Source organism: Monodon monoceros, unplaced genomic scaffold (assembly GCF_005190385.1).
Source record: "Monodon monoceros isolate NGI ecotype Baffin Bay Population unplaced genomic scaffold, NGI_Narwhal_1 Super_Scaffold_12, whole genome shotgun sequence".
NCBI classification, from domain to species: Eukaryota; Metazoa; Chordata; class Mammalia; order Artiodactyla; family Monodontidae; genus Monodon; species Monodon monoceros.
In genome coordinates this window covers 16,892,861-17,037,039 of record NW_021703768.1, presented here as the reverse complement: position 1 = coordinate 17,037,039, position 144,179 = coordinate 16,892,861, and the positions used below count along the sequence as shown (strand labels likewise).

Sequence of the window (144,179 nt, the reverse complement as noted above, 5' to 3'; positions counted from 1 at the left end):
ATGCTGTGGTTAAGGCTGGTTTTGCTCAGGATATTTAACTTGGTGGCTGGAACTAGCATGGAGAGTGACATGGGTGCAGGAAAGAATCATCAGGATGGCTGAGGTGGACTCTTAAGCTCAGGTCCTTGCAGGTGGAGTAGGGCTAACAATGTCCAAAGACTTTAAATACAATGGGCTTGATTTTGATGTACTCCACAAGTGATTTAGTGACCTTCATGGTCTTGAATGCAGTCAAGTTTAAGGCTTTCAAGACCCTCCATAATCTACCCCAACTGACTTTCCTTTTCTCTTAGAAATAAAGCTCCTAGAAGGCAAGGTTGTTTTTTGCTTTTTTAAAATTTATTTATTGTTTATTTATTTATTTTGGCTGTGCTGGGTCTTAGTTACAACATGTGTGATCATTGTTGCGGCACTTGGGATGTTTAGTTGCAGCATGCATTCAGGATATAGTTCCCCGACCGAGGACTGAACCCAGACACCCTGCGCTGGGAGCATGGAGTTTTACCCACTGGGCCACCAAGGGAGTCCCGGCAGGGGCTTCATATCTTTTTATCATTGTATCCCAGTTGCTTACATAAGCACGTGGGATATTATAGGCAGGCAGTCAGTATTTTTAGAAATGAAAGAAAGCAGGAAGGAAATAAATAAAAAAAAAAAAAGCAGGAAGGAAACTAAAAAAGAAAACCAAATACATTATTGAATTCAACTGACCATTTTAAAGTTTATACAGAAAAAAATAAGTTAAAATATTTTAACAATTGAAAATATTATTTTAAAAAAGTAAACATAGATTGGATTTTTCATATATTAGAGAATATTACAAAATATAATTTAAATGATCGGGGATTAGCTAAAAAGCTGAACATGTTGAACAACCAGAGTCAAGAAATCCCAAAATAGCATTATATAATAGTACACAATAAAAGAAATTATATGTAAGTATATAACAGTCAAATAATTATTTTGTTAATACAGTCTATTAGAATATCTGTTTATATCACTAGCAAAATTTAAGAAATATATTTGTAATACTTTTAGCTATAAAAATTGACAGATTTCAGTAAGATTTAAAACTTACAAACCATAGCAATAAATATGGAGGGGGGTAACTCTCAAAACCATTCAGGACAGGAAATTTTTAAATGATGGAAGTAGTAGAATAACCTAAAAACTGTAAGAAATAATAAAGAAGAGACAGGTCAATGAAAACAAAATACTATGTTTATACTGATGAAACTAATGGAAGAATATGTCTGTATATCCTCATTTAAATGGGTTGTTGAAATCTGTCAAATTATGATTAGTTCTGCACAAGAGCAACATTTCTGTTCTGAGTGGACTAGAATATAAAGATGACTCAAAATAAAAATCGAAGGGACTGAAATTATATGCTGAAGTTCTTCTGCCAAACTTGTATCTTGGAGAAGATTGTTAGGGGTGGGAGCATAGAGAATCTGGAAAGTCTTCTGGAGTCTCAGTCCAGGAGAATGGAAAAATCACATGACTGTAGAAGCATGGGTGTGAAATATTTGTTTCTCTCTAACCAAAAAGTTGTAGTAGGAAGAAAAATATATAATGACCCAAAAGAGGGGGAAAAAAAAAACTTAGCAAATAAAGTTTAGAAATGTTATTTCTGAAACTATAAGTGGGTAAATCATTCTTTGTACTTTATCTAGTATGATAATTGCATCTAAAATAAATTACATGTGGTGTTGAAAGTTTTGAGTTTCTATCTATTGGAAAATCATAGTACAAATCCAACACATCCTAAAAAAGTACACTAACAGAGCTAAATATTATGTGGTTTTAGATGTCTAATATTTAAAATAAAATGTATTTGAAGAACATTATTTGAGTAAATTAAAAACAAATTAAAAAAAGAAGAAACTCTTAAATGGAGACCCTAATAGAGACCTTGTACATAAGACAATAAATTGACATTCCAGGGTTAATTTTGTTTTGATAGTTTTATCTTTACATTAAGTCGCTCTAATTTCCTTGATTGAGAAGACAATCAAAAGACAACTGAACCACAGACTTCCTAATTTGATTGTCTTAAACGTTGTTTTAACATAAATTAAACTGAATGGCTGGAATAGAGATTTGGAATAGAATTTGTCTGACCAAGTGCACCACTATTCTAATCCTATAAAGAGAAGGAATGGGACTTAATTTCTAATAACATAGCCACTAAATAAGGACTTATACTTCCTGTTAGCTGTATTCATGCACAGAAAGCATTCAAATTTTGACTTAAAACTTATCTATTGAATACTATTAATTAGGACTTATTGTACAGGTTCATTTAGGATATGCAACCACTAGACTTATTTTGGCTTTTATTTTACTTGCAGTAGCTACAATACAAAAATCTATTAATCTGCATGTTTTAATTACAATATATTCATGTTGTTTGAATTAAAAAATGATCAGGAATGCATGTAGTTTTCCTATTTGTCATGACTGGTTATGCAAATCCATTTTATCTCAAATATTCTTAAATGTAGGTTCATATTTTAGATCTCATTAAATGAAAAGTAGAAAGGCACAAAACTATCAACCAAGAATAATGATTTTTTTATTCTCTAGTTACATCTTAATCATAGACATTTATTGTTCATTTTCTGTTTTAAATTATAGTGTGCTGACTTGGTCCTGATAATACACTTCATTTAATTTGGTTATGCATTACCAGAGGTAACTATAGGCACATTCCTTAATATCAACTCAGATAGTTTCTCATATGGTGAAACTCTTATTCTTAGATCAGTATACTATGAGCCAGATGCTGATGCAAAGCTCTTAAAAATGGAAACTAAAAAAAAAAAAAAAAAAATCCTCATTGGAATTCAGGCAAAACCATCCCACACAATCCTAACAGTATATAAACAGGCAAGATATAAATGCAATATAATTACAGCAAAGTGGGATAACTGTATCAAGAAAGACTTCTATTGTATTGATTCCCATCAAATTTGTCACTAGATGTTAAACTTTAATTAAAAAGTAATCATTGTCAGTCACTTTATTTCCTCGTTTTAAGTAAGTGCATTATCATTTTCAATGAAGTTGACATTATACATTGTCAAGAACACCTTTGGAGGAAAATAAAACTGTGTTGCTAATATTCTCTCTCTGAGAGTCAGGTGGTAGAGTCAGGTCATGGGAGATTTTCTATCAATGTCACTATGAATAGAGCAGAAACCTGGGGAATATTGATTATTGGAAGAAATTTCAAGAACTTCTTTGGGTTGAAAACATTTGGTTCTTTTGTCATTTCATCAGCTGCATTAACTCAAAATCAGGGAAAAACAGCAAAGCAGTAATGAGAGACAATTAAAAGTAAACAGTGCTCTCAACTGCCAGGGTTAAATACAGGGAAAGTTTTGAAATATATTAACATAAAAAGTAAACTTAATATATGGTAGAAATATAATTATTTAAAATAAATTGTAGTTTTCAGAGTACAGGTATTTTGTCTCCTTAGGTAGGTTTATTCCTAGGTATTTTATTCTTTTTGATGTGGTGGTAAATGGGATTGTTTCCTTAATTTCTGTTTCTGCTCTTTCATTGTTCATGTATACGAATGCAAGAGACTTCTGTGTATTAATTTTGCATCTTGCAACTTTACCAAATTCATTGATGAGCTCTAGGAGTTTTCTGGTAGCAGCTTTAGGATTCTCTATGTATAGTATCCTGTCAGCTGCAAACAGTGACAGTTTTACTGCTTCTTTTCTGATTTGGATTCCTTTTATTTCTTTTTCTTCTCTGATTGCTGTGGCTGAAACTTCCAAAACTATGTTGAATAATAGTGGTGAGAGTGGTCAACCTTGTCTTGTTTCTGGTCTTAGAGGAAATGTTTTCAGTTTTTCACCTTTGAGAACGATGTTGGCTATAGGCTTGTCATATATTACCTTTATTATGTTGAGTTAGGTTCCCTCTCTGCCGACTTTCTGGAGAGTTTTTATCATAAATGGGTGTTGAATTTTTTCAAAAGCTTTTTCTGCATCTATTGTGATTATCATATGGTTCTTACCCTTCAATTTGTTAATATGGTATATCACATTGATTGATTTGCATATATTGAAGAATCCTTGCATTCCCGGAATAAAACCCACTTGATCATGGTGTATAATCCTTTTAATGTGCTCTTGGATTCTGTTTGCTAGTATTTTGTTGAGAAGTTTTGCATCTATGTTCATCAGTGATATTAGCCCATAGTTTTCTATTTTTGTGACATAGTAGTTTTTTAGTAGTTTTCTGGTAGCACCTTTAGGATTTTCTATGATGAAAGAAATCAAAGATGACACAAACAGATGGAAAGATATACCATGCTCTTGGATTGGAAGAATCAGTTATTGTCAAAATAACTATACTACCCAAGGCAATCTACAGACTCAATACAATCCCTATCAAATTACCAGTGGCATTTTTCACAGTACTAGAACGAAAAAATTTAAAAGTTATGTGGAAACACGCAAGACCCTGAAGAGCCAAAACAATTCTGAGAAACAAAAATGGAGTGGGAGGTATCAGACTCCCTAACTTCAGACTATACTACAAAGCTACAGTCATCAAAACAATATGGTACTAGCACAAAAATAGAATGAAGATCAGTGGAACAGGATAGAAAGCCCAGAATTCAACCCACACACCTATGAGCCAATTAATCTAAGACAAAGGAGGCAAGAATATACAATGGAGAAAAGATAGTCTCTTCAATAAACAGTGCTGGGAAAATTGGACAGCTATATATAAAAGAATGAAATTAGAACACCACTTAACACCGTACACAAAAATAAACTCCAAATGGATTAAAGACCTAAATGTAAGACCAGACACTATAAAACTCTTAGAGGAAAACATAGGCAGAACACTCTATGACATAAACCACAGCAAGATCTTTTTTGATCCCCTCCTAGAGTAATGGAAATAAAAACAAAAATAAATGGAACCTAATTAAACTTAAAAGCTTTTGCACAGCAAAGGAAACCATAAACAAGACAAAAAGACAACCTTAGAATGGGAGAAATTATTTGCAAATGAAACAACAAAGGATTAATCTCCAAACTACAAAAAAAATTTCATCCAGCTCTGTGTCAAAAACATCTCATTCAGCTCTGTGTCAAAAAACATTTCATCCAATCAAAAAAATGGCAGAAGATCTAAATAGACATTTCCTCAAAGAAGACATACAGATGGCCAAAAAGCACGTGAAAAAATGCTCAACATTATTATCAGAGAAATGAAAATCAAATCTACAATGAAGTATCACCTCACACCTCACACCAATCAGAATGGCTATCATCAAAAAGTCTACAAACAATGCTGGAGAGGGTGTGGAGAAAAGGGAACACTCCTACACTGTTGGTGGGAATGTAAATTGGTAAACCACTGTGGAAAACAACATGGAGTTTCCTTAAGAAACTAAAACTAGAACTACCATATATGATGCAGCAATTCCACTCGTGGGCATATGCCCTGAGAAAGCCATAATTCAAAAAGACACATGCACCCCAATATTAATTACAGCACTATTTACAATAGCCACAACATGGAAGCAACCTAAATGTCCATCAACAGAGGAATGGATAAAGAAGATGTGGTACATATATACAATGGAATATTACTCAGCCATAAAAAGAATGAAATAATGCCATTTGCAGCAACATGGATGGACCTAGAGATTGTCATACTGAGTGAAGTAAGTCAGACAGAGAAAGACAAATATCATATGATATCGCTTATATGTGGAATCTAAAAAATGGGTACAAATGAACTTATTTACAAAACAGAAACAGACTTAACAGATATTGAAAACAAACTTATGCTTATCAAAGCGGAAACTTGGGGAGGAGGGATAAATCAGGAGCTTGAGATGAACATACACACACGATTATTTATAAGATAGATAACCAACAAGGACCTACTGTATAGCACAGGGAACTCAATATTCTGTGATAACCTATATGAGGAAAGAATCTAAAAAAGCATGAATATATGTATATGTATAACTGAATCACTTTGCCGTACACCTGAAACCAATACAACATTGTAAATCAACTATACTCTAATAAAATATTTTCAAAAAACACTAGAAAATGAATTATAATGGAAACAAACTATATATCATTTAAAAAGTAAGTGTTTTTAAGGGACTTTCAAGATTACAAAGAAAGTCCAACTGTCCCATCTTCTAAATAAAATAGCTAAAGCTCAGAATTTAAGCTATGTACAACATTGTTCTTTCTATGACAACATATGAGAGAGATGCTAGTCTGCAGTATGTTAATGCTAAATTTCATCTTGGCCAAATATCATTTTGTTGATAAATGATATTTGCTTACAATGTTTTCTTTGAAAGTTTATTGAGTTTGTGTAAACAATTTTAGACCAATTAAGTAAGGCAAAATGGAGGTTTTATATATGTATATGGCACCATTATACATATATAATGATTTACAGTATTAAATTTGTTTACTATTTACAAAATCTCTCTGCTAGTCCCTGAGTCTGGTGGAATGGAAGCTACTTTTAACTGGATGTGGCATAGCATTTCTAGATAGATTGACATGGACAAAATTAGATCATCTTTATAGCTAAAATGTAAAAATAACCAAACAAATTTAGAGCCTATCCTAGATATATTCAAGGTTTGGGGAAAGAATAAAACACCTTACATATTGGAAAATAGTGTTTGACAGAAACTAAATCTGTTTTCCATACTGTACTGCATTTTGTTCATTCTCTACATTATTAATATTTCTAAAGACAATCTTAGATGACTGGAAGTAGGATTCTTTTAGGAGGACTTCTGTACTGTTATTCAGTGAGTGCATATTCCCAAAGAAGAAATACAGACATTGTTTTTCTGGTCTCATTTTACAGGGAAGCATTTTCACCTATAGCATTGCTAAGTTAGCAACTATTATAATTACCCATGTTCCTTGGATACTATAGGTTAATAAGTTGTCCTCTAAGAGAGAAAAAGGAAAAAATATTCAAGATGCCAAAAACTCAAATTTCCTTTTTAGTTGGTGTCTTGTGGGATGTTATTAAAGAAAAGAACAAAATGAATTTTCTTTTCTCTGATTCCTTCCGTTCTCGGCAAAATGTAGCTTCCCCAGGGGAAATAATTCTGGAGAATTATCCCAATGAGGAAGCCTCTGTTCTGATGGCACCAATCAAACATCCTTTATTTCGGCCACATTTAGGTCATCTAGATCAGGTGTCATTTTTCAGTATCAATCATTCTGTTTCCAATAAATGTCTTCATTTGCATACATCTTAAAAGTGTCAAACTTAAACTTTTATGATTATATATACATTCCATACAGATTTCTTCCCTAACATACAGCTAGATTGTGAGTTGAGTTTAGTCTATTTTAAATTAATACACTTCTTCACAGGTTTCAGATGATTATTTTTCAATTCATATGTGATACAATAAAAATTATTTCAGATAATCATACTAAAACTTGAAAATGTGTTCTGATGAATATAATATATTTATGGTTGACTACTTTATGTACTAAAATTGAAGTGTTTTTCCCAATCATCTATATTTGTTTATGCTTTGCTTGACTGTTCAAACTTTTATCTAAAAATATCTCTATAAACATAAATACTATGAGTTTCGCAGTTTATTATAATCCTGACTTATTAGTCTATTTGAAAAAATAAACCTGAACAAAAACTATTCTGTAAGCAAAATTGATCACCTACCATGCTGCCTCTTTTCTGTTTTAAATTTTTAATTTAAACTTATAGTTTATTTTATCTAAGTCTGTACAAATTTCCTTTATAATCAGTGTCCCCTGCTATAGGGAATTTGTTATCTGCTCTACATAGTTCCACTCTTTGCTAAACATGATTTAATCAGATGTCTTAAAACCCTGAATTAACATCTAATAAAGAATTCTTCCATCCTTGATAATGTATTGCTTCATTCCAATTAAAATAGGCAACCTATTACTTCAGGCGGTTTGGTGAACAAGGCATAAAATGGAACCTGACATAGTACACTGTTCCAGATTAAACCTCTCCACTCTGGGCTGAAAAGCTATTTTGCATACATAGTGATTTTACTTAAAAGCACAGTCCCATGTATTATGTAATCGTAACTCCACAAATTTTGGAATCTGACCAGTATGACCTGTCTCCTTACTGTTTGAACACCTTCTGCACTACAAAGATCCTACGCTGTACTTAACGCATATACTAAATTTAACAAAGTGCTACATTTACACTTAGAAATAAACATATATGTAGTGATTGCTCATAGCTCAAAATCTTAGCTATGTAACAAAACAAGGAATTTGAAGGAGGCAATTTGGACCAGAAATTATCATCAAATCTGAAAAATGTAAAGACATGAATTTTTAAGTATTAAATTAATGTAAGAATTTTCCTGAAGCCTTTTTATTTTTTGCAAACAATTAGTGTCTTTTAGACTATTTGGACATTCACAATTAACTTTGGAAGTCAAATTCACAGTTTACATTATTTAGAGCATCATTTCATTTTGTTTGTATAACATGTATTTAAATCAGTGTGTGTATCTGTGTGTGTTGTTTTGTCTATGTGAGTCTGTGTATTTGTTTGGGTGGGTGTATTTTGTGTGTCTATGTGTGTATTAGAATTATTTGAAATAGATTCCAGAAAAAAGATATGGATATTCTATTACTAAAAGAAAAAACCTAATTTTAAAGATCAAAAAATGCTCAACATTAATTTTAAAATGCTCAAAAAATCTTTGTATTCTCAGATTCCTTTTTATAAAAATATTCACATATTAACAATTTTTACCTCTTTTGTGGCTATAGTATATTTCTTGGCAGAATGGACAAAATAACACCAGTATTCTATGTTGAAATTTTCTTTAATTTCCATAGAATGACAAATGATAAAAATCTCTGCAAAATCATTTGGAATGTGATATCAAATATAGATACTTTATGAATACTGCCATCCCATCAATGTAGCCACACTTCTTTTTCCTTCAACTTGAACTTTGTGTGGCAAATAAAAGCCTGAAAACTAATGGGATTTGCACTATGGTTGATACTTCAGAGCACTGCTTTTAGAATTGACATTTGGTGGAAAATGTGCACAAACTCATTATGAAACAGATTACACAATTAAATAAAAAGGCAGCAGCTGGACATTGCAAGGATTTTATATGAAAATCACAGCAAACATTTGTATTTCTGCAAAAATTTTATCCTCAGCTCACCTCAATTATGATAAAGCAGTAGAACAAATTCATACATTTAGGAGAAAAAAATATTACAACCTGATAATGCACATTTAAAAACCTGCTGCTATTTGTTATCCATTGCAATTTAAGTAGTGTATTATATGAAAATTCAAAATTCAACACATTCAAACTGTTCATCATTAAAATGACATTGAAATGTGAACATTTACTTAAGATTAGTTGAATGTATGTAATATACACTTCATTTATTTGCATATGTATAAATGATTATAAAGATAGCATATCACTACCTTTGATATACTTCTGATTTGAAATATTTCATATCAGTGTTGCTATATGTACTTATACTTTCTAATAACATAACTGTTTTTCTTTTATTTGAAAGGGGAACATACAAAATTAGATTCTACATTTGTTGAATAAAGCTCACTCCTTTTCTTTTTTCTTTTTTTCCTTTTATGGAGGGGAGAGGGGCAATCCTCATGACAAAAATAACAATAGTTTGATTCTAAAACAACCAGTTTCTTCATGTTTTAACATTTCTGAAATCTGAATCTGTTTGCAGTCAATTGCTTATAACAATTATAATTGTTGGTGTTTCTTTTTTTCCTTTCATATTATAGAATGATGGCATAATACAATCAATACTGGATTTTTTAAATTCTAAAATGAGGGGAAAATAATAACACATTTGAAAACACTTTCATATACATTGTCTTTAATTATTTAATTCAGCAGCTATTTACTGAATATCTAGTGCATATGCTGCACTATAGTTAACAATAAATTTGGTACAAGCCCAGCCTATATGGAACTCTGAAATTAGTGGGAAAAACATTCAAGACAACTATTCAATATACACTAATGTTACAAGTTTACCTAACCACGGTTAGGTAACCAAGGTTATCTAAACCATGCATGGAAGGTCAGAAAATAATTTTGGAGAAAAATTGTGCAGTTCTCAGAATAACTATGCTTTAGCAGTTTAGGGATTGAAAGGTGATATTCCAAAGAGAAAGATTATGAGTACAAAGGCTCAAAGTGATAAATGACCACTTAAACCAGCTTGGAGGAACTGAAGATAAGGTAAAGGGAAAAAAATAATACCAGAAGGAAAGAAGGAAACATAACATGAAGAGTATTTAATGACAAAGCGATTGGACTTTACTCTTAGGACAACTGGGGGCTGCAAAGCTAAGTCACCTATTTCAATTGAGAAGTTTTACTGGATCTTTGTCCCAAAAATAATTTTTCAATTTTATCTCATGGTGTTTAATAGGTCAAGACAGGCAGTGATTCCAGTCTCCTAAGACCTTCCATCTCTGGAAACTATTTTCTTCAATTATTGTTCAAAAATTAGCCAACTCTTGTCTGTGCTCACCTCTATCTTGTAATAACCAATAGCAGTCATTGCACACTAGTATTTTCAGGTTTAAAATCTCTTGACCAGTATCTAGAAGTTTCAGAAGCTTCAGTTTACCATTTTTTCAACTTCCTAACTACATGAATATTTAACTTTTCACACTCCAATTTCTTATTTTTTTTTTGGTCTCACATTTCCCAAGTACCATGCCATATATGGTAGGTTTTTGGTGATGGATGAACCTAGCTGTATGTTGACAAGTATTTAACAACCCAATATAAAAAGTAAATAAATAAGTAAATAAAACATACAAAGCCTTGATTTGTAGCATTTGATTAAATACTTCCACCATAGATAATTTGAGGCTATCAACTTCCTGGCCATGAGCAGAGCTGAGCTTTCTTGAACTATCAATAGGAAGCCCAATACAAGACACCACTTTCTGTATAAGTAGATACAATTCCCAATCCAGGTTGTGTTAGTTGATTGAAAATCATCTTATTATTTCCACATTCTTTAAAATATAGCTTTGCAGTTTCTTTCATGAAGAGGGGTATCTAGTTAACAGAATTCACTTGCTTTGACCAAGAGTATGTGGCAGAAGTTACTATGACACTTCTGAGTCTAGGTCTCAAGAGTCTTCACACACTTTCCTTCTCTACTTTACCCCTCTGCCTTCACTATGAGAGCAAGCCCAGAGCAGCCAGCTGAGGAATATTAGGGACACAAGGAGGAGAGTTGAGTCATCAGCTAAGAAGAAGCACAAACAGCCAGCTCCCACCAAACCTGCCACCCAAAAACAATAACAAGACTAACTGGGACCAGACTCAGTCCAGATTAGCGAAACCATCTGCCAACTTATAGATCACTGAAAAATAGGGGTGATTATTTTTCAGCAATTGGCCCATTATGAATTGGCAGCAATTTCAAGGGTGATACATTCACCTCATACTACATTGATCCTGAACTGAAGCTTCTTCTCTCTTTCTCTCCACACACACACACACACACACACACACACACACACACACACACGCACACTTCAAAACTTTGTTGACAAGTTGAGGAAGATGATGGCTGTTAGAAGTTATTTGTCTGTCAACCAGTCCTATTATTTAAAGTGTTTGAACAATATCCTTGCCAGGCATTTGTATATATAACATATATTATACATATATATATTCTTTATATGTTAATATATAAGACATAAACATTATGTATAGTATAAAAATTTATATAATATATATAAAAATATATCATTTCTACTGACTGTAGACTGGAGTAGTGATCTAATTTCTCACCCTCTCCTTGGTTCCATTCATTTCCTTGCCATCTATTTTCTTCTCAGTACTTTGTCCTAAATTTATTCAAATGATTTTCCCAAATATGCAAAAAAGCAAAGTGTTAATGGAAGCCCCTCTTACCAATTACCCCTTCAGGTTCAGTTTGCAGGTGCACAGTGAAGAAGGTGGAAATTAGTCCCAGGTTACACTGAACAGAGGAGTTAATGGGAAGTGATAACATGGCTGCAAGAGGAAAGACAGTTTGAACAGTGTTGGTTTGAAAAGAGAGGAGGTAATTATGATAGCCAGGGATTAGTTGATCAGTGATTGTTTTTGTCCCCCTACCACCTTGTTTAAGATCTTTTTGATGTAGACTATTTTCAAAGTCTTTATTGAATTTGTTACAACACTGCTTTTTTTTATGTTTTGGTTTTTCGGCCCCGAGTCATCTGGGATCTTAGCCCCCCGACCAGGGATCGAACCCACACCTCCTGCTTTGGAAGGCAAAACCTTAACCACTGGACTGCCAGGGAAATCCCTGTTTTTTGCCCTTTTAATAAGACATATTTGAGGATAGTTAAAAGGCAAAAGGAAGGATCCAGTCTGGAGAAAAGGTCTGAATATTATAAAGTCAAAAATTCTTGAGAAGACTGAAGAAGATTAAGTCTAAAGCAAACTTTAAAAGTTCAGAATCCAATGAGAATCATTGGTTGCTTTAATGGATATTTGACAAAATTTTTCTGTGGAGTGTAAATATTTTAGACTTTGAGGAACAGATACTGCTAAAACTACTCAAATTTGCCATTTTAGGATGGCAACAATAGGTAAAAGAATGGACATTGCTGTGCTCCAATAAGATTATTTTTCAAAATAGGCAGCAGGCCATGGGCTCCAGTTTGCCAACCATTGTTTTAATGGAATAAAAACAAAGGAGCAGAGGATATTGAAGCTGAGGGACTACTCTTGTGTAAGTAGTTTTTGTGAATTGAAGATGGGAGGGTGTTGACCTGAAACAAAAAGACTACTAGATATTTCTCATCCAAAGATGGGTTTATTCAGGATCTGGAGAAAATTGCAATTCTGTGTCTCCAACTATGATGAGTTATGTGCAAGTCCCTGCACAGCAAGGGAAAGAGAACACTGTTATAGAGGGAAAGGATGATGGGAACTCTATAGTAAAAAAGGGTCCTTGGCTTTTCATTGGCTGAGTCCTTACCAGGAAAGAAGAGGAGTCTTTCTTCTTTCACAGGGCATGAGAGTTCCCCCTTCTCGTCTCCCAAGTCTATTTACTTGAGGGCTTTATTTATTTATTTTTACAAGGAGTTGGCTTTTTCTGATGTTGTTATAATATCTGTAATTTAGGTGACAAAATAATCTGTTGATCTTTTGTGTTTGGGAGGGGTGATTACAGGAGATTAGGACATTCTTAAAAAGTACTTTCAAAGCATGAGTTGATCTGAGAAAATGAATAGAATCCATTGGAGTGTTAGGAGCTATCTGAGATTTGTCATCAGAACCTTGCCTGCTCGGTTGAAACTTCCTCCAATAACTCTCACCTGGAGAAAATAGAAAGTTGAGTTCAGCCACAGTCAGGGCACTGACAGTCAAGTGAAAAACAAATGAAAAAACAACCAAACAAAAAATACTTTTACCTCCCCACCACCTTTAAGGTAAGAAAGGGTATGGGTGGGGGAGGTAAAATTATTTTCAATACTGTTAATGAGCTTGCAATTTGTGAATCTGAACTAGCTAGAAAGAGAAGAAAACACTGCCTGATTAGGAAGTGTGGAATGTCCATAGACTTAATGTACTCATAAAGTAGAAAAGCAGAACTAGTGGTGAAAACTGGTAGAAAGTAAGAAGTCTGTGGCTTACAGACAAATTCTTGGGGCCCCACAAGCTATCTACAAATGTTTTAATTCATTTTTATTTGAAGAATAATTTTAAAATTACCTTGAGTGTATTTTATATGATTTAAGTAAACATCTTTTGACCAAATAGTGTCAAGCTATCTTTGTATCCTTTGATACATGTTTAAAATTATGTTGGCACCTTCAAATAGCATTGCTATGGCAAAAAAAAAAAAAAAATCAGTCAGATTAATTCATGAATGAAGATTTTGTGATGAATGAAATACTAGTGGTAAAAGGTCAGGTTGCACTAATAAAAGTTTCACAAAAGATTTACTAGAGAAAAGAAGTGGAAATTGAGAACTCATACATTAAACAAGGCTTAATTAACTCAAAATAATCTGAAACTAAAGAATGATTTATTTTTAATTAACACAAGCTATTATATTAAATTTTAATTTAAAATTCATTATTTTTATAGTTTAGTTTATATTAATATGATTATGCATATTAGTATGACAATGTTGTGATATATGGGTAAAATTATATGGGTAAAATTGTTACTATCATTTTGCTTACCCTTATCTCAGTGATGTCATTAAAATAATTTAACAAAAAAAGGGTCAAGTTTGAACAATGATGTTATAAGTGATATAAACATTTTAGATAATTTAAATATATTAAATATTAGTTTAGAATGATAATTATGATGGGTCATATGGCAAAGATGCATATGTTTATGTGAATTGGAAAATAAACCCTAAAATAATTCAAGCCAGCTTTGGTGTGTTCCACCATTCTGGCTCTGTTCAAATCCCTTTGGAATGCAAAAAGCCCTCATGAAAGCTATGATTAACTAGTTACATTTTCATAACTGAGGTCTAATTATAAGTTTAGACATATCCTTGCCTAACAAAGAAAAAGCCATAGCTGCTGACAGCTGCACAAGCTATAAACACTGGGAACAAAGTAAGGGAATTTGAAACAGCTGTGACTTTGTCAGGGTAAACTCCTGCCGTTTCTCTTCTGTGAGGTGAGAGAAGATGTATCATTAAGCACACAATGAAACACATCTTTCTGGGAGAATCACTGATCCTCATAGGTTGTAAAATTATAACTGCCAATTTTTTAAACAAAGCTTACAACTATCAGAGTTTTAAATAGAAAGCAATGTATTGCAATCACAAAACATTCACAAACCTTTTCTCAGAAAAAAATGTCTTCATACTGTTTTTGATTTCCTTATGATAGGAAGAGATTTTTTCAGTTTGCAAAGACAGTATGGTGAGGAGCAGAATTTAGAGGTGTCCCTGGCAGTTTGAGAAGGTAAAAATATTTTATAACATTAAACATTAGCCATTAAATTTCTATTTTTTTATTGAAATATATGTGATGAAGTTTAATAGAATTATATATTTTTCTTTGTATATTTTAATCTACATATCTAAATATACATAGATAAAATCATATATTATAGTTAAATATAGTCAAATAGTCATATGTGTGTGGGGGGGCATGTGTGCATGTGTTTCTCATTTTATTATATACAGTACTTGACAATTTGGTAATATTTGATTATGAAATATAATTATATATATATATAGAGAGAGAGAGAGAGAAGAGAGAGAGAGAGAGAGAGAGAGAGGGAATTTTACTATTTGGTTTTCATATTAAACTTTTATCACTAAAAATTAACTTTTATATAAGAAGATCAGAAGTCCTAACATTGAAATAGTTTCACTTTAATAAGTGCTTTTTGCTAATCTCACAACATAAAATAAACCAGCAATTTGTAGAGGTTTTCCACTATGTGACCTCATTCAACAAATGTATGTGGACAGTTAAAATGCAGCAGGCACTACCTTAGGCCTGTGGTTCGAGGTGTTACCGACCAGGGTGCTTGTATTTTTAATCAATAGAAACTGCTAAGAGGTCAGAAGAGAAATTCAGGGAAGGCTTTTTGGCACTCATGATGCAGCATGAGGAAGCAAAAATAAGTAACAGGTGCCCTTGCTTGCTCTCCAAGTAGGGCAGGCTGGTTCCTTAAATGGGGTGAGGGTAGAGATGGGCTGGTGGGTTGGGCAGGCTTAGGTGGTCTGCCTGCCCCCTTGGTGGTGCTGTGTGCAGGGATCATGCACAGTACTCTGCTTTTGCTCCTGGTATCTCAGAAATGGCAGTGGGTTTGTGACCTTTCTGTATTTTATTTATTGTTGATAATTGCCTTCAACTGAGCATGCATGTGGTTATTTTTAGTCCCTTATAGTTTCTCTGTGTTCTGTTGCTGGAAGAAATATTTGTCAAGGTGAAAGTGCAAGCCCTCCGGTAAAAGGTCCTAAGTCCCAGCCTACCTTAAAGCTGGTGAATAAAATAGACACAGCCTCATGCAGCTTTCGGTCTAGAGTGGAAGTTGGCCAATGAAAAATGTCAACAATGTATCATCTATTTTACTAATCCAAAAATGCAGGGTTTTTTTGTTTATTGTGGGTTTTTTTTTTTTTTTTTTTGCATTTTAACATCCCTGAACTGATAATGTAAGAGAGAAGAGCAAAGCTGACTCTCTAATGGATCTATTCCTTTAGCTCAAAACTTAGTGCTCTGTTGCTTGTGCTTAGTCATGCTGGCTCTGCTCCTTTGTAAAAGAATGTTCCCTATAGCCTGAAATACACATAATAGATATTTTGCAATGCTCTGCTTCCCAGGCTTGACCTTTAAAGCTAGAAGAGTTTTTGATTCATATAGAGATAAAAAGCTGCAGAATAGAAAATAACATTTGTCTTGTTGGAGCTTTACAGGAACATCATGACCAGACCTACATGGACAGCTGTAAGAACAAAAGATTATCAAAACCCCTCCAGGGTCTGGCCAGCAGCAAGAAGTCTGCAACAATCAGCCACACCTCCTCCCTTTTTAGTATAAAAGAAGCCTGAATTCTAACTCAGTTAAGATGGTTCTTTGGGACGCTAGTCCGCCATCTTCTCAATCTGTTGGCTTTCCAATATTCTTTACCCTAACACCTCGCCTCTCAATTTATTGGCTTGTTCTGTAGCCAGCATTAGGAGCTTGGACTCAGTAACAATGACATTGTCTGATTAATTGTGTCTTTCTGTTGCTATGGTGCAGATAGTAGTCTTTGAGTAGTCTAAGTAGAATCAATTGTTATTGTCGGCCTGTGGGCACATTTAGTCCACTAAATGTTCACATGTCTTTGTATCAGTAGAGTCAGGTGTTTTGTTCAACAAAATGTCTCAACCCTTATGAGAAAGGAATTCATAGTCATAACAGTGCCTTGCTAATTAATAAATTAATTAATTAGTTAAAAAGTTAAAAGAAGGGGGATTTCCCTTCAACTTAAAAATGATGAGAAAAGATATCTGCAGGGCTCAGGGGAAGAGAGAAGGATTGGATCAGCCAATAGTTCATAGAAAGTGAAAGTAATGGGGCAGCTTGATTTGTTTTTGACCCAGGTATGTACAATTGCAGAATAAGTACATGTATAAGCCTGTCTAGTTGTCACTGCTAGTGGTGGATCTGGAAAGCTTCCCCCATTGACATTTCACTGAACAAGATATTTTAAGACTATTTGAAGAAGGAACAGGAGTCCTGGTTATTGATAACGTCTGCTGAAATTAAGAAAGTGCCAACACCGAAACTTGCAAAATGTGTGCCAGTGGTTTAGTTTACAACCTAGAAAACAATGGTAAAATAATCTTTGCTTACTTTAGAAGTGTTGTTTTCTTTCTCCACATTTGTCAATTTTCTTAATCGCATATAGTACAATACTGCCGGGAAAACATGAACAGCAGTAACTGTGAATCAAAATACAAATTAGAAAAGTTAAACTTTTTGAATTCCAGGAATTTAAGGAAGGTTTAAGGATACCTTCATTAATTTATTTTGATTATAATTACATTTTTAATATGTAAAAAGGTGATAAATGTTGAATAAGATTCAAAGTGTTATTTTAGGTAGCTTAAAATGAAAATTCTGACTGATAGAAAATCAATATATCATAGTTTAGCAAAGTTGCTGCTTTCCTAGCAGTATATGAAATGATTTTGTCTTCCATTCAGATACAAATTTAGTGAAATAAATGATAATTAAAACAACTGCTTAAAGGAAACAAGAGAAGGGCTAAGACTGTAAATTGGGAAATGCTTTTCAGTGGATCATCAGCAGGGACAAGCTTAATAATTATGTTGAGATTGTATCCAGAAAATCCCAACTATATTAGAATTGTATCCAGAAAACTTGGCATGTGCATGGTCATATTAGGCAGAGTAGGGGAAGACTGCACAAGGTGAAGGACAAAGTGAAATAGAGACAAAAGTTTGGCATGTGGGAGTAGTGTAAGGCTGTTTGCTTGGACTGTAATAGGCTTGAAGAGAGTGCTATTGAGATGAGGTGCAAATGGTAAATGGAACAAGGTAGAGTCCACATTTTATTCTAAATGCAATAGGAAAGCATTTGGGTTGAGAATAACATCTGATTTTTAATGTAGAAGTATTATTCCCATTACTTTATGGAGAATGGATCGAAAGCATGAAGACAGGCATCAGGGGATGAGTTAGGAGTGTACTGCAATAACCCTTCTGACAGAACAACCAGAGCAGTGACAAAGGAGAGCAGGAAAAGTGGACATATTATAGATTTTAAAAAATGTTTTTTAAATACATAGGAAGCATTAAGTTGCGGATATAATAAACGAGGGAGAGAAAAGAGTGCAAAATGGCTCCAACTTTTCTTGCCTGAATAGTTGTTTACATTCTGGCAAAAACACATGGTAATTCAAGGAGGAATGGATTTGGGGAAGAGAATTCAAGATTTCTGCCTGGTACATGTTTACAATACTTAAGAGACATCTACATGGAGATATCAAGTAGGGATTTAGATAAATGGGACTGAGGCTCAAAGGAGAAGCCTACATGGAAGAGATAAACTTAGAAAACATCAGCATAGCATGTTCACTGAAGCAATATGATGTTTATTTCACCTAAGGAGAAAGAATAAATATATAACAAAGATCTGAAGCATACCAATAAGATATGGAAATGAAGAAAAGGGTCTGGCAAAGAAACGAACCATACATGTAAGTGGAAAACTGAAGCCCATGGTGTCTGGGAATCCAAGAAAGAGTATGGCAAGAAGAAAGAGTGGTTGAATACATGACTTGTTGTGGTAACATTTCAAAAGGTGAGAGGAGAGGAATTGCCAAATGATTTGGCAATAAGACACTGAGAAAAATATATGGAAGCAGCTGAATCCAGCCTGTGGGGGACAGATAAGTAAAAGGCAGATTCAGAGGATGTGGGAGGAATACTCTCAAGAGGTAAGCCAATGAAGGGAACTAGATAAATGAGGTATAAGATGGAAATCAATTTATTGTCAAGAGGGAGAATCATATTTATTATTGTTTTTATTTTAATGATAATATCCTAGGAAGACTGTATATTCTTGGATAAGAGGTAAGCAAGATCATTAGGAAGGAAGAACTTGATTGAATATATGGTAGCAAGAAGCCAAGTCCTTGAGAAAGAAAGAACACTCAGTATAAAAGCAGGAATTGCTTTCAGATTGTGGAGACCGTTGTAGTGTGAGAGTGAGAACAACCCTCACAGGCCTTCAACTGCGGGGAACATAACCAAACAACTGGGTGATAGGGGCAAAATTAGATAAAAAGGGAAGATTAGTGAGAACATAAATGTAAAATTTCAAAGAAAATATTTACTGTCATTATAATGAATGAATTCCAGGAACCTGAGGTTGCTAACAGCTGAACATACAAATAGCTTTTTTTTTTTTTGAGAAATTAATCTCTGAGAGAAATTAATATTATCAATGAAAACTAAAAGATTTTGAGGACCCCCAAACATTGGAAGAATGGATAGTGAATGGTGGTGGTGGTGGTAGGAGGGTGGTATTGGTGAAAATTAGTCAATATAAGTAACAATATTATGACTTAAGCTAAATATGCCCATTTCCTGGCTATTCAGGGGCTCTGAAGAAGAAGGTGTTGCATCTATTACCAATCTACCTACCAGTGTGCCATCTCACCCCTCAGTGAGTTGGAAGCCAGAATTATCCATCGATCATGTCCTCACAAATTCAAGGAGATAATCTCTCCCATAAATTATCACAGTGATATTAGTAAAGAAAATGAATGTAGGGCATATAGAAGCCAATTAATGTCCCAAACAATTAACATCTAATGTCACAATAAACCTGGAAATGGAATATTACTCAGCCATAAAAAAGAATGAAATAATGTCATTTGCAGCAACATGGATGGATCTAAAGATTATCATACTGAGTGAAGTCAGACAGAGAAAGACAAATATCACATGATATCACTTATATGTGGAATCTAAAAAATTGGTACAAGTGAACCAACCTACTTACAAAACAGAAATAGAGTCACAGATGTAGAAAACAAACTTGTAGTTAGAAGCAGGTAAGGGGAGCTAGGGATAAATTGGGAGATTAGGATTGACATATACACACTACTATATATAAAATAGTTAACTAATAAGAACTTACTGTATAGCACAGGGAATTCTGCTCAATACACTGTAATGACCTATATGGGAATAAAAGCTAAAAAAGAGTGGATATATGAATTTGTATAACTGATTCACATTGCTGTACACCTGAAACTAACATAATATTGTAAACCAATCATAGTCCAATAAAATTTAACTTAAAAAACTAAACCTGGAAAAACCAATACTTGTTGGAAGGAGAGAGGTAGAAGAGTTGGTGAGTATTTTAGAATGCTTTCCAAGCAATTCTGTTACAGCCTCACCTCTCATCCTGGACAGCTTACCTCAATTTGTGTAGTTTAGCTCATGGAAGGCAACAACACTTTCCTACAAAGTGTCCCTGATTGTTACAGTCAAAATGAACAATATTCAAATGCTGCACTCCAATGCACCAATGGTGTATTTGACTCAGTTGTATCGTCTATCTTCATTAAGTCTTTAACTTTTATATTTCTTGTATAAGCAAGAATATACGCAAGAATGTATCCTTGTATAAGCAAGGATACTGATCTACTACTACAAAGCTAAAACATTTGTCAAATGATATAAGTAACACTTCCTTACAAGACACAGAACTGGGGTTTCCCTGGTGGCGCAGTGGTTGAGAGTCCGCCTGCCGATGCAGGGGACACGTGTTCATGCCCCGGTCCAGGAAGATCCCACATGCCGCGGAGCAGCTGGGCCTGTGAGCCATGGCTGCTGAGCTTGCGCGTCTGGAGCCTGTGCTCCGTAACGGGAGAGGCCACAACAGTGAGAGGTCCGCGTACCGCAAAAAAAAAAAAAAAAAAAAAAAGACACAGAACTGTTCCTTTAGCTATAGTAATAAGCCACTTGTCACAAATTGATTGCATCAGTACAGAATGGATCTAATTCAGTGGTTAAGACTAAAATAACCCAAAACTTTCAAAGTCAATTCAATTATTTTCTTAGCTATATTAATAAGCCACTTGTCACAAATTGATTGCATCAGTACAGAATGGATCTGATTCAGTGGTTAAGACTAAAATAACCCAAACATTTCAAAGTCAATTCAATTATTTTCACAATCTTAAATCCACTAAATTGGATTGCACTAACTTATTTAGGTTAGGAATGATCTATTTCAAAGCACTTACTATTATTTTTATTTGAGATGGAAATTAATCATTTGTGGGAGCTCATCCTGAAAACAGTCTTTTTGAAAGGAAGCTGATATTGTCCAAAATTACTTATTGACTTTTCTCTGATTTAGAAAGTTGAATAGTGATAGGTGAACACAATAGGTTTTTAGAAATGTTAATTATTTTATTGTGGTTAACAGGAAAACATTCAGATAATTTGGTTATACAGAAAGGGTCTCAAGGTGTCTATTGTCTGGAAATAAGACAGTAATGCAGAAATAAATCTGTCCTGCTGTTTTCAATCTGATGCTCTCAGTATTGTAATAAAATCAAGCAGTAATGATTGTTATGTATACAAATAAAACCCCTTAGATTGTAATCATGGAAATGAATATTGACTTGTCAAACTATCACCCATGTTACCATATGTGACAGTGGGAGATTGCAGAGTTTACAATGTACCATGACTAAGTGAAACTCAACTTAATTGGAAATATATAAATTATATATATATTATATAAATAAAATAAATTATATAAAATATAATTTATTATATTTTATGAATATTTTGAACTGATAATGATGAAGCTTTTTGACCTAACCAGAATTAAATTACAACAGCTGTGATATCTCCATCCCAACCCATGTCAAATGAACACAGCACTTCGAACATCTGTTCTGCAATAAAAGAGGGCTAACTGCTGCAATCTCAATGACATTCCAGTAGAATTGCCAGATTCCAACAGAGAGCAAAGAAAGAAGAAGCAAGTCGGAAGAATTTAGTATTCACCAAAGTAAAATACAATTTTTTTTCAGAAAGAAAAATATTGAAGAATTTTTCAGTGAACTAGTTTATAAGTTTAAGATGTTTAAACATAGATGGAGTATTTATTCCTTAAATACATAAGTATATAAATGTATATAAGTATATAAATATAATGTATATAAGTATACATTATATTGCATATAAGTATATGTATATAAGTATACATATATAATATATATAATATAATATATATAATATAATTATATATTAAATAATTATTAAATTATTATATATTATATAATATATAATTATATATTATATAGAATTATATAATTATATATAATATTATATATATAATATGTATATATATATGTATAAGTATACATAATGTATATAAGTATACAAATGTATAAGTATACAAATATAATGTATATAAGTACTTATAATGTATATAAGTATATAAATATAAATTTATAAGTATATAAATGAATGAATAAATAAATAAACAAGCACCATTTCTAGAATTCCTCAAAGTAGAATTAGAGGGCCTGGGTACAAACCCCTTTGGAAATCTTATGAAAGCTATAAACCTTTTCCAAAGGGAATATAATACATATTCAGAAAATGATTTCAAGGCATCCGTTTATTCTCACATTCCCTCCTCAAGTATCTAAGGTTAGAACATCTGTTCGATAGTTTGGGTTTTATTTGTTTTTTTGTGTGTTCATGTTAAGAAACAAGACAAAGAAAAAAAAATGATAATTGAAAAATAGCCATATTAATATCTGTAATTATCATTAATACATTGCACATTAAAAACCTCTAATTGAAATTGCAAGTCAAAAGTAGAGAAAACTGATTAACCAAAAACCTTGAGACAAGTGGAAATTATTCATGTGCAACATAAAAGCCATATGTTCATTAAAGCCATTATGAACCATATATATGGCATAAGTTACATAATGTATAGTTTCATGATATTAAAACTATCTCTTTAAAAATTTCTATTTAAAGTTATTGAGAGCTTCCCTGGTGGTTCAGTGGTCAAGGATCTGCCTGTCAATGCAGGGGAACATGAGTTCAAGTGCTGGTCCGGGAAGATCCCACATGCCGTGGAGCAGCAAAGCCCGTGCGCCAAAATTACTGAGCCTGCGTGCCTAGAGCCCATGCTCCGCAACAAGAGAAGCCACCACAGTGAGAAACCTATGCACGGCAATGAAGAGTAACCCCCCACTTGCTGCAACTAGAGAAAGCCCACACACAGCAATAAAGACCCAATGCAGCCAAAAATAAATAAATTAAATAAATTTAAAAATTATAAAGTCTTGAAATTTTGGTGCTTTAAATTCAAGGATAAATCAAAATGTTGTCAGACATGCTAGAACATAACACTGGATGTTGAAAAAAAGAAGTCTGAAGTAAATATCAAAAAGAGAGAGCATAAGATGTCCATATAAATCATGAGTGAAAGGAAGAAAGTAAGAAGCATTTAAGAAAGTTTTTAGTAATCAGTAGGGACTGCCTTTTTTTAAGGAAATAATCAACAATAACATAAAGAATTAATATCAGAAAAAATGGGATTTTGTTTTAAAAATATTAAATCAATTTATTGAGATATAATTGATACACAAAAGCTGTAGATAGTTAATGCATTGGGTTGGCCAAAAAGTTCATTCGGGTTTTTCTGTAACATTTTATGAAAAACCCATATGAAATTTTTGGCCAACCCAACATATGACTCAATGAGTTTGAAGATAAATAGGCATTGTTTTTATGATAAAGCTATTTTGAAGATTTAATGAGGAAGAAGATTCAATTTTCCCCCTTGGCATCTGTAGGGTGCCTCCATGATACTGGCCTAATTCTGCTTTGCATTCAGGGTGTTCATGACCAATAATACCCTGGTCAACAACATCACCACTTTGAGATGTCTCTCCCTGGCTGCCTCCTCAGTGCCTTCTCAGCCACTTGTTCCTTAATTTGAAAAGATATTGAGTCTTCTCCTCAATCTTGTTAATTTCCCTCTTCCATTTGAAAAACATAATTCTCGGACCTATTTTCATCACTTTTGAAATTCAAACAAAATTATACATCTCACCTAAATACAAACATATAAACATTAGGACAAATTCTGCTTTATTTTCAAACTCTTACAACAAATTCCATCTTTGATACACAGCCTTTCATAAAATTACTTTTTCCCATCACTACTAGGGACTCACTTGCCTTGAGGAAATATGAAAAGTCTTCTGCCCAGCATAAAAGAAACTCTGTGATCAAGCTTAGGCTAGCCATTCAGGATTAATTGTTTGCATGGCATCACATTACAATGCATGACTCCTTGATTCTGACTTCCTATAATTACTCTGTATATAGCATACCATTTATCTGTCCCATGCTTTCTTCTAAAGTTCCTTTGTTTATCTTCCACCCACAATTGTCATATCATGAATCACATTCTGCTAAAATAATTCTCCTCAACCTTCTTTCCCCAGAGCCTAAGTAAGGTCATTCACATCTTTTATCCCATGTATACATGCCTAAATTTTATCACTTACCACTTTCTTTTGTAATTACATTCAACAATTACTTCCATCTCTGCCAGTTGACTATAGTCTACTCTTGAGCAGAAACTGTGGTATTCCATTTTGTGACCTTAGCACACAGCATAAAACCATGCACACCATGGACAAAACATTTGCTTATTACATGAAAGAATTCAATTGAGAAGACTCTTGGTGTGGTGGTAAAAGCATACATGCTTTGGTATTAGGCCGTTCTGGATTAAAGTTTTAACTCTATCAGTTATCAGTTCTGTGACATTAGGTAAGAAAAATTATCTTCTGATTCACAAATATTACTCATCTGGAAAACTAGATTAACAGTGAATGGAACTTTGTAGTTTATTGAAAATCAGGATAATGTATTTTAATGTAACAAATAAGGATTAAAGCATAGAGAAAATAAGAAAACATTATTTTCCCTCTATTCCCATTGTTAGTGTTAAATCTGTTTACCGATTTTTTTTTTTTTAAAAAGGACTTTAAAGGAAGATCTGACTTCTCAAAAATGAATGGACAGAAATAGGTAACCAGAATCTCTCTCCAGTGACCTCAATTTATGGTTATTCAATCCCTGCTTTGGAATCTCTTAAGAGGACAGTTATAATTCTTCATTTAATAAAACTGCATATACTTATAAAATTAAAAGATTTTTAAGTTTCCAACCTTAAGAGATTTACTTTAAAATGCATTTAAATGTATAGCTATTGAAAAAAAAAAAAGTCTTTGAGCCCTTTTTTTTTATATACCATTTCAAGAGACTCTAAGAATTCAGTAATAATGTACAAAAATAATAGTACACAACATAAAAAGCATTAATTTTATTTTAATAAGTTAACATTTAAATTGAGTTTGGTAAACATTGATCAACAATGTAAAATCTTTGTCACACTAACACTTTTGCAACATCTTTAATATTTGAGGCAATACAGAACTTTGGCCTCGCATATGATGTGGCTGTTTATAAATAATTTTCCTCACTGTTGGATGCCAATAGACTCAGGGCCACTCAGCCAAAAAATTACAAAATTACTACCTTTTGTGATCATTTTTGTCATTTAGGTTCTCAGAGAACCGCAGCAAGTACAAATGCTATTTTGACAAAAATGTATGTTTGGCAGAAGCCACCATCTTAGATTTGAAACTTAAAGTTTCTTCATTGATTCTTTAATTTTCTTTCCTTTTTAAAAAAATTTCACAAGTAGATGGTAATTGCTATGGATGATTGAAAATGTTCTATAAATCTTCCTGGAAAAAATATTCTGGAGATTTTTTGGGAGAGTGGTTTCATTTTTCTGTAATTTTTACAGAAAGAAATTTGGTCATAAAAACCTACCTCTATGTTAAATAGTTACCATACGAGTCAGTAATTCCATTCCTAGATATCTACTCAAGAGGAATAAAAACACATGTCAACACAAAACCTGTACATGAATGTTCTCAGCAACACTATTCATAATTGTCAAGAAATAACCCAAATATCCATCAACTGATGAATGTATAAATAAAATGTGATTATATATATGCAATAGAATATTATCTGCAAATAAAAGGCGTGGAATACTGCTACATGCTACAAAGTTATGCCATGTGAAATGGGCCAGTCACAGGATACTACATACTGTATGATTCTATTTATTTAACATTTCCAGATGTTATTCATATAAAATAAATAAATCTATAGAGACAGGATGTAAAGCCATGGTTGACAGGGATTGAGGATTAGTGAGGGGAGAGGGAGTGACTGATAACAGATGTGAGATTGCTTTTTGGGGTGATGTAAATGTCCTAAATGAGCTTGTGTTAATGGTTACCCAACTCTATAAATATAATAAAAAACACTGAAGTGTATACTCAAAACAAGTAAATTTTGTGTTATGTAAATTACTTCAATAAAACAGCTTAAATACATATTTTCTCAAAGATTAAAGTGGTTTAATCTATTAAATAGTAAAATTGTTTTATATTTTAACAAAAAATACCATGAAAAAGTAATATTAGCTTCAAAAGATAACAGTAAGTCACCTGCTTAGATATATTTATTCTAAAATATTCAAGGTTTAATATTTTTCATGGGCCTATCTTTATGAATATTAAAACATAACCACTACAAATGAACACTAATGACTAGTTTGCAAGATATAGAAATGTAAAAACTTCAAATTTTACTTAAATCTTCCTCTTAACATACTTAAATTTGCTTTTGTATTTTAATATATAACAAAGTAGTTTCTAAGTAGGCTTTTGCTTCATTGGAGTAGCTGTTAAAATAAACTAACAAAATTCAAGGAAAGATAATTTTCTATTAAAGAAATTTTTGTGTCTATATCCAACCACATCTCTTTGAAGATTTTTATATACTGTCATTCTTTTACTCTTTTCTTCTATGGCAAGCTGGCTTTGTTCCTATCACATCACTGAAGTTTATGTCTACATAATCACATACAGCTTACTAGGTCCATCAAAGACTAAAACTTTTCAGTTTTAGCTGTAGACATCTTAGCCTCATCTCTGGCAGAGACTGTAAGATCCTTTTATTTCCTATGAGGTCATCGTTTGTGGCTACAGATAGTTCTAACTGTCAGTTACCTAAAATTTCAAGGACATCAGTTCCGCTTGTCAGCTGCATTCAGTTTGGATGCTGCGTGCACAGCATCCTTCTGGTCTTGTAGTTTTCTAACCCCAGGTAAGAGTTTTCCCTCCAACATGATGATACCAACACAGTGAAGCAATGTCTCTCTTTTCCGCATTTACCCATTTACCCGCATTAACCCATCAACCTGAGTTTTCCTTACTATTCTTTCCATACAGCCAAATTATTTGTCTCCATAGAAATTCCTTCCACTGCTGATTTCCTACCCAACCACTTTACTGTTCATAACTTCTTACCTACTGTTCACCTTTTTTGATTTAAAATGTATTTTATAGGTAATTGTTTTTACACCAGGATCACACATGGTATGGAGGCCTCCCAGGTTACCGTAACCAAAGAACTTCATAAGAAATTGTACTTCCAACAGAAGCTATGTGTAAAGCTTGATCCAATAAAATTTCCTTGAGCTTTCAAGAGAAGGAACTCTGTAGTGAAAGTTGGCTCTTGTTAAGATTACTTTTTGGCTCAGCTGTCTACAGGTTTTCACATAAAATTAATTATCAAATAAAAATTTTAAAAATGTTTAAACTACTTTTTCAACAAGTTATGTGAAACTGGAAGCACGATGCTTTGAAAATAGTGAAACACCAAAGCTGGAGAGTGCTTTCCTCTCTTTCTTTTCGGACTGAGCATATTATTTTACTTTAATGATGCTAATACATCACCAGGGAAAAAAGTACTGGTCACTTAGAGTTTATGTTATAGAGCAGTGAAAAGTTGGTGCATAGATACAATGTTTTAAGAGGACCCAGATTAGGAATAGTCGTAAGTAATAGAAGATCATGCAGTTAAGCAAAAATGACACTTTTAGAATTCATAAAATTGTTGAACAGTGAAATTTTAAGACCTCTAGACACTGAGTCAGAAACCTGCTCTTTGAAGTGTAATTGCTGCTCTGTTTTTAAGCCTAAAGGCTGGTATAAATAAGGATTCATAAATAACCCACAGAAACTCTGCCGTCACCCAAGAACCCTGCATTATATATAAAAATACTGTAATCCAGAACTGGAAGGCAATCAACTCTCCCACACCCAACACAAGTCACAGTGAGTTTGAATAGCATTCTTTTAGCTTCTTTCAAAACACAAAGCTCTCTTTGCTTTTTTTCCTTTTGTTTATGGCATCTCGGTGTAAAACAAAAGTCAAGTACTCTTATTTGACAAGATTTTATGATCTCTTGGTCACTGCTACTCACTTTCTTAGGTTTTGAAATAATACATACAATGTTGTATTTGTGTTTGAATGGTCATTTGGATGATACATCTGCTTTAATCACTTTTTATTGAAGAAACAACTTCAAAAATCACAGTTAAACAGCACAGCTGTTTTTGAGGTTGCAGATGAATTATAGCTTTTCTGGACCCTGCTGTTTAATCTCAGTTCTTATTCCTGAACCCAGGCCGAAAGAGCTGCCCACATATGGGATGTGCTGTTCTCATGGGTGAGTGAGGAACAAAATGAAACAGAGGCCAATCATACAAGTACATTGCATGCTTCTGCACAGTTGTGGGGAAAATTTTGTCTGCTTACACATCCCTGGGCAAAACAATATATGTTGAAGGCCCAGTCAGCAACACATTGTCAACCTCTAGGGAAGCATGGCAAGGGTGGGGAGAGAACAAAAACTGTGAACAATGAATACATTCTACCACAGTTGACCCCCTTGGTGAAAAACATTTGCTTTCCCTTAATGCAATTAAATCCATCACCTACAAGAGATTCCAAATGCCTCATCCAATTATTCCTTCAGACTTAAAATTTGGGGCCTTATGGTCTGCATCAGGTCAGAATGCAGTTTTGCTTGATCCGGATCTGTGAACTGAAATAAGATATCTCTTCTTCCCATCACACACACACACACACAGAGTATAGAATGGCGAAACAGTAATAAGACAAATATAGTAAATTATCACATCTGGAAAGGAGGAAAGAGTAAACACCTACAAGACATTGATCAATAACATTTCTGAAGATAAGACAAAATGTGTGAAGTCCCCCAAGTCTTGACATATGAAATATTCCTTGATTAGGTTCTTGTTCACCCAAGGAGGAGCTCTCTGAAACATTGTTCTCCATGGCTCTTGGTTCTATCTTTGGAAAGTTATTCTATCAGTTTCCTTGGATGCTTTTGAAGAGAAATGAAGACTATTCACTTTGGGGTGATTAAACAGTTTTCTAAGTATGTTTTCCTGTACTTAGTAGTTTGGAATCCCAAGAGTAATCTTGAATAGTCACAATATTTGTTACTCTAGACTGGTAGGATGTTAGGCAACACAACACACTCAATTTTTAAAAACATTTTACTAATTAATTCCATTCAACTCCAAATGCCCATCAATAGAAGCATGCCTCTCTCTATCCGATTAGAACCACCTTGATTTCTCAGGCTTCCATAAAATAATATCCTTGCTCTCTTTCCTAGAGCCATTCACATTAATTGAATGAATTTCTAAATGCACTATTAGTCTAATCATATATTTTGACAAAGGATACGATGACTACATCCTTGATTTTTTTTTTCTTTTTCTGAGATTCCTTTCCTAGAATTGAGGAGTTGTTTCTTCAAATCCTTGTAGTCCTGATATTCTGGATTATTTCATTTTCTGTTTTTTAATGCTGACTGTAAACAAGCCTTTTTCTTTTTCTGAGCCAACCTAAGTTTTGCATTATTTATCCAATGCAGCTATTAATAAACAATTTATGCTACCAATATTCTCTCTTGGGTAAAACCTCATTTCCCAAAGCTACAGATTTATTTGACAAATTTCGTGCCTTCCAAGTTACTACAGGTGGTAGTCATAAGCAATATTTTTCTGAGACATAATATGGTTGCAAACTTCAATAGCATTTTCCTCACTAGTTGGTATCCAGAAGCAAAGCTTATGTACATATTTTAAAGGTTTGCTGTGGCAGTTTGCAACTTTTGTAGATATTTCTTCTTCAGTCAGTGCTTGCTGTGGAAGCAAACAACACTAATCTAGAACTTATACAAACCAACATGTTTTTATTGTTCATATTAAATGATGGCTGCAGATACGATGTTGCTCGGTTAGCCTGGCGACACTTGGCTTCACCTGCATTCTCATTCCAGAATGCAGGCTGAGGGAGAAATCCATATTTAGGACATGCTGTGGGTGCGGCAGAGGGCAGAATTTCAAGAGGCAAAGGCAGAAGGCACATGAGTGCATTGAGACGTTCTGCTTTGGCGTCCATGTAATATATTTCCTCGGCCTGCCTTCCATCGGCCAGGGAAGTCTCATTGTTAAAGTCAGTTGGCAACACACTCTTACAGGGAAGTGTGGCAGGATGTAAGGGAAAATACTTGAGAATCATAATACAACATTCCTCAACGTCCCATACGGGCTGAATTGTGTCCCCCACTCCAAAAATTTTATATGTTGAAATCTGAAACCCCGGTACCTCAGAATGTAATATTTACAGACAGGTTTTTTAAAAAGGTAATTAAAACGAGGTCATTAGCGTGGGCTCTCATCCAATATAACGAGTCTCCTAAGAAGAGGAAATCCAGACACAGACATGCATACAGGGAGAATGCCATGTTTTAGTTTGCTTAGGTTGCCATGACAAAATACCACAGACTAGATAGCTTAAACAACAGAAATTTATTTCTTCACAGTTCTGGAGGCTTGAATTCCCAGATCAAGGCACCAGTCTCTTTCAGTTTTGCAGCCTCTTTCTGATGGACAGTCAGTTGCCTTCTTGCAGTTCTCATAGGGCCTTTCCTCTGAGAGAGCTCCTGTGTCCTGTCCTCTTCCCACCAGTGCTATTGGATAAGAGCCCCAATTTATGACATCATTTTACCTTAAAATTATATCCTTAAAGGCCCTATCTCCAAATATAGTTACATTGGAGCTTAGGGCCTCTACTATGAATGTGGCAGAGGGCGCGGAGTTTGGGTCATAACATGCCAGATTAAGACCCAAAGAGAAGAGCCAAAGACAGAGGCCTGGAATGCATCCTTGCTGGCACCTTGATCTTGGACTTCTGGCTTTCAGAACTGAGAGAAAGTAAGTTTCTGTTGTTTAAGCCACCCATTCTGTGGTGCTTTGTTATGGCAGCTCTAGCAAACGGATACATCATCCAAAGCCTCCCACCCTCCACTGACTCTCCGTCACAGTTCTTCAGTTATTACTCCTTTGCCCACAGCCAGGATACTGTCAAAGCAGGACCCAGCTCAAAGTTGAAACAGTACATTTTAATATAGAGCCTCTAACAATAGGTTCATGTGCCTCCAGCCCTGTTTTTCCATTACTTTCACCACGTTGTACCTGCTTTATAATCTTGTAAGACTTCCAGACTCTTGATTATTTCCTAATGCATATAAAACATTGCTCATGTATTAACTTTCTTGCCTAATTAAGCAAATCACTTTAGGGCAACATCAACCTCGGTGAGAGGAAACATCCATTGCTTTCTCTCTCCCTTTCTCTTCTGTTGCATTTGTTCTAAATAGGACCAATGTGGTTTAATTCTTAGTTAGGTAACAATATTTGTAAGGCTAGAATTCTACTTAAAATGATTTAAATGAAAGTGGCTGATTAAAAGAAACCTCATGGAATGTAAGAAGTGGAGTACTAACTTCTTCAGACGGAGTGTTAGATCTAGCCACCTAGAATTGTTAAATGGTCCCCATTAACCCATATTTCCCTCCTATTATTATTATTTCTCTAAGCCCTCTTAAAACAATAAAGCAAAGAGACCATTATACTGAGGTGGCTCTAATGCTGTGGTGGCTTACATAAGCAAGCCAAAATCAGTCTGTAAATGCCTCAAGGTTACCAAATTGAACCCTATGGACAACCAATCAAAAACAGGCAACCAACTAGGTTTTAAGCTACAGCCAATCAGTAACTTTCCTGCTTTGCCTCTGGCTTTTCTCTATAAGAGTGTTTTCCCAGCTCCTGTTGGTGGAGCATGTCTAACCACTTCTGGTTTGATGGTGCCTGTTTCCAATTGATTTTTGCTCAAATAAACTCTTAAAATTTTAGTATGCTTCTGCTTATCTTTTAAAAGCCCATATCAGCATATACACTTAGAATTTTAGGTTCATCAAGGCAGGGTTTTATCTGTTTCATTCACTGTTTTATCCCTTGTGCCTAGAACTCCATGAGGAGCAGGGTAAGTGCTAAATATAAATGAAAACAAGGACTGAAGAATACAGGGCTACCCAGAGACACAGCCCATGACAATGGCTAATATAACTAGAAATTTCCAGTTGAGAGAAAAAGTCAGCACTGATCATAGGCTGAGACTAGAGAGCCTAGAGTCTGTCATCCTTGCTGACAGACCCACTAGGTAATAGCTTTTTATTCAGTGTATAATTCCTTTTGCTGTTGCCTTGCAGGTAACAGCTGAATGAGGAGGAGAAACACTGGGTTACAGAGAAAAGGACATTTACTCACCTCCTCCCGACCCCTGTGGTGCAAGGGACCAGCGTACATTGTTGGGAAAACGTAGTTTGAAACAAAATCTCCTCTCACCTCAGAGAACTTCCCTGCAAAAGTAGAGGAGAAAAAGAATAGTTTTATTAATCAATAAGGCTTAAACCAGAATATGATACATATCACGCGTGATCTTCTAACAGATTGCAAAGATCAAATAAAATCATACCCATTTATATAGGCAAGCAGATACAACACTTTAAATACATGTTATAGGGACTTGATCGTGACATTTGTTACACACAAATTATCTTAAATTCACATGGTGATTGGAGTGATCACCTGTTAGCTAATTGGCTTTATTCAAAGAAATAATAAACTTCTCATACTGTTATGATAGGAAATATGTTTGCAGCATGAAACGAGGCTCCTGCAGAAGTTAGTTTCTTCTCATCCCACAGGAACTGGGGCTCCATCTTCCTTGATGATGACATTTCAGAGATGGTTGCCAAGTCATTGAGAAAGACATTCTTGGGTCATAAAGCTGATGAGAGCTTATTTAGTTTTTAAAAGATTTACATACATTTAGATGAGACAGAGAAAAATCTTACAATTATGTTTCCTAAAGTAAATGCCCTAAGAAAAATGGGGGAGTAGGGGGTGGAATCTCTCCTTATTTTCAACAGGGTGAAATGAAACTCTTATTTTTCACTTGTACTTACTGTTAAGGATAAAGGAAAAATGGTTGAGTGGTTATGTGGGGGCAAGTGCCAAAGGTCATAATTTTGAACTGATGACTTGGGGCTGGTCACTTTAGGTTACTGTGTCTGTGACCTAAAGTTACTGTTTAACATTTTATTTTCTAAGAATAATTCAAGAAATTATGGAGCTTGTTGGTTTTTCATGTGGAAAAGGGAGAAGGAGTATTGCCACTGAAGAGAGTTGAAGGGGCAGTGCATGAAAAAAAAAATTAGATGTTTTAAAAACTATACATCTTTATCAAATTCAATCCACCTACACATGTGCACATGTGTGAAGACACACACACACACTATTTTAGAACATATTCTCAAGACCTGATGAAGATAACTTGTCAGCCATGGGAAAGTAATTTCTATATTTTTAACTGCTTAATGTTTCACCAGATGCAGCTGTCACTTTTCATGTTTTACATTATTGAAAGCAGGTTGACTGTGTAAAAGCATGAAGGCAAAAAATAATGTGCATCATTAGTAAACCACATGTTGGCTATTTCTCTCCAAAGTTGGGGAGAATGAATCTTCTCCCAGAAGCATAAGCTATCTTTGCTCTTGTCCACTCCCCTTGAAGATGCCACCCACAAAACAAGACTTACCTTCCTACTTAAAGAGAAAAGGCAGAGATCATAAATATGACAATACTCTTCAGATCTTTGTATTGTGGACTTCCAATATACATATATTAATCCCTCATCCTATATTTATGTGTAATCTCAATAAGGTGAATAAACACACACACACAGACACACACACACACACACACACTGAGTTGTACTATGCAGATGTTCACTGCTAAGGTAGGTAACTACCCAGTCATGTTGTCTCTATGACACAAAACCACAGTTAATTGTTAAATACTTGGGAGGAACTTTTGAGCTGACAATTCATGGACATAGACAAGAAGAAACTGTCCTTTGGGATCCCAGTAATACTTTCCAAACCCAGATAAAAACTGGTGGCTGTGATTGGAAATCCGAGGATTTTATATTTCATTACAGTAGAAGAACTTGGTGACAAAAAACTAAGCAATGCTTAAGGAAAATGAGGAAAAGGACCTCTGGCTTGGATTTATTATAAAATGCTCATTTATTAGAGGGCTTTGGGCTGAGAGAGGAGATATACACTCACTTGGCTGGAACATGGGTCGTGGTTGCCATTTTTATCACAACTCAGGTCCCACATTAATTCTCTAAAATTATATTTTATTCCTACTTACAGTTTCCTGATTGTTAGTTCTCAAACTCTTAGTTGTTTTACATTCCAACTGCATCTGTAACAATGAGAGCTCTACACTAAAACAGATGCCTCAAAAGAGAACAGCACTTTTGAACACAATCTACTTAAATTACTAGGGTATTAGTTCTTCTACCAAGGATGGTTTTATGTGCATGAGACAGTCCTGGAAATTGTAAGGTATGATAGCAATCACCTAACTCCATCTCCTCTACAATGCAATTCCTCTCTAACTTCTGGCTGTTCCCAATACAGGAATAATCTCCAAGCCTCCCAGGCTCCTTTACATAGAGACTGCATTAGGTTACAGCATGGAGGTGATTTACTTTGGGAAGTTTCCCTGACTCCTTAAGGCTAATCTATAAGCCCTTCCTAAGTGCTATCTGCTATATTTCTTCAGTAAGACTGTTTTACAGTTGACTCTTTTATTTCAGCATTGCCTGCTAGACTAATTTCAGGTTCTATAAATAACCTTTATTGATCATGTTCTTTACGGTAATGAGCTCCCAGCACAGTGTATCTCATATAGTAAATATGCAATAATTTTTTTGACTTGGTGATTGAATAGTCATATAATATTACCTGTGTCAACTCTAAAGATATTTTTGAAGATAACATGAAGATCCTAGGATAAAATTTCTGAAGTTTGAACTAAGAATAATATCTTTACCCAATTGGCATGATTCATTATGGAATTAATGAAGTTTTCTAATTTAGCTTAGATTCTTAGAAGATTAGAGTTGAACATTTGATTCACGCATAAAATATGATTGCATCCACTTTACAAATGGGCTCTCTTATTTATTTTTCTTTTTAAAAATTTTCACAGAAATTCTCCTGTGACTCTACGTTATCTTGACATTAATAACTATCATACATCATCACAAAGCACCTGAAATTCATTCTGAAATAAACACAGAATGTCATTTAAAAATTTTTAGAAAAACTATAATGCCAGAAAAAATTCATTTTTTACAATAAACCCAAATCTCTTTCCTCTTAAAAATCAGAATCATTTATGAGGGATTTTACATTATTCTAAGGCACTCTATCTTAGAAATTAAAATATATTACAATTTCTAGATTTCATTCTCCTGTATATATGCAGGATTACCTGATATTAAGTTATATGATTCTTTGATTGTGTGGAAGAAAATATTAAAATTAATACAGATTAAAGTTAAAACTGACCTTTATGGAAGAAATAAGCTAATTAAAGACTACTTTTGCTATTGAGAGGGAAAAAAAAAATCCTCTTTCTTAGCTCAAAGAAATTCTTTAGATATAAACCAGAACTCTAAAACCTTAGCTGGCTACAAAAATATATTAATCCATTCATGCTCATGTTTATATGAATATCCCTAACTTAACTTGCGAAACATGTTATTTGGAAAAAATTCAAAAAACAAAACACCTGTGCACAGAAATAAAAACGACACCAAAGTTCAGCTAATGTACTAGACAGCCAAATTCCCATTTATTTAACTAAATAAACAGTTTGTATTGCAAAGTAATTTTAATATTCTATTAATTTGTATAATCTATGATGTTAGGAAAACAGGTGGTTGAAATGATTGTATGACTTGAAATGTCTATCAACAGAGGAATGGATAAAGAAGATGTGATATATATATATATATATATATACACAATGGAATATTACTCAGCCATAAGAAAGAACGAAATAATGCCATTTGCAGCAGCATGGGTGGACCTAGAGACCGTCATACTGAGTGAAATAAGTCAGACAGAAAAAGACAAATATTCAATGATATCACTTATATGTGGAATCTAAAAAAAAAAAAAGGTACAAACGAACCTATTTACAAAACAGAAATAGGCTCACAGATATAGAAAAAAAAAACTTATGGTTATCAAGAGGAAAGTGTAGTGGATAAATTGGGAGATTGGGATTGACAGATACACACTACTATACATAAAATAGATAACTAATAAGAATCTACTGTATAGCACAGGGAACTCTACTCAGTACTCTGTAATGACCTACATGGGAATAGAATCTAAAAAAGAGTGGATGTATATATATGTATAACTGATTCACTTTGCTGTACACCTGAAACTAGCACACATTGTAAATCAACTCTACTCCAATAAAAATTACTTTAAAAAAACTTTTCAAAAAATAATAAAGGTCAATCTAATTTCGGAATTAGCCATTTATTATAGGCTAATCTGTAATCCCCCAAATTTATGTGTTGAAGTCCTGACCCCCAGAACCTCAGAATGTGACCTTATTTGGCAGTAGCATCATTGAAGGTGTAATTAGCTAAAATGATGTTATACTGGAGTAGGATGGGTCCCTAATCCAATATAACTAGTGTCCTTATAAAAAGGAGAAATTTGGAAACAAATACACATGCAGAATCTCAGACAGGGGGAAAGTCATGTGAACATGAAGGCAGAGATGGGGGTAATGCATCTACAGGTCAAGGAGTGCAGAGATTGACAGCAACTCACCAGAAGCTAAGGGAGAGACATCCAATTCTCAGATGGAACTAACTCTGCTGACACCTTGATATTGGATTTGCAGCCTCCAAAGCTATGAGTCAGTTAACTGTTTTTGCTAAAGCTACCCAGTTTTCTTTTGACAGTGTCTTAGAAAATGAGTATAACATGCGATTCATTTTTCCCCACTCTTCTGCAGTAATCAACTCACTGCTTACAGACAAAACACCAGCTACACACTGATCATGTCCTTTCCATGACATGTCTATTGTGATGGATTGATAATCACATATACTATATTTGCATACTTATTACCCTATTTTCTTTAACTTTCATATACAGTGCATGGCTTTCTAAGCATCCTAAGTCATGACTGATGTATCTGAGCTGATCCAAAGATATTTGAAGTGGATATACGTTCTCAATTTTGCTATTACTGAAGGAAACATTCTAAATTGCATGCACATTATTTTTAACTTGCAATGTTTCATGTTTTAGTGACATTTACTGATTAGTCACCTCTGATACAGCTTTGCCCCCTTTTTACTATAAATACTACATTTGATCCAGTACAGAATAATTCTTGGAAGATGTTAAGACGAACTTTCTGTCATAGAATGTCCCACATTATTAGCTAAAAACAACCAACGAAATATCAATAACAAGAAAAGAGTGTTTTTCTACGGTTTATAGGTTAACAAGGGATAGATTAGTCTATAGTAGTCTTTTGGGAAATTTAAAATTTAAAGTGATAAGTGATTGATAGCACTCATGAAAAAAATACATATATATTTTTATTCAATAATCTCACAAGTTTCTTAAGTATTTTGGTCTTACTAATTACAATGAACAAAAGGACTCCAGTTTGTGTATCTCCATTTTGTTTTTCTTGCTTCTACATTATGTCTTCTTAGCCAATGGATTTCAGAAGATAAGCCATCTCCTACCAAAGTATTTACTGTAACACCCAGGGACCTTGAAAATCCTTTAAATAGCCCAAATTTTAATATGAAAAACATATTCCTTCATTGCTTTTATTATTTTGTGGGAATTTTCAATAGTTGTTTTATATATTTTTTAATGTAATTCTGTGTTGGACTATGCAATATACTTTGGGGCATGATAAGGAAAAACACTTATGGTCTTTCAGGCTGGAATTGTCTCGTTCTATAAAACAACAAACAGAATGTCGAGGAATGACCTCTCTTTGCCTACTTAAAATGGAAAGCAAGCTATTAAAAATTAGTTACATTACACAGTATCACCTAGCATGTATTCATAACATCTATTTCCTTCGTATAATATTATCTATCTGACTAACTTAGACTAAAACTATCACATGATTAATTCTATTGTTTTTAGTAACATAATGAGAGCTTTTAAAAAAACTAAATGATCCCCCAGTGGCAACAAACACATCTCATGCCTAATCTTTGTTTGTAATACCATTTTCCAATAATAGGAACTAGTGCTTCTTGAGAAAGTGCTGATTCCAGGACTGGGGCAGGACATTTACAACATGAACCTAATAAGTAAGGAATTGCTTAAACACACACACACACACACACACACACACACACACACACAGACACTAATGTGGTTATGTCAGAGAGACACAGATATCAACTTAAAGAGCTCCCAATGGCTAAAGATGGAATAACTTGAGCATCAAAGTTGATACAATTTTATTGGACTAACCCAAATAATAAAATAAATATCCGTAAGTCCTTATTTTTATAAATGGTCAAATAAGTAAACAAATGAGCAGATGAGAATAGATTAATCTTCCTCTATGCAGAATACCCCAATCAATTTATATGGACACGTCGTCCTCATGGAGGTGAAGCAGAACCCACACTCTCGAAGTGTGGGCTGTGTGTAGTGGTTTCCTTACAAAAAGTACAGTCTGGAAAGGGAGAAAAAAGGTAGAAGTCTACAGTGGAGAAACCTGACAAACATGCCCTCAGCAAAATGATAATGGTTAACATCAGCAGTGATCACGCCTGTTGATTGTGTGCACCATTGACATGACGTGATGAGAATATTTTCAGTTGTGATCTTTTACCCCAAACCTCCACAACCACAGCTGAATAATGAAAAAAAAATATTAGACAAATCCCAGTTGAGGAATATTCTACAAAATATCTGACTAGTTTTCTTCAAAACTTTCAAAGCCATCAAAAATAAGAAAAGTCACAGTCAAAATGACCCTAAGGAGTCAGGAGGACTCCATGTGTTATGGGATGCTGAAAGAGAAAAAGGACATTAGCTTAAAATTATGGAAACATGAATAAAACATGGACTTCACTTAAAACAAAAGTATTCATATTGGATCACTTATTGAGACACATGTACCATACTAACGTTAGATGTTAATAATAAAGCAAACTGAGTATGTGGTATCTGGGAACTTTCTGTACTATCTTTGCAATTTTTCTGTAATTCTAAAACTACTCAAAAATAAACAGTTTATAAAAATATAAATAATGAGATTGCATTTAGAATTAAACACTGCAAGTAGAGGTCATAAGATTGCTTGCTTTGGGCTAAGAAAAAACTGACGTGTTTTCAATATGACATGATATTTTGGTTTTATTTAGAGTTAAAATTAGTATTAGAACAAGATAAAATGCTCAAAATTATTTATTATCCACACTAGGGATAAAACTTTTAATAATAAAATTCATCAAATTTTAAGATAAAAGAAATAATTTTTGACAATTATTTTAACAAATAAGATTATAGAGAAATAAACATAATATAACAGGGCAAAGAAATATAGAACATAGATTAAATGACCATCCCCAAACTGGATTTGATATTATTGGTTCATGAAAAATAGCAATATTTTATCCACCCTGGAATGTAGAAAAGACAAAGTCCATATAAACCCAGTACATTTTTGGCATTATAAATAAAAGTTGTATAGATTTGGAAAAGAGAAGACGAGCCACCTTTCAGCATGCAAACTATGAAAAAATCAGTTTACTTGTTCTATTGTCAAAAATTTAAATTACTAATTTACATCACCCTGACACAACAAATTCACTTGAAATAAAGTTGGGTTCTTTCTGACAGTCAACTCTACTCTCAAAATCAAAGGTTTTTCTCAGAATGAGGATATGAAAAATAATGTTTCATAGGATTTGAATTTCATTCCAAAGCAGAATACCACAATCCTTCTGAACATGGCACAATTGTTGTTTACATATCCTCTTTTATGGAGATTTTTATGAGGAAATCTATGTATTTGGAAGGGAATATTATATCATGATTTTAAAAATAAGAACTTACCCATATTCATACTTTGTGCTTCTGTTGTGAAAATAAATAGCACATATTAAAAATTTAAATTCAGGTCGTGTCCCTTTCCTGCATAAAGTGAAAAGAAAATACACACTCCAGTAATTCAGCTGGTCGTAATGTCTTGCTATTACAAATATACTTTTATCTACTTTATTCAGAAAGTGTGGGCAACTAGCTTACACAGACTGAGAAAAATCTCAGGACTATTTTCTGAGAATTATTTTTCTCTTATATTGGGATTCTTTTATGGGACAAAGAAGTGTGGGCTTGGTTATTTTCTGACACAGTGGTGACTAGCATAGTGACTTGAGCAAGATATCAAAGGCTCTTTCTATGGACTGTTTTTAATTTTTGCTATTTTTGCTAGACTATTCTGTATTACGGTAGCTACACTTAAATGTATGGGCACTAAAAAAAAATGGGTGCTTATAAAGGAGTAGGAGTAATTTGGTCTTTATCATTCCCCACCTTGTGACTCTTTTTGAGTCTTGTAATTTATGGAACAATTTGTAACATTTGGTATGGCTCCTTGTAGAAATTAGCAGTGGGTTTAAAGAAAATATAATTGATTTCTGTACATGCTAGCAATCAGAGAATAGCAGCTATCCACCACCATACAGAAAAAGGAGACAGTTGGGGTGGTGGTGTTTGTGTGAGGAATGGGGAAGAATGGTCTTCCTACAAAGCAATATTAAACCGGGACAATTACAAAATAAAAGCTGCTAAACATCCTATAGTAAGTTCCCACCTGTCCCTCTGAAAGTATCGTGTTCCTATGAAAACTTTTGGAAGCCAAAATGACATAAAACAAAGAAGCACAGAGATAAACCCACGCACATATGGTCACCTTATTTTTGATACAGGAGGCAAGAATGTATAATGGAGAAAAGACAGCCTCTTCAATAAGTGGTGCTGGGAAAACTGGAGAGCTACACGTAAAAGAACGAAATTAGAACACTCCTTAACACCATACACAAAAATAAACTCAAAATGGATTAAAGACCTAAATGTAAGGCCAGAAACTATAAAACTCTTAGAGGAAAACATAGGCAGAACACTCTATAACATAAATCACAGCAAGATCCTTTTTGACCCACCTCCTAGAGAAATGGAGATAAAAACAAAAGTAAACAAATGGGACCTAATGAAACTTAAAAGCTTTTACATAGCAAAGGAAAACATAAACAGGATGAAAAGACAACCCTCAGAATGGGAGAAAATATTTTCAAATGAAGCAACTGACAAAGGATTAATCTCCAAAATATACAGGCAGCTCATGCAGCTCAATATCAGAAAAACAAACAACCCAATCCAAAAATGGGCAGAAGACCTAAATAGACATTTCTCCAAAGAAGATATACAGATGGCCAACAAACACATGAAAGGATGCTCAACATCACTAATCATTGGAGAAATGCAAATCAAAACTACAATGAGGTATCACCTCACACCGGTCAGAATGGCCATCATCAAAAATATCTGCAAATAATAAATGCTGGAGAGGGTGTGGAGAAAAGGGAATCCTCTTGCACTGTTGGTGGGAATGTAAATTGATACAGCCATTATGGAGAACAGTATGGAGGTTCCTTAAAAAACTAAAAATAGGACTACCATACAACCCAGCAATCCCACTACTGGGCATATACCCTGAGAAAACCATAATTCAAAAAGAGACATGTACCACAATGTTCACTGAAGCACTATTTACAATAGCCAGGACATGAAATCAACCTAAGTGTCAATCAACAGATGAATGGATAAAGAAGATGTGGCACATATATACATTGGAATATTACTCAGCCATAAAAAGAAATGAAATTGAGTTATTTATAGTGAGGTGGATGTACCTAGAGTCTGTCATACAGAGTGAAGTAAGTCAGAAAGAGAAAAACAAATACTGTATGCTAACACATGTATATGGAATCTAAAAAAAAAAACAAAAGGTTCTGAAGAACCTAGGGGCAGATCAGGAATAAAGACGCAGACATAGAGAATGGACTTGAGGACACAGGAGGGGGAAGGGTAAGCTGGGACGAAGTGAGAGAGTGGCATGGACATATATACACTACCAAATGTAAAATAGATAGCTAGTGGGAAGCAGCCACATAACACAGGGAGATCAGCTCGGTGCTTTGTGACCACTTAGAGGGGTGAGATAGGGAGTGTGGGAGGGAGGGAGATGCAAGAAGGAAGAGATATGGGGATATATGTATATGTATAGCTGATTCACTTCGTTATAAAACAGAAACAAACATACTATTGTAAAGCAATTATATGCCAATAAAGATGTTAAAAAAAAAAAGAAGCAGCGATTACCTTAGACACACCTTGCTAATGGTTGCAAAAAATAAAAGAAATCGAGATGAAACAGTTGCTCACACAGCACAAAGCTGTGGCAGCTTGATGCTGAGATGTTGAGTGTGAGTCCAGGGAAGGAGCTTGGTTGGGCCCCTTTGGGGGTGCACTGTTGCCTTTATAACCAGTCTCTGCAAAACAAATGCTGAATGCTATTTTTGCTTTTTGCCTTTTTTCATAAGAGCGAAAAACCTCCTGGGGTTTCTTTCAATTCGTGAAAACAGGGTACTAATGTAGGTCTTTCATAAAAGCAAAGCAGTTTTAAAGTGAACTTTTAAGAAGCTGGACATACCTCTATGCCTTAGTGGATTCACAGCCTCTGTCATAAGCCCTGATGTTATGCTTGTGTGTCTGTCCTCCAGCAGGTCTTAGAAAAGAGACGCCCCTGTAGTTTACACTTAGTCTGATTTGGATTCATAGAATAATTCTTTCCTCCTCTAGACTAAAACTGTTACAGGGAAGTATAAAATAAGTTTTCCCTTCTAGGCTTTTGAACCAAGCTTGAAAATCTTTTTTTTTTTCTCCTACTTTAGAATCCTAAAATTTTAAATATAACTTTTAAGTGACATTTAAATAATGTTTGATTTTATGATCTAATACATTTCTTGCAAGATTAGGATTCTAAATACAAACAATTCCTCAATTTTCAAGTTTTTGCCATCTGGATGTACCCCAAAAAATGATTTCATTTTTGGTCTATTAATTTAAATTGTAAGAAATTGTTATTCTTTGGCCAATACGACCTATAAATCAGCTATTTCATATGGTCAAGCTAATATTTCCACTTACTCAAGTGTCCCATATCTAATAGACAATTAAATACTACCCTCTGCATTCTGAGTTCATGATTCTGGGTCTTTACTGAGAATGCTTCAAGAATCTAAACTTTGTCAAATCACCTTGAGAGAGGAGTTTCTCCCTCAGAATGCTTCATGAATATAGGGTGACTTTGAATGGCTACGAGGAGGATCAGAGGAAGCATGGACACCGCACTCATCTGCCCTTAGCTCCTGATGAGGTGTTTTTATTAGAGCTAAATACATGTGCTGGAGAACCGGTACAATTTAAGGCCATCTCTTGTATTTCAATTTGTGAAAAAACCTATTTTACAGAGCAGGGCCATCATAACAATCAGGCACTAAGCAGGAGTGGTCAATTTTTGCAAGGAAAGGTGCCTATATTAACTTGATCTAGCCTGGAACAAAACAAAAGCAAAACAAACCTTCTCCTTACAAAAATGTAGATAGAACAATTAACGTAAAAGAGGGATAGCAGAAAGGTCAGACAGACTAGCTCTGTTTCTGATCCCAATGGAAGACAACAGAGCCTATTTTCTGCTCACTGGTATGTGGTAACTTACAGAAAATACTGTTTTAAATTTAACCTGGGGATTTTATCGCAACAACATAATGCAATACCAGACTCTAATTCTGGCCAAGAAGGGAGAGAGTGAGTAGTACTGGTTGAATATTTTGGGAAGCAAGAGTCCAAATAGAGATCAGTTCAATTGTAGACCAGTTGTTTAAAAAAGGAAAAAAGATGGTAAAATTTTGAGGAGAAACAAAAAGTGGGCAAGACTCCATTAATTTCCAGACAAAGACTAGGAAGTGGAGAAGTTTTAAATAGATTAAAGTTATTCTATAAAAGGTGTTTAAAACCAAACCAACAAGTTCTTTTTTTTTTTTTTTAAGTTAACTTAGAAAGTTGGAAACAGGCTAGATATTTCTTAAAGGTTTTCTCGGTTCTTATTAAAATGACAAGGAGAAGGAAGAATTAGAAACATGACAGAATATGAAGAGAATTTCACTCACTGCCCTGAGGATGAAACTGCAGTGAATATATTAGAGTGGTTTATTCCTTGGATGGAACCTTCTAGAAGGTTAGAATTTTCCTCTTGGTACCCTCTGAATGAGATGGTATATTTGCTGATATTTCTGATTCTAAAACTGGGGTCCAGCGTGAACACTACAAGTACATAACTCTCCATAACTTTCCCAGGTAGTTATAAAAAAGTTAACATTTCTTTATGCTCATCTGTTTTTTAGACCTTGTCTCATTGACTTAACATAAATTTTATTTTCTGTTAAACAAATCTTACCAACTACATGTACACTTTTTAAGAGTAACAATTGAGCTTTATATTTCTCTACAGTTTATTGAACATAAAAGGACCATGTTAAACTTTTCTGAAAAGCAATTTATTTTTATCTCTATGATACTTTCGATAAATAACAAGTAGATTACTGCTATTTAATACAATATTGGCATCAATTATAGCAAGAAGTTTACTTTATCTTATTGATAAATAGTTACAGTGTTTTTAAAAATGAAATAACAGGTTGGAGTGCTCTTCAAGGGACTTGAACATCGGTATGAATATTTAGCAAGATTTTTGGAATTCTAATGCTTTTCCAGATCATTTATCTTCATCCTATCCATGCAAATTGTGCATCAAGATGATTATAGGTACTAGAGGCAATTACATGTGTCTAACCTATTAAGAGTACTCTAAGTTCCACATAAATTAAGCCAAATTTCCAAGTGTTAATTAACTAAATGTATGAAAACTTGATTATAATTTGACCTCTGGCATTTTGAAAATTATTAATCCCCTTAAATTATCTTCTTTTATTGCTTAACTTTTACTGAAATTCTCTAAATACAGTAAAGTAAGAAATCATATCACCAAAAAAAAGAAAAAAAGACAGTTTGCCTCTCCTGGATTTGGAAATTACACAGTTGCTTTCAACTAAAAGTACTTACAATCCAAGAAAATCAGTTAATATCTAAAAGGCAAATTTGGGGAAATCTGTATGTGAGGCTTTAAAAACGGAACTTATTTTCACAAAAAGGAAAGCAGTGTTTTGTTTCCAGTTTTACAATTATAAGTTTTGGTCACACAATAAGGTTTGAAAAAATGTCCAAGGCAGGAAAATGGGGAGCCTTAGGAAATGGCAACTTGCAGGAACATCTTCTATATTTCATAAAGGGAGATTCTTGGAAAATAGACCTTAAATTATCTCCATTGCACATTATCAATTTATGAGCAAGGCCATAGAATTATCTCCCATTTAAATGAGGCAATGTTAAATTTAGGAATTGTAGTTTCTTTTCTTCTCTTTTTTGATGGGGGACTTGAATGATTTGCACCTAATTAAGGGAAGTTAACTGCACATTTGATATATTTCTATCACATCTATTCATACTGAAAGCATCTGTGTAATTTTACATGTCAGTTATATATGATTAAAGAATTATATTCAAATATTATGTGACACCTTTAAATTTGTCTTAGTCATTTTAAATTCTTATATTAATTTTTATTGCTTGTAGACCTTTTACAAATTGTGATTATGACCAAGTAAAGAATGTGGAATACCCATAATCTCCATCACCCAGAAATAACACTTACATGAGGTCATACTGTATTACAGTAGCCCCACACAGACACAGAGGGAAAACATTCTATGATGATGGAAGCAGAAATTGGAGTGATGCATCTACAAGCCAATGAACTCCAAGGATTGCTAGCAACCACTAGAAGCTAGGAAGAGGCAAGAAAGGATTTTCCCCTAGGACTCAGTGGGAGAGTGGATCTGAAGACAGTTTGATTTAAGACTTCTAGCCTCCAGAACTATCAGAGAATAAATTTAAGTTTTTTAAAACACCTAATGTATGATACTTTGTTTTGGTATTCCTAGGAAACAAATACTTCATAAATGTCCTTCTTACCATTTATGGACACTACTTTCAATGGTATTTCACACCTTGACTTGTTTATACATTGATATAAACAGAATGTTTGAATCCCAAAATCATGTGTTGAAGCCTAATTCCCAATGAGATGGTATTTGGAGGTGGATCCTCTGGGAGTTGATTTGGTCATGAGGGTAGATCCCTCATGAATCAGATTAGTGCCTTATAAAGGAGACCTCACAGAGTTCCTTAGCCCCTTCTGCCATATGAGGACATCAAATCTGATGATACCTTATCTTGGTCTTTTCAGTTTCTAGAACTGTAAAAAATAAATGTCTGCTGTTTGCATATCACCTAATGTATAGTATTTATTATAGCAGCCTGAAAGGACTAAGACATACATATACCATAAATACTACTTGAGGTCATCAGATGTTCTTCATGGAAATAATTGTACACAATGACTAGTTTAACATAAAGATGTCCTTCTATAGTTATATGACCATTACCCAGTCATAAAATTTTAAGTTTTGGGTTTTGTTTTTTTTTTTTTGTATGCATTTTATTAAGTACATGTCTGATATTAAAGAATGAGTCTTAATATTTGGGGAACTATTTGCTTTTGGAAATAAATTGTACTAAACTAAATTGAAAGATGCTGATTACTTATTATTGACAAATGCATTTGGCTTTGAAATTAAATTTAGTTATAATAGCATGTTCAATTTTATTGTAGCGATTACTTATACATTTATTTTTTGATTATTTTCTTTTCTCTGGGAACTGTTGATCATTTCATCTATCCAATTCTAAAAGAAGTTTAGTGAAATATCTGACTATTATTACAGTTTATTAACATTTTACATATTTATCATTTCCCTTTATACATTTAGTTACTATGTAGTTTTATGCATATATGATGAGATGCATATCTTAGAGTTCCTTATAAACAACATAAAAATGAGGTTTTCAAGAATTATTTGACATAAATTTTAGTTTTTAGGGGGATTTAGTAATTACTTAAATTAATCACATGGAATGTTACTTTGGCTTTGGCTTATTTTAGCCTTATTATTTATCTTATATTGTTTTTTTTTTCTCTTGTTATTATATCTTATTATTGTTGATTGGATCAACTTGCTATTTATCTTATTTTATGTCTATTGGCAATTTCTTCTGTACCTTCCTTTTGATTTGTATAGTACTCTCATTTTCCAGTTGTCATAATGAAACATATATTTCTATATATTATAGGGGCAAAAAAGGTAACTAATATCCTCCCTTACTTTCACTCTCCCCAGCACACCCCAAGCCACCACATAAAATGAGTTACTTAAAATGTTTCTCTTTGACACTTACTTACCAAAGAGATATTTAGGTTAATTTTTCTTTCTCTTTTTTTCCATTCACATATCTCCTAGCTCTAAGGCTTTGCTAAAATATTATATGTATTTAGCAAGCCTTGACTAGGAGGTACTTTTAAGATGTGTTTTCTCTGTTTCAAATGTTTTAAGTAACACTAATCACACAATTCTTTTCTTTCTAGAACTGCCCATTTACAACACCTCTATTGTTATGTATTGAAAGTTTGTGTTCTCTCCAAATTCATATGTTGAAGCCCTAAGAGTGGCTGTTTTTGAAGATGGGGGCTCTAAAGAAGTAATTAAGGTTAAATGGGGTCATAAGAGTGGGGCTCTGATCTGATAGGTTTAGTGTTCTTATAAGATGACACACCAGAGAGCTCTCTTTCTATTTCTCCACCAACACATGATCCAAGGAAAGGCCATGTGAAGAATAGAAAGAAGGTGTCTGTCTGCAAGCCAGAAAAAGAGACCTCACCAGAAACCAACCCTGCTAGACCTTGATCTGGGACTCCCAGCCTTCAGAACTGAAAAAATAAATTTCTGTTGTTTAAGCCACCAGTCTGTGATATTTTGTTATGGTAGCACAAGAAAACTAACACATCTATGTTGCAGACTCTGTTAAAAAATAAATAAATAAAATCATAAGATCGCTAGCTGGGCACAGGATTCTTGGCATTTAATTCTTTACCCTCCTTACCAGTTAGTTGAAGATGTTCTTCTCCTCTCAAATTTCCATTGTAACTAACAAAGTCAATCTGCATAAATAAGTTTATTTTCAAGACAAAAACATTTTACTCTAATAATAGAGCTGGCTTTTACTCCACTTTCTGGAATGCTTTTTGTTAAGGTTTACTAATTCTGTTCTCTAAACCTCTGATGTTTTGTTTTCCTTCAGGATTTTCATGGCTTGGATATGTTTATTCCTTGTTCATCTAGTATAGGGGTTGGTAATCTACAGCTTAAGGGTCAAATCTGCCCCCCTGTCTGTTTGTGTAAAGTTTTATTAGAACATAACAATGCTGATTCATTTTTGTATTGTCTATGGTTTCTGGATTGTCTACAGTTTTCCTTAGAGTTGAATAGTCATGACAGAGATCTTATGACCAGCAAAGGCTGAATTATTTACTATCTGGCTCTTTACTGAGAAATTTCCTACCCCTGATCTAAATCACTAATTATATTTTATACTCATACCTTCTTCCCCTTCAATGCAAACAAAATAATACTTCGGAAATGGATTTCCAAATCTCTCAGAAAGCTCTTATTATTTTAATTTAATATTGTTGTTTTTCCCCATCTGGCTCTACTTCACCAGGACCTAATATTACATTCTGAGAGATCCATTCATAATTTCTCTCTCACTTTACCCTCTTAAATGTCTTAATTTTTCTTTTGCCTACCTTTAGGCTCAGATGAAGCTGGTCATATAGCTTAACTAGCAACAGACATTCAAACAGAGGCGAACTTTGCATATAGCGGCTGCTGGTGATGCTTTGGGTGATCAGGCAGTAGGGATGAGTCTCTAAACTGATTTTGGGCAGGTAAAAAGTAGTAGAAGAATGTAGGATTTTAGGAATTCAGAATTCATGGTGGGAGCCCATGAGTTTCTGAAGATGATAAAGGGATTTATCACCTTTTTCATGAACACAGTGCTGATGGCAGCCCCCTTCCTTCTTTATTTCTGAACTTCCTTTAAGACCCTAGATTGTAATGTTGGTGTTTACAGAATACTACTTTTAAGGCTTTAGAGTTTCCTCCTTAGTTATAACTGGGCAAAGCACTGTAAGGTTTTGCTGAGATATCTAAGGTTTATAAAGTCCATGGCAAACAGTAGCGTACATTTTAAACCAAGAAGTGTTTGGTCAGATTTTACAAATTGCAAAAAATGGATGGAAGCAGACGGGATTTAATTTTCAAAAATTAGAAAGAGCTGGCACTTGAAGAGGGAGAGGTGGTTCTAGAAAAATGGTTTTCCCACTCTCCTGCCCATCTTCCTAACTTCCATCTGTAAGTCAACTACAGAATACCTGACCCGGAAGAAGACCTTCTGGGAGCCGGTAGAATCAGAGGGCTGGTCCAAGTTCTTGGACTATCTGGGGTTTGGAGAGAAAGCGTGAGTGCAGGAGTTTATTTTTTTCTGTGTGAATGTGGGACTGAGCCAGAAATCCCTAGTGCAATGGTCAGAATTCCACAATTTGCAAAGGGCACTTCACCTAGAGATCCATGAATCCCAGACAATGAAAGTACACCATTGTGTGTGTGTGTATTGTACAACAACCTGCTCATGATCTAAAGCTTCATGAAGCATCTCCAAGATCCTGTTAACCTTGTGGTTCAAATTCCACCTTAACCCTTTGCCTAGCTTAGTATGAGGCTTTGCAAAAATATGTATTGCGAACACAATATGAGACTAGCTTTATGCTAAATACCAGGAATCCAAAGAGGAAAAATACAAATGTGACCTACAGAATCCACATCAGAGAGACAGACACAGGACATTTCAATGTCTTATGATAAATGCTGCAGTAAAGGTTTGCTTATATGTCATCAGAACATCAACTTAGGACTAGATCCAGTCAGTAATTTTGCTGATAAAGATCCAGTGGTTTTCTTCATTTAGTTTACAATTAAAATTTTATTTTGCTTAGGTTTAAAAACCATTATAAATTCTTGGCTACACAAGGTCTATCTTTCTAATAAAATCTGTGACCATATATCATCCAAGATTACAAATGTATTTTACATATTTCTCTTTTCATTTGATCTTGAGGGCAAATTGTTTGAGAGAGAAATCATATCCTATAATCTTTATTATAACCTCAGAAAACATAACAGATTAATACATCAATTATAATTCACAAAATTATTTGTAAACCTGCTCTGAACAAAGGATCCAATAAGGTTATGTTTGGTAGAGTTAGAGAGATTATGGGCAGGAATAAAAAGGAAATTTTTATGCCTGTTCTGGAAAGCCAGAATTTTATTTAACTTTGTGTTAGTGAGTGAGAAAGATATTATTTAAATAAATTAATTTCTCGTGTCTTGCTTTGTACAAACTAAAAGAAGCAAAAGATAGGGTTATTTTGATAGTTTTTGTTTTTCTGCCTAGAAGGAATGAATCATTGAAAGTATAAGATCAAAAAGAGAAATATCGAGCCACAGCCACTGAGCCTGCGCGTCCAGAGCCTGTGCTCCGCAATGGGAGAGGCCACAACAGTGACAGGTCCGCGTACCGCAAAAGAAAAAAAAAAATCCTCCTGACAAAAAGAGAAATATGTAAACTAGAATTTGTAAAGAATAGGAATAATAGGGCCATTGCCTCCACAAACTAGTGAAACACGTTTTAAATGGTGTGAAATTGTTAGTAATTTTAAAAATAAAGTAAAAACTAAATCATGCTGACTTCATAGCCTGCAGTGCAAACAACTGAGCCTTAAATATTAATATTTGGTGTCATTTCTTGTCCTATGAATATTACAATGAAGACCAACTTCAACTAATCTGTCTTCACACACTTCAGTTTCACAGTATAATTCCAGACAAATGGACTAAAATGAGCTAAGTATCTGTACACCAACTTCTTCTCAGCAATGATTTATTTCCCTAATAAAAAATAACCAGTATTCTCTACTTTGAACAAGTATGATATAAATAATATAAAGTATAGAAAATGAAAAAAAAAGAAAAAAGTTCAACAAATTATACATAGGACATGATTTTGGTATCATAGGTCTAAGAATCTGAGGATCAGAAATTCATTTCAATCTACATTTGGCTGAATTGGCTCAAGAACCCTGGGGGGGTAAAACGAAAACTTTTTACTTCTAGAAAATGGAATTGGCTGTACTATTTCATGATAGTGAATTCCTAGACATGATAAACTATACACCGTAAATGATTATGCTATACTGATTATCAAGACTGTAGTTTGGTGGTTTTTATAAAACTTTAGAACAAACAGAATTTTATATTCTTTTCATTCAATTGTATTTCTATTAAAAAATTAAATATGGATTATACTCAGAAAATGTTGTATTATCATGCATTTTTCATCATTACACATAGTACAAGCAATATAGGAGCAGGATGATTGCCAAAAATGTGCTAGCACTTGTATTTTAATTAATATTTTCCTATTTCTATCATTTAGTATATCATATGCATAACATATTATGTAAAAAATAAACTAAATATAAATATATTAGTGTTCTATATGTTCTGCCTAACAAATTACCACTTAGCAGCTTAAAACAATGTATAATATTTATGACCTCATAGTTCTGACACAGCATCACCCAGCTAAAATTTAGTTGATGGCAGGGCTGCATTCTTTCCTGAAGGCTCTATTCAGATTTTATTTCTTTGCTAACTGTCAAGGGAGAGCTCTTCACAGCCTCAGAAGGCACCCATATTTCTTGGTTTGTGACCCCCTTTTTCATCTTCAAACGCACAGTGGTGTGTTGAATTCTCATCTTCCAATCTCTCTTATCTCTGCCATCCTGTGTTTCTCTTACTGACTCTTCTGCATTCTGCTTCCATGTTTATGAGCCCATGAGATTACTTGTATTGGACTCATCCACATAATCCAAGATAATCTTCTATATTAAGGTAAACATCATTCCATATGCAAAGTTAATCTTGTCATTTAATGTAATACATTTACAGGTAATCTTGTCATTTAATGTAATACATTTATAGGTTCTGGAAATAATAGTGTGGACAACAGAGGGAAGGCCATTACTCTGCCTATCACAACCCATTTCTTGAAATTGTTGAGTTCTTTAGAATCTAGCAATTAGTGCATGGAAAATTTTTCTTTTAATCTTTATCTTTAACCAGTTTGAACAAATTGATTGCTTTTTCAGAGGCTCAATTTATACACTGATATAGATGTATATCTACCCCACAAAGTGGGTCTGAATATATCAAGTACCTGTAAAATCCTAGCACAGTATGGCAGCACAGAGGGGAAAAAAAGGATTTTCATCACCTTATCTCCACTTTCCTTGATCCTTTCCTTACTCACTCTTTAATGCTTGTTGTTCCCAGAAAATATCTTTCTCCCTTTCTCTTTTTTACTCTAAAAAATCTCTGTCTAAACTAATTAATTTCCAAAGCTGGCTGTCCTCTACTACATATCCCACAAGTAGGTACAATTTGATATATTTCAAACAGAACACATGATTGAACTGCCATCTTCCCACATCTGTCTACCTCCTGCATTTGATGCTTAGTGAATGACATTCACCCCCATCACCAAGGTTAATTCTGGGGATTATCCTGGATATTTTTGTCTCCACCACCAGCCTCAATCAACCTGTAAAGGCCTATGGATGCTACCAAATAACTCTCTCAAATCTGTCCAGCTGCATAGCTGGTGTATTATATCAGGCTTTTTATCCTGGTTCTCTAAGATCTTAGTATTGCTCACTAACACGAAAAAATTCAGAAGCTGCCTTTCAGTACTTGAATTATTGAGGATTATTTTACAATTTTGACCACTCTCTCCTCCAAACACTCACTCTTAGCCTCTTTAAACTAAGATAACCTCTTTCTTTCCTCTACCATGATGTACCCTTTGATGGGTAATTTTTTGTGTCAACTTGGCTAGATTATGGCACCCAGTTTTGTTTTGTTTTTTTTGGTCAAACACCTGTCTAGATGTTGCTGTAAAGGTATTGTGTAGCTGTAGATAACATTGGCAATCAGTTGACTGAGTAAAGATTGCTCTCCATAATATACATGGACATCATGCAAACCAAGGAGGTTTCCCAAAGAAAAAGAAATTTTGTGTACAGACTGCAAAATAGAAATTCTGTATGAATTTATAGCCTTTAAATTTAAGATGACTTCAAATCCTACCTGAATCTCCAGCCTGCTGGCTGCAATACATATATTAACTTGCTTGACTGTGTAATCGCTCTAATCAACTTCTTAAAATATCTCTCTCTGTCTCTGTCTCTCTGTATATATATACACACACATACACACACATATATACACATAGACAAAATAACCTAAATACAAGGAAATATATATATATTAATATTCCTATAATATATTCTATTATATATGAACTATAATATATCTTCTTATAGAATAGTCTATACAATATCCCCAAGTATGAAAAGTGTGAAAAGGCTAACCCAGAAATACTTTCTAGAGCCACACAAATGCAGACTTAAAAGTTAAAATTAAAAAATATTCTCTCATTTCAATCACCAATTTCCATTCCTGTTGGTTCTAACACCAAAATATCTCAAAATTCTTTACCATCTTCTTTTCCATCACTTCATTATCTAACCTAGTCCAAGCTTTTAACAGCTTGTCTACATTCATTCACTTTTCCTCTTTATCTTCAATAGTATTTCTTTGACTTCAGAAAAAAAAAATTACATTCTTCCTAACCTATTTTTCCAGTCTCATTCCTCACTATTTCCCCCCTCTAAAACTCTAATTAAGTCATTACTCTTCATATTTCTTCTTAAGGTCTTCTTTTATGCTCTACCCTTTGCCTGGGACACTCTTTTTCTCTTCCACCTACTTAACTTCTACTGAAATCTACAGCTTACTGTCCACTTATTTTATATCTTCAGATGGGTCCTTATGTTATGCTGTCTCACTCTCACTGTATACTTTATTTCCATTTGTTTTAGCATTCATCAGACTTAATCTCACTAGTTCAGTATTACTCTTTCCTTGTTGAACATAAACCTCATAAGGACAGAGCTTGAATTTGCCTTGTTTTCCCCTGTTTTCCCCTGTATGCCTGTGGCTAGACAGATAATCACAAACATTTAGTATTCAATACATCTCTGTTCAAGGATGAGCTAATAAATGCATGAATGCACTTTCCTCTATTTCTTCTATATAGATTCTCCTCAAATTCACAGTTGCTCTGTAGTTAGATTCACTGTCCTTGAACATAAAATTAAATATACCAAACCTCTGCCTAAAATCATTCTATGGTTCATCATCAATTTAAGAATGAAATTCACATAGCTTGCTATGGCACATTTGACACTTCATTATTTAAATTAGAGGGAAAATACATATTAAATAATGAAGAGCCCTACAGCTCCATTGTTTCCTTGTAATCCCAATAAAGATAAGGCAGGGAAATAACAGAATTAAAATTGTGAAACTGTCCCGGTTTCTTAATAGATTCCTCCAAACTTGAACAATTTCCCTAGGCACTGAGGACACAGAAAATTTCCCAGATCTGATGAATCATAGAGCGGAGGAAGTTTTTTGTCTTAATTTCTTTGTCTTTAACTTTTCACCTCTATTCTGTACAGCCAAATGTAGTTGTCAATTTAGAGAGAGGCAACCAGTAGCAAAACACAGCCCTGGATATTTATCTGGCCTTTTCTGTGCACCGTCATCCCCTGACTTCTAAGACTGTACTGCTACCTAAAAACAGCAGAGCTAGCTCTTGTCCCAGATCTCTCTTCTTCAGCAGTATCAAACTAATTGCAGTTGCAGTTGCTCAAATTCACCATATTCTGTCATTTATTCAACAAATATTACTCAAATGCCTACTTCATGTCAGACAATTTTCTATGCTTGAGTAAATAAAAGACATCCCTACTATGTTACACAACTTATATTCTAGTATCATGCATTTGTATCTTATATATGCTAATGCCTTTTAAGAAAGTGAGTTTCCCCAGTTCTATATGTATCACCCAAAACCACCTTCCAAATTCAGCTTAAATATTGTCACTCATGGGAAATCTTCCACATCTGTTCCCTCAATCCTATGCAGAACATGATTGCAGCACTTAATATGCAACTTTGTAATTGCTGAGTAGCTTTTTCATCCAAGACTCTGATCCCCTTCAGTGGGCACACTCTGTCATCACCCCCTTTATATATACAAGTTCCATCCTTGCCTCAGATGAGACTTTTCACTGGAATAATAGACAACACTGAATCACAGTTAAATGCTACATTTATACCTGATAAAGGTCATGGGGAAAAAAGAGTGGTACAGATTGTTTTGGGTTATGGACTATTGAGGGAAAGGTTAAAAGTGAGGGTCTGATTTAAGGGATAATAGTAAGAGAAGGGTCTTTAATAAGACTGAGTAAAAGCTGTACCATAAACGTGTTTGTTCTGATCCCCTTCCGGCTACAAATGTGTTTGTACTAATAGGGATGTCTCTGAGGAAGTACAGTCAGACCCAGTGGATCTACTTGCTCTTTAGTTAGACTTAGTGACTTCAAGTCGCTCTTATGTCAGAATCATAATATTTTAGTTTCCAGTCTAGGTTTCTACATAGTTGTCCAGATGTGGAGCTCAGAGTGATACGTCCCAGTGAAGCAGAGTGCATTTTTAATGGACCTAATTTGAACAGACCTTAATTTGAGACTATAAGGAAGAATCATTTTCTTTTTACCACTCATTCTGCACCCACCTGCCCCATGTAGGAGGTCCTCATGATCAGTGTTTTGTTTTGTTTTTTTTCTATTGATGCCTATGTTGGTACTCTTGTCATAGACTGTTAGCCCATCTGGACTGGGTTTTGTTGTGACTTCTTTTCAACTGTTTGAAGGCTGAATAAAAGACTAACTCTCTAGACACATTCTTAATGAACAAGGAGGTATATGCATAACATTCTTCTTTAACTGACTCAGTTTTGTAAGTTCACATCTTCATTTTATAGTCTCATCTAGCAGATTAAGGTATAAATCAGCATAATGATGGGGCAGGAAGCTTATGGGTGATTTCAAGAGAATTTCACTTTTATCTTCCCCAGGGGTAGAATTTATCCATTCATCACTGGCTAAATTTTCTACATTCACTAGCAAAATATGGTTCAGCTGGTAAACCTGAGTAATGGGATCTGTATTTCAGAAATCTGGGAAACTGTGTTTTGGTTAAAGCAAAGGAATCAAAAAATTCAGTTATTCCAGCTCACTTTGGCTCATCAGTATCCATGAATAGGTCATCTTTTGTCACTACTTGTTTTGTGCAAAATGAACAGATTTAAATGGCCAACCATTTCCCCATCATCCAGTAATCATATACTAAAATTGTTAGTGCTTCTCCCTGATTATCCATCTCAAATCAAATACATGGCTGAAGAACAGAGTTAACCTGCTGATATTAAGGCCATGTATAATCACAAATGGTATAGCTGTTATAAACACAGATTGTAGAGTCAGATTGGCTCGGTTCAAAACCTGGCTCCACCCCATATAGACTGTGGGAATTTGCACATATCACAGGCTCCATAGGCTTAGTTTCTTCACCTATAAAATGGTGAGAATATTGGAACATCTAGGACAGAATGGAGTGAGGATTAAATAAAATAATTGATGGAAAGTTCACAGCACAGTGCTTGGTGCAGAAAAATGAACAGTAAATATGGAACTTCATGATGTAAGCTATGAATATTAAAAAAGAACTTATGTGAGCTTGGATAGGGAGAAATAAGAAAACGTTGAATCTGCCTAATACTCCAAAACACACTGAAGATGTGACATCGTTTGAAATGTTTGTCATTTCCAGGCTTCTTTAATAAGAACTGAATATCCATTGATATATAATGTCTGTGAGATCCTTTAGAGACAAAAAAACAAATCTTACAGATGATGATAAAATTTGGGGATTTTAAGAAAGATGGCTATACATCCTGGCTGATCTAATAAAATCCAGATTTATATATGTTGTCATGGTGTTAAAGATTAATAGCATCCTCATTCATTCTCAAAATGATTTTGGTTTGAATAATAAATTATATGGTCACACTACTCTTTTTTTTTTTTTTTTTTTTTACTTTTGGCTGTGTTGGGTCTTCATTTCCGTGCAAGAGCTTTCTCTAATTGTGGCAAGCGGGGGCCATTCTTCATCGCGGTGCGCTGGCCTCTCACTATCGCGGCACCTCTTGCTGCGGAGCACAGGCTCCAGACGTGCAGGTCCAGTAGTTGTGGCTCACGGGCCTAGTTGCTCCGCGGCATGTGGGATCTTCCCAGACCAGGGCTCGAACCCATGTCCCCTGCATTAGCAGGCAGATTCTCAACCACTGCGCCACCAGGGAAGCCCCAAGTCACACTACTCTTAAAAGATGTAGAATCATATAAATGTTCTCCAAGCTCTCAGTTAATTTTCTTTTTGCTTGAGCACATATTCCACAGAGAGATTGAAACAAAATGTAAGAAAAGTATGTATTTATTCACTAATCAGCAGTTCAATTGGCCTATGTGACTATTAGGTTGAATTGCCTGCAAATCATGATCTAGTACATTACTGTTGGCAACCTAATTTCCATAAAGAGCTTCCAAGTCAAATATTCAGAGTCAACATACTTCCAGCTCATGAACCCACAACCCACAACAAAAAATTCCATTGAGTTTTAAGGTATTCTGCTAATAAAGGAAGGTTTTTTTAAAAAATGATAGTGACCTAGAATAGAGACAGATATTCCAAAATTACATTTCTATGGTAATCAGGCTAACATAAAAAATTAATGTGGAAAGTTCAATATCAAGGATTGCTTTTAAATTAATGATTTATAGTGCTGTTGCTATTCATCAAATCCTCATGCTCTTTTAGAAAACTAAATGATTGTATGACGTATTTATTTGCACTAACACACACACTTCATGTTTTAAACTGAAGAGTAAGAGGACTAAAATCTATGTTGGAAGACAATTCTCAGTGGGTCTTTTGTATTTCTGCATATCAGGTGGCCAGGGACACTGATAGCCTTTTTCTAGACTATCTTTTTAAGGATGTTTGCATAAGGAATAGCCTTCTAAGACAGAGAGAGTGTCTCTCTCCAGAGCAGAAGGCAGGTGTGTTAAAGTTTAATAAAGATAATGTCTTCCCACTAGGCAAAGCTTGGGCAAGTTTACTGGCATCTCATTATAAAAGTTTGGTGTTTCCTAAACTCAGGTTTCTCAGCTGTGATGCAAATCGCAACATTTTCAGCATCCACCTAGACCCACCTGATCTGCCTCCATTGGATTTCTGGTGTATGAAAAACAATGTAAATATGAAGCTCATAGTGTTTGCTCTAATATAATAATAAAGTCCTTTGTCTGTGACCCAGGAGTCTTGAATCTATGTCAGCATTTATGAAACTGTGGCAGGCTAATTTGTTACCATGCAAACCAGTAAATTTCTCTCCATTGAATCATAATAAGAAACATGTATTAATACTCTGTATGTGACATTTTATTATTTTGCACATAGGCACACTTACATCTGGAGATATGTGTGTGTGTGTGTGTGTTATTTGCAATGCATGCTTTTAAGTAAACTGTATTATTAAAAATGAGTTTTAATTCACAACTATAGAAATAGGAATTATAACTTCATACAAACCTAAAACTGGTCATGTTATCAGAAAAAGAATAATTTGATTAAATGACTTTTTTTTCCTTAGTTTAAGGTCCAGCACAAACATAATTTACTAACAACTTTCTTAATGACTTCTGGTAATGAACTTAACAAAGAAAATATCCAAATATTCTTTCCACAAATTTATCACCACTTCTATTAATAGATAGAGAAATTACATATTTTAAAGAAAAGCAGAAGTCTATAAAATACAAATATTTATTTGCTAGAGACATTTAACAAATTAATTAACTTGTTAAATTAATTTTAAAACCTTAATTTTTACAAAATCTTTAATTGTCCTCATTAATTTTCTCTCACATGATAATCTCTGTAACCTGTACTACAAAATGATGGTATTTTTTTTGAACTTCTATTTATTAATCTGTACTAATTCCTGAACTAATATACACCCTTAACATACTTTAACTCACAAAAGTCACATCAAATCTTGATAGAATTACCTCTCTAGTATGTTAATATAAAATTATATATATATAATTCCAAATATTGCAGTTTAACCTCTGCATTAGATTTAATAAGAAAAAATGAATAAATGGAGAAGTTGTTGAAACAAATTATTTTGTAAATACAAAGGACTGTGTTAGTTTTTTACTCTTTGTTTAGAGCCAGAAAAATGGAGAAAGTTTGAGGGTTTAGAAATACTTACCTAACAGCATAAAATTCAAATTATCCTTGCGTATTCTGACTCTTCTCATCAAAACTAAATTACATCTTTATTTATTAAATTTTGTGAAGTTCTACTTTATTGAGAGTTTCTAATAATAGCTTTATTCTGAGGACTATCTGGTAAATTAAAGAGGGATATCCTTTGCCATTTCTTCCATCAATATGTGGTTTCTATTTCCCTTTCCCCTGAAGATGTCTGGTAATGTGATGGCATTCAATTAACAGAAAGGATCTAAAGGGATGCTCTGTAACATCTGAGGTTGGATCTTTAGAGATTTGAATCTTCTGCTGTCAGCTCTCTTAGAAGGCTCCTTTTTTAAAACTCAAACACCATGCTGTAAGGAAGCTCAAGCAACAACATGAAGAGGCCCTAAAAGATCACACAAAGAGAGGATTCCAGATATACAAACGCTCTCAACTGACAACTGCAAATGAATTCCCAGTCACCAGGTTTTCCAGCTGGCAGCTCCAGCTGAGCTCCCTGCCAAGGTCAAGAATCAACTGCTGGTCACATGACTGAAGCCATTTTGAACACTCCAGGCAAAACCTTGCAAGCAGTGAGAAGTCATCCCTGTCCAGCCCTGTCTGAACTGGAAAATCATGACAAAGACTTGTGATTATTTTAGGCCAGTTGTCAGCAAATATTTATGTAAAGGTATATATATGAGCCACATGCAATCGTTTTCAAACTTTTTAAAAAATTCTACAATCCTTTAGAAAATGTAAAAGCCACTCTTCACCCATGGGCTGAATACTAAAGAACCCTGGGCAGGGTTTGGCCCATGGACATAGGTTGCCGTCACCTGCTTTAAGCCACTGAATGTTAGGGAGTTTTGTCACACAGCAACAGAAAGCCAAAACAGACTATATCATGTAATCTCCACATTATTTACATTCTAAAGGATTCACTTGTTAAAATGTTTGTTGTAGAGAAGTGTGTATAGCCACTTGAAGATCTGAGCTTTCATAGATGTTTCAATGCTCTTGTTCACTTCTATGTAATCACTCCCACTTTTTCTTCATTTAACCCACTAAGGTTATAAAACAATATAATTTTTTTTACAGGTAAAAGATGCTTTCACCCTTGCAAAGTTAATTTTTGAAAGTTGAATGAATAAAATAAGAAAAATAACTGATTTTAACAGATTCATTTTAGACCATAGCACTGCATCTCATTCTTTCTCCAATTTGCAACTGAGAGTTTTCTCTTTTGATTTGAATCTTTTAGATATATTTTTCTAAGTACCAGCAGTAGTAGCCCACCACATTTTCTTGTCCTCTTTTGTATGCTATGTCTGTTAAGGTCATAACCTTAGCTGATCTGCTTAAGCTAGAAACATAAGGCTTATCTTCAATGTTTCCCTCCTACTTACTCTACATAGTCAAATAATTATTCTTCAACTAAATGTTATCCATAGTTACTCTTCTTCTTTATCCCAACTACCACTGACTTTAAAAAAAAAAATAAAAACAACTCCTTCATTATCTGGAAACTGAATTCCTGACATATATTATCTCTGGTAGATGCAATACAGAAATTCATGGAAACTTGCCTTAAAATTCCTAATGTTAATTAATGGAAATTCCAGCATTAATTTGTTAGACGTGGCTAAGAACATACATTGATTATATTAAATTACCCCTTGCATGCAGGAAACTGTTCTTCCTTTTACTTCTCATCTTCCCGGTTATAATTTTAGAGTCTGCTTTATCAACTATTCACTTTAATCCATCACTTCCGTAATATCGCTAAGGAATTCCTCAGATATCAGGCAATGATGACCTTTTTAATTTTATCTTTTTAAATAATGAACTTTCTCAGAAGTATAAATACTTATTACTATCAATCACTTTTTCCCTATTTTTCAAATCCATCTCTTCTCAGATATTCTTCCCATGCTAGTGAATTGCTTTTTGAGTATATAGATATTATTATCCAGCCACCACTTAGAACAAATTCCGTTGCCTAAAGTATCAAGTACTACTGTTTAGCTGAAAATGCATGCTTTTTCTTGAACTGTTCCCTATCTAGTTGGACATTACTCTGCTCCTCTCTTCTGATTCCTAAACATAAACCTGACTAACTCTTCAATATACCTCAAGTAAGCCATTTTCTTTCAATCTATTAACCTTTGCACATGCTGATTCTTTTTTCTGTGCTACTTCCCCATCCCCTTTTCTCCATTTATCCAATCCTAACAATTCAGTCTAAATTTCACCTCTTTTTGAAAACTTCCAGGACACATATGAGCAGAATTAGTTGTTAAACTTAGCTTTGTTTCCATAATACACAGTGCATTTCTTAAATAAACTCTATATTCTCTTTAGATTTTGATTTCTTCAAGGAAAAATGGCAATGAAGTATTGACAGATTCTTACAACTAATATTATTTACAGATTCTCTCTCTTAGTGGAAGAGCCAGAGTCTTTTCTTTCAAATATCAACTTGGCTTGGTGAAGTTACTCAAGAAGAACACTGCATTTTTGCTGCTGTCCTATAAGAGTGGCATTAATAAATAAAAATAAACATTTTATTAAAGCCAAAAGTAAAATAAGAACATATGTGGTGAGGTACTCATAAAAATTTTCTGTTTTGATGAATGGATGTCAAATGTTTCCCAAACTTGATTTTTGTCCCCTCAAACTTAATCAGAATTTACTTGACATCAGCAGCTATCTGTATAGTGCCTGCTATTATCAGATAATTTTTTAAAGAACACAAAATCACTGTGAATCAATATAATCTCCATACTGTGGTATGAGGAATTCTAAGATATTCCTTGGTATTTCCTTCCCCTGGTGGTGCACGTTGTATAATTCTCTCCTCTTGAGTGTGGCTGGGAACAGTGACCTGCTTCTAACAATAGAATATGGCAAAGGTAATGGGACATCACACACATGATTAAGACTTACACCATACAAAAGCCTGTGCTAGCAGAATAGAGTCTCCTGCTGGTCTGGAAGAAGTAACCCTGTACACTACGAACTGCCTATGGAGAGGGTCACATGGCAAGAATCTGCAGTTGACCTTTAGATGCTGAGGGTCACAGTCACAGGGCCACAATGAAATGAATTTTCCCAAAAACATGAGTGAATCTGGAAACAGATTATTTTCCATTTGAGCCTCCAGATAAGAATGAAGCCCAGTTGACAAATTTATTGCAACCAGGTGTGACCCTAAGCAAAGGACCAACTAAGCTGTGCCTGGATTCTTTACCTACATATACTGTGAGGTAATAAATGTATATTGTTTTAGGGCACTAAATTTTTAGTAATTTGTTATGCAGCTTTAGAAAACTAATATAGATCAGCAATAAAATTCGAATACATGTATTCTTGGCTGCTAATGTCAGGTATAACCTCTTTCTCTAGATTTCACCTAATGTGAAATTTTCTAAACACAGTAAGAAAATGTTCAGGATACGAAGAATCCTAGACACTATTCAAAGTTTACTCCAATAATCTTTAATCCCTACTAAAAATATTAGTTAAATATACTTATTTTGATCACATTCATTTCAGTCTTTTTTTATATGATTTCTCCCTTTTCTCTATGTCTTATTGTTCTTGACTTTTCACCACCTGAAGCTTGTTCACTTTGTGGCTAAGTGATCCTAACAATGGATTTACATAAGCACATTTTTACAAAATATGCAAAAGTAAAGATTTTAACCACAATTGTTTAAGAATACCTTCTCTTTCAACTTTGGTCTCCAGTCTGCACACTTCCTCTCTTGTGGGTGACTTTTGAAGTGGCTATAGTTATTCTGGAGATCCAACTATTGGAAAATGATTTGGGGGCATGGTTAGGAGTTAACCTTATTCATTTATGTTCAGAGTAACTTCCATATCTTTTTAAGTTATTGCCAACTTTCTTAATGTTAGAATATGTTCCAGAAACACTTCTATGGCCTGGATTTCTCACTCATACAAAGTTGTGAAACCCAGGATGTGTATAATATGTGCTTATACCGATTATTCTCTTAATGTAATCAGAGAAAAAGCTACCTTCACAGTATCTAAATTTGTTGGCTTTTGTTACCTTGCAATTTTTTATGTATTCTTGTTTCAAGTTCATCTAGCTGTCAGTATGTATTTTTTTTTAAGTGTAATAAGATTATCTGCCCACTATAAAGCTGTTCAGGCTTTTTAATATGAGAATAAAACCATTTTAAGCATTCTAAAACATATTTTCAAAACCTGAGAAGTGAAACACAAACACAAATAAAATGCTAAAGTTTATTTTAAAAGTTGATATGGCTTAAATATGTCATTCAATTGCAATTCTAAAAGACATTTTGGAATGTTATTATAAAACAGGAGGAATAACAGATGCCTAGTTTGGACACTTATGAAAGGAGACCTTTTTGTTGGATTAATATTTGTTTATTGAAGAACTGAGGAAAAATTCGGATTGGAAATAAATGAAATGTGAAATAATAATAAGTATAATTAGTGTAATTAATAGAAAACATTTTGATATTATGAAGTAAATTGTCACAGAAATTTGATAATATTAAATATAATAATTCACTAAGAATAAGAGACAAATTCCAAAAATAATTAACAAATAAGGTTTGGGTTTTGTGAATCCATTCATATGAAGGAATTAATCATAAGAAAATATATCAAAAATTTAAATGAATTGTTCATTTGACATATAAGACCAACACCAGTGGAGGTAACATAAAGTAATAAAATGTCTTTTCCATAAAATATTAAAGACTAAGTAGTTAATGAGTGAATACTGAAGATTAGTCACTGAAGAAAAAATTTTGAAACACCTTGAAATCTTACAGTTCATATACCAAAAAATATTTTGATAGGAATTTCCCCGTTTAACAACAATTCTAAAAAGTTGTATGACATCATAAAAATTTACTATGAAGCCCAAAGCTATTTTTCTAAATGATCAGTAATATAATAATAAAAAATGTATCTAGTATACTAAAGAAAAGAATGAAGTATTTTCTCTTTCTCTTAAAGAAAATATCATAAAACATTTTCATATTAGAGGGTGATCAGAACATGCAGCCAAAATTACTACAGTAAAAGTGTTATAGAAGCATATAAGGCTGTTAATTAATACAAATATGCTATTTTTTCCTAGCTTTTTAATTTGTGACCCTTTTAAACTTTTAGTACGTTTTGATTTCTTTTCTCATTTTAAATATATAGTTGCTTGCACAATCAGTTTTATAGTGTTTTCTTAAAACTGGCTCTTTATGTTCTATACCCTTGAATCTAGCCCAACTTTGGTGTGGGGAGTGCAACAGAGTGTTTTTCTTATAAGTACATGTTTTTTTTTTCTATAGGGGATCAGTGGATGCTTTTATATTTAGTCTTTGAGCAGATATAGTTAACGGTAAGGACACACAGTCAGGGATTCACTCCCTTCTTCCAGACAGGTCAACTGCTCTCCAGTAACTACATCACACAAAATTTTTGAATAGAAGATTCTCAAGGGAATTTAGCAAGTTTTTAATGTTCCATCTTTTGCAATAATGTTAAAAAAGATGAATGGCATGGTGTAGTTTAATTATTTACTTGAACATATACTTAACAGTCATTGTTGGGGTTTGTTTGCCTTAGTTTGTTTGTTTCTCTCTCTTTCTAAGAGGGGAAAAAATGTAACTTTCTGATGAACTCTAGGGAAGGTTTATGTCTCTGAAATAAGTCTTGCAGAAACTCTCTTGAACCACTGATATTCTTTCTTTTTTTTTTTTTTTTTTGGCCAGGAGGCTTGCAGGATCTTAGTTCTCCAACCAGGGATTGAACCTGGGCTCTCGGCAGTGAAAGCATGGAGTCCTAACCACTGGATCACCAGGGAATCCCCAAACCATTGATACTCCTGATTAGAGTTAAAGGATATGCTAAGAGAGGATTCAGGGCAACACACACCATCAGAAGAGTCAGATACAATTTCTGCAAAAGTTTTGGCCTCATGAATTCTCGGGGAAATAGAGAAAGGGACAATTTGCTAAGCATGTATTGATCCTATGGTCTTCACTAGTTCCAGCCATATTTCGATCTGAAAGGAAACATTTACAATTACCTTTCTGTGACATCTTCACTGATATATACTTTACATAGGATAAAGTTCACCTACTGAGGTGTACAGTTGAATGATTTTAAGTATGTTTACAGAATGATGGAATCATCACCATAATTTAGCAGTACTTCCCTAACACACTCTTTCATCTTCATCAGTCATAGGCAACCACTAATTTCTTTCCTGATAGATATTCTTATTTTGTATATTTCATATAAAGAGAGAATCATACAATACCATCTTTCTATTGCCAAATAGTATTCCACTGTATAGACATATATCACTGTATTTATCAGTTTATCAGTAAATGGACATTTGAGTTATTTCCAATTTTTAGCTATTAAGAATAATGTTGCTGTGAACATTTATATACATGTTTTTGTGTGGATGTATGTTCTCTTGCCTCTTGGTTGGAAGTTTAAGATTAGACTTGCTAGATTATATGGCAGCTCTATTTTTAAACTGCCAAACAGTTTTCCAAAGTAGCTGTACCAATTTATAATACTTTTCCACCTGCAATGAATGTGAATTCCAATTTTTCTACATCCATGTTGACACGTGTTACTGTCTGTATTAGGGCTTTCTAGAGAAACAGAACCAAGGAATATAAAAGGAAATTAAGAGGAAATTGTTCCCATAGTTATGAGTGCTGAAAAATCCCATGCAAACTAGAGGTCCAGGAAAGCTTGTGGTATAATTTAGTCCAATTCCTAAGACCATGAGTACCTTTAGAGGAGCTCATGATGTAAATCCAGGTCCAAAGGTGGGAGAAGATGAGATGTGATGTCCCAGCTCAACAGTGAGGCAGGAGAAAAGAGGCAAATTCCAACTTCCTCTGCCTTTGATTCATTCATGACATCAGTGGATTGGATTATGACCACTCACATTTGGTAGTGTGACCTACTTTAATAAGTCCATTGATTCAAATGTAAACCTCACCCAGAAAAACCTTCACAGAAATAATGTTCAATGGAATATCTGGGCATCCCTGACATAGTCAAATAGACAGGTAAAAGTCACTATAATATTATCTCATTTGTTATAAGCATTCTGGTGAATGTGAAGTTCAGGTATGTCATTGTGATTTTATTCTGCATCACCCTAACTAATGTTGGGTACATTTTCACATGCTTAATAGCCTTTTGTACATCTTTAGGGAAATATCTATTCAAATACTTCAGCATTTTAAATTTAATTTATCTTTTTATTATCTAGCACAAGTTTAATATTTTTATTAATAGGCTATATTTTTAGAACAGTTGTTGATTTACAGTAAAATTGAGCCTATATTTTTATTTTTACCTTTTCCCGAAAACAGTTTCCTCTGTTATTAACACTTACCTTAGTATGGTAATTTTCTAACCATTAATAATTTAGTGTTGATATATTATCATTCACTAAAGTCCATAGTTTATTCAGGTTTTTCTTTCTTTCTTTCTTTTATTAGTTTTTATCTAATGTCTGCAACTTTTGACACCAATATTAAAATAACTAAATGACTTTTTCAACCATTTCCTTCTCCTCTGATTCCCCCCAACTTCATCACAACAAAGGCAGCAGAAAGTGTTTCTGAAGATAACAATGTGAAGAGGAGTTTTAGTATAATTGGGGACAGATCTCCAGTGTCCTGTGTGAGATTCCAGCAATGTGTTCACATGTTCACAATTTTTTTAACTTAGAAAAATGAGATTTTAAAAAATATATTTGTATAAATAAGGCTCCAAGCATGTAAAACCTTCAAACTCCCCAAACTTGGATGAGCCCCCAAATACTTTTTATTATTCAAGAATATAAGACAACATCAGGTAGGTTTGACATCAAATTTTACATGGTACAGTAAATACTTCAAATTACCTATATTTTAACTGGCAGTAAAGGTAAGGTGTTCCAGTCATAGAAAACTTATTATTGGGAGCTCAAAAAAGTGTGACAGGAAAATATATCATCTTTTCCCCATTAATTATCCCTAAGGAGAAATGTCATATCCTTCAGAGAAAATGGAAAGTAGGACAGTATTAACATACACTCTGCTTGTTTGGGTCATACCAATTCTGTTTGAATAGTATCACTTTCATGATTAATGTTAGTCCTCTACAGAATAAAGGTATTTTATATTTAAAATCCAGCAACACATTTCTTATCATGTCTGTTGAGCATATTGTTTTTTACATTATTCATATCTACTTGAAGACTCTTGTGAGAAATTCATTTTGAGCCTTAGTTTAACTATAGTGCTATAGGGCAAATAATTTTACTTTTATCTTATGAATATGGTGAAGTACATGAATTATAAAATTTCTGAGATATTTGCTAGAAAGCCTAGAGCTAAGATATAAGATATTCATCTACAGAAGTGTCTGGATCGGTCTATCTATCTATCTATCTATCATCTATAAAACACCTTTTTAGCTCAAACTGTCCTAACTCTTGTTTGCTCATCTTTTCCTGCACCTAGACTTAGGATCTTCCATTTTATTTTTTATGATGTCTTTGCAAGTCAATTTAAAATCTATTTTAGAATAAGGCAGGATATAAATTAAAAATATATGTAATAATCAAATAATGAATACAAGTAAAATTGAGTCATGAAATAAACCTAGCTTTATGGGTATGTCTCATTAGTTTCCTAGCACAGTTTTGAAGTTGAGAAAATGTACCTTAATTTCATTTTGCTATTGAAAAAGTCATCTTCTCTAGTATCTTTTAGTTAGAAATTTTCACACTGCTGCATGTTTGGGGATTTGCTTTACTTAAATAAACCTCCATTTCACCCATCAGTTTCTATGATCTAGAGTTTGAAAATTCTTGGACTGATTGGTTGATTGGTTGTTTCAAGTATTAAGATCTTTTCCCCACACACTCAAGACTCGCCGACCCAGCACTAATCTTGAATCAATCCTGAGGATTATTTTTAAAATTTTGCCTACAATTGTGGAATGTCTGGACTTAAATTTATGATTACCAAGATCTATGAATATATTGGACCTTGTTTTGACACTCTATCTCTGTTTTCTTGTCAAAATGTTGTTTGATTTCCTAACTCATTCAATTTTTGTGGAAATTGAATCTATCACCTTAATTCAACTATTCTTGGCACCCTGACCCACCCTTGCCAGGCTAATCACTCTAGACCAGATTATATCTCCCATTCTCCTAGCCAGAGTTAGATGGTTTAGGCAAAACAGAAGAACCACATCCCACCACATGCATGATTCCAAGAGGTCCTGAATTTAGATTACCTGTCTGCCCTGTCCCGAAATGATTGGTTGTCTTGTGATCATTAGGCTCCTAGGATTAAGACTTGCTTAAACATTAATTAGTGCTATTAGCCCCATATCTGGGCTGTTTCCACAGCCTTCCCATCTCCACTGAGCCATGTTACTGTGGTCCAGCAAGGCCACAGAATTATGACACTGTCACCGTCTTCTTGTTCACCTTCCTAAGGGAAAAATGAGCAAACATGAAATTTATTCCAAACATGCACATTTCTGTTTAGAAACAGGGACAATATTTTCATGCAAGTTGTGCAAGGAACATTCAATAATTTAGGTGAAACTGTTGCTTCACCTCAAAACTCTAGTTAAGGGGACACAGAATTCAAGTTACAGGGCTCATCCTGATCATCTTTTTGTCGTTATTTTTGTTTTTCTTATAGCTGAGGGTAAGAAGATGATGAGAAATATTTTTCTGAACATTTTTCTCTCTCTCTGTCTTGTGTGTGCACTCACTCTTCAAAAATATAAAACCTTCACTGTAATGTTCTGGTCCAAGTTCTGCTTGGCTTTCCTGTAAAAGAAGCACATTTGTCCAGTGACAGGTCTGCTTCTGTAGAAGCTCTCTATATATTACACAGGAAATTTGGAAATGTTCTCACCACCAAATAGTTCCGCCATTTAGTCACCTTTAAAATTCTATATCAAACTTACTGATTTTTTCAGAAAGAAGCTAGCCTTGCCAGAAGCATACCTGTTACTGTCAAGTGAGATTTGTGTGTTTTTACACTAATGGATAAAATTCAGGAGCCCTGTGCTTAAGAGACTAAACAAGGGGTACTAGGACTAGAAGTGCTTCTGCCTATGAAGGCAGGTGTGCTTCAAGTAATGGATGAGAAGATTTCAAGAGTTGAGCAAATAACATGGAGAGGAGATTGATAGATGCAAAAGCTGTAACTGACAGATCCTTTAGATAGTTTATCTATTGAACATTCCATGGCGTTTGGGTACTATGGATCACTAAAATCATCATAGTAGCCTGCTGCTGTCATAGAAACCTTTTATGATTAATGATCAGAAACCATGCTAGTAAATATAAGAATAGAGAAGGATATTCTTTTTTTTTTTTTTTTTTTTTTTGTGGTACGCGGGCCTCTTGCTGTTGTGGCCTCTCCCGTTGCGGGGCACAGGCTCCAGACGTGCAGGCTCAGCGGTCATGGCTCATGGGCCCAGCTGCTCCGCGGCATGTGGGATCTTCCCGGACCGGGGCACGAACCTGTGTCTCCTGCATCATCAGGCGGACTCTCAACCACTGCGCCACCAGGGAAGCCCCAAGAAGGATATTCTGTTCAATGTTGTGGAATATGTCATCACTGAGTAAGTACTGAAATGGCCACAGACCTGAAAACAACTATGTGTCATGACCATAATTTGTTCTACATGTTCCATCATAAACATTGTCCTTATAAAGAGTGGCCTTTGTGATAGCTGAGCTTTGCAGAATATGCTTTTGGTAACAGCATTTATACTTCACTCCATATATTAAAGCTCAACAAATTGGGGGCCCATGAGTGTGCACAACAAATTGTAAAACTCAAATAAATCTTCCGGAAATGACCCAGTTGATTAGTCAGGATTGACCAGGTTCTACTGCAAAAACAAATATCAGTGGCTGAATTCAGCATAGGTGTATTTCTTGCTCATATCAAATACAGTCTGAGTTTCCTAAATTTTTGGATAGCAGTCTTCCATGTGGTGCCTCAGGAATTCAGCTGCTTCCACTGTGTTGCTTCTCCATTCAAAATACAGACTCTGCGACCCCACTAAGCCCTAAGAGAGAACACAGAGAGCTTACACCTCTTCCCAAATACCTCTTCATAAAAATGAGACAGGTCACTTTTGCTTGCACCCTGTTGGTGAGTACTGGGCAAGTGCCCCATTAACTACAAGAGGGCTGAGAAATCTAAGCCACCCAGGTGCACAGAGAATTGAAGACTAGAAATATCTGCAACACTACTGCGCAAGAATATGAGATAGTTTTCTACAAGAGGTCTTGTTGGTCATATGATATAAATTCTGTCTAAATTATCATTATTTTTGCTATCACATTTCTACTGTAAATTTTTTATTATAAAACATTTTGAGTCAATCCTGCTAGGGTCTGGGTCATTCCCTGATTGAAATATACATTGAATTCTTAGTCACTAAGTTTAGAAAAATTAACTTATTTATATAAGAAAATCATCAGATTATACATATTATACTAAATACTATCTAGATGTCAAGGCATCTTTTGTTTCATTTCTACAGAACCCATATTTCTACATTGTACTTCTCACCAATGGATTGCCCAGAGATGGACAGAATTAGGCATATAATGAAGAACCAGTGATGAACAAGATTTAGAACCTGTCTGAGGCAACTGTCATTTCTCTCTGCAGTATATTTCCTCTCCTCACCCCTGCTATCAAAACAAAGCCTGCTAAAAGTCAGCTATTCTGCAATTCTCAGTTTCAGACATTAACTATCGACTCCATAAGGATATACATACACAGTTCCTAGTCAAGTTTGTTTTTATTAAAGTATAACTGACTTATATTTTATTTGTTAGTGGTGTTCAACATAGTGACTCAACATTTATATATTCAATATGTTACAAAATGGTTACCACAATAAGCCGTTACCATCTGTAACCATATAAAGTTATTACAATATTATTGACTATATTCCCTATGCTGGAGACTACCTCTCCATGACTTATTTATTTTTTAATGGAAATTTGTACCTCTTAATCCACTTCACCTATTGCATCAATCCCCCCACCCTCCTCCCCTCTGATAACCACAAGTTCTCTGTATCTGTGAGTCTATTTCCATTTTGTTATGTTTTCTCCTTTGTCTTGTATTTTAGATCCCACATGTAAGTGAAATTAGAAAGTATTTGTCTTTCACTGTTTGGCTTTTTTTACTTAGCATAATATCCTATAGGTTAATCTATGTTGTCACAACTGACAAAGTTTCATTCTTTTAGATGACTGAGTAGTATTCCGTTGTGATTTTTCAAATTTGCTTAAAACTGGGAGAAGAAGATTAGTATTAGTAAACTTTATTATCTCCCTCCAATGTAATCTAAATAGCAATAAAGGTCATGCTTTGCTATGGACTTAGGAAATATCTTTACTCATTTTAAATTTGGATGAAGTCTTTTCCTTGAAAAACTGAGATTTATGCTTGAATTTTAGAAGCTTCTTTCAGATATGCTAATATTAATTATTAATTTAGTAATATTTTTGAAAATATTATTTGAATTGTATTTTGATTTCAAAATACAAATACATTTTTGAATTTGATAATGATTATAAGATGATTTTTTTCTAATAGCAGATTTTAGGATATAAAAAAACATAAACTTCTCACACAGATCTCAGACTTTACAGAAGGATTTTACAATTTTAGAGGTTCATTTTACATTGCATGTGTTATGTTCACTGAAACAGAAGTGAAGCAATGATTATTAAATATTATGAAATTCTAAAGACTAGGATTTAATTCACATACTTCCCTATACAAATAGCTTGAAACCATCAAATATTTAACTTAATATATTTTGTTTCTATAATATTTCTTTATACCAGCTTATTTAAGCATAAGTATTTTAAGAATCAGAATATTTACCACAAATATCAATGAGCAAATATGTAAATAACTTTCCCAAAGGTAAAAAACTGAAACATAATTTACACATTTTTCCACAAGTTATATCAATTATATCAGTAGATTTTTGTTGTTAAATCAAATATTATGGACATTTAATCAAACTGGGTCATAATGTACTATACTTAGATTACTTTGTTGGATTTGGTTTGCTAATATTTTAAGAGTTTATTTCATATTTTCTCTTGAGTGTTATTATACTTTACTTTTCTTATTTTGAACTGTCTTTTCAGTTTCTGACATGCTAGTTTTATAAAATCACTTCATGATTTCTCTTTTGCATCTATCTAGAATGATTTATAAAATATTGGAGTTGCTTGCACCTTAAATAGTTGATAAAACTTAGTAATGAGATTATCTAAGCTGTGTCTATGTGTGTGTGTTTGATTACTAATGCAATTTCTTTGTAATAAGCGTACCATATTCATGTTTTCCATTTCTTCTTTCAAACACTTTTGAAGATTAACTTTTATAAATATGTGTCTATTACATCTAGGTTGTCAAATGCTGGCATGAGTTGTTTGTATTTTCTTTTTTATTCCTGACTTATTCTGTATAGCTTTATTCTCTGTCTCTCTCTTTATCTCTCTCTCTGTCTCTGATATCATAAGAAGTATGCTTAGCTTACAAAATTTACTTCAATTTCTTATATTAAAAAGATATACTAGGATAATATTAGCAAACATATTTTTATTTTGTAGAAAGTTTTGAGACAATAGGATTAAAATCAAGCAAAATTTGATAATAAAATATGTATGCAAATCTTATAAATTGTTAACCCTATAAATAGATGGATTCATAGAAGACACACAGATAAATACAATTGTCCCTTGGTATCCACAGGGTATTTTTTTCAGGACCCCTCCCCGCACCATCACCACAAATACCAAAATCCATAGATGCTCAAGTTTCTTAAATAAAATGGCATAGCATATAACCTATACACATCCCCCAGTACACTTTAAATCATCTCTACATTACTTAGAATACCTAATACAATGTAAATGCTATGTAAATAGTTGTCATCAGTGTGCAGCAAATTCAAATTTTTCCTTTTGGAACTTTCTGGAATTTTTTTCCAAATATTTTTGATTCACAGTTGGTTGAATTGCAGATGTGAGACCTGCGTATATGGAGGACTGACTGTATAGATAAAATATTGAAAAATGTAATCAACTTGAGTTGATCACTAGAGTACATCAAGTGTTTTCAATCAGAATTTTATAATAATTATCTTGATAATATACATTTACTGACTAAGACGATTATGCAGCTTTTACATGGAACTCACTCCTGTATCATAAAAATAACAGCAAAGGGAAATGGATTTTAAAAAAATAAATTTTATTATTAATCTACGGAAGATTATGCTTTCATAAATTAAACTGGTGATACTTTCATTTCGGTGTTTAATCAGCTTCTCAGTATAAATAGAGCTAGAACTAGAATAAGGACTGTGTCTCTCCTTTTGAGCAGGAATGTGCTAGAAATTAATTGTATCATAAAGATCATCTAACTCTTAGTGGATGGGCTTTGTTTTAAATTCCCTGTATTTGTGTCTGATTAATTAATCTAATTAATTAGCATTAATCAGTGGCAGTGAAGATGGGTAAAAAACATGGCTTTCTGTTTAATTTCTGTTCATTATTCCAAATAATTTTGCTCAATTTTCTTAAGACAATGATAGACCTGAAACAAATGTAGGGTTTTCACTCAATCTACCTTTATTGATGAATACTTCAAATAATTGACAACTCAAAACACTTTTTAAAAAGTAATAGTTTACAGCCGGAATCATCCAAACAGACCATCCACTGTCAACGAACATCATAAGTCATCTCAGACTTGAAACATGGCTTAAGGTAAGGCAAGTAAACTAGAGCAATAAGGGCACTTGAACTCTCAAATGTTAGTGAGGCAAAAATGTGTTCTGGTTTTCCTGAGAGAGAGCACAAACTTTAAAATAAAATTTTATTAAAAAATATTTAGAGATGGTTCTCAATAGATATGGGATGGTTATGCTCAAAGTACTATATTTTATCTTATACATATGCATGTTAAATATTTCAAAATGAATATGAAGAAAGTTTCCTTTCATCTGAAGACTTCATTTGTCCCCATTTTTTTGGCTTTCCTTAGTTTCATTTGTCTTTTTATTTGAGATTTGCTAGGATGTCTGTTTGCCTGAAGGGGCCATTTTACTAAGGGGTTATCAGCAGTTTGTGTTTATAACATATTGTCACATAGACAAAACTCTATTGTTTGTTTGTTTTTAATTAATTAATTTATTTATTTTTGGCTGCATTGGGTCTTTGTTGCTGTGCGCAGGCTTTCTCTAGTTGCAGCAAGCAGGACCTACTCTTCATTGTGGTGCACAGTCTTCTAACTGCAGTGACTTCTCTTGTTGCAGAGCAAGGGCCCTAGACATGCAGGCTTCAGTAGTTGTGGAATGAGGGCTCAGTAGTTGTAGCTCACAGACTCTAGAGCGCAGGCTCAGTAGTTGTGGCACACGGGCTTAGCTGCTCCACGGCATGTGGGATTTTCCCAGACCAAGGCTCGAACCTGTGTCCCCTGCACTGGCCAGCAGATTCCTAACCACAGCGCCGCCATAGAAGTCCCAACTCTATCTTTTCCATGTGGACTTTACAGTCACTAGGATTTAGGAAATGAAGTTACTTTTTTTCATTACAAAAAAAAAAAAAAGCTTTCTCTGTTAAGCTAACATATTTCTCAACTGAATGCTCACACTTTCAAAATACAACTTAAGCTGCTCTTTTTTTACACAACTACTTGAATGATGCATGGTATTACATATTGGAGTTTCTTGTGAAAATTAATTGCTTACTTCTAAATGGGTGAATACTTTATAATTTTTACTCCTGTGAAAATAAAATGTTTATTTTTACTGAATGTTGCTTGATATTAAATCTTTAGCATAAATGAATAATTTTTTTTGTTATCTAATAGAGCTTACTTGATAATACACAGACACTTTTTGGTGTTAAAATAATGTGATCTAGTGAACTTCATATAGACATCCTTTTTCTTTAGTAAACTGTGACAAATTTAAGTTTTAGTATAAGAAGACTATTTCAATTTATTTCTCTTCTTTCAGTATTTTGCTGTAGTTGCTGAATAGTTTCTTAGCAAGGGAAGAAAAAGGATTAACTTGACTAAAACCCAGTTAAAATGCAAATGAAATGAATTTCTGGGCAATAAAGCATGCATTAAGCTGGGACTTTAATGAATATAATAGTAAAAAGTCCCTGGAATATTTATGCACCTCTATCTATTTCATCTCTATGCTCATTTAGATGTAAGCCTTCTGATTATTTTAGAGGCTTTGCATTTCTGCTTGCCACAAACATGATTAACAGCTGTATTGCTCCATTTTCTCCAGAGAGGGCTTAGAACCTACTTCATTTCACTCTCTTGAAATCCAACCATGAAGCTAAAAAGAATCTTATCTGACTTCTAAGATTTATGCTCATTTCAAAGAGATTACTTAAATTCAATGATAGAAGCGGCATATAATATAAAATGGCTAAGTATAGTTATGAGGCTTTGGTGCCTATTTTGAAAGGAATTTTATACTTAAAATGAAAGAAAATGTAATATTTGTGTTATATCTGTGTGTTAATTATTAGAATAGAGGTAATGAATATTTCTGTATTTGTAGAAACAGAGACACTAATTCCTCTTATCAGCCTGAAGGTAAAGGGTAGACATTTGTAGTCTGGGGAGGAGAGGTTTTGATCTTAGTAATGGATTTTGCTGAGCCAGGTTTTTCTTTTGTAGAGACAAGTCAGAGTTTAAGCAAATGCAACTAGGTCATTTCTTTTACCTTGTTAGACCTCTTCACATTTGGCTCAAAGGCGTTTTTAAAATTCAGAGGATTTGAATATATTATCTTATAAAATAATTGTGTAATCTATTATTGTAATAGATCATAAAAGAGTATGGTCATTATGGAGTAAGTACTATTCTAGAATCATAAAATGTTAATAAGTGTTCAAGGTCAAGAAAATATAGGATAGATTGAGAGTTAAATCTACAGAAGCTGGTACATTGTAAGTTGAAGTAGCTGCAAAAGATTCATAAAGTCTATTCTGTGCCAAGAACAGTATCCCTGAAACTAATTTAAATGATTAGTTTTACTCTTTTCATGTTCATCCTTTAGAAAGCATATGGTATAGCCTCAGTGATTATAGAAATAAAGAAGGGCCATTTGCTAGTTATGGCAATGCTGTGACTACGAGATGTAAGGTCAAATAGAGCCAAAGAAGACTAGTCTTAAAACTAAGAGGCATAGAAATGTATCATTTAATGTGCATAATCCACTTTATGTACAGTATATTTTTTATGTTAAAAAGAAGGTATTTCTACTTGGCCATGAAAAAGAATGAAATAATGCCATTTGCAGCAACATGGATGCAACTAGAGGTTATCATACTAAGTGAAGTAAGTCAGAAAGAGAAAAACAAATACTATATGATATCACTTATATGTGGAATAAAGTATGACACAAATGACCTATCTCCAGAACAGAAACAGACTCACAGACGTAGAGAACAGACTTGTGGTTGCTAAGGGGGAGGGGTGGGGAGGTAGGGGGAGGGATGGAGTGGGAGTTTGGGGTTAGCAGATGCAAACTATTACATATGGAGTAGATAAACAACAAGGTCCTACTGTATAGGATAGGGAACAATATTCAATATCCTGAGATAAACCATAATGGAAAAGAATTTTAAAAAATGTATACATATAACTGAATCACTTTGCTATACGGCAGAAATTAACACAACATTGTGAATCAACTATACTTCAATTAAAAAAAAAGTTTAAAAAAAGAAGGTCTTTTGGCCTCAGCTATACATTTCCATCTATCTACTAGAGAGAAAAAAATCACTGAATTGGGTGGTGCAAATGAATTACTGAGTGGGTGGCCCCATCTACTCATCCAATTTGATAGAATATCTCCGGATTCTCTTTCTGAAGCCAGAATATTAACTTTGCCAATTGCTTCGTGACTGAAAGATCCTCTGTCAAGTATATGTGCTATATCCTCTAGGAAATACAAAGTGCTGTGCTGCCTGGTGACTCAGAAAGCACTTTAAATTGCTGAGGAAATGTAACTCTTTTACTGTCCTATTTAAATTATCCTATCTACAGTTAAAATTGAGCTGTTATTTTATCATAAAATATGTTAACTATATACTCATTTAGATTCATGTAGTCGTGGAGTCCTTAATCTTAGTTTCTCTGGAACAATTAATTCTATTCCAGTCATGCTCTGGGTACTGCTCTTCCCTGCCATTTCTATCTGGTTCCACCTCTGTGTTCTATTTGAATTCTTCCCTATTATTAAAGAGAATAGTCTCAAAATGAATATGCATTTACTGTGCTTATCTGAGGCAGCAGTGCTTTGTCTCTGTGAAATGTTTCTTTTTCTAATTTGTAACGTAGTATTTATTCTTTAAGGTAATCCACTATTTCAGTCATTAATAGTGGTGGTTGACAGTCTACATTCTTGGCGAACTGTGTGTAACTAGATTATTGGCTTGGAGATGAAAAAATTAAGTCACTTGACTAAACACAACTGCCATTGTTTGGCTGCCCAACCACTTTACCTCTCATAACCCTACAGGCATAATGTCACAATCTATTTATTAGAGATCTTCATTTAATAGGACATTCTTCTCATAATCACTCCATCAAAGTGTCAATGCCATTGCCCCATCCCCCCGCCTCTGTGACAAATTCAGGGATGAGCACATAATTAGGCAGGTTGATAAAACTCTTCCCAGTAGCTGCCTTACTGTAAAGGGACGGGATAATTTTCTCTTTGTTTTAATGGAATTTATTTGTATAATCCAATATCAGAATAAGAGGTCACTGTTCTGATGTAGTCATTTCTATTCAAGAAGATAACACAAAACATATATATTTTTTCATATACTTTAACAATGGATCAGTCTACTTTGACATACTAATTTAATAAGTTTTAAGGAGGAGTGCAGGTTATAATAATTTTATGATAAAAATTGATGCACACAGTTTGAATCAAAGTATAGCTCAAGGAGAGTGTAGGAATACATACTATTCAATTAGAAAGTTTTCTCATAAATAGATGAAGCATTACTTAAAATTAAGATGTGGGTAATTCTTTCAATGAATGAAAATTGGGTAATACTTGTAACAATTTGATAAAGTTTAGAAAGGAGAAGAACACTGTTTTACCAATAATTTTTTCTTTGCAGCACACTATTATCCAGGTATTTGAGATTTTGAATGAACACTAGATATATTTAAGTCAATTGTTTAGGACTTGATTATATTGGCTAAATATATGTATTAACGGGAACAGATTCAAAATACTGTAATAGATTGAAAATCATCCTGGTCATTTGTAAAAATTTCTAATCAATCCAATTCCTCTATAACCAGTGGAAGTGAGTTAAATTTCACTTAGACATCTTATTGCAAATATCTGATATAACTTATCAGGCTATGGTAATATATGGGGTGTAAAAACCTAAGAAATGGGCTTCCCTGGTGGCACAGTGGTTGAGAGTCCGCCTGCCGATACAGGGGACATGGGTTCGTGCCCTGGATCCCACATGCCGCGGAGCGGCTGGGCCCATGAGCCATGGCCTCTGAGCCTGCGTGTCCAAAACCCTAAGAAATGTATTTCATCCAAGATCCCTTTTGTAGCAATGGTGTGTAATGATCATAAAATCACTTTACCATTAAAAACAGGAAGTTTTCATGTCAGCCTAATCAGGAAGAATTTTTCTGAGAGTTCCCGAGCTGTTTATAGTCCTCTTGTGTACCTCCACTCTGGTTTCCTCCGTCTTGTACTTTCTCCCTAAAGCCATCAGTGGATGACAACCCATTCAGACCCATCTGCACACACCTGTCTAAAATGTTTTTCCTTTTTTGTTAATTGAAGTATAGTTTATTTACAATGTTTCAGGTGTACAGCTAAGTGATTCAGTTAAACACACACATATTTCTTTTTTCATAGTCTTTTCCACTGTAGGTTATTACAAGATATTGAATATAGTTCCCTGTGCTATACAGTAGGTCCTTGTGATGCCTGTAGTGGGGCCCTTTCCCATAGTCCTCATTAGGCCAGTGTCTAACAGTATCAAAAATCATAGGGGTTCCAGCCATCTTCACTGATGTATTTTACCTTTTCTTTTTTGCAACTACCTTCTCTTCTCTTAAATACCAGCCCTCTCCACAGAAAAAGACCGTATCCCGTTTTCAGGCATCTCAAGCATTAATACTTCTAGCTGGAACCTACTCTGATCTACATTACAATAGGAAATGGAATCTTTTTTCCTTGAAACCACAGTATGGGGTGGGTGACCATCCCTGACAGGTGTTCATCTTCCTCCCAATGTGCCTGGGCTGTGTGCATGGTCATTCAACTGGAGAGACAAGGGGGGGGGTGGATTGTGTGGAAAGCCACTCATGTTAGCCTGGGTGATGCAAAGAAGTTCTTAGTCCTCCTCAGTCAGTGGCCTTGGAGGGCACTGACATATAAAACTGCACCAAACTGGGCAAAAAGTTACGCTATTTCTTTCTTTCTTTTTTTTTTTTTTTTTTTTTTTTGAGGTACGTGGGCCTATCACTGTTGTGGCCTCTCCCGATGTGGAGCACAGGCTCCGGATGCACAGGCTCACTGGCCATGGCTCACGGGCTCAGCTGCTCCGTGGCATGTGGGATCCGGGTCACGAACCTGTGTCCCCTGCATCGGCAGGCAGACTCTCAACCACTGCATCACCAGGTAAGCCCAAAGTTACGCTATTTCTATGCCCATGCTACCACTCTTGAGAAAGAAAATAGGACTGAGGAAAAGTATTTGAGAAGCTTCTAATGTATAATATGAGAAGAAGTGAGTTTTAGAACAGGGGATGATTAAGAAATCTAACACTCTTAATACTTTGAAGGAGAGAGAGGAAACAGAACCAAAAATGATTGGAATCACATGATAATTGTCAAATGAAATGTATTTCTTCAAAAATGTTTATTGTAATATATGATAATAATGCTCAGAGGAGAGAGTCCAGGTGTTTCAGTCCCACTTACCTTAGTTGCTCTCTTGACTCCTGTTACTTCTTATTCTTCTCAGCTACACTATTTTCTTTCTTTTCTTCCTTCCTTCTCTGTCTCCCATGGACTCAGCCAACAGCTTCATTAGTGCTTTCTCTCAATGACATATTTCTCCTTCTAATGTCACTATGTTACTGCTCTTTGTATTAATACATCACCTAAATCATTAATGGTGGCAGTCTATACTCTGTATTCTAGATGGAACGTATGTGGGTTATGGGCTAGAAGGCTGACAAGTTAGGTCACTTGACTTCTTTTTTTTCAATCAATTTTATTTTAACATAACCTAAACACACACCATTTAGAAAATATGAAGAAAAATTTACATACAAGTGTTGATGCTATTGCATTTGGATAAAGCTGGCAAGTTCATGCTACTAGCATAGCCCAGGAAACACCACAGAGGAAAACTAATATATTGGAATAGATGTTGTGGTGTTTGGCCCACAGCTTGATAGCTTGCAGGATTAACCTGAAGCTGTCAATGTTTGGTACTCGATGTAAAATTTCATTGGTTACCCTGCATCTTATATGTAAATTTTTAAGCAGACTATCATCTCTAAAGTCCAGGTCTTCTGGAATAGTCTGCAAGTGCTAATCTTGCAAACAAAATAGCAATCTCTATCCCAGAACACAGTTTGATAACTGGTACAAATGCCTCTGTAACAGCTCTTAAATTGATTTCTTCCTGTAATTTCAATTCATCATAGAATGAGGTGAAAAAGTCACTTCAATCACCATGTCTTGGAGCAACACACAACACATCAAGATCGGCACCTTTTTTATGTACTCCTAATTTATAAGTTCCAAATGTAAAAATTTTTCCTCCAACATTTTCAATTACACATTGTGGAAGATTCTTGCTTTCACTGATTTCTTGTATCCACTCTTTTACCAGGTTATTTAATTTTCCCAAAATTTAAATTCTGTGCTGCAATTCCTCTTACTCTTCAAAAACCCCAAAGGGCTTCAGCCCCAATTAGTTTCTGTGTAAGTAGGCAGTCAGTCTCCTTGGGGGCTGCTAAGCTGATGGGAGAGGTAATGTCCTAGTGTTTCTGTGGCTGCTGTGTTTGTTGTGATCCCTGCATTGAAACTGGCTGGAAACTCTACCACCCCCCCCCAACCCTGCCACCACCCTGGGCATGATCCACTGAGGCAGAAGGGAGGCGAGGGCCTGCCTCAGTGCTGGGTCCAACACCAATTCTTGACTAAACATGGCGATGAGCCATGAGAGCTTATACTTAGAAAGGTTTTACAGCAAGGAATCTTAGTATTTAAAGGGAGTAAAAGAGTAAAAGTGATAATCATACACCTCACAGGAATTTACATTTAATTAGGAAAACCTTACATCAAATAATATTCAAATTCCAACCGATGTTTGTGTTTGACGTACAATGAACAATAAAGAAGGTTCCCAATCTACCCTCATTATAAACACATTGGAGGCAGATTTTTCTCATGGTTCTGACAGAGCTGGAGACATTCTCTTCTTAGTTTGAACTATATAGAGTAGTTAGATACTAAAGGACCAAATGAGGTCTGTCTCAATCTTCTCAAAAATAAACAAGTTTTGAAAATTTAATGGTAAGTTATAAATCATGGTATAACAGGATTTTTTAGAGAACAGATTACTTCTAACATTTAATCATATAATGCTTTGCTTTAAAAACAGGATAAATAGATTATTTTAGTTTAGGAACAAATGCATCAAGGGTGCTGCTGTTGATGAGACACTGCTCTTTTTCTAGGCATTCTCTTCTGCCCATGATTTTGTACTGATTAAATTTAAACACATCCTGTTCCACCAGTCGTAAGATCTAATTTTGTCCTTTAGTCCTCTGAGTATAGAGAGATTTAACTCTTTTGTTTAACATTATTCACTTACAAAAAGAAAATTCACATGGTACTTTGGCTGGACTATTCTAACTTTTTAAAATAACTCCGTTTAAGAATATACCTTATGCTTAAACACTTTTTTGACATTGTCCAGGTTTTCCTGCTAAGGTTCTTCTTTTGTTCTCATTTTACTTCTCATTTTTTAAAGTAGATCTCATTTTCATGTTTGTAGAAGCCATACTTTTTAACCAAAACCTTCAATGTAGCCATTATTCTCCACTTTTATCTACAAATATTTTGAATATCACTCTAAGAGAGTTATTTAATGATGCATTTATATAACTGTTCCAAGGAGTGGAGGACACATTTAAAGTGATGAAAGGGAAAAACCTATAACCAAGATTGCTCTACCCAGTAAGGATCTCATTCAGATTCGACAGAGAAATTAAAACCTTAACAGACAAGCAAAAGTTAAGAGAATTCAGCACGACCAAACCAGCATTACAACAAATGCTAAAGGAACTTCTCTAGGCAGGAAACACAAGAGAAGGAAAAGACCTACAAAAAAACCACAAAACAATGAAGAATATGGTAATAGGAACATACATATCGATAATTACCTTAAATGTAAATGGATTAAATGCTCTAACCAAAAGACATATATTGGCTGAATGGATACAAAAACAAGACGCGTATATATGCTGTCTACAAGAGACCGACTTCAGACCTAGGGGCACATGCAGACTGAAAGTGAGGGGATGGAGAAAGATATTCCATTCAAATGGAAACCAAAATAAAGCTGGAGTAGCAATTCTCATATCAGACAAAATAGACTTTAAAATAAAGACTATTACAAGACACAAAGAAGGACAGTACATAATGATCAAGGGATCAATCCAAGAGGAAGATATAACAATTGTAAATATTTATGCACCCAACATAGGAGCACCTCAATACATAAGGCAAATGCTAAAAGCCATAAAAGGGGAAATAGGCAGTAACACAATAGTAGTAGGGAAATTAACACCCTACTTTCACCAATGGACAGATCATCCAGAATGAAAATAAATATGGAAACACAAGCTTTAAATGACACATTAAACAAGATGGAATTAATTGATATTTATAGGAGATTCCAACCAAAAACAGCAGAATACACTTTCTTCTGAAGTGCTCATGGAACATTCTCCAGGATAGATCATATCTTGGGTCACAAATCAAGCCGTGGTAAATTTAAGAAACTTGAAATCATATCAAGTATCTTTTCCGACCACAGCTCTATGAGACTAGATTTCAATTACAGGAAAAAAAAACTGTAAAAATACAAACACATGGAGGCTATACATTATGCTACTAAATAACCAAGAGATCACTGAAGAAATAAAAAGGAAATTAAAAAATACCTAGAAAAAAATGACAATGAAAACACGATGGCCCAAAACCTATGAGATGTAGCAAGAGCAGTTCTAAAAGGCAAGTATATATCAATATAATCTTACCTCAAGAAACAAGAAAAATCTCAAATAAACAACTTAAGCTTATACCTAAAACAATTAGAGAAAGAAGAACAAAGAAACCACAAAGTTAGTAGAAGGAAAGAAATAATAAAGATCAGATCAGAAATAAATGAAAAAGAAATGAAGGAAACAATAGCAAAGATCAATAAAACTAAAAGATGGTGCTTTGAGATAAACAAAAATTGATAAACCATTAGCCAGACTCATCAGGAAAAGAAGGGAGAAGGCTCAAATCAACAGAATTAGAAATGAAAAAGTAGAAGTAACAACAGACACTACAGAAATACAAAGGATCATGAGAGATTACTACAAGCAACTCTATGCCAATAAAATGGACAACCTGGAAGAAACGAAAAAATTCTTAGAAAAACGAAACCTTCCAAGACTGAACCAGGAAGAAATAGAAAATAAAAACAGCCCGATCACAAGCACTGAAATTGAAACTGTGACTAAAAATCTTCCAACAAAGAAAACCCCAGGACCAGAAGACTTCACAGGCAAATTCTATCAAACATTTAGAGAAGAGCTAACACTTATCTTTCTCAAACTCTTCCAAAATACAGCAGAGGGAGGAAAACTCCCAAACTCATTCTATGAGGCCAATATCACCCTGATGCCAAAACCAGACAAAGATACCACAAAAAAAGAAAACTACAGGCCAATATCACTGATGAACATAGATGCAAAAATCCTCAACAAAATACTAGCAAAGAGAATCCAACAGCACATTAAAAGGGTCATACACCATGATCAAGTGGGGTTCATCTCAGGAATGCAAGGATTCTTCAATATATGCTAATCAATCAATGTGATACACCATATTAACAAATTGAAAGATAAAAGCCATACAATAATCTCAATAGATGCAGAAAAAGCTTTAGACAAAATTCAACACCCATTTATGATAAAAACTCTCCAGAAAATAGGCAGAGAGGGAACTTATCTCAACATGATAAAGGCCATATATGACAAACCCACACCCAACATCATTCTCAATGGTGAAAAACTGAAACCATTTCCACCAAAATTAGGAACAAGACAAGGTTACCCACTCTCATCACTATTTTTCAACATAGTTTTGGAAGTTTTAGCCACAGCAATCAGAGACAAATAAGAAACAAAAGGAATCCAAATCAGAAAAGAAGTAAAACTGTCACTGTTTGAAGATGACATGATACTATACATAGAAAATCCTAAGGATGCTACCAGAAAACTACTAGAGTTAATCAATGAATTTGGTAAAGTAGCAGGATATAAAATTAATGTACAGAAATCTCTTGCATTTCTATACACTAGTGATGAAGAATCTGAAAGAGAAGTTAAAGAAACAATCCCATTTACCACTGCAACAAAAAGAATAAAATACCTGGGAATAAACCTACCTAAAGAGACAAAAGACCTGTACACAGAAAACTATAAGACACTGCTGAAAGAAACTAAAGATGATACAAATAGATGGAGAGATATACCATGTTCTTGGATTGGAAGAATCAACATTGTGAAAATGACTCTACTACCCAAAGCAATTGACAGATTCAATGCAATCCCTATCAAACTACCAATGGCATTTTTTACAGAACTAGAACAAAAAAAATCACAATTTGTATGGAAACACAAAAGACCCCGAATAGCCAAAGCAATCTTGAGAAAGATAAACAGAGCTAGAGGAATCAGGCTTCCTGACTTCAGACTATACAACAAAGCTACAGTAATCAAGACAGTATAGGGGCTTCCCTGGTGGTGCAGTGGTTGAGAGTCTGCCTGCCAATGCAGGGGACACGGGTTCATGCCCCGGTCCGGGAAGATCCCACATGCTGCAGAGCGGCTAGGCCCGTGAGATATGGCCACTGAGCCTGTGCATCCGGAGCCTGTGCTCCGCAACCAGAGAGGTCACAACAGTGAGAGGCCCGCATACCAAAAAAAAAAAAAAAACACAGTATAGTACTGGCACAAAAACAGAAAGATAGATCAATGGGACAGGATAGAAAACCAAGAGATAAACCAATGCACATATGGTCACCTTATCTTTGATCAAGGAGGCAAGAATATACAATGGAGAAAAGACAGCCTCTTCAGTAAGTGGCACTGGGAAAACTGGACAGCTACATGTAAAAGAATGAAATTAGAACACTCCCTAATACCACACAAAAAAATAAACTCAGAATAGATTAAAGACCTAAATGTAAGGCCAGACACTATAAAACTCTTAGAGGAAAGCATAGGCAGAACACTCTATGAGATAAATCTCATCAAGATCCTTTTTGACTCAACTCCTAGACAAATGGAAATAAAAACAAAAATAAACAAATGGGACCTAATGAAACTTAAAAGCTTTTGCACAGCAAAGGAAACCATAAACAAGACAAAAAGACAACACTCAGAATGGGAGAATATATTCGTGAATGAAGCAACTGACAAAAGATTAATCTCCAAAATATACAAGCAGCTCATGCAGCTCAATATCAATAAAACAGACATCTTATAGCGTTTTTAAAAAATTAATGAAAAAAGACATAGCATTTCATAAAAAAACAACAAAAAAAAAAAAATCTAAAAATGGGCAGAAGACGTAAATAGACATTTCTCCAAAGAAGGTATACAGATTGCCAACAAACACATGAAAGGATGCTCAACATCACTAATCATTAGAGAAATGCAAATCAAAACTGCAGTAAGGAGTCACCTCACACTGGTCACAATGACCATCATCAAAAAATCTATGAACAGTAAATGCTGGAGAGGGTGTGGAGAAAAGGGAACCCTCCTACACTGTTGGTGGGAATGTAAATTGATACAACCACTATGGAGAACAGTATGGAGGTTCCTTAAAAAACTAAAAATAGAACTATCATATGACACAGCAATCCCACTACTGGGCATATACGCTGAGAAAACCATAACTCAAAAAGAGTCATGTACCACAATGTTCATTGCAGCACTATTTACGATAGCCAGGACATGGAAGCAACCTAAACATCCATCGACAAATGAATGGATAAAGAAGATGTGGTACATATGTAGAATGGAATATTAGACATAAAGAAAATGAAATTTAGTTATTTGTAGTGAGGTGGATGGACGTAGAATCTGTTATACAGAGTGAAGTAATTCAGAAGGAGAAAAAGAAATATCATATGGTAACACATATATATGGAATCTAAAAAAAAAAAAAAGGTTCTGAAGAGCCTAGGGGCAGGACAGGAATAAAGACACAGAGGTAGAGAGTGGACTTGAGGTCATGGGGAGGGGGAAGGGTAAGCTGGGGAGAAGTGAGATAGTGTCACGGGTATATGTACACTACCAAATGTAAAATAGTTAGTGGGAAGAAGCCGCATAGCACAGGAAGATCAGCTTGGTGCTTTGTGACCACCTAGAGGGGTGGGATAGGGAGGGTGGGAGGGAGACGCAAGAGGGAGGGAATATTGGGATATATGTATATGTATAGCTGATTCACTTTGTTATAAAGCAGAAACTAACACCATTGTAAAGCAAGTATACTCCAATAAAGATGTTAAAAAAAAAAAGTGGTACACTTTGATGATATTCAGCTTCCTAGAGGCCAAACTCAGTTCTTGGTTCTACAGTATAGAGCGCCATAACTTAAAAGTCACTTGTATGTGACTTCTGTTGCACGATTTCTGACCTGCCCTTCCTCACCCATCCCTTTTGTTCAGCTGGGTGGAGAACAGTTCTCAAGTCACCAACTGACATCCTTCACTGCCATCCTGTGTCATGTTCTTCTTGTTCCAGAGTGATTTTTGACATCACTGTGAGAACCTGCTTACTGTCCATGCACACACAACCTGGGATCTTAATGCCATGTGGGTTGAAACTTGCAAGGATGAAAAATGGGAGCCAAAGGAAAATTTCCTCCCTCTCATTTCTCCAGTTGAGAGTCCCAGGGTGCATTTTATGCAGTTTCATTGTGACTGAGTAACACTGTGAACTACACAAAATTGTATTATTGACCTTTACTCCTCCTTGGAATTATACATCCTAGTGAATTAGTACCATGTATGCCCTTTATTTTTTTATATTTATTTTTTAATAGATACTTATTGGAGTATAATTGCTTCACAATACTCTGTTACTTTCTGTTGTACACCAAAGTGAATCAGCCCCATGTGTCCCCATATCCCTTCCCTCGTGAGCCTCCCTCCCACCCTCCCTATCCCACTCTTCTAGGTCATTGAAAAACACAGAGCCGATCTCCCTGTGCCATGCTTCTCTTTCCCACCAGCCAACTATTTTCCGTTCGGTAGTGTATTTATGTCAATGCTACTCTTATTTCCTCCAGCTTCCTTGTCCCACCCTATGTCCTCAAGTCCATTCTCTATGTCTACATCTTATTCCTTCCCTTCAACTATGTTCTTAGTACCATTTTTTTTAGATTCCATATATGTGTGTTAGCATACAGTATTTGTTTTTCTCTTTCTGACTTACTTCACTCTGTATGACAGACTCTAGGTCTGTCCACCTCACTACAAATAACTCAATTCATTTCTTTTTATGGCTGGTAGTATCCCATTGTATATATGTGCCACATCTTCTTTATCCCTTCATCTGTTGATGGACATTTAAGTTGGTTCCATGTCCTGGCTATTGTAAATAGTGCTTCAATGAACATTGTGGTACATGTCTCTTTTTGAATTATGGTTTTCTTAGGGTATATGCCCAGTAGTGGGATTGCTGTATCATATGGTGCTTCTATTTTTAGTTTTTTAAGGAACCTCCATACTGTTCTCCATAGTGGTTGTATCAATTTACATTTCCACCAGCAGTGCAGGAGGGTTCTCTTTTCACCACACCCTTTCCAACATTTATTTTTTCTAGCTTTTTTGATAATGACCATTCTGACCAGTGTGAGGTGATAGCTCATTTTAGTTTTCATTTGCATTTTTCTAATAATTAGTGATGTTGAACATCTTTTCATGTGCATTTTGGCCATCTTTATATCTTCTTTGCTGAAATGTTTATTTAGGTCTTCCACTCATTTTTTAATTTGATTTTTCTTTGATATTGAGTTCCATGAGCTGTGTGTATATTTTGGAGATTAATCCTTTGTCTGTTGTTTCATTTTCAAATATTTTCTCCATTCTGAGTGTTGTCTTTTTGTCTTGTTTATGGTTTCCTTTGCTGTGCAAAAGCTTCTAAGTTTAATTAAGTCCCATTTGTTTATTTTTAAAGCTTTTAAGTTTAATTAAGTTCCATTTGTTTATTTTTGTTTTTACTTCCCTTACTCTAGAAGGTGTTAAAAAAGATCTTTCTGTGGTTAATGTCAAAGAGTGTTTTTCCTATGTTTTCCTGTAAGAGTTTTATAGTGTCTGGTCTTAAACTTAGGTCCTTAATCCATTTGTATCTTATGTTTGTGTATGGTGTTAAGTGGTGTTCTAATTTCATTCTTTTATTTGTAACTGTCCAGTTTTCCCAGCACCATTTATTGAAGGGGCTATCTTTTTTCCATTGTATGATCTTGCCTCCTTTGTCATCAATTAGGTGACCATATGTGTGTGGGTTTATCTCTGGGCTTTCTATCCTGTTCCATTGATCTATATTTCTGTTTTTGTTCCAGTACCATACTGTTTTGATTACTGTAGCTTTGTGGTATAGTTTGAAGTCAAGGAGACTGATTCCTCCAACTCCATTTTTATTTCATAAGATTGCTTTGGCTATTTGGGGTCTTTTGTGTTTCTATACAAATTGTAAGATTTTTTGTTCTAATTCTGTGAAGAATGCCCTTGGTAGCTTGATAAGGATTGCACTGAATCTGTAGATTGCTTTGTGTAGTATAGGCATTTTCACAATATTGATTCTTCCAATCCAAGAACATGGTATATTTCTCCATCTGTTTATGTCATCTTTGATTTCTTTCATCAGTGTTTTATAGTTTTCTGAGTACAAGTCTTTCACCTCCTTAGTCAGGTTTATATCTAGGTGTTTGTTTGTTTGTTTTTGTAATAGTAAATGGGATTTTTTCCTTCATTTCTGTTTCTGAAATTTTGTTGTTGGTGTATAGGAATGCCAGAGATTTCTGTGCATTAATTTTGTATCCTGCAACATTACCAAAGTCATTGACTATTTCTAGTACTTTTCTGGTGGAATCTTTAGGATTTTCTATGTATAGTATCATGTCATCTGCAAACAGTGACAGTTTTTCTTCTCATTCTCCAGTTTGTATTCCTTTTATTTTTCTACTTTGTAGGTAACTTATACAAAGACAGTTGGTGTCAGAAACGAACCTTGAATATCCTCTGGATGAGAGTTTACTCCTGAATTACTAACAAGCAGAAGAACAATGAGGATCTCAGTGAAAGATGGAAGTGTGTGGGGATAACTCTGGCATTCAGTGACATCAGAACTATCGTGGTTTTCACCCGTGCCCAAGTACGATCACTTAAGTAGGAAAGTGAACCACTGTGATGTCCATTTGCTGCTAACTTGATCAGTATGGGAGAAACAAGTATAAAGATGGCAGACTTGTTTGGTTAACTGGTTGAAAGTCTTAAAAATAAATATGCTAGGCTAAGACCAGCACAATTTAACTAAATGAGAAAGACATAGGATCTCTAAGGTAACTTTCAAACAGCTCCTCATCTTCTAGAGCTACAGAGAAGTCTGTGCTAAAATCAGGTCCAGGTTCAAAATATAAAGGTGGCTGACCTGTAAAGTTTTGATAGATCTCTTATGTCAAAGTCAGGGTGCTCTGGAAAAGAAATTAGTGAGACAAAACTGGCATGGGGAATATGGATGACAAACCTGAGAATCTTAAACTACAAGTATCCCTTGAACACTCAAGACAGTGTTCCAAATATGCACATTTAAGTTCAAGGAACTGAATATTTTTTCCCTTTGGGGGATTAAGGTCTAAATATACCTAATGGGAAGTAATCAGCCCAGGGGATAAAGCTGAGGGTAATCTAGAACATGTGATGGAGAAGGAAGATGATGTATATTAATGATAGCCTGTAATCAACTGTAATGATAAGGTACAGAGCTTGCTGAGTGTCATTCAGTTATTGTATATGGTATCACCTTGAAGGGAATGCTGTGCTTCATTGAACTTTTACTTCCACTCTTGTAAAATAAGTGAAGACCTCTTATGGTCACAAAAATGGTGTCCATGTATCACATCATGTCAGCTTACTGTAATAAAGAAAATGAGTGGAACCTAGTGGTTTGGGGGGTAAACTGCATCAGACACCTCAAATACAGCATCTCATATCCACTTTGCCTCACCTGTCTCTTTCTCCAGCTGCACTTATTAGCTCTTGGTGGACACAGATACCACCTGACTACACCTGACTTCCCACCAGTTCAGCATGCCTCTCAACGGATTTCTTAGATGACACTCTTGATTCAGTTATGGGAACCCCTATGTACCCACTCATGCTACCTGGGAGGTTGGAGGAGTTGAAAGCAAAAGATATGTCTTTTACCAATGGAGGAGCAGAACCAGTGGATAAATATTCCTCCCTTTCCTCCCCATGATTGGTGTTCCTGAGATGCACTTTATATGGCTAATACAGTACGTTCCTGTGGTTCAGACAATTGCTCATTTATGGGGCATCCACCTTGATCAAGCCTTCTTTTATTGGTCCACCTTCCTTTCATCCTGAGGTTCCCTCCTTATGTTCTCTGGGATTATATGATAGTGAGGTAATGGCAACAAAGACCTCTGCCTCAGATTTCATTTTCAGGGAAACTCAGATTAAGATATCATTCAATAAATACGATTAAATAAATTACTTTAAATGAACAAATCATACCTATTTAGTGTATAGAGAATACACTAAAACTAAATTTGGCTAATTTTTTTTCTTTGTTTATAATTTAGCTCTTTTAAGTAACTCTGATGTTTCTCAGATTTTCTTATATGCTGCTCCCTTCTCTGAGGGGCGGTTTGGGAATAGCTGCAATAATTTATTCAAATGATTTAATCTAAAATGTATGTAAAATATTTTATAATTATGATTATAATGTAATTTCTGTAATAGGAGGAAAACATCAGAAACAGATGTATAGAAAGTCAAAATAAATAATTTAAATAAGGTATGATACATATAAAGGATGGAATATTATGCAATGATTAAAATGCACATTCTGGAAGCATATGTAAATGTCTGTAATGTGATCTTAGGGAAAAGTCTGTTAAAACCTGAATATAGTTTGTGACTTTCATTTTAGAAATATACCAAAATATTAATAATAAATATTATAGGCATCTATGATTTTGTAGAATATTTATTACTTTTTGGATATCATTTTTACGTTTTTAAATTTCATATAATGAAATTATTACTTCTAAATTAGATAAGTAAATACCTTATTACCATAAATAATCTGATTCTTATTTTTGCAATATTTTAATATTTCAGCATCTTTTTTCATGGTAAATGATCACAGTAAATGAATGTTCACATCTTTCCCCCACCCAAATGCTCTCCAAATATTTTTTTCTCTTCTCAAATAATGTTCAAAACAGACTGCATCATAGAAATTCAAACACATTGGTAACTAGTCTTATTAACATTTCCAGAATCCATAATGGAAGGTAAGTGGTATATTTTAGGAATACAGCTAGTTGCATAGTCTAGAAATATTATCAATGCTAATATTATTAAAATATAAGAAATAATATCAATACTGGTATTATATTTACTTTTCCTAGATAAATTTGCATAATGAAATCTAAAGTTATATTCAAATGTTATGAGCAAGCATTCTAATGACTCTTAATTTAATATACCCATCTGCCAGACTATTCCTTAATTTCCCACTGATGTCTCTTCTGAGATCTCAGATCTCAGGTGTATGGTTCATTTCTCCAAATCACTCCCACAACCCCCAGTATTTCCTGTCTCTTTGATAGCAAGTTTCTATATCCAGCTGCTTTCTACCTAGAACCTGAAATTCATTCCTGTTTCCTCCATCTCCTCAACCATTCTAAGACCCATATCTAATACAGTAAAAAATACCTTTGACTTAAAACTCCAAAATATATTTTGAAATCGTTTTCTTATGGTCAGTTCCACTTTTACCAGCTAAGAGCACAGCTCCAGCTCTTTCTTTGCTAAAACATAGGGAAAAGAGTCCCACAATATTTTTCCCCTTCTTAAGAGTAGTAATATTGGTTTCTTTGAAAGAGAAATCTTATGTTATTAGCCCTTTGATAAAAGAAGAAAACAAAACCATGATCAAATGTGCCCCCATTGTACTTAGGATAACTCAGGTGTGTCAAACTCCTTGTGCTACATGGCTTTCCCAGCTCTCAGTGAACTGATGGCTGCCTACCTCTCATGTCTCCTCTTCTTCTTTGTCCTAGTCTTCTATCTTCCACCACATCATGCTCAATTCTTGATCAACATAAAATGTGAGGGCTTAAAGGACTCTCCCCCGCAAATTCACCCATCTGGCCCCTTCTCATTCGTCATGTCCCTGCTTAGAGGTCATCTTCTTAACTAGGTGTTCTCTATCCTGACCACCTATTTAAGAAGCTTTCCTTTAGAAGTTACTCTCTGTAATGTTTCTGTTTTGTATTCTTTGTAGCACACACCACAAACTATTAACACCCTATTTTTGAATTTAAATTGGTTAATTTCTCTCCACTAGAAGATAGGCTCCAGCAGAGCAAGGGTTTCTGTCTTTCATCACTTTTGTCTTCACCTAAGGATTTCTGGCAGAGAAGAGAAAGAGTGAACCTAAAATAAAACAGAAACTTCCCCTTCTCCTCCTTCCCACCTCCTTCCCCTTGTCCCTTTCTTCTTAAAGTCTGTCACAGTTGCAATATAAAGCTCATGATGTAAATTTAGTCTAATTCAGAAAGTCACTTGATATCTGAACAGCTAATCTCATTACAAATAAGAGCATCACTCCTGTCTGAAATAACTTTATTTTTTTTTAAAATTCTACCTTGGGTTTAATTATGTGGAATGGAAGCCAGGTAAACCTTCAAAGCCAAGGTCATTATTATGATCATTTGTGAAGGTGGTAGAAAAACCGGAGATTGATATTGGAAAGAGATTGTTGTAAAATGGCCTCAGAATTTCCAAAGAACTTCTACTCTGCTTTCACAGGAATATTTATCAAGGCTCCCAAATGCGTTTGTCACCTACATCAAGTAAAGGGCATTGGAGAGTGTTAGCCATGCCTTCTGTCCACTCCCTTCCTGAGTATATCAAGCATTTGGCCTTGTTGGTTCTTTGTCTTCATGATATGAGAAACAATGCCATACAGCCATTCAAAGTGGGATTGAATATCAATAGATGCTAGGAGACAACTCTGTAGTAAATCAGATGTAGTGCTGTCCTGGGGAAAAGAGAAAAAATGAGGTACTTTTTTGATTTGCTGGAATCACATGTATAAAACATGTAAACTAGGTTAAAGAAGATCACTTAATTACCATGTCTTCTACATGGCTATGACCATGTAGAAAGGCTGCTTCAACACATTCCCGAGTTTCTGCTCTCTAAGAACATATCTGTATGACTTTAGCTACCAAGGATAAATTCCAGTGGTAGAGATAAAGTCAGTTTGCAGAAATTATGAAGATTGCATTCAACTGTGCTTGCTAGCAACTCTCTTTCAGTTAATAAAACCATAATTAATAGCTCTTTAAAGTTTTTGACACATTTTTTCTGGAAATGCCATGGTCAGCAGCAACTAAAGTCAGAGAGAACATTTGTTGTTGCTTTCTGAAGCTCCAGCAACAAGAGAGTTAACTACTGACAACGGATTTGAAAACCAATATTATCAGGTGCTCAAACACCTAATGATATGGAAATATTTGCCTTTTATGCAAATATCTTAAAGAGACAAACCAACTGAAGAAGTTACCAGATTGGTCACTGGTTGATATTTCAATACTCCCTACTTGTTTAGCAAAATTTTAAACACTGTTATCTTTTTCTCAAAGACTTTTGAAGGTCAGCTCCCTGATCAAGGATGAATGTTAAGACTAGTACCATTAAAAACATGTTCTGGAGAATACATAGCCAAAAGACCAGACAGTGCATGTTCTAACCTCAGTTTTCTATGTAAGCTCACATGTTACAATGTAAATATTCTTACCAACCTGATTACTGTTTTTCTGATTTAGTTGTAGAGATTTGATATTTTATTAACCCATTGAAAGGAAAAAAAGTCCACATAGTTCCCAAATGGGTCTATGAGGGCTGAAACACTTTCTTTGGAATGTCAAGTGATTGAAATAGTCAGACATCCTCATTGCAAGTAATAATAGAATACTACTACTATGTATCCAGTACAATTATCACTGTATATATATATACACACACACACACACACACATATATATATATATATATATATACACACACACACCCATCTGAAAACCACATTTAAACAGTAAGGATTATATATAGGTATGTATATACATATGATATTATTTAAGTGTATAGATAGGTGATAGATGATTGATGTAGAAGAAACCATAAAATATCAGTTTACCAGAAATGTTTTGGAATTCCCCAAGCACAAAAGGAATTGATATTAAATTCTTTCATTTGCTGAAAAATGCCAAGGAACTCTTCTAGCAATTTAGCACTACCCACCATTCCCCTGTGTTCTCATTTTCCTCCTTACCAGCTTATATTCTATGCTGAATCTTAAGGAGACCTACAATGACCCCAACTTCCTCTTTCCTTTTTTTCCCAATAATATGCAGTTGATAAAATCACAGTCTTGCTTAAATCTAACTGTCCAGGAATCCTGTTCAGCCTCTCTACCCCAATGCACTTCAGGGCACTGCTGAAGGAATTACACACATCTGACAAGCTGCACTTTAAAGAAACAATTCAGTCACATTGTTTGGCAGAACACTGAACCTAGACTTTACAAAAAATGTCAGTGTCATAAAAGAAAAAAGGAAAAGAGGCTGAGGAACTGATCTCTATTCAACGAGAATAAAGAGACATGACAAATAAAAATAATGTGCAACCCTTGCTTGGATCCTGGATCAAACAATAAGCCATGCCTACAAAGCTCATTATTGGGATAGTTGGATAACTCTGAGTACAGACTTCATATTAGTTTTTAGTATTGTATAAATACTATAAATATGATATATTAACAAGTATTATATTATATATTAGATAGTATTATAAATATTATATTCCTGAGGGTGGTTATTTTATTGTGGTTATTCAGAAGAAGTTTCCTTTAAAAATGTCAATAAATTGACAGAAGGAGCGGAAGGGGAAAAGTTGAATCCACAATCCATGTAGAAGGGCACAGTTGAAGGACTGAACAGAGGTGTTCATTTAGAGCAAGAGAGAAAAGGGGGTGGTGAAATGAACATAAGAGTCACTAAGAGAAGGTCAACCTCCAGAACACCAGGGCCAGCAAAGCCTGGCCTTTCCTATCTGGTTGGAGCAATGAGTCCAGGTGCGACCTTGGTGACCATTGAAAGGGAAGGAACTTCCTGGAAAGCCAGCACGTACACTGAAGACATTGAACACGGGGGAGTTTGAGTGAGCCCTCACAGATCGTTCATAGGTCTTCTTTCTACAGTGAGAGCTCCTAGGGCAGTTAAGAAGCTCCCAGAATTTAGCTAAGTGGTTCTTACTACTAAAGGCTATTAATAATCTTGTTAGAAACGTTGACTCGTAAATCTAGAATTGCCTAGGAACTTACATTTTAACCAGGAAAACAAATGATTTTAATGCAGGTAATAAAGTTTCTCGTAAAGAAACTTAGATCTAATGTATGTTTTTCTATGTGGTTTTGCAAGAGTTCTCAACTTATGGTTATATTTTTTTCCTGATGAGATTGAAAATATTCATCCTTATTTTGCATTTACAGATGAGTTTTAGCCCATTACTCGGGAGGTATGTCAAGCTGTATGGCTATTTGCAATTACAACTCATCGCCTATATATTATACTTAATATTACACAAAGTATGTTTGTATAGAATAATGTTTTTCTGAAGCCAAACTGATAGCAACACTGCCAGGTTGGTAGGGCATGGGCCAACCTCATTTTCCTTATAAAAAGCAAATTATAGAAACTTTAAATAACATAGCTATAACTTTATTTACAATTTTTATGACAGAAAAAAATATATTGTTAAAACAAAACCACCTTATGTTACTGTGGCTTTATGTCTTAAATTACTGAATTCACACAAATCTTGGTTATTGGTTGATAGAACAAACACCTCCTGAGGGTAGGTGCTGCTATATCCCTAGTACCTAGAAGTATGCCCAGTGAAAACAAAAACTAAAGAGAAAGAATAAAAGTTAAAAAAAAAAAGAAAAGAAAAGAATGGTGAGGAAAGGAAGCACAGCTAAAAGTATAAATGTGAAACTAAAATATCCCTAGAATTTTCTTCCTCAAGGGGGAAAAGATATGTAGTGTGCCTCCTGTGTTTAAGTGTAACTTTATCTTCTTACCCAAAAGTCTTTCCCTAGCCTTAAAAACCCCTAGATGCATGTATACAATGGAATATTACTCAGCCATAAAAAGAAACGAAACTGAGTTATTTGTAGTGAGGTGGATGGACCTAGAGTCTGTCCTACGGAATGAAGTAAGTCAGAAAGAGAAAAACAAATACCATATACTAACATATATATATTGGAATCTAAAAAAAAAAAAAAAGAGGTTCTGAAGAACCTAGGGGCAGGACAGGAATAAAGACACAGAGGTAGAGAGCGGACTTGAAGCCATGGGGAGGGGGAAGTATAAAATGGGATGAAGTGAGAGAGTGGCATGGACATATATACACCACCAAATGTAAAACAGGTAGCTGGTGGGAAGCAACCGCATAGTGCAGGGAGATCAGTTTGGTGCTTTGTGACCACCTAGAGAGGTGGGATAAGGAGGGTGGGAGGGAGACGCAAAATGGAGGAGATATGAGGATATATGCATGCATATAGCTGATTCATTTTGTTATACAGCAAAAACCAACACACCATTGTAAAGCAATTATATTCCAATAAAGATGTTAAAAAAAAAAACTAGATACCTCTTTATTTTCCATTATACTCCATTGTGAAGTACTTTCCTTTTCCTGCAGTGAATTTGAATCAAAGTTCCATATGCTGTTCTGAAAAGCTAATTTCTATAAAGTGTTCGTTACAATCATGGGTGAAATTTTCAATTTTTGTTGCTGCTGTGTAGTAGAACAGGAGGCAGATCAGATAAGTGTGATTATGAGAGTGTGTGCATGTGAGTATACTTTACTGTCCTTTATCTGTACCTTTGTATATGATTAGCATTTTACCTATGTCAAGATGTATTGTTAATATGTCAATGTATTTTATTCAAATGATTAGTCAAAGTGAAATGTAATAGAAATATTTTAAGAATCTATTTATAGCTTTAGACCATTAACTCCAACTATTTTATGTGTAAAAGAACAGTGTAAAGATATATGCTTGAAAATATGTATCTGCTTTGACCATCATCTTATGAAATAATCAATTGGATTATATAAGAATTTTTCAGCGGGCCTCTCTCTGCTGTGGCCTCTCCCGTTGCGGAGCACAGGCTCTGGATGCACAGGCTCAGCGGCCATGGCTCACGGGCCCAGCCGCTCCGTGGCATGTGGGATCTTCTCGGACCGGGGCATGAACCCATGTCCCCTGCATCGGCAGGTGAACTCTCAATCACTGCACCACCAGGGAAGCCCCAAACATTCTTCGGTGTATATGTGCATGAGTGTGTGAATCAGTTTTCCCATTTGATCTTAAACAGGAGATATTTTATTGACATTCATTTGCTACTACATGGTCTCAAATTACCCTGAGTTCTTCCTTCCTTCCCGGAAAAATTTAGCAGGTTCTCCTCCATAGTAAAAGGAGTTATATTAACATCATTTTTTTTTTTTACAAAATATTTAAGAATCTTGAAAAACACTTACATAGGGTAGGAAAAGTGGCTTTGGGGATTTTGTTTCATTAAATTTATAATTCTTCTTAATCCACATAAACCAAATGTTTTGAAACTTCATGATTCAAAACTTTTTAAACAACTCCTATGAGTATTTTTCTCATGTAGAGTATAAATACTGGTACAGCAGATATTAAATGTGCAGTGCAATTGAATAAATTTGTTTTACCTGTAGACTGTGTACCTGTAAATAGATTTCTAGTCATGCACTGAAGTTTAGGTTGGTGTGGCTAGGGAAAGAGAAGATAATTATGTAGACATCTACAATAGAAGGTGGTCCATTGTATTTATTTCTACACTCTACAAAATCACAGGCTGCCCTCTCTACACTTATTCTGCAGCTAAAGAACTAGGAACTACCTGGCCTCAGTATTTGAATGATTCCCTTCACTTCAAATAACACAGGGAGACTCTTCCTCTTCAGGAGTAATCAGAGTCATTAGTCCCAAAGACCTGTCACTTAAGATGATAATTGCTAGTTTTAAATTAAAAGCTGTTTCTTACATGCGGTTCTGAATTGTAATAGTATCTTTGTGTAATTTTCATTGTTTCTGACAAAATAGAAATTTACTGGTACAAAGGAGCCATGGTTATATATTCAATAGATAGACTATTCTTCCAAAGGCTAATATCTAAGAAGGCAGAGGTAAAATGAGCTTTGTAAAAACATTAAATATAAGGTAAATTCCTGTATTGGCTGCTGTCTTTACATTGTACAACTGTTTAACAAGTTAAACACAATTTAAAAGATGGAGAAGTGGAAGGGTGTTTCTTCTCCTCTGTGTCTCTCTCTGACACCTAGTAAAGCAAAATTACTATAAAACAGTTAAAATAATGTAGATTATTTGAATAGCTAATGTGAAATATGGAGGAAGGATGCCATTATTTAATATTTTCCTATCCTAATCTGCACAGAGTGTACCATATATGTTTAAGAGAAGAAAAAGGAGGAGGAATAATAACCAAGAAAAAATGTAAGAAAAGTGTTTAGATGAACCGTTATTTCGAGAAGCAGAAAATATTAACAAGTACTTGACTTTTTCCAAATTGTGAAAAACTTCAAAATGAGTAAAAGTTTATTGAATGTTCTATACATTTTACCATTCTGAATGATCTCTCTTTTTCACTGTCTTTTAGTTATTTTAGAAATCTGTGGAAAAAATTCAGAGTGGTCTGAGATTTCACCAAAAATAAAGAAAAATCACTGTCAAAAAAAAACAAAACAGTAAAAGAGAAGTTAGGAAAGAGATATAAATATGGAGAAGTTATCAAATTCCAGAAGAAAATGACACCAGGTTCTCCAATAAAACTAAGAACTTGAGGATAGAGGGCAGGTTATAGTGGTGTCAGCCTAGATTTTTAATCTTTTGATCTCTCTGATTTCCCCACTAAAAACAGAGTAAATAAGATAATTCCAAAAAAAACAAAATAACTCATTGACAGATGACTGCATATAACCGCCAAGCATCCGTGCAAAAGAAAGCAGACCTAAGCAAATGGTTCACTTATTCACCTATGAATGGAAAAATACCAGAAAGGCTAAGAGATACTCACTGGAAAGTGGGAGTGGCCAATTTATGATCAGCCTCTGATAGGGTGAGGGGTTTTGCATACTCTAATCCAAGGGTGAGTACAAAGGAAACTTGGGGATGTAATAAATTCAACAGCCAAACAAACTTTATAAGACAATCCCATACTGTCTAAAACAAAATCTCCTCCTAAACCAGAAACCTCTCCAAATGTAGAAGAGAAAGAAAATAATTTCATTATTAAATAAGCACTAAACTAGAATGTGATGTGCATCACAGGCAATCCACTAAGAGACTGGAAAGGCAGGAGGAAATTTCACCCTTTATGCTGCCAAGCAGTTACAACTCATAATAAACGTCCCCAAGATGATAAATAACTCCTCTTAAAGTAAAAGGACTTGACAGCACATTTTGTCACCCATAGGTCATGTTAGATTCACCTGGTAATCTGGGGTAGTTATCTGAATTGACTAATTAGCTTCATGAAGTGGAAAAAATTTGACAAAATATAGTATTGAGACTTGGAGTGAGGCTCCCACAGTAGCTAGGCTTCTCTCCTCCCATAGGAACTGGGAGTCTGAGGCTCTATCTTCCTTGAAGATTACATTGCAGGGCTTCCCTGGTGGCGCAGTGGTTGAGAGTCCACATGCCGATGCAGGGGACACGGGTTCGTGTTCCAGTCCGCAAGGATCACGCATGCCGTGGAGCGGCTGGGCCCGTGAGCCATGGCTGCTGGGCCTGCGCGTCTGGAGCCTGTGCTCCACGAAAAAAAGATTACATTTCAAAGAGATGGTTCCGGGGTTCCTGAAAAAGACATTTTTGGGTTCTAAATCTGGCAAGACATTTATATAGCTTTTTAAAAGAGTTACATACATTTCAAAGAGACATAGAAAGAACTTTCTAAATCAAATGATCTGAGAAAACAGAGGGAGTCTCTTATTTTCAGCAGGGAGAATTAAGCCTTTTTTGTTTGTTTTCTTAGGTGTATACCTCCTATTCAATGTAACGATTATCTACTTTTAAAGAATTGATGATAAACAGGTGTCATCTTGGATTATTTTTTTGTGTGTGAAAATTAAGTATGTTTTCCAAAACAAACAAAAATTTTTTTTTGCATTTCTTTTTAATTCCTAGCTTACCAGAATACTGCTGCGTTGTCATTCCTGCTTCTGCATTCAATCTGTAGCAAAATGTTATGGTTGAAGTATATGAAGAAACATATATGTGCTGTGTATGCTATATATCAGAATGGAACAGCACGTGGAGTTGCTATGGGCTCGGACCTTGGCAGATGTCACATTGGGTCCCCAGGTTCAGCGCCAGAAGGCCAGTTCAGGCCCCCTGGCCCTTCTGGCTCCAGGAAGATTATAGATTGGAAGCTCACGCATGCGCAGTTTACTCCCGCCTTCTGGCTTGAAGTGGTTGCTTTCGGGCACAGCCTGTAAGCCAGCGCCTGTCTTTCTGCACGTGGTCCAGCCTCTGGAACGAGGCACCACCGCACTATGAATCTGGGGCAGGATTGGGGCGGGACAGGGGTTCCAAAGAACTGTGAAAGATTTGTGTGATGGGTGGTGTGATCCGTACTTTCTACGGGCTAGAGTCTGGGATGAGGCACCTCCAGTACCAAGGACACCCAGGGGTTTCTCATCCCAGGACTCCCTTGCCAGTCCCAGTAGAACTTCCGAGATCCCATGAGATGGAGCTTCCTCTGGGAAAAGTGGAAAAAAAAAAAAAAAGATATATAATGGATAGTGAAGGTGGCTCTCCTGATTACTGAAGAAGAAAATAGCAGTTATTTAATCCAAAATAGATATTAGATCCAGCATAGGACTATGAGAAAGTAGGGTAGGTGTGTAGGTTTTCAGAGAGGAGGAACTCGAAGGGAGAAACTTGTCTTGGTCTAGGAATTTTTGAGTGTCTGGAATGCTCCTCTAATTTTGTTCAAGTTAAAAAAAAATTAGTACTAATTACAATGTTGTAATACACTGTGCTTGATAGTTTCCCCAGGGTACTTGGACTGAGTATCTGTGAGCGTATAGTTATGTGTGCCCAAGTATAATTTTTATGCTCTGATGTAAAAACACACAGCAGTTTGCACAATTTGAACACCTCTATGAGGAAGATGACATCATTGCAAAAGAAATAAAGGAAGCAAGTGTCCTAAAATTTTCAGGATGGAGCATGTAACTACCATTGACACCCACACTAGAAGTATTATTTATAGGTATAACTTGTTTACTTTGGAAACTGGGCAGTGTTTGTGGAATTGGATGTAGGGAAAATTATTTCAGAGACAAACAAGATGTGTTAACGATCATAATGTTTAACAGTAAAGTACTAAATATCTTAACTGTATAGTGATAAACATTTCCAAAAATCATCATTGAGAAGTGACTTATCTTTCATTACTTATTGGCTTCTGTGTGTGTATCTGTGAGGATTTCACAGATTATAGTATACAGAATATTTTAGTTAGACTACTCTCAAATTCCATTAGTTTTATTTTTCTATTTAGCCAACATTTAATGAAAAGTCTAATTTACATAGTTAATTTGAAAATACCAACCACCTCCAAGAAAATAAAAAAGCTATATGAAAAATAGAGGCCATGTTTAATCCTATCTTCCAGATACAACCATTGTAAACATGGTTGCTGTTTTCCCTTTTGGTCAAGTTCATATTCAGTGCCAGGTGCATTTTATGAGAAATTGACGGATGCCAATTTTCATCAGTATATTATAAAATATCAATCATATCGCCAGGCATAAAATTCCAAGTAATGTGAATCCCCAGATTAAAATTTTGTCAAAAATTAATTAATTTTGAAGTTGTCAGGCTCAACAAATTGCAGAATGTTTTTATACTGTTGCCACATGACACCACTACTTAAGTTGAAATAGGGGAATATCTGACAGACTTTATTAAGATAAGACTTGAAATATGAAAGGTTTAAATTGAGCCAAGTATTCAGGCTTGCATCTCTCACAAAAATGCCACATTCCTGAGTGTATTTCTGTCTCTTTGTTTACGTATATAGACTATGAGTTCCCAGAGGAACCTCAGTCAAAACGCCCTGAAGCTTCCCTGAGACTTACCAGGTATTTAATTTGGGGGTGAGTGGGTGCAAAACATGTTTTTAAAACTGTGACTGTTACCCAAATTACATGAAGAACGTACATATTTAAGAAGGGTAGATATCATGAAGTGTTTACACAATACCTGTGAAATTCCACTTTTTTCCCGAAATTCTGCATTCTTATTATTTACCATTTATGCTGGGGAATATAGGGTGATCTGTCCATTGAACTTGCCTCAAGAGGTATAATAGAGTTATGATTTTGTGTGGCTCCATGGTCCACTGCTTATGCTCCGTTGGAGATAATAAACCGTCTCAAAACACCATTTATAAAAAACACCTATTAGTGAGCAAAAAGCTTGACTATGGGTCCCTAGTAAATCCTTTAGGAAAAAAAAAAGAGCTATACTTTGTTGCACTGTATTGCTTGGACATGTGACCAAATTCTATCATTAACTGATGGCTGAAAGAACTATGATGTCTACATGTTGGGTAATACACACAAAAGCCTTGAAGAAGGCTTGGTTTGTTTTCTGAATTATGTTCCCATTATTATGTTTATATATATTTACATTTGTATTTTATATATAGTATATATCTATATTCTGTTTCAAAGAAGCATATACAGAGAAGTATATTCTGGCTTAAAGGAGTAAGTCTTATTGAAATTTGACAAGATCCCGATCTGTTCTTTTCATTTAACATTATGTCGTGAGCACTTTATTTTGTCATTAAGTAATCTCTGACAACCTGATTTTTATGACTAACGCTACTACTGCTCCTACTACTACTACACCACTACTGCTAGTACTACTACTAGTATTAACACCACCACCACTACTACTACTACTAACTACCACCACCACTGCTGCTAGTACTACTACTGTACCACAACCTCTACCAGCATCTGTGACAGTGAGTACTTTTCATTTTAGGACAAAGAGACTGAGGCATAAAAGGGATATGCAGTTTGTCAAGCTCATATATAAGTAGCAAATCCCAGATTTCAGTCCATGTTACTTTACTCCAGAACTCTCACTCACAGCCACCCTAACAATGTCTCACAAATGACTTCATAAAATTCTACCTTAAAACTATACCATAATTCATTTGAATGAATATTTAAATGATTCCAAATTAAGCTTTTGTAAGTAATAATATAATATAGTGTGTATAGTTTTTTCATTGGAAATGAAACTAAGTTAATGCAGATTTATATTCCAGCACTATTATAATTTGTATCTATTTTACTTTATATATGGTTTCTTTTAAAGCAGTAACTGCTTACCTCAGGCTGAATGCTGTTTTTGATGAAAAACATGCAGGTGGCAGTTGTTTTTTTTTTGTTGTTGTTTGTTTTGTTTTGTTTTGTTTTTTTTGCGGTACGCGGGCCTCTCAGTGTTGTGGCCTCTCCCGTTGCGGAGCACAGGCTCCGGACGCGCAGGCTCAGCGGCCATGGCTCACGGCCCAGCCACTCCGCGGCATGTGGGATCTTCCCAGACCGGGGCACGAACCCATGTCCCCTGCATCGGCAGGCGGACTCTCAACCACTGCGCCACCAGGGAAGCCCGCAAGTGATTGTTTTATATAATTTTATAATAATTATTAAAATAACACTGATTTCAGACAAAACAATTTAAATTAGATAAACATCTTACTGGAAAAACAGGAAACGTGGAGGCAAAATATTTCATAAAGAAAATGCAAGAGAAGAGCTAGAAATAAAATAGGTAAAAAATTCACATCCTTTTTACACACATTAGAGCTTTGAGACCACATAGGTGATGAATAATTTTGTATCTTAGCAAAACACACCTTCTGACGTTTGTTTCTTGATGTGTTAAAGGAGAATTTATTATTAGAAACAAGTTTTACACAGTGACTTTATTATGTCTGAACCCTCATTATTCAAAAGATGAAAGGGTATAAAAATGTTCAATTAAGTAGACCCCTTTGTTAAGAGTAAAATGTATAACTGTAACTCCCCAGATTTTAATAATAATTTAACATTTTCTTTCTTCACATATACACATGCAAAAAGCCAGAGATACTTTGTAAAAGCTAGCCTTACCACAGCTCATATGCTCTTTTGAATATTTGTTATTATTCACATATTCATTCATTTTGTGCATGTTTCTCTTTCTTGCCTCCACCTTAATTGTTTTTCAGCCCTAATTCTTCTCTCTCCAATTTCTTCACATAATTTTATCATGCTAATTATATTGATTTTTGAAGTTTCTTTGAATTCTTTCAGAACAGATGGAGCATAAATTAATATTTAGCCCTGATGGGGGTGTCATCAACTATTGTCTCAGTTCAGAAAGTCTCAAGAATGTTTAATTCTGCTTGCATCAGTTACATATGCAGGTGGAGGTATGAATTAGCCATCACCAGTTTGTTAGTTTTTCAGAATACAAATCTCTTTTACTTGACAATAAAGTAACCCTGGGTTATCGTGTGAAAAATGGTAGGACAGATATCCTTAATACTGTGGATACAGTTGAGCTACTGATGCTTAGAAAAGAAGCAGTAATGGAAGGAGCAGCTAGCTTAGGCTTTGAATTTTGGCAGGGGGTCTTGTAATAAAATTTGGGAGATTATGTGTTTTGCCTCTACCACCACTTGGCTCTCAGACTGTCAAATGCTAGACTCTACCTGATTATTTGCAATTCTTTTTTCTTTTGATAACGTCTTTTGTTTGCTCTCAGCCTCATATGCTCCCTACTGTGTTGGTGGTAAATCCTCTACTTCATGTCTCAAATGCTATCTTTTTTTTTTAATATTCTTAATGATAGTCATAGTTAATATGAATGATAGAAAATTGGCAAAATCGACATGATACAATCTTTCAGAAATTTGCTCTAAAATATTTTATTTACTTTTTATCCATTCTTTTTTCTTACTGAGATATAATTGGCATACAACATTGTGGAAACTTAAGGTTACAACATGTTGGTTTGATACACTTCTGCATTGTCATGTGATTACAAATGTAGCATTAACCAATACCTATATCACATCACATAATTATCATTTTTTTTGTGATGAGAACACTTAAGATCTAGTCTCCTAGTAACTTTCAAGTATAGAATACAGAATCAATTACAATCACAATGTTGTGCATCGGATCCCCAGAACTCATCCATCTTCTAACTGCAACATCTTCCCAATCCCCCAGCCTCCCAGCACCTGGTAACCACCGTTCTACTCTGTTGTTTTTATTAGTTTGCCTTTTGTGAATTCTTCATAAAAGTGATATCACACTGTATTTGTCCTTCTCTGCCTGACTTATCTCACTTAACACAATGCCTTCAAGTTTCATCCATGTTGTCACAAATCACAAGATTTCCTTCCTTTCATGGCTGTGTGTGTGTGTGTGTGTGTGTGTGTGAGAGAGAGAGAGAGAGAGAGAGAGAGAGAGAGAGAGATCTTCTTTATTCATTCATCCCTTAATGGGTATTTAGGTTGTTTTCATATCTTGGTTATTATGAATAATGCTGCAATTTCCATTGTGATCTAATGATCATGAAGTCAGGTAACAGGATAAATCCAAGAAACTGAGGAGTGCTAAGTATAAGACAGAAAAAGAAAAAAGTGGGTTGTTAAAAATGTTTTAATCAGGGCTTCCCTGGTGATGCAGTGGTTGAGAGTCTGCCTGCCAATGCAAGGGACACGGATTCCTGCCCCGGTCCGGGAAGATACCGCATGCCACGGAGCAGCTGGGCCCGTAAGCCATGGCCGCTGAGCCTGCGCATCCGGAACCTGTGCTCCGCAACGGGAGAGGTCACAGCAGTGAGAGGCCCACGTACCGCAAAACAAACAAACAAACAAAAAATATTTAATCAAATTTACAAAAAAGTGTTTACAACATTTAAATGTTAATTGGTCAATCCAGTAGCCAGAACTTTTCCTTATATTAAATATTTGATTGTTTAAGGTATTTTATGTTAGATTTTTGGTTATTTGCTTCTCAAAATTTTTGTTTGTTAAACAATCCCTAAACCGATATCATTAATGACCAGAAAACTTGCTTCTGTTACTATTTAAACCCTAGAAGTTAGCAGGAAGAAATATGTATATTTATATTTCTACAGAAATAAATAACGGGGGAAAAAAGAACATATAATTCACTATATCAATACAATCTGAATGGACCATATTTCACAAAGTGTCCATTTGTCAGTATAAAACAACAATCATCTTCTAATGCCATCTCATATTTATTTACCATTCAAAGTTGAATATTGAGAATTTCAAGTGTTATATGGGTGTGTTCATTTGGAAACTAGAACAATGAGGCTCCATTTTCTGAATAATAAAGACTTTTTTTTCTTGTTCATGTACTGGATGGACTCTGTAAACCTTAGAATGTTATCATTTCCCTGTACCTTGCTCAAGCATAATTCCCATTTACTTTGTGATAAACCAGAACAAACTTAACATTCCAGAAATCCTTTAAATAAAGGGTGCTGGCTGGAAACTTGTGTTTTAAGACACGTAAACACTGCAGAAATAGTATTTCATATGCTCAGTGGCATTGACTTGAGTGATTATAGAAAGCCAGAAACCTGAAGCTTATAATAAAAAATATCTTTGTAAGTTGTATTAAGCTGATTTGTTCTCATGGTTGCATCACTGATCATGTATTATCACTCTCTCATCCATCTAAAGACAAAGAACAGTCACCAATTGCAAAGTCATCAATACAAAACTTTTCCTGCTTATGGAAACATTCCAGGATTTGCTATGTGAAAAGAATGAATTATAATAGAATTCTCACAGAGCTGCCTTATGGCAATATGGGTCAAATGCAAAGCCCAGAACACAGCACATTAGCTATTTGTATTAATGTGATGACACAGATCTTTACTTAATGTTGAACGCCACTTTCCTCCGGCCCCCACACCCCCATATAGATGCTTGTAGGGGCAAAACTGGGAGTTATATTAATATTAATGGACAAATCAGAGATGGGACAGCTACTGGATTGATTGCCTTGTGTCTCTATATCACACCTGAAAAAGCAAAATCTATCATTAAACAGAGAAATTACAAAATAGCAGTATATAATCAATGAAAAAGACAAGCAGCATATAGTTTTGTATAGAGCAATATAAAAATATGTTAAATAGGTATTTCTGTTGTTTTGAAAGAGCATTTAAAATGCAAAAACATAACTGAATTTTAATACTTTTTCTTTCCATCTTTACTGAGATATAATTGACACACATACTGTATAAGTTTCAGGTGTACAGCATAAGGATCTGACTTACATACATCATGAAATGATGACCATGGTAAGTTTGGTGAACATCCATCATCTCATATAGATACAAAATAAAAGAAAAAGAAAAAATTTATCCTTGCAATGAGAACTCTTAGGATTTACTCACTTAACTTCCATATATAACATCAGCAGTGTTAATTGTAATCATCAGGTTGTACATGACATGCCTAATACTTATTTACCTTGTAACTTTGTGCTTTGTGACCACTTTCATCCAATTTCCCCATCCCATACCCTCCACCTTTGGTAATCACAAATCTGACCTCTTTTTCTATGACTTAGTTTGTGTTTGAAGTATAATTGACCTAAAACACTGTTAGTCTCTGTTGCAGGACATAATGATTTGATATTTTTATACATTATAAAATGATCACCATGATAAGTTCTAGTTACCATACAAATATGTTACATTATTCTTGACTATATTTCCTACACTGTACATTTAAACCCTATGACTCACTTATTTTGTAACTGGAAATTTGTACCTCTTAATCTCCTTCACCTATTTCACTCATCTCCCCACAGCTCTCTCATCTGGCAAGTCGTAGATACAGAGAGCAAACGGAGTTTTAGTTCTTTATATGATGACTATTGAAATCTCTCTACCCTAGTCCATGTTTGGGATGTTAGACTTGACATATTTTTCACTAGAATATCGCATAATGACAACACTGTAACTTATAATAACAATATAGACAAACTACTTTTAGCCTCAGGGTCTTTGCTTAACGTTGAACAATAACCACGTGACTATTTTCTCTACATACGTCTCGGCATTTTTGAAGACACTACCATTTTTGTTGTTTCAGGTCCCTATATAAAAACTTTACTCAGACTGTATTACTCTTTGAAAAACTCTGTTTTTCCCTAATAGTTTGGGAAGCATCCTTTCACAGGATCCTCATCATGTTTATGTACTTATCTGTCAAGAAACCCCACAGGAAGATCTCTGCTCATTTCTAGTTACTCTTCTCAGGCTAAGTTCTCTGGAAGAATTATCCTTCCTTCACTGATTCCTTTTTTATAATCATTTGATGTTTGCTTACTTGCCCTATGATTTTATTGTAATTATAGCTTTTATTACAAGCTTCCTCCTGCAATTTGACTATGTGCTCACTCTTTGAGGGTATTATCTCACTTAATCCAAGAAACATTGCTTTGCTATTATTATTTATGTATTTATATTATTTACATTTTAGGGATGAGGAAATTGAGTGTAGCAAAGTTATTTGTCCAGGATTTCATGACAAATATGTTGCCTAGGTCTTTGGTTGGATTCAAAAGCTGTGACCCTAAATACAGTACTCAAATTCCATGAAAGTCAGAAAAATTGTGCGTGTTCTGTTGTGAAGAAGAAACCTGTTCATTTTCTCTCTTCCCTCCCTCCTTCCCTCACTCTCTTCCTTCCCTCCTTCCTTCCATTATATATTTTTTCTCTTTTTCTTTTGAAATTTTAATTATTTTATTCAAGAAATTTTATTAAGCCAACATTTATATGTCATCACTGTTCCAGGTGCTGGGAAAAGAGCAGTGAACAACAGAAAACAAACTCAGTGACTGTGTTTCCATCAGAGAAGAAGGAGTATTTCATCCTTTTCATCCTCATCTTCAAATAGGAAAATTAAAAATTAATAACATCTTCTCATAAGTCCTTTAATTTTGTATTTCTAACATATTGCATTGCAAACAGCTTTTCTATTTTACTACTGAGTGCATACTGGTATTTATTCAATGATTTTAGAAAACCCAGGTAAAGAAATCAAAGATCCAATCTTGCAGTGAAAACATTTCCCATGTGGACCTATCATACTTACAACATATCAGCCAGTGAGTTATATCGTTGCTAGAATTTTTTGTTGTCACATGAACCTTCCCATTCTTACCTTTCTTTCCCAAGCTTAGACTGTAAAGTGTTCAAGCATTGTGAAGGCTTGCTAAGTAAAGGGATAACTATACGTTTAATGTTTCTTTTACTTTAGAAAATTTCTGAAAAATGTGGATAAAGCACATTGCCCCACATTAATAACTCTAGTTGAAGATTCACTACCACTTTGTAGTTATTTATAAGCTTTTGGAGGCTGCCTTTTCTCCCTCTCATTTTCTTTATGTTACTTACTTCTAGCAGAATGCATTATTTTTAAAATTGTTCCTTCAGAACTTCATTCAGCCTTTGACAGCTCATTAATTTTAGATTCCTTCTTAATGGTAATGATGTGTCTGCCGGTGTATTACTAAGAATATTCAATTTGCTGTCATTTGACAATTTAAAAATAAGTGGTCTGCTACACACTCCTTATCTCTTCATTCAGAACATGATTCAATGCCATGTATTTTTGGGTTCTCTTCAGACTTTGATGCACTATTCTGTATTCTTAATATGGGATTTTTATCATGCTATAATTCTGAAAAACTGTTAAAAATATCCAAATACATATTTATGATATATACATACATATATATATGGGATAAAAATCTATCTATCTATCATCTATTATCACAGTAGTTTTTTTTTTTTTTTTTTTATGGAACACAGGGTCATAATATCTGCGGTAATAGCAAATATTCTTACTGAGCTCTTATTATTACAATAAAGTTTTAAGTGATTTGTTTAGTAACTGTCACATTAAGCCTAGGGTGTATGTATTACTGCTATACACATTTTGCTAATGAAGACATTGAGAAAGAAGGAGATTAAGTAAAGGGCAAGACCTCACTGTTGGCAAGTCAAGGAGGTCGGTTCTGGCAGGTTCCGTCTCCACTTTTTTTTTTTTAACATCTTTTTTTTTCTTTCTTTTTTTTTTTTTTTTTGTAGTACGCGGGCCTCTCACCGCTGCGGCCTCTCCTATCGCGGAGCACAGGCTCCGGAGGCACAGGCTCATCGGCCATGGCTTACGGGCCCAGCCGCTCCGCAGCACGCAGGATCCTCCCGGACCGGGGCACGAACCCGCGCCCCCTGCATCGGCAGGCGGACTCTCAACCATTGCGCCACCAGGGAAGCCCCAAGACTGCTATTTTTTAAAAGAGAAAATATCTCCTAACTTCAATGACTCCATTTTCATGGCTCTTGAATCATTTTGTCAATTTCTTTTTTTTTTTATTTTTAACATCTTTATTGGAGTATAATTGCTTTACAATGGTGTGTTAGTTTCTGCTTTATAACAAAGTGAATCAGTTATACATGTACATATGTTCCCATATCTCTTCCCTCTTGCATCTCCCTCCCTCCCACCCTCCCTATTCCATCCCTCTAGGTGGTCACAAAGCACCGAGCTGCTCTCCCTGTGCTATGCGGCTGCTTCCCACTAGCTATCTATTTTACATTTGGTAGTGTATATATGTCCATGCCTCTCTTTCGCTTTGTCACAGCTTACCCTTCCCCCTCCCCGTATCCTCAAGTCCATTCTTTAGTAGGTCTGTGTCTTTATTCCCATCTTACCCCTAGGTTCTTCATGACCTCTTTTTTTTTTTTTCCTTAGATTCCATATATGTGTTAGCATACGGTATTTGTTTTTTTCTTTCTGACTTACTTTACTCTGTAGGACAGACTCTAGGTCCATCTACCTCATTACAAAAAACTCAATTTCGTTTCTTTTTATGGCTGAGTAATATTCCATTGTATATATGTGCCACATCTTCTTTATCCACTCATCTGTTGATGGACACTTAGGTTGCTTCCATGTCCTGGCTATTGTAAATAGAGCTGCAATGAACGTTTTGGTACATGACTCTTTTTGAATTATGGTTTTCTCAGGGTATATGCCCAGTAGTGGGATTCCTGGGTCGTATGGTAGTTAAACTATGCTGGATCCTAAAGCGCTGACTTATCTAAAGTAAGATATATGCTTACTTTTTTAGTGTGTTGTCACACAGCACAATTAGCCACTAGACTAATTTTTGAAAATTCCATGTTGCAAATGATTTAGAGAAAGGAAGAAACACCACTATACTCATTTCATATAGAAATACTGAGTGCTCAGTTTGCTTCCACATAACAGATGCATAGGATAACATGTCAATGTGGCTAGAGACAGAATACCTACCTAATTAGATCTTCCTTTGTTACTCGAAATTTTTTTCTTTGACTCTTTTTAAAAAACTTGTTGATTATTTTTACCTCAGGAAAGGCTTGACAAGATTAAAATAGATATGTGGTTCCATGAAGGAAGCTTCTATAGTAACAGAAAATACATAAAAGAAGGAAGCACAAAAATGTAAAGTTCAATTCACACTGAAAGATGTATTTATTCTATTTATAAATCTAATATCATGTTGGAGTCAACTTTAATATCCATCTTCAACATTTTCTAGTTAATTTGTCTTAAAAGCACGTATACTGTTGGTTCTTGAAAGATAATTGAAGTAAAGATATTTCTATTTTCTACCATGAAAGGGAAATGGGGACAACTGAAAAAAAAATGCTTAGACATAAATGTTAGTCTTCATATGCTTATCACTCCCTCCGCCCACCCACTCCCCAACTTCCTAAGAAATCTACATTCTGTGATATGTCCTTGGACACTCAGCCCATGAGGATGTTTATGCTCGTTTACCACAGTTATGAGCAGATATGCAAACTGTCCTCCCTGCGGAGCTGTTATGTATCTTAGTTTGATCCAGTCTAACACCATCTTCCCTGCCACATTTTCCCAATAAAATACAAACAAACAACTGCTCCTCTAGTTTCTTGGGCTTAAATTTTGTCATAATTAAAATTCTTATAATGGTCTCTGTCTCTTTTATTAATCCCCCTTTAACTTTAGCTTTAATTGAAACCTAGTTATTCCCTAAGAACCATGCTTCCCTTCTTTGAAGTCTTAGTGTCTGAGTGTATGTGTTTTTATTGTCCATGTGGCTGAAGATGGTATAAATTCCTTACAATGTATTTCTTCTTCTAGAACATTATTTATCTTCAGTAATTCCACTCTCTTTAAGACTATAATGAGGCTATATGCATACTCTCTCTCCTTGCTTTATTAATCTACGATATTTCTGGAATTCTTCTATTTCATAAAATATTTGCTCTCTTGATTTTCTGTCTTTTCATCATGACTCCAGCACACCTGGATTACAGTTAGGCATTCCTACAAAATAGGTCCAGCTATTATGTGCCTAATACTCTCCTCTACATTGTTTCTCGTGATCTTCTACATCTCAGTTAATGGTTTCATCATTTACTTAACTAGGTCGAAATCTGGGAGCCTTTTCTGACTCATCTTCTACTTACACTCCATTTTCTACTCATCAGCAAGTCCTATAACAGGTAGACATGTAGAGGCTTTTAGGCCCTTTTAAGCAGTCTGTACTTTATTCTGATTGTGATTATAATCCACCAGAAGTTTTCTAAGTCATGAAAAGGATTTGACTGTTGAAAACACCTCTGCTGCTAATCCATAGAGAATTGGCTGAAGTGGAGTACTAATGGAAGCTGGAAAACCTGGGGGATGCTATTTCAAAATCAAAGGGAAATAAAATATTGATAAAGACTTGGGTGATTGCAGTTGAATAGATGAGAAGTGGGTAGTCTTCCAGATGTTCATTCCAATCTGGCCATACAGATCTTCTTACAGATTCTAAAATACAAGGAGATCACTCTTGCTTTAGGGCTTTTCCCTTTGTTGTTCCCTTGACTTTGACAACATTCTCCACATCTTTTACACGGTATCACCTACCTCATTTCTTAACAGTCTGTTCAAATATCACTTTAGGGAAGCTCTGTTAGTATACCTTTAAATACTCCCCGTCAATCACAATCTGTTTTACAACCTGTTTATTTTATCTCACAATTATGATAGGTATATCACTATATATGATAGCAATCATATATGCCCATGTATATACACACATAAATAGTAAAAACATATTATGCAGTATATTTATTTATTTCATACCATTTATAGTTGAATGACTCATAAACCCTGGGCTTTTGATTATCTTTTTTAACATGAATCTTTAGAACTAAAACAATGAAAAAGTACATGATATTTCAAACAATGATTAACTGAAAGAATCGAGAGTTTATTAAATTTAGAGCTTAGAGAAAAGGGTAGAATATAATTAAATGAAGGTAATTTATACCAACATCTTTATTTTATAGGTGAGAAATCTTAGGCCTGGAGAAAATAGGCAAAATATTTAATATAAGCGAATTATCTCATAACTATGCCTAAAACAAATTCTCAGTTCCAAGTCTGTACTATTTTACATAATACATTAAAGAGACAGAAAATATATATTTTAAGTGGAAAGATAACAGTCTATGGAATCAAATGAATCTGACTCAAAACTCCAAAACCATCATTGTTTAAACTATGAGATCTTGGGAAGATCATTTAAACATTTTGAGTCTCAGTTCTTTCAATCTGTTAAATGACAATAACTGCATTTCGCTTTCAAATTTGTGGCAGGACTTATCAACTCTCTATGGGAAGTAACTAATAATGGAGCCATGTCACTAAAATCTTATATAAGTGATAGTTTTGTGGTGTTGCTCTTGTTTATCATGGCTACTTTGAGCCCAAGAGGCTATCCTTTGAAACGGTCAAATATTTTTTCTATAAATTAGCTCTCTAATAGTGGGCCACATTTTTCAGCATCGCTATCATATAAAATTGTGCCGGGAATGAATTACACATGATTTATAAGAAAAGCAATTTGTATTTTATTACCAAAAAAAATTGTCTGTTTCTGTACATCAAAATAAATTATATGTTTGCTTCTAAATTTAGTAATCCTTCTGTCAAGAAATTAATCAAATCATAGCCTTCTCTTTTCATTTGAATTTCTTGCTATGGATTTATTCAATTGTATTAGTTTCTACTCTATTGCTGTTATCTAATCCTGATTTAGATTTTTTTCTTTCACTAACACATACATTGCTTAACGGTAGACACTTACTCTTTTTTTTTCACAATTTCAGATGCGGAGTCTATTTACATTAATCCCATATTATTTGTCCTAACTGAAAGTGCCCTCTGTACAATATATTTAGGGCATTTATTTTAGCCTGTATAGTGCAGAAATCTTCCCACACAACTCCAACTATCAAAAAGCAGGCATTTCATTGTGTGTGGGAGTGTTGTCTGACAGCCTAATGGATAAATGACATATTTAAACAATTTTACTATATTAAAGATCTTTGTCTAAAGCATTTGGGGGTTACTCTATTCCCTATTGTAAATGACATATTTTAGAAAATTGAAGCTGATGTTCCTTGTTTAACCTGTCAATTTTAGTTTCAGGAGCTACAGTGTTCAGAAGTCAGTGCTATAAGCATAGCTTTTTATGTATTTTGTACATTGGTTCTGTTTCCTTGCATTACTAACTTCTAGGATTCTATCACACACTTGTGCCTAACTTAAAAAAATAAAAATTGATGACTGCTATTGGATTTATCATTAAGGAGATTATTAATAATAAGTCAAGTTAAATATAGCTTATGATTGACATGCCTTATTACAAACTCTTATTTCTTTCGATTTCTCTGGTACTACACAACTTTCTGCTTTAAACACTGCAACTAGCTCTTCTCCTGATTGACTTTCTCTCACTCCTCCTTAAAGATTTAGTTCTCTGTCATATTTTTTATAATCTGCATCCTCACCCCCTTCATCCAGAAACTATGTTTGGGCTCAAATATTTAACCGTCGCCTCTTTGTGGATGCAATATTTTACAGTAATAGGAAGACTAGATTTTCCTTCCATCTCGGAATATTGTCCAATGCTCTATATATGAACAACTCTTGTTCAGAAAGGAATAAATCCAATGACAACTAGAGAAAACATTTCCTGGAGCAAAAACAACAACAACTATCACGCACGACACCAAAACCTTGGCCCTGATTATTCTAGCTCATTTGTAAAGTAGTACTGGGGGTGAAACTGAAAGCAGGTGTTTCTGTTATGTTATCAATTTGTGTAAATTCTTTCAGTAAAATTTTTCTCACAAGGACACACATATTTGTATTTGTGTGTGTTTATGTGTATTTTCATGCATGTCTTCACTATTAAAATACATATTCATGCATTAGACTGCATTGCATCAAATATAGGATGACGTTGATTTTAAGCTTTTAATTAAAGTAAGTCTATGAATAAAATTCTGGCAAACAATCAATTCTAAGACATATTTTAATTTTAAAGTTATGAAATGTGAAAAACCATGAAATGGGGTCAGTTTATACTGTATATTGTATTTCCACGGACTGTTGGGGATTCTGCAAAGATTGGCCAATTTTCTGGCTGGAGTTTTTGTGAACAGGAGCATTAGAAGATGAGAGGGTGGAATTAGATAATAAGAGCTATGTAGCAAGTCAAAGCATATACTATATTATCGAAAGATGAGATTCTATGAAGTGCATGGTGAGGGAAATGGGAAGAGAAGCTGATGTCTTTCAACAACACACTGGAAAAACTCAGAGGGTGATATAAGGGTATCCTTTTGGGTTCCCAAAAGCTATCAAATGTGCCTCACAATAAGGACAGTAGCTGGATACCACCATCACTAAAGCCTGACCTTGGTGATATAGTTTGAGATGGCAGAGAAATAAGCACAAGAAGCCATCTAGTATAACTTTCCATTTCTACCCACATGGTTTTCCCCAGTAAATAGATCTCTTTTTCCATAGGACACCTTAGAACTATGGAAATAAGGGAGCATAATACATTCATGGATTTTACAATCAGCTTGACTTTGGATGAATATTTCACTCATTTTCTATTGCTGATGTAACCAATCCACACCAATTTAGTGGCTTAAAACCACACAAATGAATTATAACAGTTCTGATGGTCAGAAAAGTAGGTGGGCTCAACTGGTTTCTCTGCTCAGGGTCTGCTCAGGGTCTCTCAAGATTGAAATCAAGGAATTAGGTTTTATCTGGTAGCTCTAAAGAAGAATGTGCTTCCAACGAAATTCAAGTTGTTGACAGAATTCAGTTCCAAGCGGTTGTAGGACTGAGGTCCCAGTTTCCTTGCTGGCTGTCCACTGGGAGTCATTTTCAGCTTTTAGAGGCCATTTGATTCCCTGGCTCATGGCCTCCTTCATCCTCTAAGTCAGCAACAATGTCATTCCCTTCCTGCCTCATCACTCTTGCCTCCAGCAGGAGAAAGTTCTCTGCTTTTAAGGGATCATGTAATTAATTAGACTGGTCCCAACTGGATAATCCAGGATAATGGTCCCTATCTTTTAAGTCCATGCAAAGGACATTTAGCCACCTGAGGTCATCTAGTCACTGGTTCCAGAAATTAAGGTGTGGACATATCTGGGAGGACCATTCTGCCTACCATGTTTATACCCATAATGCAAACATTTTAAAATCAAAATGTGCTGAGAAATAGTGGCTTAGTCTGAGGTTAACACAGTGAATTTGAGTGCTTCATTTATTCTCATAACTCTGTAATTCATGTCCCCTCCCCATTCCCTATCTGCTGATATAATTGAAATTATAATTTTATGTCTTCTACATTTCATTATCCACTCTAGGAACACAGGAGTTAGCATCCTGAAGAGTATGAATCATGTTTGCATATGCATCAGGGGAAATCATTCACTCAGTCTACACTCTGTATTACATAACTATAAGAGTTATGTACTGTGGGAATGCTTGTCATTAAATAACATTAATGCATATATAAAATCAACCACTGCACCACCAGGGAAGCCCCAGTATGTGTTTATTTTTGAACAAATATTTATAGAGCACCTGTTATATTTTCTACTCTAGCTGTAGGAGGTACAGCAGTGGACTAGAGAATGCATCTACTTTTGTGGAATTTATGTTTTAAATATCAAATTCTGATAGGTTAAAGTGGTGGTGGGGAACAAAATCAAAGCTTTCTTTCACTTTTCAAAAATTAAATTTCCAATGGTGTCATAAAATAAAGAAAATTAATTTTAATAACACGGCTTTTTGCAAATGCAATTAAAGACAAAAATTGCTTGTATTTCTCTCAATTTGTGCTTCAGAGGTTACAGACTTACTGTAGGAATTTAATGATGCTGAAGGTCTTTGGCTCTGGTAATTAAATGTATCAGTCTAATCAGTATCTATTTCATATTTTAATCTAGGGTTTCATACACAGGTAGAAGAGGTTTGGTTATGATAATATCATAGGTAAGTCTTTAAAGAAGAACCATGCTGGATAATACACCCTACGAGATATCAAGACATTATAAATCAGCAGTAATTAAGAGAGTATATATTGGCACAAGGATAAATAAAAAGATTTTTAAAAGTCAGACTAATTAATCCATAAATAGACCCATATTAATGTAAGTCCTTGATTTATTAAAAAAAAAGGAGGTACTGCATAACAGTGAGAAAGAATAATCTCATCAATAAGTGTATCTATATTAATCACAAATCCATATGAAGGCAAAGATACTTGACTCCACAGCACACATATAAACAAGAAACATTAAACCCAGTACACTGTGGGACAAAATGTGAAATATAAAATAATAAATTACAGATATTTTAAGAAAACATATATTTTCTGACCATAGAAATGGCAGATTCCTTAAACAGGGCACGAAAAAGAAAAGATTGATAAAAATTGAGTAATATTAAAATTAAGAACTTTTGTTCATGAAATTACACTGTTAAGGGAATTAAAAAAAAAAAAAAGAAACAGTGCAGAGTGAAAGAAAATACTTGGAATACGTATGGCTGACAAAGTACTAATATCCAGATCATATTGAAAGTTATGCAGAATGTCTTCAAATAAATTAGAAAGAGATTGAAAATACAAAAATAAACGACCAAGAGTCCTGAAACGGCAGTTCACCAAACAAGGATAGCTAAAATGTCAATGAACGTGTGAGAAGAAAAATAATACTTAACATGATGTATCACTGCACAGTCACCAGAACATGAACACGTGATGTGTGTGGGGTGGGGGGTGGGGGTGTGGGGGGTGAAAATACCAAGTGCTGGTGGGAAATGGAGCAACTGGAACGCAGATATGTTATTGGTGGAGAAAGTGACGTTCAAAAGCTCCACCAGGATGAACACGTGCATACACTATGACTCCGAAATTCCACTCCAGAAGGAACAGCAATGCATATAAACGCAGACCAAGAGATCTGTACAGGGATACTCAAAAAAGCACTATCTGTAGGATCCAGAAGATCGAAAAACATACTCGTCACAAACAGAGCAAACAAATTCATTTCGGAATATTTATACAACACAATACTGAATAGCACTTTAAGTGGACAAAGCTACCCTACTTACAACATGGACAAATCTTGTAAAATATTCTGATGCACAACAATAAATAGTGTGTGATTTCATTTATAATATATAAATTTCAACAGCAGGCACAACTCAGCCATGGTGGTTATGCCAAGGGAGGATGTCTGATAAGCTACATGAAGGCTACTTTTGGAGTGCTGGAAATGTTCTGTTTCTTTATAGGGACAGAAGTTACATACATATTTAGAAATTGTTACTGTAGACTTATGTGTGTACAATGGTACATAGGATTTACTACTTTATATGCGTTTACATCTGTTTCTCTACATTCATGCTTTAGTTCAAATTATAAACGAACAAAAAGTATGGACTTTAGACTTGTACTAACCAAGTAAAGTTCTAATTGCTAAGCACTTATACATTATAACATTGGACAAATTACTTTAACCTCTCTGAACTTGTCTTCTCGTGTGTGAAATCAGAACTATATTACTGAATTAAAGATCTGTGAATAATAAAATTACGAACGTTTTTACATCTTTTTATGTGCCGGTCCGTGTGCATTATGTGCAGCATTCCATCTAGCTCTCACAATAATATCATAAGGAAAGTGCTGATATAACTCCTGTTTTAGAGATGGAGTCATACAGGCTTAGAGGTAATTAAATATCTTCCTTAAATAGTAAGTGACAAGGCCATGATCCTCTCTTAACTTCTTTATCATAGATGTAAATAAAGAATTAAATGGCGCCATGCATTTTTAGTACTACAGTGATCAGGAATTTTGGGGTTGCAAGTAGTAGAATCACAGCTCAAATTGGTATTGACAAATAGTGGACATTTTATATCTAATAAGGAAACTTGCAAAATAGGCAAGAGTGTACCTAGGGATTAGCAATGCCTGGAATAAAGTAATATCCTGTCTACATGTGCCTGACGGCTTACTCTTAATCCACAGAGAATTCTAAGCACATTGGTTTGGGTCCTAGACCGTGTGGCCAGAGTACAACAGTAGTATGAGTGGCAGTCCGTGATGAGCCAATGTGGCTGGAGAGAAGGGAGTAACAGCTCCTTCAATGTAGATTTGTGTGTTTTCTGAATTATATTTGTATATTAAAGATGGGCTCTGGGAAAACAAACTGTACATGTCCATCACAACATGAGCATGGAAACATTCAATAAATGTCAGCCATTATAATCATTTTCATCATGTTTAGAGGAAGATACCCCCATCTTTGTTTTCTAAGCCTTTCTCATATTTTAAAAAAGAAAATGTCTTCTCTCTCATCATATTCTCGTAGTCATTTTTCAGCAAATGCAATGGATACTATTAATATTTCTACTTCTAGGAGTCACAGAATTTGAGGTTCTTTTAAACATTTTCCTTGTAGTTGGCTGGCTTTGCCTGAAGGATATAGACAATGGAGGGGAAATTGTATTTCTGCAGAGGGTGTAGAATGGTGACTCTTTTCCCACAGGCTTCATTTTACCCAGAATGAGAAGGAAAGTGGATCTCATCAGGTAGCAAGTACGCTCAATAGGGCGGATAACATTTTTATAGGTGATCTATGGCTTCCTCTCTCTTCTCATCAAAGTGTGTTTCAAACTTCTGACAGTAGGGCTAAATCAGAACTGAAGTTAGATCAATCATATAATTGCTTTTATACAAGGGCTCCTTACCACGTCTCTGTTTGAATATGAACCTTAAATTCTGAATCCAAAGACAAATACTTTTACTTATTCTTTTACTTATTCATTATCAGAGATTAGGCATGTGGGTTTAGATAATCTACAGATGACTTTAATGCCCCAGTGGCCTAAGGAAATTAGTGACTTCCAAAATTAAGTCAGAGTAGTGAGGGAATATGATAAAACAGTGATTCTCATCCTTGGCTATGCAGTAGAAATGCATTGGCAGTTCTTAGAAGTACAGTCCCCATAACAGACCAATTAAACTATAATCTCTGAGGACATGTCCTAAGAATAGTATTTTCTATGATTCTCTCTAGATGAATCAAAATTTCACCAATATTACCAAGATCTTAAGAGAAATAGGGGATCTTGTTATAAACCACTGCATTAATTCCAGAAAGAATTTAGCTTAATAAAGGCTACTTTTTTTTTTCTGGTGTACTTTAACATATTTTGGAAATATTTCTATTTTATATCATTTGCATTTTAAGCAGAGAGTAGAGGAGAAAATGTGTGAATTTTCCCCCATTTTAGTTCATTACACTAATGAATCTAAGCACAAATGCTGAGTCAAATCTCTGCCTTTTTTTCACTTGCCTCAGCTGAGTAGAAAGAAAATGTACATCAGTTAGGGAAAGTGTGAGGGGAAAGAAACCTCAATATGCTGAACTGATTTTGCTATAAGTAGAATCAATTGCATCCCAGGCTATTCTACACACATAAAATGTATCTGATGCTCAAGCAAATTTCAAATTATAAGCAGGAGCTGGTCTTACTTGTAAGTCTTAATCACCTGTGGCAGTGTCATTTCTAGGTCATAAACATGCTTTGTCAGCTCTTATTTATTTTTTCCAAAGGGCCTTGACTTTATCATTCACAATATGCCTATATATTTTATCATCAAACTCATACATTTTTTAATAATGCAAAAATAAATAAATACATGCCTATGCATGCCCAGATGCATCTCATTTTTTTTTTCTTAAAGTAGCATTCTCCCAAATGGCTAGCTCCTTACTTTCCCACACTTAACTGGCAATAGACTTTCTTCTTCCTAATAATTTCCCTTACAAGAACTTTGTTCCTCATTATTTTCTTATATGTAATTTTATATGTAAATGTATACACACACATATAATGTCCTTCATGAAATACAGATGACAAATATTTTACCAGAAAACTTTACCTTTACACATTTAAATGGGCTTACACCCAGAGTTACTATTTTTTAAATTAAACAATGCAAACAACAAGGATTAATCTCCAAAATATGCAAAAGCTCATACAGCTCAATATCAAAAAAGCAAACAACCCAATCAAAAAATGGGCAGACATTTCTCCAAAGAAGACATACAGGTGGCCAAAAGACACATGAAAAATGCTCAACATCGCAAATTATTAGAGAAATGCAATCAAAACTGCAATGAGGTATCACCTCACACTGGTCAGAATAGCCATCATCAGAATATCTACAGATAATAAATGCTGGAGAGGGTATAGAGAAAAGGGAATGTTCCTACACTGTTGGTGAAAATGTAAATTGGTACATCTACTCTGGAGAACAGTGTGGAGGTTTCTTAGAAAACTAAAACTTGAGCTACTGTACGATCCTGCAATCCCACTCCTGGGCATATACCCAGAGAAAACCATAATTCGAAAAGGTGCATGTGCCCCAATGTTCATTGCAGCACTATTTACAATAGCCAAGGCATGGAAACAACCTAAATGTTCATCAACAGAAGAATGGCTAAAGAATATGTGACATATATATATAAAATGAAATTTTACTCAGTCATAAAAAAGAATGTAAAATGCCATTTCCAGCAAAATGGATGGATCTGGAGATTATCATACTGAGTGAAGTAAGCCAGACAGAGAAAGACAAATATCATATAATATCACTTAAATGTAAAAATTTAAAAAAAGTGATAACCAATGAACTTACATCCAGAAGTAAGACTCACAGACATAGACAACAAACTTATAGTTACCAAAGGGGAAAGGGGGGTGCAGGAATAAGATAGGAGTTTGGGACTAACATATACATACTACTGTATATGAAATAGATAACTAACAAGGACCTACTGCACAGGGAGCTATACTCAATATTTTGTAACAATCTATAAGGGAAAAGCATCTGAAAAATTATATATATATATATGTATATATATATATAGCCAAATCATTTTGCTGAACACCTGAAACTAACAAAACATTGTACATCAACTATACTTCAATTTTAAAAAGCAACATCAAAGAAAAATAAATAAATATGTACATTAAGAGAAAGAAATTGAAATAAGATTCCAGTATTACAGTATGTAGGTCTTATAGTTGTTATTTATTACACATGTTTATGATGATGTTAAATATATAGGAACTTTTCAGTAAATTAATATTTAATAAATGATTAAATGATTGTAAAGACAAATTAATGAGTTCATAAATCAATATTTCTGGATTTACCAAGCACATAGAACTAGGTGGAAGAGAAAGTGGATAATTCTATTTATGCCAATACTTAAAAAAATTTACTCGTGAAAATAAAATATAAATTTAAGTTGCCTACTTATTACTACCCATCTGCCACATAAGCATTCAAAGATTTCCACAAATTCAGTATAATAATATTTAATCAAAATATAATAAAATCACTGCTTCTGAGCTATATGTTTCTTGTTATTTCATTTTACTTGTTAAACTGTAAGGCAAATGGTGAGACTTTATCAGATAAAATTATAAAACTCTAACGAAAGACATTATAATAGACGTAACTTAAGAGAGACATACACCATGTTATAAATAGGAAGAATATATAATTTGAAGCTGTGGATTTTCACTCAATTTAAATGTATTCGTTCCACAGCAAAGTAATTCACAGAGCTTAATGAGACAATTCTCAAATATATACAATATTGATATAGCAAGGTCATTTCTGAAAAAGGGCCAAGTGGGACAACTGTTCATTCATGATACCAGGACTTATTAAGAAATGTTAGTATTGATATTGTGGCATTAACTCAGAATTAATCAATGGAGTAGGGTAGAGATCCTGTAAACAGGCAACTTTGGTGGATGACAGGGATTGCTTGTCAGGTCATTGAGGAAAGAAGGGGCAGTTGAAAAAAAAAAAGCTGGAAACAAATGACAGAAAAAAAAAGATGGACTTGATACAACAATGTACCGTGTATTCAATGATTAACTTCAGACCAGACAAATTCTTAAAGACAAAAGCCATCACAAATAACAAAACAACAAACAAAAGAAAAAACCTTGTAAACACTGACTGGTAAATTTTTTATACTCTAAGGTTTTGAAAGATTTCTTTAACAAGACATAACAAAGTTAGTCATAAGGAAAAGATAGATATATGTGTCTATATTTAATTGAAAAACCAATACAAAAGGACAGAAAAGAGAAACTTATGGTTTATTATTGGATTATACATCTTCATATTTTAAATATTGTGGATTTTCCCTATTTATCCTTAAAAGCCTCTATTGCTTTCTTAAATTTTCCCTTTAGAACGCAAGCCCCATGCAAACAAGAACCTCATCTGTTCACTCCTGAATCCTTAACATCCAGGACTGCATCCAATGCCCACTTGGTGCTTAAAATTTGCTGGCATTGAATGACACTTTCAAAAGGTGTGATTTTGTTGTTCAAAAATCTAAGATTCAGCTAGAAACTAACAACAACTGTGAAATAATTAAGCTTATTTGTTAGACCAATTCACTCTCAAATGAACAATAAATATCCTTATAACTCATCAATAAATAACTGAGCTAAACAATGAAAGAAAAATGATATTTGCAGGAGATAAAGAAAAGTTATAAATGCTGGGAATCAACTTAGGAAATGTGAAGAATTAAACAATTAAAGGGTGTAATAGTAGAGATATACAAATGGAAGAACAGATCTTATTTTTACTAAGATATCTCAAAGTTTTCAAAACGTTTCAAAATCATGTTTAATTTCAAATCCAGCCATTCAGAATACCAACCAACAAACACACACACAAACACACACACACACACACATTTATACTTTTTAAGAGTTTAAACAGTTATTTTGTCTGGAAGATTATATAAATGGAGAGAATAAATGAGAGGGTTACTTTTTTTTTACTTGACTAGCAGACTAACTCAGTTTTCCCTTTAAATGCTTTTTAAAATATCTTGTACTCATATACATTTTAATAATGAAAATTAAAAGATAGCACTACACAGAAATAAAATGCATACATTTGAAAACATCCAATTTAATCAAAAATATCAGACATAGTAGAGCAGTGTTTTTAATCATAATGAATGTGCAAATTAATATGATTTTCACTTAACTTTAATGCCTCTTCACGGGAATTTAATTAAAATAAACTAGGTACTCTTTCTAATTAACAAGGCAAATTTAAATTGATTTAAAAAAATGAATGATACTAGTGCTCACACAGTCTGTGCCTTATACAATGAGTGCAGATACAGACTAACATATAAGACATCTTTCTGGGTGGCAGTTAGGGCCTTGTGAGCTTTTAACTGGCCTTGAAATGCTTTTCACCGATGATCAGGTTGTTAAGCAGATGGCTGTTTCCTTGACCTTTAAAATCTGCTTTTCTTTTCATAATTACCTGTGCCTCATAATGGATCAAATTCTTCATTTTGTGTAATTAGTTTTTATATTTCTAATATATGTCTGCTCTAAAATATTACTTAAAGAAGTAGAAAGAGTGCATATATTTATAAGTAGAAGATTTTAATAGAATCCATTATCCATTGGGTGAGAAATTTTGGAGTGGAATAATTTTCTGAATTAAAAGACATATGCATCCCCTTAGCACAATGTGTAGATGGAACAGGCGTCTTTGTTTTTTCTGTTTCCTTAACCTGAAAGTTACATCTCACATGGGTGTGGCACAGAAAGTGGAACAAGAGAGGCCACAGTGGGACTTAAGTATTCCATTTCCCATAAAGAAGACACAGCAGGCACTGTATAAAGGATGTATCATGCTCTGATCTGGTTCTAAAGGATGGTTCTGAACATTTATCCAGGCAATGTGTCCTACTAGACCTCGCACTTGATGGAAAGTCTCGATCATAGGAGATACTGTGTTTGCTTAGACATTTGGGCATTGTGGGAAGTTTAAGGGCCCTGTCAATCAAAGTCCAAGAAATTTATACTGGTATAGCATGTCAATTAGCTACTCTTTGCCAACATGCTGATGGAGGTGTTTGAAATTTCTCTCTAGTAGGTGAACATTTGCAGATTCTTGGTGACATCTAAGATAAATAAAATGTGACAGCAACTACGTCAATTGAGGAATTTGGGGGAAATGGTCTATTATTATGGATCTAAATGACTAAAAATAATTTTAATAAAAGTCCTCCAATCCCAGTTTCACCACTTCGTCTGGATAGATGAAGTCCTGGCAATGTTTACAGCTGTCCATTTCATAGTTGTGAATACAACGACTGTCAGATTGACACGAGGACCCCAGCAGCTTGAAAGGGCACTGGGGATAGGCTTTACCCCACTAAAGATTTTGGGGAGTGCAGGGAAACAGTGTGATGCAAGCCTGTTAGAACATTAAAAATACACCTTCAGAGTGCACCACGGTCTAGTTTTTAACCCCTTTGGCTCTTATTTGTGCAATCCCAGGCAAGACATTTTTTACTCACCTTTATATTCTGCACCTTGCTGTCCCCTCACACTCATCTCGCATCCTGCACTCCTGGGCTGCTTTGTGGTGGAGGCTAGTCCCTCCCTCCACTTTCCAGGTCCTGCACATGTCTACTCCCCTCAGTCCTGGCTTGTGACCCAATAACCATGCTCCTTCCTTTCAGGTGACGTCAGAAGTAGGGCAGGCTAACTATTTCTCAACTAATATGAAATCACTTTTCTTAAACTTTTATAAGCTAAAACCAGTATTAAGATAGCAAGTAATATTCTTACACTTTTTTTTAAGATATCAAATTATCCCTTTCACCCTTAGTTACCTTATATTTAACAAAATGCATATAAACACTTATCACCAGTAGTTTAACTGTATGTTTTTATATGACTTTATTTTTCAGAAGTGGACATTGTGTAAGCAACATCACAAAGTATGTTGTCTGATGGCTTAAACAAACCCACTGAAAGGCACTCATCTCCTCTGAGAGTAGTGTCACAGAGTGATTACAAGTTCTACCTCAGATTAGCCAGGTGACTTTGGGCAATTTGCTTAACATTTCTGGCTTCAGTTTCTTCCTCTTTAAAATGTGGACTCTAAGAGAGCCTACCTCATATGGTTCACATGACCAGTAAGTGAGTTAGCACAACTGAAGCACTCAGAATGTCACTAACACATAGAAACTACTTGTATGAATTATAATCATTGTTCACCAATCAAGTTACTCTGTATTAAATGCCTACTGTAGATCTACATTATCACTTAGGATACCTCAAACTGTTAGACGGATTCGGATTTCCTCTTTTCACAGACACTCAAGCCCAGAGACATTAAATAATGCACCCAAAGTCTGCCTTTTTTTTTCATATTGAAAGTACATTTTTTTCATATATTTTTAAGTCTTGAGAAAATTTTATTATTTGATTAAGTTCACTTTTGATAGTTTTCAAAGTTTTAAGAGTTAATATTTAACTTGAAGAGAATCAGACTGCCTTATACTCTTCATGCAACTGGAAGCTAGAAGGTCCTATTTTTTTTTTTTTTTAACAAGTTAATTCTCCAGATCTCAGTTTCTTCAATTCTATAATGAGGTGCTTTGATCAGATGATTCCTAGATCTTTTCTAAGCCTAATGATTTGTGCTAATAAGACTTATATTTGTATGTGTTCTCCCCTATTGTTTCAATCAGGCTTCACATGCACAGTTTGGGTAGACTATGTCCCATCAGTAATCATGTAGAGATTGTAGCATCTCTTAATTTGTGATAATTAAAAAAAACATTTCCTTTGGACAATTATAGACATTTATTTTGGCCTTGATCTAAATAGGGTTTTAATCTATCTATCTATGTATCAATCTATCTACCTGTATTTCATTATTTATCTATGTTTCATATATATACAGGATAAATTTCTAAAGTTATTATATTAAATATGTAATTTGGAATTTAGAGAGAAAAAAAGAAAATTGTTGTAATTATATTCATTCTCAGTATATGTTTTAAAACTCATTATATATTTGTTTACTCATCACTGAATTGTAATTACCTTGTCCAAAATAGTGCACTGTACTATAATACTCATTTGGAGATATAATACAGACTTTTAACTCAGTGCCTCATAAATTTATGTGACCTTTCTCTCATCTAGTTACATGACTTTAACTATGTATATATGGTAATAATTCCTAAATTAAGAAAAAATATGAATATATATGTCTGTGACATACTCTTCCCTGGCTTATATGGCCAAATGCCTGAAAAATATGTCCACTTGGATGTCTCAGAGGCTCCAAACATTAGAGCCCCAAATCTTGATTTCACCCTAAAACCTGTTCTACTCACTTTATTTCTTATGTAAAATAATAGCATTGTATTTTTAGCTCAGCTCAAAATCATAGGTGTTTGTTTCCTTCTCCCTTTTCATATATAAATGATCAGAAATCTCTTTTCTCAAGCCTGACAACATTTGACTCAATTCCACTATCTCTACTACTGTTATGCTGGCTCAAGACACTGTCTCACATGGAGACCATGACAATAGCCTTCTTCCTGGCCTCCTTCTTCTTCTTTTGCCCATCTTGAGTACCAAATTCTCTATAGAGCAGCCAAAGTGACTTTTTCAGATGGTGAGTTCCCTGCACCAAGTTTGTCAAAGATCTCCTTTTAAAATTAGAACGAGTTTGAAATTATTTCCCACAGCCTGCCTACACCATCACATGGGATATGATCTCTCCTTCCTAAATGACCTTGTCTCCCACCACTCATGCTCATTCATGACACCCATTCTACTGGGCATCCTAGTATGGCTGTATCATGACTATCCATCATTTTCCTAGCATGCAACACATTGCCTCTAAATCGCCTCATGGCTGGCTACTCTTCATGACAAATTCTCTTAAGTCGCTCTGCTTACCATACCCAGTTTCATGTACGTCTCAGTATTTTTCATAATGTGAAATTAACAATTATGTCTTGGTTTACTTGGGTGGTTAATTTCTTCTGCTAGAGAATGTAAGCTCACTGAGGTCAGCGACTGTCTTTGTCTGAACTTTAGCATCCAGAGTAGTACCTTCCACAAAACAAACACTCAAGAAATACTTATTTTAATGAATGAATAAATAAGTATTCATTTATTTCTGCATATTTCCAAGCCATTATTTTTCCTTTTTTAGATAACTGTTCTGGTTATCTAGAATTTGAATTTCTAGTTGATTTTGGTCATTTTCTAAATTATTGTGTTTGTTAATTCAAAGTTCTGTTATTCTAATGTGATGGTTTTACTAATATTATGATGTATGTATCTATGAGAAACAAGTTTATCTCATCAGTCAAACTTTTTAATAATAAAACTATTAAAATTTATATTTAGATGATAATTCTCCTCTACAATCAGTTTAACACATAATACACACCTGTTTTTTTATGTTGTGCACAATTATTCTTCTGTTTCAGATGAATTTTATTACATGCCGTAAAATCAGAGAAAGTAAAGGCAAAGTTGATAGGATTTTTCTTCAGGTGGATTTACAGATCTTATCACAATGGTTGAAAGATGTAAAATCCTTCACTATGTTTATACTAAAAGATTTCTCACTAACTTTTTGTTCTTTAGACATAATAATAATATCCTAAAATCATCCATTTTATAATATTTCCTAAAAAGTAAAAATTGATATTCAGTGTATTTAAAGACAACATATCATTTTATTAGTTTTGTTTCTACTTTCATTGGAGTTCACAAAGGAGGAATGTGAAAAATACCAATTGTAGCATTATTTTCCCTCTGTCTCATGAATCCTGACACCAAACATTGAGAATTAAGTAGTTTAGATGAATGCTGTCATCAAATATGCATATACATTAGGGTAATGCTTTATTTGGATCTGAAAGACTAGGATCAGTTTCTATACCTACCTGCTTCTAAATGTGTGAGTTTATGCAGATTTACTTAACTTTTCATTGGTTAAATTGTAACAAGACATCTTGCCTTATACTGTTGGTTGCACAAAGGCTTCATTAGATTCTATATGCTATATAAATTCTATAACTAGGTTTTCTTCTACTTGTTTATTACTTGATTATTTACCAAAAGTCATGAAAAATATAACTCCTGTTTACATTTTTTTAAATGTATGTACCACATGGCATTAAAAAAAGTAAACTTGAATGATTGTCACATTAAAACTAAAGAAAATTAATTCACAAAACACACTATATTGATGACATTGGTTCACTAAAGATCTGAGTTACTGCTAGTTTTGTTTCACTCTCATTTTTTACCTCCTGCATTTTTCACATTTTATTTAACAGGTTCATTGGATATTTTTCCTGTTTTGGCTACCCTTTTGATTTGGGAGGAATCTCAAGATAGGTGGAAGCCAAAAAAGCCATATGCTATGGAAGATGAAGACACATAGATAATTCCTTCCTTTTCCCTTTGGCAGGATGTAATCTATGCTCACCAGTCACATCTCCCCTCTCTCCCACCGCTGAAGACTTTGCATCTTGAGTAAATGAAGCAAAAACACGATAACATTTAGATATTTTTGATAGCAGAATCAACAGAATGCAGAGTCTAATGGCCTAGGACAAAGTGTCCAAAGGAAATGGAACCCAGCAGGAGAGTGGCATGTGTCCAGACGCAGTTGTCCCAGTGGAAGAGGTAGTGAGGTATAATTGGACAACAGCAGTGCTCTGAGGTGGATAATCGTGGCAGTTTTTGATTTTTATTTAATGTTTATTGAACTTGATTTTCAGCCACCTTTTCCATATTGGGAGCAATCAAATTCCCTGTCAATAAATTTCATTTATGATTAAATTAACTAAGTCATAATCACATGGAAGCAAGAATTGCAACCTGTTTACAATTTATACCCGAAGAATTGGGACTGGTGCCAAGAGGAGAATACTGAAAATTTAGCTAGTTTGGAATGATAAAAATCTGGCAGGTCCTTTCCAAGCATTTAATAAATGTCACTGGAAATAAAGTTGCAATGAAAGGCAAGTCTTACGGAAACAATGGCACTCATCACTATGCAGAACAGAACGTGTGGACATGAAGAAGTTTAGGAGACGATAGCAATGAACAGCTAAAAAAACAAAATGATAATCTAAAGTCCTTCAATTCTCAACTGAAGTCAGGATCTGGAACCTTTCAACAATCTTGCCTTAGAGATTTTTTGTTGTTATCTCTAAAATGAAGCAAATTAATCCAGTTTCTGGCCCTTGGTGTGCAACTTGATCTGACAAATATTTTCTATATGCCAATAAACAAAGAGCACAGGAAACAAACAAGTCAGAGTACCCCTTTGCTCTGTGACTTTATATGACTCTCCATGCTTTAGTAAGGAGAGAGATTGATTGACTTACCAGGGCATCACAGGATTCACTTTGTAGATGACATCTTGCTTATGGGATGTAATAGACAAAAATAATATGAGGTTCTCCAGCTGCTTTGGCTGGGAACATGCATGACAGATAATGGAGATAAACCCCAAGAAAATTAATGGGCCTGCTACAAATTTGGAGACTACATGCTCAAGCCACAGTCAAAAGTGTGGTGCTACACTTTGTACTCTAACTCTCCTGTCACAAAGAAAAAGGAATAATTCTTTGAGGGCCTCACTGATTTTAAAGGGAATGTTCACGATGTTTGCTTGTGCAGCTTTGGCCTATTTAAGGGTCTGAATGGTTCCCAGGGTAAGAAAAATAAATTTAAATGGTCCAGGGTACAATTCAAAGAACTTTGTCACCAACTGTCCCTTATGACCAAATGAATCCAGTTCCTCTCAAATCATATTGTGGCAAAGTGTTGTGTTGTATGAAGTGCACAGTCTGTGATAACTTGCAATGGAATAGTCACAGTTCAGGTGCCTATATTTTAGGAGAAAAGCTATACTGTCTCTGGTAAAAACAATGTCTGTTCTTTTAAGAAACTGCTTCTGGCTTGCTCTTGGACTCTGATAGATAATAAGCAACTGATCATCTGTAAAAAAATTCATACAAACTTAGCTACTGACAAGAACTGGGTTTTAGCTAATATACGAAGCTCTGTATTGAAGTATATCTAACAGAACTCCATTATTTTGTTGTTGTCAGTCAGCTTGTGTCTCCTACCATCTCAATGTTTCCTCGTGGCACTGAAGACAAAGTGGCTAAGGTGTCAGGGTAGAGATGTCAGAGATGAACCTCATCTCATCCAGGCTTTTCTGGACACTCACTGTGGTACTGATCGGTCTATAGTACACCAGGAAAACAAAAACCACTCCAGGTATTTTAAGCAGATGTGGATTATATGCAGGTGTCATGAGCCAAAATACTCAGCTGACTTCTATGGATTGATAACAAGAAACTTGAGTGGTAAAAATGTATATTAGTTATATGAAATGTATATTAGGTACCGATATAATTGGCATACATTCTATTTCTTTCATCTTTTATACATTATTTTATTTGTAATTCAGTAAATATTTTTCAGTACATACAGAATATATTTCAGGATCTATGCTGAACTGCACAACTCAAGAAATGAGATTGATAGACACAGATCCTAATTTAATGGAATTTTACTGTATGCCTTTTTATTAGTTGTATAAAGAGTATTAATAGTAGCAGTTGTTGTTGTTGTGAATTAGGATTAGGTTTGAGGAACTAGCTGGTATTTCAGTTCCAGGCATGTTGAAAATGCAAAAATTATTGATACATCAAAATCTGGAGTCCTGAGCATCTTAATGTGGAGCTCAGCAGTTAACTTTGGCTGAAAACACAGATTTGAAGATATTGATTTCTACTGCATTATCGATGACCTGATTTGGGATCAGAGCAACCAGGGAAAGTATAGGATTTCCTCCTTTCACCAAATAAAAGCAGTGAGAGGACTGGGAATGCTAGAATACCTATTTAGTAGACTCATTATAACAATTGTGTAATACACAAAATATGCCAAAGATAGCTCTGATTCAGAGTAGATTCTTAGCATATGTCAGTCATTAATTTTGCACTTTTACCTACAGGCATTGGTTATAAATATCTACCTTTATATTCACTTTCTCTAGTACAGTGACATATTTATGGCACTTGTTCAATAAATCCTTGTGGAATCAGTTGATTTATAATTTTAAAGTTTATTTCATCATATCGTTTAAGACTCACAGAATTAACATTTGGAAGAAGTCATCATATAAAACTACCAATAGCTAAATTACCTGGAGAGTGGATGTTTAGTGTATCCCTATGAAACCAAAATAAAGAGGAACGCTATATCCCAAGGCACCACCTCTAGCTCTAGGTTTGATTTCCACATCAAACAGCCACAAAGTTCTGTTGATTCCCGAGTTGCTGATTTACTACAGGCAAATCATCTGAGATTTGCCAAACTTCCTGAGAATATTTTACCTTTATTCCTGCTAAGTGCCATACTGTGCTTTTAGCTTGTAGATTTTTCAATCTGACCAACAGAATTTACATCTGTTACATTTCACCTTGTCAAATTCAGCTTGTTCATTATGGCTGTGAAGATTGTGGGATATCCTGATTCTGTCAAAATATTTTTGATATAAAATAATCTCATAAGAAATAACTCTGCTTAAGAGGTTTACTTTTTTGATTGATATATATAAAAAATAATTCTGAAACTGTAGTTCATTTGCAATCTCCCAAAATATATGGTAACACAACTGTTACTGATAGGAGATCTGACATCATAACCTCTTTAAAAAGAAGCCAGTCTTCTCCATGTAAGTTTTTAACTCAATACTGTGTTAAATAATCTCTATTTACTCTTCCAGATCCTCTCTCTACCCTTGTTCATTCTGATCAATGTCTAATGTCCTGCAGACTGACTTCTATAGAGTGTATCACCCAAATGTCTGTCTGTAGCTTTCAGTTAGATTAGGCCAGTGAGAAGCAGTAGCAGGTGATTGGAAGATGAGAGAGAGACAGACAGAGAAAGAGACAGAGAAGAGAGAGAGAAAATGGAGTATTAGTTTTCCATGCTTCCTCCTATCAGGCCATTACAGTCATAGTGACTGTGCTCCTTCATCTATGGCCAGAGGTTCCAGAGCTACAGGTCTTTCCAGATTCAGGTAACCTCTTGCATCCCTTGCTCCTTCAGACTTGGTTATATTAATGACTTCCTGCTATCACTATCCACAGGATGCAATATCCTTAATCCATAAGTCTATAAACAGTCCCTCAAAAAACTGTCTTAAGAAGTTACCATTTTAGGTGTGCTGCCTTTTTTTCTGCCAAAAATTAGACTGTCATATACAATATATGTATGTGTGTATGTATGTATGTATGTATGTATATATAAAGATATTTTATTGAGGTTTTTTTTCTTTGGTGTCTTGAATTTAAGCAATATATTATTTGTCCCATGAAAATATTTTTATACATTTATACATACAAATGTTATGTGGGTGGTAAGAAAAAAGAACAATTACTATGATGTAAATTATATTTTACATACTACTGCATTAGTTTAATAGAAACAAGTTTGTTACTTGCATTATATATAAGGTCTCATAGGAGATTGTTATATACTTTGATTATCAAGGTTTTTTTATTTTTATTTTTTGGAATGTCTAATCTGTAGATTTTAGAGTCTATGCTAAAGAAATCTCCTACAAAAAATAGTCTATATAGATGCAGTAAGTTAGGAAAAGGGAATTAATATTTTCACAAACCTCAAGGAAAACAAGAAAAATAGAAATGGATGAAGATAATAAAAATAATTAACCTACACCAAGAAAAAAGCTAGTTGAGTTGGTTTAGAATCACATGCATTTCACAGTTGCAACATTAGCAAGGGAATATGAGGTCAGTCTGTATATATCTGTCATTAGTCATTCAAATTCATATGGCTTAAACCTAGACTTATGCTTCTAATTGGTGTGGGATCAAGTTCTCTGTAACAATTGCTAATTTATTTCAATTCTAAGATTCACTCTTGGGCTTTTATACTCTTATAAATTTAGTAGAAATACAGAAAGTGAAATTCATAGAACTTGTTTTATTAACCAAACATGGCATTTTCCATTTGTTGGGAACTGAAATTATCTTTACAGTTTCATACATATTTTTCTTCTCAATTTCACCATTAGTTACATGTGTACTTTTCAAAAATATGAGGTAACGATTAAGGATAATAGATTACAAAACTATACATTTATTAATATAAATACATGAATCTTTCTTTCAACATTCCTTTTTAATTTTTAAAGTGTGGCAGATTGGAGAAGGGAAGAAGGAAAGGAGAGAGAAAGAGGAGACAAGACAGGGGGAACGTGAGGAATATCTTATCAACTTTAACCTCTAAAGGGGACTAAAATTGATTAAATCATTGTTAAAATCAGTAGTATGGCATGTAAACTGTGAATCCTTTCTAGTATCCTTGTGACTACCTTTCAAATGGGATTTTCTCAAAAATTTGAAAAGTTGAAGGATAAATTTAATCTCTCATTCATTTTAGGCATAGGCACGTAATTTTCTAGTTGCTATGAAATAGATGAGAATAACCTTATTAGCACAACATGAAATAAGGGAGATAACTGGAAAAACAATGCAGTGTATCTGAAAACATTTATCTTGCAATTAGAATTTGAGACAACTGTACGAGAAAAAATTGCCTTATTTTCCTGTGTCGAGGATATATTGGTGACTATCCAGCAAAGGTATGGCAAATTTTAAATTAGGTTTAAATATATGTAGAATGGCTGTGGAATAGCATATTTTACTTTGTAAAGATATTTGAACTTAACAAAATTGACCCACCTCATTTACCACTGTATATCATGTGAAGATTGACTGGATTTTTTGATAATTATTATTTTTTATTGAGAGGGTGAAAATTAATCTAAATCTTATAGGATGGCTGATGTTATTATGCAAGAAAATTATGATTTTTCTACTGGATGTGCCTAATGAAATGTTTATTACAATCATTTAATTTTAGATGATATAACAAAACAAAAAATAAACTGCAATAAAAACTAGATCAAGAAAAGTTCTCACAACAACAACACAATTAGGAACACTTATTTACATCAGAATTGATTTCATTTATTATGAAAATCATATTATTACTTTAAATATAGATCAAGAAACATTATATCTTAACATTTTTGAACCTCATGATATGTAATTACATGTACTGAAGTCACTGTATATTCTACAGTTTATTGGTGTGCAAGATTTTGGCAAAAAAACTCAATTCCTAGGAAATTACCTTGGTGTTTAAAAGAACCATCAGTTGTATTCTTTTTAAGTTTTTTAAAGTTTGCAAATGGATTTAAAATAGAAAGAGTCCTAGCAATTACCTTTCTTGCACTCCAGAAACAAGCAATACAGGAGTTAATTTATTCTAAATGGCATGCTGAGCTTGTTCAGTGGAAATTACTACTGATACAATTTGCCATGTGTGATTATTTTATTAACATGGCAGTGTGAGGAAAGACAGTGGCAAGCATTAAAAAAAAAGAAAAAAAAAATTAAACAGCACAAGGTTCTGCATTTATTCTTGGTTTTAAAAGAGCTAACCTTTTTAAATACTTCAAAACACCACCAATTAGAGAGAGAGAGAGATTAACACAAAGAGGATTTCCAATTTTGGCCAACAGCAGACTGGCTCAGAATAACATTCCAGGCCAAGAAGAGCATCATATAAGCAAAAATATATTGTGAAAATATATGTTGGTTCCTTTAAATGTTTAGTGATCATAGCGATTCTTCAATTTCATCTTCTGCCTTTTCTGTTGAGTTTCCAGCCTTTCCAGAATTCTGGAGAATTAAGCTTTCTTCCTGTACAATCTCTATCTACAGATATTTTCTGTTGTGACCTCCTTCTTCTCACTGATTAACTCTTTCATCACCTTTCATTCTGATAAATATTTAAATCTCATCTGCTGCAGCCTCTCATTCTGTTTTTTTGTCCTTGTGGGTATGTAATTCTTTTCATTTATTGTTATTTTAGTTGATCATCAGGGACTTAGAATGAATAAGCATTTGTATTCAGTCTTCCTTTACTAACTCAAAAGCAAACATATACAATAAAATTTGTAAATACTTATATAAAACAATTAATTTGAATAATTGAAATTATTTTAATAACTTATTATGTACCGCTCAAAAAATTATCTCTTCAAATTTCCTCCAGATTTCAACCTGAATACATAACGTGTTTAGTGAACTGGAAATAACATAATCGTATTTTTTTTTCTTCCTTTCAATCCCTCCCAATTGCTACACCTAACTTAATCATAAAGTTAAGATGCTAGTCAATAAGATGACCCTAAATAAAATATTTTATTCTTTTTGAATGTAAATATATATTTTACTTTACAAAATCAACTCCCCCAAAAAGGCAAGAATTCTGATATCCAGCATTTTGTCACCTGAATAACACTAAAATGAAACATTTCAGAACTCTTTCATTTCAGACTTAAATCTAATAAAATAATTGACCCCTTAAATAAAATTATTTTCTGCACATAATTTTCCAAACGTTTGATACAAAAAACAACATATTTCTTATGATTTTAAACTGAATTTTAAAAAGGAAAATGTTAGCTTTTTCTAATATTTCTTTTCTAAATCAGTTTTTACTCCTATGAAATGATTAAAAAATACTTCAAAGTGATTTTTCCTTATATATTAGGTTTAGCTTGTAAACTACAATAATAATAATTAAGAAGTCATATATTTGCTACAATGTTTAACACTTGTTAGGCAAGTATAACTATACAAATAAGGATTACTACTAGATCATATATCTACCAGATAAGCCCTAGAGGTTGAATTTTTTTTTATCTCCAGGAGTTCAGAACTGTAACACTTTTCTATGTTGAAATTACAAGTGAAGAAAGAAGAGAGCTCTATTAATTTGGACTAAATCAAAGGTAAATTGGTTAAAACATATGGACTTTGAAAACTCTCATTTCTTGAACAATTTTATCCTTTGAGTGAGACCTTTGCCCCAGTCTACCCTAATTGGTTCTCGTTCTCTCTAATCAAGCCATCTTATAAAATTCAAAATGCTTTTAGGTCCCTTATTTAGTATTAATTGTATTAGCAAGGTTTCTTTCCATTTGTCTCCATGGGATCCATTGGTTAGTGTATGGTACTAATTTGGTAACAATAGTAATTTATTAATAAAATTTTTCAACTATCTAAGATTTTAATCTCCAAAGCACTTTGAATAAATGTGTTTTTATTTTAATAAGATTTTATTTTATATTAGTCAATTAATAATCAACTGATTAGTTGGCTAGTGAAATGACGTTAAATAATTCACTCAAACTACATTCAGATGTGGAAGAACATGCAGTTTATTCTTTATAATTGATCTAATCTCCTGTATAGCCCCTATTAACCACCATAACAAGAGGAAAAAAACACTAAATTTAATACAAATCACCAATAGTAATCGTAGGTAGAACATTCTTTGATATCAGTCTTAGCAATAAGTTTTGGATCTCTCACCTCAGGCCAGGGCAATAAAAACAAAAATAGACAAATGGGATTACATCAAACTGAAAAGCTTTTGCACAGTGAAGGAAACCACCAACTTGCTGAATGGGAGAAATAGTTGCAAATTACATATGCAAAAAGGGGTTAATATCCAAATTATATAAAGGAATCACATAACTCAATATCAAAAAATAAACAATCTGATTAAAAAATGGGCAGAGGACCGGAATAGACATCTCTCCAAAGAAGTCATTCAGATGGCCACAGACACATAAAAAGTTGCTCAATGTCAGTAATCATCAGGGGAATGAAAATCAAAACCACAATAAGATATCACCTCACAGCTATCAGAATGGCTATCATCATTAAATGTTGCTGTGAGCATGAGGGAGGATGTATAAACTGAGAGCTCTAGTATTTTTGTCTACTATGGATATGAATACTAGGTTTCTGCCTCTTATCTGCACTTAGGAAAGGGCTAGCTTAGTTTAGACTGAGTTGGGCAATAGTAGCCACTTGAAGAGAGGTGAGTGGCATGTATTCTGTTTTCAAAGGATAGCCTTCTTATTACCATACACAGCTACATGGGTTAGACAGAAAAGGAAAATATCAAACAAACAAACTATTTGGATTAGCAGTAGTCAAGTGAAAATAAGAAAATCCTTCAAAGTAAATCTAAATATGGATATTTGAGTTTATGATCACATGCCCACCTAGGCAATTGGTTCAATAAATCATGCCATATCTATTTAATGGAAAGCCATGCCACTGTTGAATATAAAGAGGTAGATCTACATGTACTGATGAGGACTATCCTTCAAGGTATGTAGTTAAATACAAAAGCAAGCTTCACTGCCTGGTGAGTAGCATTCTGTGGGGAAAATATGCATGTGCATATATTTTTATGTGCAGAGATCTCCAGAATTGTTTAGAAGGGAATCATACCCATGATTGCCTCTGAAGAGGGAAACTAAGTATCTAGATTAGAAGATTACAATTTTCATTGCAAACTTTTTCATAATTTTTGAATTTAGTACATACTCAAGTATTACGTACTTTCAAAAAAATTAACAGATTTTATTTTTAAAGCAGGTTTAGGTACAGGAAAAAGAAGTTTCATAGTAGAGAGCACATAGGCTTCATTCTCACACAAAAACGCCCAAGTATATATGATGAATTCTCCCAAATATTTTAATAAGAAATAACACTAATTCTACACAAATGCTTTAAAAAATGAGGAAGGAACATTTTCCAAAGTCATTCTATGAGGCCAATATTACTAAGATGTCAAAACAAATGCACAACATTGTAAATATACTAAGATAACTGAATTTTACACTTTAAAAGGGTAAATTTTATGATATGTAAATTATATGTCAATTATAAAATAAAGTTTACTAAAGGCAATCATAATATGGAAAGTAAAGAAAAAATCTTCATGCTTAAATACAGCTTTTAAATGACATTTACAAAACAAAGAAAGTCCAAATATTGATAAATATTTTAATTAAAAAGGAACTAGTAAGGTCTATTGATTAAGATTTTAATATTTTAAAGAGATACATAAATAAATAATAGAAAATTACATCCATAAAGTTAATGGTTGTTTAAGCAATAACATCAGATGGTATGAATCAATAAGTACTAGAGATGGAAAAAAATATAATCTGAAAATTTTCAATAGAGGAAAATCCAGGCCCAGATGGCTTTACTGATGAATTCTGCACATATGTCAAGAAAAACTAATACCGATTCTTTATAAACTCTTCCAAAATTCAGAAAAGGAGGGAACATTTCCCAATTCATTCTATGTGGACAGCTTTACCATGATACCAAAACCAGACAAGGCAAACTAGAAAAGAAAATTAGAGCTTAACATCCTTATGAATATAGGCATAAAAATTCTCAACAAACTAGCTAACTAAATTCAACCACATATAAAAAGGTTTGTATACCATGACAAGGCAGGATTTATTCCTTGGATGCAAGCCTGGCTAAACATTTGAAAAATCAATGGAATTCACCATATCGATAAACTAAAGAAAAAAAAAATCACACAATTGTATCAATTGTCTCAGAAAAAAATCGCTTGACAAAATCCAACACCTATTGATCATAAAAAAATTTCAGCACGTTAAGAACAAAGGGGAACTAACTCAAATTAGTAGAGAGTATCCACGAAAATAGAAAGTGCACTAACATACTGAAAAACTAAGTACTTTCCTCCCTAAGATTGGAAACAAGTCAAGTACATTCACTCTCACCATTATTCAATATAGTACTGGAAGTTTCTAGCTACAACAATAAGGCCAGAAAAGGAAATGAGAACATATAGTTTGGAAAGAAAGAAATTAAACTGTTCTTATTTGTAGATGACATGATTTTCTATGCCTAAAAGTGAGTTCTCCAAATAATAAGTGAGTTCAGAAGATAATTTTTTCAAGCTGCCACCATATGTCTACCCATCCATGAGTATCTATATCCAAATAATTTGCTTTATCTTCTATTAGTATGATAAATGTGTGTCCTATCCAGGGCTGATCCATTTCTTTATATACTAGGTCTTATGCCTTCTGGACTGATGGAGAGCACCGCTAAGGTGCTCTGTATTTCACTACAAATATTTTCCTTTCCTCTAATTCATTCACATCACCATAAAATTATGACATTTTGCCTTACCATAAAAATAACCTCTCTTGTCTCTACTACCCTTATAGCAACCAGCCCCATTTATTGCTTCCTTTAACATTCTGACTCCACCAAACTGTAATCTCTTAATTTACTGTCTCCAATTTCTCTCTTCCTATTTTCTCTAGAATTCTCCTAATTACTGTCTCTTGCCTCTAACATGCTAACAAATCAAATGATCATTAATGTCCATTAATGGCCAAGTGTAAAATTCAATAACTAACAGGCCTCAACTTATTTGGCTATCCAGAAGAACTTCTCAAAATTGAACATTCCATTCATCCTGAAGAATTTTCTTTATTTGGCTTCCTGGATATTACACTTTCCTGACACTATTTCTTTATCACTGACTAATGTTCTCTCTCCTGTGCTGGTTCCTTCTCACTTCTTCAGTCATTTAATTTTAGAGTCGTCAAAGTTCAGACACTGATTTTTTTTCTGTCTGCATTTATTACTTAGTGATTTTATTTAGTCTCCTATCATTAAATGCTATCTTTATAGTAGACACCATCTTTATTTGTATGTATTGGTTCCCCAAGAAAGAGACCCTGACATTAGGATTCAAGTGTAAATAATTTGTTTGGAAAAAGATCTCACAGAACATCATTAGGCAAATAGGGAAGTTAGGAAACTAATGAAGGCAAATAAATATGTTATTAAACAAGTTATCTGTAGAAATCAGAGCTTAAAATCCCACTGGGGAACCATGAAAATCGGGGAAGAACATATGCCTAGGTTGTCCCACCAAATGGGTGAGAAACACGGGACTATTAACCCACCCTGATTTGTCAGTCATTGGTGGAGGGCTCTTCCAAGAGGATGTTCATTCCCCAGCAATTCTTACCAGTCAGGTCTTCTCCCTACAGCCACCAGGCAAAGAATGTAAGGTAGAAAATCATACCTGCCTGCAGTCAGAAATTGGGTGAGTGTACAAGCATAGCATAAATGTAAGGCAATATGGATGAGGCATCAATAACATTTGCTACTCTCCCAAAATTTTAACCAATCTAGTCACCTCCTCTAAACTCTTGGTCCATATAAGCACATACTCTCTTGACATAGCCACTAAGATTTCTAAGGCATCATAAATATTATGTTCACTCGAGATTTCCTGATTCACACATACATCCCACATTTATTTCTCCCGCAATTTCTCCATTTCATGAAATGGTAATTCCAACCTTGCATTTGCTCAGGCCTAAATGATTGGAGTCATTCCTGAGTCTTCTCATCCTCTTACACTCCCCTCCCTGTCCATCCAATCTGTCAACACATCCTGAGGTCTTTTCTATGTATACATGTTTCTACTCAGTGATCACCCTTTCCTTAGTGACCACCCTCTTTAAGGTGGAATGTGGCAACAGTCTTCTAACTTGTCTGTCTCATTCTGCTATGGCTCCCTTTACAGCATCCAGAATGATTCTGATTAAAAACTAAGACCCATAACGCCATTCCTCTTCTTAAAACTTCTAGTAGTATTCTATATCACTCAAAATAAAAACGAACATCTTCGAAATGCATAAAGAACCTTAAAAGACGTGTCCCCAGGATCACCTCTCTAAACTCATCTATTACTTTCCTAGTGGCTTGCTCCAATCCAGTTAGGCTGATCTCCATGCTGTGTCTTGGGCATGAAAACATGATTTCTTTTTTGTGCCCTTGCACTTGCTCTCTGGGGCCCTCTTCATAGAATAATCTCATCCAGTAGCCACTGGGTGGCTCCCTCACCTCCTACTTCTTTGCTAATGATACTTTCCCTGAAAATT

General features: G+C 34.4%; 1 pseudogene; it reads right to left on the bottom strand.

Annotated features, from left to right (window-relative positions):
* Positions 1-81,325: 81,325 nt before the first annotated feature.
* LOC114892051 lies at positions 81,326-82,137 on the bottom strand (annotated as a pseudogene).
* Positions 82,138-144,179: the final 62,042 nt, after the last annotated feature.